The sequence below is a fragment of the Saimiri boliviensis genome, chromosome 20, assembly GCF_048565385.1.
Source record: "Saimiri boliviensis isolate mSaiBol1 chromosome 20, mSaiBol1.pri, whole genome shotgun sequence".
NCBI lineage: Eukaryota > Metazoa > Chordata > Mammalia > Primates > Cebidae > Saimiri > Saimiri boliviensis.
This window is the reverse complement of record NC_133468.1, coordinates 41,598,255-41,738,706: the sequence shown is the minus strand read 5'-3', so window position 1 is coordinate 41,738,706 and position 140,452 is coordinate 41,598,255. Positions and strand designations below refer to the sequence as shown.

General features: G+C 42.8%; 2 protein-coding genes across 3 annotated transcripts; both read right to left on the bottom strand.

The window, feature by feature from the left end:
- Positions 1 to 40,972: 40,972 nt before the first annotated feature.
- ZNF736 (zinc finger protein 736) lies at positions 40,973 to 80,780 on the bottom strand. Of its 2 annotated transcripts, none has more exons than XM_010332928.3 (4): positions 80,595 to 80,780; positions 66,970 to 67,096; positions 66,346 to 66,441; positions 40,973 to 55,197 (listed from the first exon to the last, which is right to left on the bottom strand). In XM_010332928.3, the coding sequence occupies exons 1-4, from the start codon at positions 80,595 to 80,597 to the stop codon at positions 54,224 to 54,226; spliced, it is 1,200 nt and encodes a 399-aa protein (XP_010331230.1). In that variant the 5' UTR covers positions 80,598 to 80,780; the 3' UTR covers positions 40,973 to 54,223. The 2 variants fall into 2 exon arrangements, with proteins under 2 accessions (XP_010331230.1, XP_074246494.1); XM_074390393.1 differs by lacking the exon at positions 40,973 to 55,197 and adding an exon at positions 64,780 to 65,188.
- A 29,164-nt stretch (positions 80,781 to 109,944) lies between these two features.
- SEPTIN14 (septin 14) lies at positions 109,945 to 134,273 on the bottom strand. The gene is made up of 6 exons (XM_039460425.2): positions 134,197 to 134,273; positions 125,620 to 125,781; positions 122,619 to 122,715; positions 116,248 to 116,416; positions 114,087 to 114,219; positions 109,945 to 110,124 (listed from the first exon to the last, which is right to left on the bottom strand). The coding sequence occupies exons 1-6, from the start codon at positions 134,215 to 134,217 to the stop codon at positions 109,945 to 109,947; spliced, it is 762 nt and encodes a 253-aa protein (XP_039316359.2). The 5' UTR covers positions 134,218 to 134,273.
- Positions 134,274 to 140,452: the final 6,179 nt, after the last annotated feature.

Genomic DNA, 140,452 nt, shown 5'->3' with positions numbered 1-140,452 from the left:
TGGTCCTGGTCCCGCCGGTTCCTGTCTGACTTTGGCTTCGAACGTCAGTCTGTGAAGTGGAGACCACTCTTCCTTCACAGGGTGGTACCTGGTAGGTTCTTGGGAACTGACTTAGGTTTCCCCTCCTGAGAGTGGGTGTCTGTGGACAGGCACATACGCTGTTCTGAAATCGTCTGTTGCTACCTCTGTCTCTGTTGGAGGTGCTTCCAGTGATGTGTGATTGTGTCTTACTTATCTCGGTATCCCTGCCCAGCATGGGGTCTTATGTAACATACATGGGCAGTCAGTCAATGTTAGGACTGGCTGGTTTTAGGCTGGAAGACAGTGGAAATATACAAGCAAAGGCAGTGTCTTGAATTTACACGTGGCCTGCAGCAGTTTTCAAATGAAAGGAGCCCCCTGCTTAGGTGGCCTTTTGAATTGGGCCCCCTGTATAATTTATAGTGAACCTGAGGGTGATGGCTAGACTGCTGGGGAGTGCCCTTTAAGTACAGAGGGAAGACTTGGTGAAGACATAAAAGCATGGAGGAAAAGGAGCTGGACAGCTGAGTCCAAAAAATGACTCATTGTGGTTTGGTCAGAATCTGAAATGAGAGGCCTTCGAGATTGACTAAATGTCTCTTGATAAAGAATGCAAATTCAGCTGGGCTCAGTGGCTCAAGCCTGTAACCCCAGCACTGTGGGAGGCCGAGGCGGCAGATCGCCTGGGGTCAGGAGTTCAAGACCAGCTTGGCCAACATGACGAAACCTGTCTGTACTAAAAATGCAAAAATTAGCCAGATGTGGGGTGGGGGCACCTGTAATCAATCCCAGTTACTTGGGAGGCTGACACAGAAGAATTGCTTGAACCCAGGAGATGGAGGTTGCAATGGGCTGAGGCTGCACCACTGCTCTCCAGCCTGTGCCACAGAGCAAGGCTGTGTTTCAAACAAAACAAAACAAAAAGAATGGAAGTTCAACTAAGAATTACGTGCCAGGGACTGTGCTAGAAGCCGTCTCGTGAGCTGCTTCATTTTACTGTCCCAGTACCCCTGGGAGGTCCATTTCCCCTGTCCCCTTTCACAGCTGTGAAAACTGCAGCCATGAAGTCCTTTGTCCAGGAGCTCTGTCCAGCCACAGAGCCAGGTTAAGAACCAGTAGGTGCCCCTCATCATTACGGGCAAATGTTGTTGTGGGTGGCCAGGACCAGGCCCTTCCCTACGGCAGCTCTTCCTCAGGGCAGCTCTGGGAGCTGAAGGTCTCTGCACGGGCACTGGCACCCTCTGCTGGTCTGTGCTCGGGAAATGGGATGACAACCAGTCACCAGAAAACAAAGGCACAGAATGAAGCAAAGGAACGACATGAGAAGCTTCACTCCTGTTTACCCGGGAGTTCTGCCCATTGTAGCCAGGCCGAGGCGGGGGTCGGGGGCTGCTGGATTTGGCAACCAGATGGATTCTGAAGGGCTTGCAGTGGGTCCAGCCCCACTGTTCATTCACTGGATGACCTTGGGTGGGTTATTTCACTGCCCTGACTTCTGATATCCATAGAAACAGGATGACAGGGAGTCAGAGAGGTTAAATAATTCACCCACATGGCTGCTAGTAGAATCCAGTGCTTAAAGGTTCACTTTAGTGGCTCATGCCTTTAATCCCAGCACTTTGGGAGGCTGAGGATGGTGGATCGGCTGAGGTCAGGAGTTCAAGACCAGCCTGGCTAGCATGGTGAAACCCCGTTTCTACTAAAAATACAAAAAATTATCCGGGTGTGGTGGTGTATGCTACTCGAGAGGCTGAGACAGGAGAATCGCTTGAACCCAGGAGACAGAGGTTGCAGTGAGCCAAGACTGCACCATTACATTCCAGCCTGGGCAACAAGAGTAAAACTCTATCTCAAAAACAAAAATAAACCACAAAAGTTCACTTTATTGGTCTTTCTGTGTCCAAACACCTGCTGGGTTCCAGGCTCTGGGGATAGGATACACAAAGTGAACGAGACTCATGGTCGCTCCCTGTGCGGCGTTGTGACTTCTTGGACCTCTCATTCCTCCTTATCATTCCTGTTTAAGCCTGAGAAAGTCCTGTGCTTTTAAGAACGTGTGTGGTTAGATTGGACTCACCTGGGTATCCAGACCAATCTCCCCATCTCAAACCGTTTGCTAATCCCACCTGCAAAGTCCCTTTTGCTACATAAGGTGACGTATTCAGAGGTTCTCGGGATTAGGGCATGGACATCATTGTGTGAGGAGAGACAGTCTGCCTACCTAGTCAGCCCTCTAGACCCCGAGGGTGTGTGTTCATCCCAAATACAAAATACATCCACCCTGCCCCAAGGCCTCATCCCATTATAACATCAACTCAGGAGTCCCAAATTTGCTCTAAATCTCGTCACATAAATCACCTCAATCTGGCAAGGGGGAGGCTCCGAGGATGACCCATCTGGAGCAGTTCCTCTCCCTCTGTGAACCTGGAAATCACGAAACCAGTTACCTGGCCCTGAAGTGTAGTGAGCAACCATCCAGAGGGGTACAATCTAGTTCTGTCCCTGATCCAAGGGACCTGATATGTGATATGGGCAAGAAAGGTAAGGAAGAAACAAGGAGGCTGCACACCCAGAAATACCAGACCACTAAGCCTCCTTTCCTCCTGGTCACAGAGGACAGGGAAAGGAGTTTCTCTGAAGGGTCTGTCGGTGCCGAATTCCATGTCCTGTGAGCTTGGGAGAATGCTGAGCTGGACACTTTCCTTCCGTGGGTACTGCTCATTTTAGAAAGTGAGTCAGGCCGGGCGCGGTGGCTCACACCTGTTATCCCAACACTTTGGGTGGCCAACGCAGGCAGATCTCCTGAAGCCAGGAGTTCATGACCAGCCTGCCCAATATGGCAAAACCCTGACTCTACTAAAAATACAAAAATTAGCCAGGCTTGGTGGTACACGCCTGTGGTCCCAGCTACTCAGGAGGCTGAAGCAGGAGAATCGCTTGAATCCAGGAGGTGGAGGTTGCAGTGAACCGAGATCGTGACCCTGCACTTCAGCTTAGGCCACAGAGTGAGACTCTGTCTCAAGAAAAAAAGAGAGTCAGAGTCAGTGCCTGCCCTGGGGTTTTCAATTGAACAGCTGTGCATTACTTGCAGTTGAAAATTTTCCGAGCACAGCTAAGCCTGGTTGTCCTGCATGTAGGACTCCAGCATGCAGCTAATTATCAGCTTCACATGGGCTGTTTTTACCTGGTCCCTACCCATAGCTTTAATTAGGATCCACGTGCTGGGGACTGAAGAAGCCCAAGCTTTCAGAAAGCTCTCAGGTGAATCTCATTGTCAACCAGGTTTGGCAGCCACAGATCTACAGCTTTCTGGACCAGAGATACCTGGGGCACAGGAGGGGTCAGAGCTGCTCGTGACGCTGGTTTGAACTGGTGAAGGCTCCCTCAAGTGGGGACCCTGGAGCCCAGAGGACCAGGACCAAGGGGTTCCCACCTGCCCGGGCTTCTGAGGAGAAGAAAGGAAGGCTGGAAAAGCCCATGTGGAGGAATAGAGCTGCTCTAACTCCTGGACGTCCAGGGCCATCCTTGATACTGGGCCATTGCAAGGTAGGGATACCAAGTTCCCTTTTTAAAAAGCCCTATGACTGGGCACAGTGGCTCACACCTGTAATCTCAGCACTTTGGGAAGCCAAAGCGGGTGGATCACCTGAGGTCAGGTGATCGAGATCAGCCTGGCCAACCTGGTGAAACCCTGTCTGTACTAAAAATACAAAAATTAGTCGGGCGTGGAGGTGAGTGTGCCTATAATCTCAGCTACAGGGGAGGCTGAGTCAGGGGAGTCACTTGAACCCAGGAGGCATAAGTTGCAGTGAGCTGAGATCACTCCATTGCTCTCCAGCCTGGGTGTCAGAGCAAGATTCCATCTCAAAAAAATAAATAAATAAATAAAGAGCCCTTTTACAAAAAACTGTTAAGTAAACAATAGTACAGTGGTACCTGAGTGACTGACGTGTGGGTACTTGCTTTCCCTCATGTTCTAGAGTACAGTTGCACTGTCTAATGTGATTGTCAGCAGCCTCATGGATCTATGGCGTACTTGGAATGTGCTGGTGTGACAGGCAGACAGGCCAAGCTCAGTAATGCCTCCTCCATCACTGTGCACAGTGGCACAGTGACTTCCTTCTGGAATGGAAAGGGGGAGAAAGGAGTAACTTGACAGTGGCAAACCTGACAAACTGCCCCAGCCAGCGAGCCAATGTTAACATCAAGTGATACCTCACATTAACAGCACACCTGGGCAAGACACCTGAGGCCCTGGGGGGCCAGGACTTAGAAGCCTCAGATCCCACAGCGACTCCTCACGGCCCTCATGGGCCTTCGTGAGCCTGATGGGACCACAGGAGGCCTCCTGGAGGCCTGGAGAGGCACGTGAGGGCTTGGCACTTTCCACAGGTATGACAGCCGGGGTTGGTGCTTGAGACCTCTGGTCAGAGCTGGTAATGCTGCATAATGAATTGCCACAAACTTAGGAGCTTAAAAAAACAAATGTATTGGCCAGGTGCAGTGGCTCACACCTGTAATCCCAGCACTTTGGGGGGCCAAAGCAGGCAGATCACCTGAGGTCAGGAGTTCAAGACCAGCCTGACCAACACGAAGAAATCCCGTCTCTACTAAAAATACAAAAAACTAGCCAGGTGTGGTGACCCATGCCTGTAATCCCTGCTACTTGGGAGGCTGAGGAAGGAGAATCACTTGAACCCAGGAGGCGGAGGTTGCAGTGAGCCGAGATCACACCACTGCCCTTCAGCCTGGGTGACAAAGCAAGACTCCATCATAAAACAAACAAACAAACAAACAAAAAAACAAAAAAAACCAGCCTTGTTAAATTCCTCCCATGTGTGGATGCACTTGCTGTAATATTTATTCCTGCTATCACGAATCACCTGCTCCCAGGGATGCCCTACCCATTTCGAGACCTCTTCTGTCTTCTTAAGTGTGAGATGGTGTTTTTCCTGCCTTTACCACATTCTCCACCTCTCTGGCTTGTGTCACAACCCTTTAAGGAGAGTGAGCACATTGGCTCTGGGATCTTGGTCTCCCCTGTTTGCTGGCAAGCACTGACTTGGCATGAGAAATAAATGTCAGTAGGAAATTTTTTATTTTTTTGAGATGGAATCTCTCTGTCGCCCAGGCTGGAGTGCAGTGGCATGATCCCAGCTCACTACAACCTCTGCCTCTTGGGTTCAAGTGACTCTCCTGCCTCAGCTTCCTGAGTAACTGGGACTACAGGCACCTGCCACCATGCCCAACTAATTTTTGTATTTTTTTAGTAGAGATGGAGTTTCACCATGTTGGCCAGGATGGTATTAATCTCTTGACCTTGTGATCTGCCCGCTTCAGCCTCCCAAAGTGCTGGGATTACAGGAATGAGCCACCTCCCCTAGCTGGGAAAAATCTTTTTAAAGATGCACGTACATAGTAAAATGCATATCCCAACACAAACATTGTTGAACCGGTTGATGTGCGTCTTAAGAAGCCTGAGGTAGGGAAGTTTGGTAGGTGGAATTTGCTTTCCATCTTCTTTCTCATAGCATGGCCCATGGAAGAGAAGACTGGCTTTAGCATTTCGCTGTGAGCATCCTGCTTATTCCATGGTCATGGGCCTTTAGTACCAAATTTACTTGAAAACCTTGTGAAATTATGCAGAATGAAAGAATGAGGAATCTTGGGTAATGGGAAGGCAACCAGCCAGTTTTACAGAAACTCCAACATGGGTGGTTTATAACTAATTGGAAAAACATGTCTCATCTCAGTTGACTTAATCCTTTTTGCAGTGCAGGGGACCTTCAGTGTTCCCAGAAGGTTTAAAGAACAGAATCAGCTCCCAAGATGGTCAGCACAGTGACAAAGGACAAAGGCTATGCCTGCGTCTGAGGGTCCTTCAGTCATGGCCAGCTCTGTCTAGGGGAGCAAAGACCCTGTCTGTCCTCAGCCTTCCTGGCTATGGCAGGGGCATGGGGTTGGGAGAGCAGAGCATGGGCACTTGTTCTGGCTGGAAACTTAGCCTTGGAAACAAGGTTCCAGAGGCAGAGTTGAGATCCAAACAGGAGAAGGAGATGGCCAGTGTTGATGCTCTCAGAGCGGAGGCTCCTGAACTGTCTGATTATAAGCGTGATGTGATCACACAGGCTACACTAGGCCAGGATCTGCAGACACCTCAGTCCCTGGCTTTGTCTCTTTGGGAGCTGATGCAGTGTTGTTTGTGAGATGGAGCAAATGGCATCACTCCTACCCCCACCAGGGTGGCGTCAGGATGAAATTCAACATGGGAAGTGCCCTCCCCCAACCCCCATGGACCAAGTGGTGGTGCTATTAGTTATACGGGTTCACGGTTTCCTCTCAGTGTTTCCACTTCCTTCCTGAAACCCTGCAAGAGGCTCTGTGGGAAAGGAAGGGTCTTTCAGATGCCTGAGTGCAGCTGGGAATGGCTGTTCCCAGTTAGCCGGGCTGGTTGGAGCTCAGAGTGAGTTGGCTGGGTTGTGGCTTTGAACTGCCAGGGCCACTGAGGTGCAGCTGGCCCACTGCGAAGTGCTGCCCACCATGCTACCAATGCCACCATTGCTCATGCCTGGGAGACATTCCAGCACTGACCGAAAGGGTTGCTGGGTCTTGTCCTGCTCAGGACAGGGCACTGAAGAGTGATCTATTGTCATACTCTAAGGACAGATCTGGGTCCTGTGTCTCCCAGGGACCCCAAAAACAGAATGTTCATGACAGGACCCCAGCCCATGAGCACACCCCTTCTTGTTAGCATTAATTATGCACTTATGTGAAATGCACCCGCCCTTGAAGAGGGGGACAGCCAGTGATTAAAACAGTTGAGGGCAGGTCACTAGGCTATTTCAGGCTCCATTAGGAAATGGCTCTGAGAGGGTTACTTTAAAGCAAGGGAAAGGTCTCCCTGTTGAAGGGGCTCTGTGCCTGGCCAGCCCCTTACTTTAAATCCTGGCCTACTCCAGCCACCCAAGAACCTTCATTAAGTGGCTCTGAAGTAGGAACTACTACTTAATTTGCAGGGATCAGCACAAAATGAAAATGGATAATTCTCAGAAATTAAGATGAAAGTGGGCTGGGCGCCGTGGCTCACATCTGTAATCCCAGCACTTTGGGGGGCCAAGGCAGGTAGATCATGAGGTCAGGAGATCGAGACTGGCCTGTCCAACATGGTGAAACCCCATCTCTACTGAAAATACAAAACTTAGCTGGGCATGGTTGTGGGCGCCTGTAATCCCAGCTACTCAGGAGGCTGAGGCAGGATAATCACTTGAACCTGGGATGTGGAGGTTGCAGTAAGGCAAGATCATGCCATTGCACTCCAGCCTGGGTGACAGTACAAGACTGTCTCAAAAAAAAAAAAAAAAAAAGAAAAGAAAAGAAAAAAAAAGGTTCAAGCAGGGGTTAGGGACCCTTCTAAGCACAGGGCCCTGGCTCTTTAGTTTGTACAGTGGCCCAGGTCTGGAGACAGTGCAAGGCAGGCAGCTGGCTTGCACCATGTGGGTGAACTGAGTTACTCTGCCCTTTGCGGGGGTTGATGGGGATCTTTTCTAGGCCACTGGCTTAGGCAAGGCTGATGACATGAGCAGGGTTTGTCCTGGTCTGGGCTGAATATGATACACTGGGACAAGTTGAAAGGAGGGGGATTGGAGCGGGGTGCTCCAGGGAGCATCATCTCTGTACAACAGGAAGTCCCTGAGCTTGGACACATGACTTAATCATCTGTCAGAAGGTTCAGAGCAAAACCCAGAAGGTCAGGCAATGATGCATTGAAACTGTCACTACCCAAGTTAGTATTTTCCAGTATCATTAAAAAATGTTTTATAGATATGAGATCTCACTGTGTTGGCCAGGATGGCCTCGAACTCTTGGTCTCTAGTGATCCTCCTGCCTTGGCTTCCCAATGTGTTGAGATTACACTCATGAGTCACTGCCTCTGGCCTCCAACACTGTTTTAAAATTTTTGATGTATGTGTGATTTTGTATTATACCTGTTTTGTTACTTCCATTAGGAAAAATTGACCTGGCCAGGCAAGGTGGCCCATGCCTGTAATCCCAGCACGTTGGGAGGTCGAGGTGGGCGGATCACACGGCCAGTTTGGACAACACGGGGAAACCCCACCTGTACTAAAAACACAAAAATTAGCCAGGTATGGTGTTGCATGTCTGTAATCCCAGCTACTCAGGAGGCTGAAGCAGGAGAATCTCTTGAACCCATGAGACGGAGATTGCAAAGAGCTGAGATGGTGCCACTGCACTCCTGCCTGGGTCACAGAATAAGACTCTGTCCCCCCCAAGAGAATAAAAATTAAAACCTTCAAAAGCAGATTTTTGTCACTGCCAGGTGACCTTACTAATCACTAACCATGGGTGTACGAGGACAAATGAAATCAGGATGAAAGAATTTGTGCCTTGTTTTCCTTGCCTTTGACCTTCAGCCCCATGCATTCTTGCAAATGCTTTGCCCATGGCAAACTTTTGAAGACCTTAACTTTTCTGTTTTAAGTGAGATTTCCAAGTGAAGGTATGTTGTCTGGAAAGACAATCCTTTTACTGGAGAGCAATTGGTATTTGAAGAGAATGAGATCAGGTTGCTGAGGACACCCTTGTCATAATTTTTGGTTTATATAAATTATTGGTGAGTAAGAAAAATAAGTTTATTCTTTCTTCCAGATGGTAAACCAGAGGGGAAGCATGTTATGGGGTAAAGTGAGTCATGGGCGTGGGATGCTTAGATGGAATAGGGCTCTGGGACGCCTCTTTCTTTACTTGGAACCTCTAATTTACTCAAATTAAAAGACAAACAAAGGCCTTTAATCTGTTTGCATGGGAACAGATAAAAGCTCCTCTGGGTGGATGGATAGGGGAGGGAAGGAGGAAGTTCGTAGAAACTCCAAGAGGACTTTTTTGGGGGAGAGAGGAAGAAATCTCTTGTTTAATTACAGAACCAAAATATCATTTATAGTGCCTTCCTTCTCCTACCAGTCTTTTAAGAAATTGACATGTAATTCACATACCAAAAAATGCAGCAATTTGAAGTGTACCATTCTCTGTGATTTTTGTTGTTGTTGTTGTTGTTGTTGTTTTGTTTGTTTGGTTGGTTGGTTTGTTTTTGAGATGGCATCTCACTCTGTCACCCAGGCTGGAGTATATGGTATGATCTCGGCTCACTGCAACCTGCATCTCCCAGATTCAAGCCATTCTCCCACCTCGGGCTCCCAAGTAGTTGGGGTTAAAGGCGCCCACCACCATGCCTGGTGAATTTTTGTATTTTTATTACAGACAGGGTTTCATCATGTTGGCCAGGCTGGTCTTGAACTCCTGACCTCAGGTAATATGCCTACCTTGGCCTTGCAAAGTGCTGGGATAACAGGCCTGAGCCACTGCACCAATTTCATATTCTCAGTTTTTTTTTTGTTTTGTTTTTTTTGAGACGGAGTTTCGCTCTTGTTACCCAGGCTGGAGTGCAATGGCGCGATCTCGGCTCACCGCAACCTCCGCCTCCTGGGTTCAGGCAATTCTCCTGCCTCAGCCTCCTGAGTAGCTGGGATTACAGGCACACGCCACCATGCCCAGCTAATTTTTTGTATTTTTAGTAGAGACGGGGTTTCACCATGTTGACCAGGATGGTCTCGATCTCTTGACCTTGTGATCCACCCGCCTCAGCCTCCCAAAGTGCTGGGATTACAGGCTTGAGCCACTGCGCCCGGCCTCATATTCTCAGTTTTTAATTGTTCCATCAAAAAAGTAGGAAGCCCACATATTACTTACCTATTTATCTACTTTTAATAGAGCTTTCTTATTTTTATTTTTATTTTTATTGTTTTTTTGAGACAGAGTTTCGCTCTTGTTACCCAGGCTGGAGTGCAATGGCGCGATCTCGGCTCACCGCAACCTCCGCCTCCTGGGTTCAGGCAATTCTCCTGCCTCAGCCTCCTGAGTAGCTGGGATTACAGGCACGTGCCACCATGCCCAGCTAATTTTTTTTTGTATTTTCAGTAGAGATGGGGTTTCACCATGTTGACCAGGATGGTCTCGATCTCTTGACCTCGTGAACCACCCGCCTCGGCCTTCCAGAGTGCTGAGATTACAGGCTTGAGCCACCGCGCCCGGCTAGGTATCTTTTTTCATCCTGTTGTTTTCATCTTAGCTGTGTTTTTGTATGTGAAGGGTGCCTCTTCTACACATTAGATAGGTGGGTCATGTTTTTGTTTGTGTTTCTTAAAATTCAATCTCACTATCTCACTTTGATTTGGAGTGTTTAGTTCATTTATGGTTCAGTGGAATTTCTAACGCTAATTTTTGTGTGTGTATATTTTTAGTAGTGAGCCAGCATGCCTGGCCTATTTCTCTTTTGTTTTTTGTTTCTCCTTTCCTGCCTTCTTTTGGATAAATGGAGTAATTCTTCACATATCCTTTCATCTCTGGTGGCTTTTTGGCTGTATCTTTTTGCTCTATGTTTTTAGCTATATGTGCTTTCTTTAGCAATTGTTCTAGGGATTACAACACACACCCTAACTTTTCACAGTTCACCTGCAGTGTTTATGACACCACTTGGGCAATAACGCAGTGAAAAGGAATGAAGCACAGACATGGGCCACACGTGGGTGAGCCTGACACTGCCAAGTCCAAGCAGCCAGTCACCAAGGGCCACATATTGTATGATCCTATTTATATGAAATGCCGAGGTGGGAAAATCCAGAGAGATAGGGAGCAGATTATTGGTTACCTAGTGCTGGAGGTGGAAGGAAGAATTGGGAGGGCTGATGACCAAGGATAACAGGGTTCCTTGTTGGGCAAATGAAAATGTTCTAAAATTGATTGCGGTGATGGATGCACCATTCTGTGAGTATACAAATAGCCACTTACGCTGACACTTTATTTTCATTTATTTATTTGTTTGGAGACAGTCTCACTCAGTTGCCCAAGCTGGAGTACAGTGGCATGATCTTGACTCACTACAACCTACACCTCCTGGGTTCAAGTGATTCTTCTGTCTCAGCCACCCTAGTAGCTAGGATTACAGGCATGCGCCACCACAGCTAACTAATTTTTTTGTTTTTTGAGACAGAGTCTTGCTCTGTCACCCAGGCTGGAGTGCAGTGGCATGATCTCAGCTCACTGCAACCTCTGCCTTCCAGTTTCAGGTGATTCTCCTGCCTCAGCCTCCTGTGTAGCTGGGATTATAGGCACCTGCCACCACATTGGGGTTTTTTGTTTGTTTGTTTGTTTGTTTGTTTGTTTTTTGTATTTTTAGTAGACATGGGGTTTCACCATCTTGGCCAAGCTTGGTCTTGAACGGCTGACTTCAGGTGATCTACCCACCTTGGCTTCCCAAAATACTGAGATTACAGTCCTCAGCCACTGCATCTGGCTCCATAGGTAAATTTATATCTACCCAAACTCTCTTTTGGAGTGGCCATGTTGTCTCATGTTCCCCCAGCATGTGTGAAGGCTCCATTTCCATACACTGCCACCTGATATTGATAGTGACATTTTTTGTTTGTTTGTTTTTTGAGATGGAGTCTCACTCTGTCACCCAGGCTGGAGTGCAGTGGTACAATCTCGGCGCACTGCAACCTCTGCCTGCCAGGTTCAAGCAATTGTCCTGCCTCAGCCTCTTGAGTAGCTGGGACTACAAATGCAGGCCACCATGCCCGGCTAATTTTTTTTGTTTTTTTAGTAGAGACAGGTTTTCACTGTGCTGCTCAGGCTGGTCTTGAACTCCTGACCTTGTGATCTGCCCACCTTGGCCTTCTAAAGTGCTGGGATTACAGGTGTGAGCCACCACATCTGGCTGTGACATCTTTTTAATGTTGAACCTTTCTCAATAACATGTGCAGCGTGGCTTTCTTTGCATTCAAAGTGTTAATATTTCTTCATATGGATTGTGTGTACATATTTTTCCATGTTTATTTCTGAGTTTTGTTTTTTGGGGGTGTGCTGTTGCAAATGGGTTGTTTTCTTCTCTTTTCTAACTGCTTGTTTGTACATAGGAAGACTGTCTGAGGCCAGGCATGGTGGCTCAGGCCTGTAATCCTAACACTTTGGGAGACTGAAACAGAAGGATTGCTTCAGCCCAGAAGTTTGAGACCAGCCTGGGCAGCACAGTAAGACCCCATCTCTATTTTTTTTTTTTTTTTGAGGCAGGGTTTTGCTCTGTCACCCAGGCTGGAGTGCAGTAGTACAGTTCCAGCTCACTGCAACCTCCACCTCCCAAGTTCAAGCAATTCTCATGCCTCAGCCTCCTGAGTACCTGGTATGACAGGTGTGTTTCACCACACCCAGCTAATTTTTGTATTATTAGTAGAGTCAGGGTTTTGTCATGTTGACCAGGCTGTTATCAAACTCCTGGCCTCAAGCAATCTACCTGCCTTGGTCTCCCAAAATGCTGGGATTACAGGCATGAGCTGTACCCAGCCCCATCTGTATAGTTTAAAAATTAAGAAAAAGAAGGCTGTTCAGTATGTCACTTTTGTACCTAACTCCTTAGCAAAATCTGTCTGCCTCATTTTTCAGAGTAAATTTCACCTTCTGCTTTTTTCTTTAATGTCTTACTTTCCTCCTTGCCTAGTTTCATCAGCTCGGGCCTCCAAAATCATAGTGGTGACAGAGGGCATTCTTTTTTCAAAGGTTGATGGAAGCTTCTATTGCTTCCATCCCTTACATATGATGTTGGGTTTGGGGTTGACGGGTGTATGTCTGGATATAATTTCATTTATTGTGTGTAATTTAAGGAAGTATCCCTCTTTATAATTGATAAGTTCATTTTATAAATTTTGTAGTAAATTTTGTCAAATGCCTTTTCAATGTTGATGATGATGATTTTTAACATATCATATAAATGAAATGAAACAATGTTCTAATTTTTTTTTTTTTTTTTTTTGAGATGGAGTTTCGCTCTTGTTACCCAGGTTGGAGTGCAATGGCACGATCTCGGCTTACTGCAACCTCCGCCTCCTGGGTTCAGGCAATTCTCCTGCCTCAGCCTCCCGAGTAGCTGGGATTACAGGCACTCACCACTGTGCCCAGCTAATTTTTTGTATTTTTAGTAGAGACGGGGTTTCACCATGTTGACCAGGATGGTCTCGATCTCTTGACCTCGTGATCCACCCGCCTCAGCCTTCCAGAGTGCTGGGATTACAGGCTTAAGCCACCGCGCCCGGCCCTAAGATGTTCTAATTTCAAGCCATCCTTTTCACACTGTACAAGTCTCACATGGTTTAGGTAAGTTTTTTTTAAGCCTAGTGGGGTTTATTTGCTAATATTTTATTTTGGATTTTCATACATTGATTTTTATGTAAATGTCTTGTCTTGTTTTGTTTTCAAGATAGGGCCTTGCTCTGATGCCCAGGCTGGAGTGCAGTGATGTGATCACAGTTTATTGTAATTTTAAATTCCTGTGCTCAAGTGATCTTCCCGCCTCAGCCTCCTGGGTAGCTGACACTACAGACATGTGCCACCATGCCTGGCTAATTTTTAAATTTTTTTGTAGAGACAGAGCCTTGCTATGTTGTCTAGGCTGTATATGGTTCAGTGTACATTGTCGATGTGAATATTTATTGGTTTTTCTGCTGAAATCATTCCCTCTCCCATCTGTTTGTCTTCATTCTGGGCATGCACACACACTCCACCCACACCCCCAACTGCAAAATATTGATGTTGTCCAACCTGCTTTGAGAAGGGAGAACTGTTTTTCCTTCTTTGTATCTCTGCTGGTGTCCAATCCACTGCTGTGTTTTTGGTAAATACTTCACCCACAGAGTGTGGGAGGCAGGAAGGGAAGGCTTCTGCATTTCCTTAGTGGACCCAACATCATGGATCCATTAAGCATATTGGGAAATCAGCAGGTCAGGTGGCTACACACTCTAGTTGCCTCTGACTCTGAATTGCTCAGGGTCCCCTGCATGCCAGTGATTTGCTTTTCTTTATGAGTTGTCTCTTCACTCGTACTGCTAGTCTGAGTTCCCCAAAACAGTGGCTAGCACAGCAGCTGTAACAGCTGTGGGTGCATTTCTGATCTTGCATGACCTGATTTACGGGGTGTTTTGAACAGGAGCTACCTATAATGGCTTGAAATATGGCTAAAGTTTCCTTGACTTCCGTTCATAAAGTAACTGGTAGAGAGTATGTGGCATAAGGCTATTATTGCAAAAGCAGAAGTGGTGGGGGTGATTGAGCTTGGGCAGCATCGGGCACTGGCACCATCCTGGGCATTTTTTTTTTTTTTTTTGAGACGGAGTTTCGCTCTTGTTACCCAGGCTGGAGTGCAATGGCGCGATCTCGGCTCACCACAACCTCCGCCTCCTGGGTTCAGGCAATTCTCCTGCTTCAGCCTCCTGAGTAGCTGGGACTACAGGCACGCGCCACCATGCCCAGCTAATTTTTTGTATTGTTTTTTAGTAGAGATGGGGTTTCACCATGTTGACCAGGATGGTCTCGATCTCTCGACCTCGTGATCCACCCGCCTCGGCCTCCCAAAGTGCTGGGATTACAGGCTTGAGCCACCGTGCCCGGCCCATCCTGGGCATTTTTAGGTTATGTGACCTTGAGGGAATCCCCTCAACTCTCTGAGCCTTTGTTTCTTCCCTTATTAAGGAGATCATCCATTCCTCATTGGACTATTGTAAGGCTTAAGGCCAAATATCTTTCAAGGCACTTGGAGCAGTGCCTAGGCTCCAGGGTCTTTGGACTGTAACCATAGCAAACACTCAGATCCCAGCCACCCTCCCTTCTCTTCCCTTCAGCATGGGAATGTGGAGGACCAACCTTCTCGTTCCCATTTACCTTGGAGTTCTTTCTTCTTCTTCTTTTTTTTTTTTTTTTCTTTTGAGACGGAGTTTTGCTCTTGTTACCCAGGCTGGAGTGCAATGGCGCGATCTCGGCTCACCACAACCTCCGCCTCCTGGGTTCAGGCAATTCTTCTGCCTCAGCCTCCTGAGTAGCTCGGATTACAGGCATGTGCCACCATGCCCAGCTAATTTTTTGTATTTTTAGTAGAGACGGGGTTTCACCATATTGACCAGGATGGTCTCGATCTCTTGACCTCGTGATCCACCCGCCTCGGCCTCCCAAAGTGCTGAGATTACAGGCTTGAGCCACCGCGCCCAGCTGAGTTCTTTCTTCTAAACTTCATCTAGCACCTGCTGTGCACCAGGGATTCCTGGGTAGGGAGGCCAGGGACAGCCAAGTCTGACGTCTGGCCTTCAGCTTGCCTCAGTCCCTGTGGCTGAGACCTGGCCCTTTGCTCTGGAATCTGGACCCTAGTCTTCTTCCAAAGACTCAGCCCAAAGACGGCCCGAGGGCACCCTCTGTTGGTGAGAAGATTCCATAGCTGCCCACGTCTCCCCATCTCCTGAGTGGATGATCAGCCCCAGCAATCCGGAGACACGTTCTTGGATTCTGCTAGCTTTATTTTTCAGTCAAAAACTCAAAGGAAAAGGTTATATTCAAAAAGAAAGTAAAAAACTTTGAATGCTGTGGCCTGGGGGCCCGTGTTCACTGGTGACTCCACTAAAACAGAGGCCCTCCAAAGCATTCAGTTCCAGTGTGTCTACCCCAAAGAGAGTAGCTCTCTAGGAGACCCCTGGATCAGGCAGGGAAAGCCAGGACCAGGCAGCTGAGAACCTGGCTTCGTGTCCCCCTCCACACAGTCAGCTTTCTGAAGCGGTGGCTTCCCACATGGCTGTTGAATGAGTGGATAAATACCTTGAGCATGAACAGGAGCCTGGTAGAGCTCTCTCTGCAGGGCTGGGACTCGCTGGCTGTGCTGTCTCTTGGTTTACAGTGGAGATGTGGAGGAAGGGGGAGAGTTACCCGACCCAGTGGGAGAGTTTCATGTCCTCAGAAGTATTTTGAGTGCAATGGCAAACAGTTCTTCTTCCCTGCATTTGAAGCACATGTGGTTTTGAGTTTCCCACATTCCATGCTGGTTATTCTGTCCCAGTCAAGAATCTTGCCCTCATCAAGGAGCTGGAATTAGAGTAGAAGGTGGAGTTTGATATCTTTGCAGCCTAGTGCTGGCTTATATGAAATCTCAAACTGTAAGGAAGAGAGAAGGAAGTAAGGCGAGGCTATGGGCCCCAGAGGAGAGGGGCCCCTGCTGTTTCCTGAGATAAATTATGCTGAAGCCTGTTACAGCCCCTGGCCCTCCTTATTAAAAGGACAACTCGCCGGGTGCAGTGGCTCAAGCCTGTAATCCCAGCACTTTGGGAGGCCGAGGCGGGTGGATCACGAGGTCAAGAGATCGAGACCATCCTGGTCAACATGGTGAAACCCCGTCTCTACTAAAAATACAAAAAATTAGCTGGGCATGGTGGCACGTGCCTGTAATCCCAGCTACTCAGGAGGCTGAGGCAGGAGAATTGCCTGAACCCAGGAGGCGGAGGTTGCGGTGAGCCGAGATCGCGCCATTGCACTCCAGCCTGGGTAACAAGAGCGAAATCCGTCTCAAAAAAAAAAAAAAAAAAGGACAACCCTCCATCCACTTCCGCCCATCTTCCTCTCCCCTTTGTAAGAGCAGCAGGCATGGGTTGGTGAGTCTCTACACCTGCCAGGCCTTTGCAGGTAGTGGTGTTAGGCCCAGCCTGCTGAGTTCCTAGGAAATTGAACAAGCGTCTATGGAGCGCTCACTCCATGTCAGGCTCTGCCACCAGCACCCTAGAGACAGAAGACCAAGACATACTTCCCAGCTCAGGGGAGGATGGAACCTTAGCACATGATGCATTGAGAGCTCAGGATGCCTCCAACCCAAAGTGCAGGCTAAAGGGAACTCTCACCGTGTGGGTGGGGTCTTCAGTACAGCCTGCAGTGGTGGCTGCTCTACTGTTTCCCCTCAAGTGTGGTGGGCAAGGGCACAGACTGGACACTCAGAGTTACCAGGGTAAGGAAGCGCTCTTCTCTCCCTCATCTGCTAGGAGAACTGTTTAAAAGATAGGCTTTATTTAATTTTTATTAATTTTTTTGAGATGGAGTCTCACTCTGTCACCCGTTCTGGAGTGCACTGGCTCACCACAACCTCTGCCTCCCGGGATCAGGTAATTCTGCCTCAGCCTCCTGAGCAGCTGAGATTACAGATGTCTGCCACCACGCCCAGCTAATTTTTGTATTTTAAGTAGAGATGGGGTATGGCCAGGCTAGTCTCCAACTCTTGACCTCAAGTGATCCACCCACCTCGGCCTCCCAAAGTGCTGGAATTATAGGTGTGAGCCACTGTGCCCTGCTATTTACTCTTATGAGATGGAGTCTCACTGTGTTGCCCAGGATGGAGTGCCGTGGCATGATACCGGCTCACTGCAACCTCTGCTTGCTGAGTTCAAGTGATTCCTCTGCCTCAGCCCCCTGAGTCACTGGGACTACACGCCTGGCCAGGAAGTGCCCTTATATCCTTCATCTGTTAAGAGAACTGTCTAAAGATGGGCGTTAAGTGGCATTTTCTGCCATATCTTTCTACTACATTCTGGTTCTTTTTCCGATATGTAATTTTCAGTAATTAGTAAATTAGCTGATTGGCTAAATGAATTACTAAACAACACATTCAGTAACTAGTAATTTTAATAATTTCTAGTTCCTTGCAGAAATCTATAATCTGTGTCTAATAAACCTACTATCTGAGTCCTGTGGGTCTGTGTCTATTATTGTCTGTCTATGCTAGTTTTTTTTTATTGCATTTTAGGTTTTGGGGTACATGTGAAGAACACCCAAGATTGTTGCATAGGTACACACATGGCAATGTGGTTTGCTGCCTTCCTCCTCACCTATATCTGGCATTTCTCCCCATGCTATCTCTCCCCAACTGCCCACCCCCCACTGTCCCTCCCCTATTTCCCCCCAACAGACCCCAGTGTGTGATGCTCCCCTCCCTGTGTCCATGTGTTCTCATTGTTCAACACCTGCCTATGAGTGAGAACATGCAGTGTTTGGTTTTCTGTTCTTGTGTCAGTTTGCTGAGAATGATGGTTTCCAGGTTCATCCATGTCTCTACAAAGGACACGAACTCATCCTATTTTACGGCTGCATAATATTCCATGGTGTATATGTGCCACATTTTCCCTGTCCAGTTTATCATTGATGGGCATTTTGGGTGGTTCCAGGTCTTTGCTATTGTAAACAGTGCCACAATGAACATTAGTGTGTATGTGTCCTTATAGTAGAACGATGTATAATCCTTTGGATATACACTCCGTAATGGGATTACTGGGTCAAATGGAATTACTATTTCTAGGTCCTTGAGGAATTACCACACTGTCTTCCACGATGGTTGAACTAATTTACACTCCCACCAACAGTGTAAAAATGTTCCTATTTCTCCACATCCTCTCCAGCATCTGTTGTCTCCAGATTTTTTAATGATCGCCATTCTACCTGGCGTGAGATGGTATCTCAATGTAGTTTTGGCTTGCATTTCTCTAATGACCAGTGATGTTGAGCATTTTTTCATATGTTCGTTGGCCTCATATATGTCTTCTTTTGAAAAATGTCTGTTCATATCCTTTGCCCAGTTTTCAGTGGGTTTGTTTTTTTTTCCTTGTAAATCTGTTTTCATTCTTTGTAGATTCTGGATATTACCCACTTGTCAAATGGGTAGATTGCAAAAATTTTTTTCCATTCTGTTGGTTACTGGTTCACTCTAATGATTGTTTCCTTTCCTGTGCAGAAACTCTGGAGTTTAATTAGATCCCATTTGTCTATTTTGGCTTTTGTTGCCAATGCTTTTGGTGTTATAGTCATGAAACCCTTGCCTACGCCTATGTCCTGAATGGTTTTGCCTAGATTTTCTTCTAGGGTTTTTATGGTGTTAGGTCTTACGTTGAAGTCTTTAATCCATCTGGAGTTAATTTTAGTGTAAGGTGTCAGGAAGGGGTCCAGTTTCTGCTTCCTGCACATGGCTAGCCAGTTTTCCCAACACCATTTATTAAACAGGGAATCGTTTCCCCATTGCTTGCCTCTGTCAGGTTTGTCAAAGATCAGATGGTTGTAGATGTGTGGCATTGCCTCTGAGGCCTCTGTTCTGTTCCATTGGTCTATATCTCTGTTTTGGTGCCAGTACCATGCTCTTTTGATTACTGTAGACTTGTCATAGTTTGAAGTCAGGTAGCGTGATGCCTCCAGCTTTTTTTGTTTGTTTGTTTTTCTTTTTCTTTCTTTCTTTTTTTTTTTTTTTTTTTTTGCTTAAAATTGACTTAGCTATGTGGGCTCTCTTTTGGTTCTATATGAAGTTTAAGGTTTTTTTTTTTTTTCAGTTCTGTGAAGAAGGTCATTGGTAGCTTGATGGAGATAGCATTGAATCTGTAAATTACTTTGGGCAGTATGGCCATTTTCATGCTATTGAGTCTTCCTAACCATGAGCATGGAATGTTTCTCCATCTGTTTGTGTCCTCTCTGATTTTATTGAGCAGTGGCTTGTAGTTCTCCTTGAAGAGGTCCTTTACATCCTTCGTTAGTTTTATTACTAGGTATTTATATTCTTTGTAGCAATTGTGAATGGCAGTTTGTTCTTGATTTGGCTCTCTTAAGTCTGTTATTGGTGTATAGGAATGCTTGTGATTTCTGCACATTGATTTTGTATCCTGAGACTTTGCTGAAGTTGCTTATCAGTTTCAGGAGATTTTGGGCTGAGACAATGGGGTCTCCTAAATATACAATTATGTCATCTGCAAATAGAGACAAATTGACTTCCTCCTTTCCTAATTGAATACCCTTTATTTTTTTCTTTTTTCTTTTTCTTTTTTTTTTTCTTTTTTTTTTTTTTTTTTTGCCTGATTGTTCTGGCTAGAACTTCCAGTACTATATTGAATAGGAGTGGTGAGAGAGGGCATCCTTGTCTAGTGCCTGATTTCAAAGGGAATGCTTCCGATTTTTGCCCATTCAGTATGATATTGGCTGTTGGTTTGTCATAAATAGCTTTTATTATTTTGAGATATGTTCCTTCAATATCTAGTTTATTGAGAGCCTTTAACATAAAGGGCTGCTGAATTTTGTCAAACGCCTTCTCTGCATCTATTGAGATAATCATGTGGTTTTTGCCTTTGGTTCTGTTTATGTGGTGGATTACATTTATAGACTTGCGTATGTTGAACCAGCCTTGCATCCCCGAGATGAAGCCTAGTTGATCATGATGGATAAGCTTTTGATGTGCTGTTGCTATTGGTTTGCCAGTATTTAATTGAAGATTTTTGCATCTGTGTTCATCATGGATATTGGCCTTAAGTTTTCTTTTCTTGTTGAGTCTTTGCCGGGTTTTGGTATCAGAATGATGTTGGTCTCATGATTTGGGAAGGATTCCCTCTTATTGTATTGCTTGGAATAGTCTCAAAAGGAGTGGGACCAGTTCTTCTTTGTATGTCTGGTAGAATTCGGCTGTGAACCCATCTGGACCTGGGCTTTTTTTGGTTGGTAGGCTATCAATTGCTGCCTCAACTTCAGACCTTGTTATTGGTCTATTCAGGGTTTCAGCTTCTTCCTGGTTTAGACTTGAGGGGGTGCACGTGTCCAGGAATTTATCTATTTCTTTCAGGTTTACTGGTTTACATGAATAGAGTTTTTTGTAGTAAACTCTGATGGTGGTTTGTATTTCTGAGGAATTTGTGGTGATATCCCCTTTATCATTTTTTATTGCATCTGTTTGACTATTCTCTCTTTTCATTTTTATTAATCTGACTAGTGGTCTATTTTGTTGATCTTTTCAAAAAATCAGCTCCTGGATATCTTGGTTTTTTTGAAGGGATTTTTTTTTTTTTTTTTGAGATGGAGTTTTGCTCTTGTTACCCAGGCTGGAGTGCAATGGCGCGATCTCGGCTCACCGCAACCTCCGCCTCCTGGGTTCAGGCAATTCTCCTGCCTCAGCCTCCTGAGTAGCTGGGATTACAGGCACGTGCCACCATGCCCAGCTAATTTTTTTGTATTTTTAGTAGAGACAGGGTTTCACCATGTTGACCAGGATGGTCTCGATCTCTTGACCTCGTGATCCGCCCGCCTCAGCCTCCCAAAGTGCTGGGATTACAGGCTTGAGCCACCGCGCCCGGCTTTTTGAAGGGATTTTTGTGTCTCTATCTCCTTCAGTGCTGTTCTGATCTTAGTTATTTCTTGTCTTCTGCTAGGTTTTAAGTTGTTTTGATCTTGCTCCTCTAGCTCTTTTAATTTTGACAATAGGGTACCAATTTTAGATCTTTCCTTGCTGCTCATGTAGGCATTTATTGCTATGTATTTACCTCTAGACACTGCTTTAAATGTGTCCCATAGATTCTGGTATGTTGGGTCTTAATTCTCATTGGTTTCTAAGAACATCTTTATTTATGCCTTCATTTCATTGTTTATCCAGTCAACATTCAAGAGCCAGTTGTTCAGTTTCCATGAAGTTGTGCAGTTCTGAGTTAGTTTCTGAATTTTGAATTCTAACTTGATTGCACTGTGGTCTGAGATACTGTTATGACTTCTGTCCTTTTGCATTTGCTGAGGAGTGATTTACTTGTGATTATGTGGTCAATTTTAGAGTAGGTGTGATGTGCTGAGAAAAATGTATATTCTGTGGATTTGGGGTGGAGAGTTCTGTAAATGTCTATCAGGTTTGCTTGGTCCAGGTCTGAGTTCAAGTCCTGGATATCCTTATTAATTTTCTGTCTTGTTGATCTGTCTAATATTTACAGTGGAGTGTTAAAGTCTCCCACTATTACTGTGTGGGAGTCTAAGTCTCTTTGTAAGTCATTAAGAACTTGCTTTATGTATCTGGGTGCTCCTGTATTGGGTGGTTATATATTTAGGATTGTTAGCTGTTCTGGTTGCATTGATCCTTTTACCATTATGTAATGTCCTCCTTTGTCTCTTTTGATCTTCATTGGTTTAAACTCTATTTTATCAGAGACTAGGATTGCAACTCAGTTTTTTTGTTGTTGTTGTTCTCCATTTGCTTGGTAAATCTCCCTCCACCCCTTTATTTTGAGCCTGTGTGTATCCTTCCATGTGAGATGGGTTTCCCGGATACAGCACACCGATGGGTTTTGACTTTTTATCCCATTTGCCAGTCTGTGTCTTTTGATTGGGGCCTTTAGCTCATTTACATTTAAGGTTAATATTGTTATGTGTGGCCGGGCACCTTGGCTCACGCCTGTAATTCCAGCACTTTGGGAAGCTGAGGCGGGTGGATCACGAGGTCAAGAGATCGAGACCATCCTGGTTAACATGGTGAAACCCCGTCTCTACTAAAAATACAAAAAATTAGCTGGCCATGGTGGCGTGTGCCTGTAATCCCAGCTACTCAGGAGGCTGAGGCAGGAGAATTGCCTCAACCCAGGAGGCGGAGGTTGCGGTGAGCCGAGATCTCACCATTGCACTCCAGCCTGGGTAACAAGAGCGAAACTCCGAATCAAAAAAAAAAAAAGAAAGAAAGAAAAGAAAAAGAAAAAAAAATATTATGTGTGAATTTGATCCTGCCGCTTGGATGCTAGCTAGTTGTTTTGCCTGTTGGTTGATGCAGTTTCTTCATTGTGTCAGTGCTCTTTACCATTGGTGTGTTTTCGGAGTGGCCAGTACTGGTTGTTCCTTTTTATGTTTAGTGCTTCTTTCAGAGTTCTTGTAAAGCAGGCCTCATAGTGATGACATTTCTGAGTAATTGCTTGTTCATAAAGGATTTCATTTCTCCTTCACTTATGAAGCTTAGCTTGGCTCGATATGAAATTCTAGGTTGAAAGTTCTTTTCTTTAAGGATGTTGAATATTGACCCTGTCTCTCTTATGGCTTGTAGTGTTTCTGCTCAGAAATCTGCTGTGAGTTTGATGGGCTTCCCTTTGTGGGTAACCCGAACTTTATCTCTGGCTGCCCTTAGAATTTTCTCATCTCAACTCTGGTGAATCTGATGATTATGTGCCTTGGGGTTGTTCTTCTTGAGGAATATCTTTGGGGTGTTCTCTGTATTTCCCAGACTTGAATATTGGCCTACCTTGCTAGGTTGGGGAGATTTTCCTAGATAATATCCTGAAGAGTATTTTCCAGCTTGGATTCATTCTCTCCATTACATTCAGGTACACCTGTCAAACGTAGATTAGGTCTTTTCACATAGTCCCATATTTCTTGTAGACTTTGTTCATTCCTTTTTGCCCTTTTTTCTCTAATCTTGCCTTCTCATTTTATTTCATTGAGTTGATCTTCGACCTCTGATATCCTTTCTTCTGCTTGGTCAGTTTGGCTGTTGAAACTTATGTATGCTTCATGAAGTTATTGTGTTGTGTTTTCAGCTCCATCATTTCACTTATATTCCTCTCTAAGCTGTTTATTCTTGTTAGCATTTTGTCAAACCTTTTTTCAAGGTACTTAGTTTCTTTGCATTTAGTTAGAACATGTTCTTGTATCTCAGAAGTTTCTTATTACCCACCTTCTGAAGCTTGTTTCTATCAATTCATCAGACTCAATCTTCATCCAATCTTGTTCCCTTGCTGGTGAGGAATTGTGATCCCTTGGGGGAGGAGAGGTGTTCTGGTTTTGGGTGTTTTCATTTTTTTTGCATTGGTTTCTTCCCATCTTTGTGGATTTATCTACCTGTCATCTATGTAGTTGTTGACTTTCAGATGGGGTCTCTGAGTGGATGTCCAGTTTGTTGATTATGAAGTTATTTCTTTCTGTTTTTTAGTTTTCCTTCTAACAGTCAGGCCCCTCTGCTACAGGACTGCTGAGGTCCACTCCAGACCCTGCTTGCCTGGGGATCACCTGCAGCAGCTGCAGAACAGTAAGGGTTGCTGCCAGTTTCTTCTTCTGCTGTCTTTGTCCCAGAAGTAATCCTGCCAGATGTCAGTCTGAGCTCTCCTTTATGAGGTGACTCTTTGGATATACAGGGTCAGGGAGCTGACAGTCTGTCCTTTATAGGAACTCAGGTGCTGAGCTGTGAGTTTCATTGTTCCATTCAGAGCTGCTGGGCAGGTATGTTTAAGTCTGCTGCAGCAGAACTCATAAACATCTTTTTTTTTTAATCCCCCCCAGGTGCTCTGTCCTGGAGAGTTAGGGCTTTATTTATAAGCTTCTGTCATGCTACTGCCTTTTTTCAGGGCTGCCCTGCCCAGCGAGGAGGCAGCCTAGTCAGTCTGCCTGCAGAGGCTTTGCTGAGCTGCTGTGGGCTCTGCCCAGCTGCCATATGAACTTCCCTGCAGTCCTGTTTATAGAGGTATACTTAGAACAGACTCAGAAATGGCAGCCCACCTCTGTAATGGCGGCCCACCACTGTAATGGTGGAATGCCTCAGCAATGGTGGGCTGCCTCAGCAATGGCGGACTACCTCAGTAATGGTGGACTGCCTCGGTAATGGCGGACGTCACCCCCCCCACACACACACACACACAGAGCTGGACCGTCCCAAGTTCAGCTGTGCTTGCTGTGACACTCTCAATCCAGAGAATTTCAGATTGCTGTTTTTTTGTGGGGGTGGGACAGGCTGTGCCTGATCAGCTGGCCCCCTGACTCAGACCTCCCCCCCATCTTTTTTTTCTTTTTCTTTTTTTTTTTTTTTTTTCAGTTGAATGGGCAACTCTGTCTCCCAGGCATCCCAGTCACCAGTTGAAATGATGCCAGATTTGTGTGATTTCTTGCGTGTAGACCAGCTACACCAGCTGAAACAGCCGCTGGAGACTTGTAGCACTTTTTCACTGGGGAATCTCCTGGCCTAGCTGCCTGTTTCATTCCCCATTTTTTCAGTTGAATGGGTGACTCTGTCTCCCAGACATTCCACTCACCAGTTGAAAAGGCACCTGGATTTGTGTGAGATTTTCTGTAGAGACCCGCTGAGCTGGCTGAAACAGCCACACTGGGGATCATGGTGCTTTTTTGCCCAGTAATCTCCTGGCCTGGCTCCCTGTTTCAGTCCCCCTTTTTTCAGTTGAATGGATGACCCTATGTCCCAGGTGTTCCAGTCGCCTATTGAAAAGGTGCAGGGATCTGTGTAATTTCCCATGTGGTGACCCACTGTACTGGCTGAAACAGCCACACAGAGATTTGTGGTGCTTTTTTGGCTGGGAATCTCCTGTCCTGAATCCCTGTTTCAGTCCCTTTTTACCAGTTGAATGGGTCACTCTGTCTCCAAGGAGCTCCAATCATCAGCTAAAACAGTGCCCAGACCCATGTGTTTTGTGCAGAGACCCACTGTGCCAGCCAAAACAACTGCGTTGGCAACCCATGGGGCTCCTCCACCTGGGAATCTCCTGGTCTATGGGCAATAAAATTCTATCTGGAAATGCAGCATCCACTCATCCTTTGCACTTTTGCTGGGAGCTGCAATTCTAAGCTGCTCCTAATCAGCCATCTTGGACCTCACCCCCCAAATTTATTTATTTAACTTTAGGTGCCTACTGTATCTGGCATTTCTCCCCATGTTATCCCTCCCCACCCTACTCTCCCTCTCCACACCCTGCTGTCTCTCCCCTACCTCCCCAACTGCCCCTAGTGTGTGAAGCTCCTCTCCATGAGTCCATGTGTTCTCATTGTACAACACCCACCTATGAGTGAGAACATGTGTTTGGCTTTCTGTTCTTGTGTCAGTTTGCTGAGAATGATGGTTTCCAGATTCATCCAAGTCCCTACAAAGGACATGAACTCATCATTATTTACGGCTGCATAGAATTCCATGGTGTATATGTGTCACATTTTCTTTGTCCAGTCTATCATTGATGGGTATTTGGATTGGTTCCAGGTCTTTGCTATTGTACAAAGGGCTACAATGAACATATGTTTGCATGTGTCTTTATAGTAGAACGATTTATAGTTCTTTGGGTATATGCCCAGTAATGGGATTGCTGGGTCAAATGGAATTTCTATTTCTAGATCCTTGGTAAATTGTCACACTATCTTCCACAATGGTTGAACTAATTTACACTCCCACCAACTGTGCAAGAGTATTCCTGTTTCCACATCCTCTCCAGCATCTGCTGCCTCCAGATTTTTTAATGATTGCCATTCTAACTGGTGCGAAATGATATCTCAATGTGGTTTTGATTTGCATTTCTCTAATGACCAGTGATACGAGCATTTTTTCATAGGTTTGTTGGCCTCATATGTCTTCTTTTGAAAAGTGTCTGTTGATATCCTTTGCCCACTTTTGAATGGGCTTGCTTGTATTTTTCTTGTAAATCTGTTTTAGTTCTTTGTAGATTCTAGATATTAGCCTTTTGTCAAATGGGTAGATTGCAAATATTTTTTCCCATTCTGTTGGTTGCTGATTCACTCTAATGATGGTTTCTTTTGCTGTACAGAAGCTCTGAATCTTAATAAGATGCCATTTGTCTATTTTGGCTTTTATTGCCATTGCTTTTGGTGTTTTAGTCATGAAGTCCTTGCCTATGCCTATATTCTGGATGGTTTTGCCTAGATTTTCTTCTAGTGTTTTTATGGTGTTAGGTTTTATGTTTAAATCTTTAATCCATCTGGAGTTAACTTTAGTGTAAGGTGACAGGTAGGTGTCCAGTTTCTGCTTTCAGCATATGCTAGCCAGTTTTCTCAACACCATTTACTAAACATGGAGTCCTTTCCCCATTGCTTGTTTTTGTCAGGTTTGTCAAAGATCTGATGGGTGTAGATTGTGGTGTTTCTTCTGGGGTGTCTGTTCTGTTCCATTGGTCTATGTCTCTTTCATACCAGTACCATGCTGTCTCGATTACTGTAGCCTTGTAGTATAGTTTGAAGTCCAGCAGTGTGATGCCTCCGGCTTTGTTCTTTTTGCTTAGGATTGTCTTGGCTATGCGGGGCCTTTTGTGATTCCATATGAAGTTTAAAGTGGCTTTTTCCAGTTCTCTGAAGAAGGTCAGTGGTAGCTTGATGGGGATAGCATTGAATCTGATTGAATCTGTACATTACTTTGGGCAGTATGGCCATTTTCACGATATTGATTCTTCCTAACCATGAGCACGGAATGTTTTTCCATCTGTTTGTGTCCTCTCTTATTTTGTTGAGCAGTGGTTTGTAGTTCTTCTTGAAGAGGTCTTTTACATCCTTTGTTAGTTGTATTCCTAATTATTTTATTTTCTTTGTAGCAATTGTGAATGGTAGTTCACTTTTGATTTGGCTCTCTTTAAGTCTTTTGTTGGTGTATTGGAATGCTTGTGATTTCTGCACATTGATTTTGTATCCTGAGATGTTACTGAAGTTGCTTATCAGTTTTAGAATATTTGGGGCTGAGACAATGGGGTCTTCTAGATATACAATCATGTCATCTGCAAATAAAGACAGTTTGACTTCAGGCCGGGCGCTGTGGCTCACGCCTGTAATCCCAGCTCTTAGGGAGGCAGAGGCGGGAGGATAGCTTGAGCCCAGGAGTTCGAGACCTGCCTGGGCAATATAGCGAGACCCCGTTCTCCACAAAAAGGAAAAAAACAAAAAGACAAAAAAAAAAAAAAAAAGCGTAACTTCCCTCAAAGACAGTTTGACTTCTTCTTTTCCTAATTGAATACACTTTATTTCTTTTTCCTGATTGCTTTGGCTAGAACTTCCAATACTATATTGAATAGGAGTGGTGAGAGAAGGTATCCTTGTCTAGTGCCTGATTTCAAAAGGAATTCTTCCAGATTTTGGCTGTTCAGTATGATATTGGCTGTAGGTTTGTCATATATAGCTTTTATCATTTTATGATACATTCCATCAATATCTAGTTTATTGAGAGTTTTTAGCATGAAGGTCTGTTGACTTTTGTCAAAGGCCTTCTCTGCATCTATTGAGATAATCATGTGGTTTTTGTCTTTGGTTCTGTTTATGTGATGGATTACATTTATGGATTTGCATATGTGAACCTGCCTTGCATCTCCCAGATGAAGACTACTTGACCATCATGGATAAGCTTCTTGATGTGCTGTTGCAATCTGTATGTCAATATTTTATTGAAGATTTTTGTGTCAATGTTCATCATGGATATTGGCCTGAAGTTTTCGTTTTTTAGTTGAGTCTCTGCCTGGTTTTGGTATTAGGATGATTTTGGACTCATAAAATGAGTTAGGGAGGATTTCCTTCTTTTGTATTGTTTGATACAGTTTCAGAAGGAATGGAACAGTTCGTCTATGTACATCTGGTAGAATTCGGCTGTGAACCTGTCTGGACTTGGACTTTTTTTGGTTGATAGTCTATTGATTGTTGCCTCTACTTCAGCCCTTGTTATTGGCCTATTCAGGGTTTCAACTTCCTCCTGGTTTAGCCTTGGTGGAGTACAAGTGTCTAGGAATTTATCCATTTCTTCCTGGTTTACTGTTTTATATACATAGAGCTGATTGTAGTAATGTCTGATGGTAGTTGGTATTTCTGTAGGGTCATTGGTGATATCCCCTTTATCGTTTTTTATTGCATCTATTTGATTATTCCCCTTTTTCTTTTTTATTAACCTGGCTAGTGGTCTATGTTGTTGATCTTTTCAAAAAAAAACCAGCTCCTGGATTAATTGAATTTTTTGAAGGGTTTTTGTGTCTCTAGCTCCTTCGGTTTTTCTCTAATCTCAGTTATTTCCTGTTTTCTGCTAGCTTTTGAGTTTTTTTGATCTGCCTCCTCTAACTTTCAATTTTGATGATAGGGTGTCGACTTTAGATCTTTCCTTGTTTCTCATGTGGGCATTTATTGTGATAAAAATCCCTCTCAACGCTGCTTTAAAGGTGTCCCAGAGATTCTGGTAAGTTGTATCTTCATTCTAATTGGTTTTGAAGAGGATCTTTCCTCCTTCATTTCATTGTTTATTCAGTTGACACAGAGAAGCAAGTTGTTCCGTTTTTCAGTGGTTATGTGGGTTTGAGTGTGTTTCTTAATCCTTAGTTCTAGTCTGATTGTGCTGTGATCTGATAGAGTGTTTGTTATGATTTCCATTCTTTTGCATTTGTTGAGGAGTCATTTGCTTCCAATGATGCAGTCAATTTTAGATTAAGTGCAATGTGGTGCTGAGAAAAAGGTATATTCTGTGGACTTGGGGTGGAGAGTTCTATATATGTCTATTAGATCTGCTTGGTCCAGCTCTGCATTCAAGTCCTGGATATTCTTGTTAATTTTCCATCTCGTTGATCTAATATTGACAGAGGGATGTTGAAGTCTCCCACTATTATTATGTGGGAGTCTAAATCTCGTTTTAGGTCGTGAAGAACTTACCTTATGTATCTGAGTGCTCCTATGTTGGGTGCGTAAATATTTAGGATAGTTAGCTCTTTTTGATGGCCTGATTATTTTACCATCATGTAGTGTCCTTCTTTGTCTCTTTTGATCTTTGTTGGTTTGAAGTCCATTTTATCAGAGACTAGGATTGCAACTCCTGCTTTTTTGTTGTTCTCCATTTTATTGGTAAATCTTTTATCCCTTTATTTTGAGTCTGTGGGTGTCTTTGTATATGAGATAGGTTTCCTGAATATAGCACACCAATGGGTTTTGACTTTTTAATCGAGTTTGCCAGTCTGTGTCTTTTGATTGGGGCACTTAGGCCATTTACATTCAATGTTACTATTGTTATGTGTGAATTTAATCCTGCCATTTTGTTACTGGCTGGTTTTCTTTCCCATTAGTTGACTCATTTTCTTCATTTCATTTTTGGTCTTTGCCAATTGGTTTGCTTTTGCAGTGACTGGTACTTGTTCCTTTTCGTGCTTAGTGTTTCTTTCAGGAGCTCTTGTAGGGCAGGTCTGCTGGTGACAAAATCTCTTAGTAAATGCTTGTTCATAAAGGATTTTATTTCTCCTTCACTTACAAAGCTTAGTTTGGCTGGATATGAGATTCTGGGTTGAAAGTTTCATTCTTTAAGGATGTTGAATATTGGCCCCCCACTCTCTTCTGGCTTGTATTGTTTCTGCCAAGAGATCCACTGTGAGTCTGATTGGCTTCCCTCTGTGGGTGACCTGACCTTTCTCTCTGGCTGCTCTTAGCATTTTTTCCTTCATTTCAGTCCTGGTGAATCTGATGATTACGTGCCTTGGGGTTACTCTTCTTGAGGAGTATCTTTGTGGAGTTCTCTGTATTGCTTAAATTTGAAATTGGGACTGCCTTGCTAGGCTTGGGAAGTTCTTCCGGATAATATCCTGGAGTGTGTTTTCCAGCTTGGATTCATTCTCCCCGTCATATTCAGGTACACCGATCAAGCGTAGATCAGGTCTTTTCACATAATCCCGTATTTCTTGGAGGCTTTGTTCATTTCTTTTCACTCTTTTTTCCCTTGTATGGCCTTCTCTTTTTATTTCATTAAGTTGATCTTCAATGTCTGATGTCCTTTCTTCTGCTTGATTGGTTTGGCTATTAAAACTTGTGTTTGCTTTTCAACTCCATCAAGTCATTTATGTTCTTCTCTAAGCTGGTTATTCTAGTTAGCATTTTGTCTAACCTTTTTTTCAAGGTTTTTGGTTTCTTTGCATTGAGTTAGAACATGTTCCTTTAGCTCAGAAAAGTTTGTTATTATCCATCTTCTGAAGCCTGTTTCTGTCAATTTGTTGCACTCCTTCTCAGTCACGATGTGATCCTGTGTTGTTGAGCAGTTGTGATCCCTTGAACGAGAAGAGATGTTCTGGTCTTTGATGGTTTTATCTTGTTTGTGGTGGTTTTTTCCCATCTTTGTGGGTTTGCCTGGCTGTGTTGTCAGGGAGCTGCTTGATCGATACAGTTTTTACAAAGCGGGAGAGAATAATATGACTCCCAATATTACAAGGGGCATACAAACCTACCATGATATTATTTCTAATACCCGGTGAAGGAGAGGATGATATTACTCCAAGTATCACAAGGGTGTACACCCTTCAGGTGATATTGTTTCTAATATTTAGGGGGGGTGATATTTTATCCCCATATATTGTTTCTAATAAGCAGAGTGGGAGAGTATAATATTTTATCCCCATATATTGTTTCTAATAAGCTGGGTAGGAGAGTATATTTTATCCCCATATGTTGTTTCTAATAAGCAGGGGTGGGAGAGTATGATATTACTCCAAATATCGCAGAGGGGTTATATCCCCCTGTGATATTGTTCGTAACATCCAGGAGGAAACAGAATGATATTACTCCCAATATCACATATCACAGGGAGTAAACACTATCACTGTGACATTGTTCCTAACATTTAGAGGGGGAGATATTATTACTCCCAATATTGCATGATGCACAACCCCCCTGTGATACTATTTCTACTAGCTGGTGGGGGGAGAAGATAATATTTTCAATATCACAGGGGGTGCGCAACCCCACCCCCTGTACTGTGTCTTATATCCAGGGAGAAAAAATATTATATTATTCTGAATATCATAGTACACCACCCCTGTGATATTGTTTTTAATATCTGGAGGCAGAGAAGATGATATTACTGCCAATATCACAGCAAGTGTACAGTTTCTAATATCCTGGGGGGAAGAGAATATTACTGCCAGTATCACAGGGGATGTACACCCCATCTGTGATATTATTCCTAATATCTAAGGCAGAATAGGATTCTGTTACTCCAAATATTGCAAGGGGTGTATACCCCGATATTCTTTGTAATAACCAGGAGGGAGAGGATGATATTACTGCCAACATTGCAGAAAGTGTGCACCCTCCCTGTAATACTGTTCCTAATATCCAGGTAGGGAGAGGATGATACTACTCCTAGTATTGTAGAACCTGGACCGGGCGCGGTGGCTCATACCTGTAATCCCAGCACTTTGGGAGACCAAGACAGGCAGATCACTTGAGGTCAGGTGTTCCAGACCAGCCTGACCAATATGGAGAAACCCTGTCTTTACTAAACATACAAAAAATTAGTTGGGCGTGGTGGTGCATACCTGTAATCCCAGCTACTTGGGAGGCGGAAGCAGGAGAATCGCTTGAACCCAGGAGGTGGAGGTTGCAGTGAGCCAAGGTTACCCCATTGCACTCCAGCCTGGGCAACGAGAGTGAAACTCTATCTCAGGGGGAAAAAAAATGATTCCGACCCAATGATATGTCACAATACACACATGAGAAATAATTTAAGCAAAAGTTTTAACACCTGGGTACTAGGCCAAGTGCTATCACACAATCTCCTCATCTTTGAGGGTGACACCTTTATCTGCTAGCTTGGTGTGCATATGAGAGTCACAGTGTCACATTTGGGCTGGGCTATCATACGACACCCTCTACAACATCTGAGGGCTTTATACAGCACGCATGACAGTTGCAGACTATTCTGAGGCCTATATGCTCATATGGACTCGCAATCCTATATATTGCCTTAAACCCTAGTATAATAGTCAACATCTCTCATTTGTTAGCCTCAGTACCTCAACAGTGGACTTTGTAAATGTGGGATGGTGACAACTTTTAATTTCATCTGGGTGTGTAATTGAGAGTCATAATCTTAACTTTTTGATGGGCCTTTTTATGAAACTCTGTACCAACCAAAGAATTTATACAATATGAGTTTGTGTTGTAAACTTCTGTGAGCTTTGTACAAATATGCAACCCAGGATTTTACCTATTGCCCGAAGCCTAGGGATGAGAGGCAAAATATCTTCTATTGGCTGAATCCCAATATAAGTTTGATCATCATGCCTGTGAACTAAAGTAAGGTATATGCCATAATCCCATTTGTGGGTAAAAAATTAGAGCAAAGATTAACATCACTTAGGTGATGTGGCAAGCAAAATGTCACAATGCCGTCTCTAGGCAGATCCTAGAAAGGAGGGTCACATTAACTGGATGCTGGACCCCGCAATATGACAAAATTCCACAGAAGAAAAAACTTAGACAAGCGATGAGAGTCAAAACACTCACAGAATGGGCCAAAAATATGTCAAAATATTCTCTGTGGTTATGGCACAGGCAGGACAGTAGCATCATCAGGGTGCTGGGCCCACGAGTATGCAATAATTTCCTCTTTATTCAGGACTCAGGCAGATTAGCATTATCTGGCTCCAAGAGATCAAAAGAAGTTTTATAGGCGTGGTTCAGAAAAAAAGTAGAGTTCAGGCGGACGCAGTGGCTCAAGCCTGTAATCCCAGCACTTTGGAAGGCCGAGGCGGGTGGATCACGAGGTCCAGAGATCGAGACCATCCTGGTCAACATGGTGAAACCCCGTCTCTACTAAAAATACAAAAAATTAGCTGGGCATGGTGGTGCTTGCCTGTAATTCCAGCTACTCAGGAGGCTGAGGCAGGAGAATTGCCTGAACCCAGGAGGCGGAGGTTGCGGTGAGCCGAGATTGCGCCACTGCACTCCAGCCTGGGTAACAAGAGCGAAACTCCGTCTCAAAAAAAAAAAAAAAAGAAAGAAAGAAAAAAAGTAGAGTCACATGACCTAAACGCTGAGCTCAGTAGTATGTCAAAATCCCACCATTTTAAAGGCCCAGGCAGGGGAAGAGAGTCATATCACTTAGGTCATGGTCTCAGAGATATGTCCCAATGTCCCCACTCAGCTGGACTGAGGTAGAAAAGGAGGGTTTTATCATCTAGATGTTTCTTTAGGTATATGTTTTATGTCACAATATAACACATGGGCAGAAACCAGGCAGAAGAGCCACATCACCTCGATGCTAGGTCCTGAGATATGTTGCAAGGCTCCCTTATGACAGAACCAAGGTGAAAGAATTACATCAGCTTGGTGCAGGTTTAACTTTATGTCACAGTGCTCTGTGTGGGTGAAGCCCAAGCATTGAGTCACATCACCTAGGTTGTAGGCCTAGAGACATGTCACAATTCCCTCCTTGAAACACAGTCCTGGCAAAAGATTACCATCACCTTTGTGCCTGGCTTAGCCATATGTCACCACCAGCCCCTGTGTTCAGGGCCCATTCCAGAGAGGAGAGTTACATCACCTAAGTGGTGGACATAGTGATATGTCACAATGATGTCTGTGGGCATGGCCCAGGCAAGAATGCAATATCACCTGCGTGTTTGATCCAGAAATGTCACAATTCTTCCTGAAAAAAAGGCCAAGGCAAGAGGGTCACATGATGTAGAGGTTGGCCCAGGTCAAGATTACAGTTCCATATGTGAGCTAGAACTAATCTGGAGCGGCAAATCACACACACGCTCAGCAAAGATTTGTATCACCATCACACTGACAGAATATTCCAGAAATGAGATTTACAATACCACACCTGTCCTGTTTTTATGTGTGACAGTTGTTTTTATATATGTGAGATGGTGAGTCTTTACTGTCAGCTGCGTATGCATACGAGACTCACAATTTCACCTTTCTGTTAAGTTCTGTTATGAAACTCTCTGTACAAGACAAGGCCTTTATAAAATATCTGAGGCTCTTATAATCTTCTTTAACCTTTTAACCAGAAAGAGATCTAACACATCACTTGCGTTTCCAAAGCAAGTTACAAGAGGCAAAGTTAGTGTTAGTTGTGGGGTCCACATATGAGAGTCATTATCATGGCTGCAAGCTGTGCCTAGATATATCTCAAATTTTACTGTGGTAATAAAACAGGCATGACAGCTATATAACCCAAATGCTGAGGCAGAAATATTCTAATATTCTCCTTGTAGGCAAGTTTCTGGCAGAGAAGTTGCATAACTTGAAGGCTTTGCCCACATGTATGGCACAATGTGCCCTGTGGGCAGTGTCCAGGCAGAAGAGGAGAGTCGTATCACCTAAATGATATGCCCAGAGATATGTCAAAATCCCTCCTGTTGAAACGGCTAGAAAGGGAGTCATATCATTTCTGATTAGAGTCATTTTAACTGGAGTGGTTTGGTGTTTTATTGTTGATTTGCATTTTTCTAATAATGTTGAGCATCTTTGCATGTACTTGGCCACTTGTATGTCTTTTTTGGATAAATGTCACTTAAAGTCTCTTGCCTATTACTAAATTCTTATTAAGTTTGTTATACATTCTGTTTATCCCTTGTCATATGTATATTTTGCAAATGTATTTTCCCACACTGTAAGTTGTCTCTTCACTCTGTTAATTATTTTTGCCATGTAATTTTTTTCTTAGATTCTGGTAGATTCACTTGTCTGCTTTTGCTTTTGTTGCCTGTGCTTTTAAGGTCTTATTTAGTATTTATTTTCCTGTCCTATTTGATAAAGAATTTCTCTGTTTCATTGAAATCGTTTTATAAGTTTGAGTTTTACATTTAAATCTATTTATTATTAAGTTGTTTTAATATGGTAACCAGTAGGCACCTAGCTGTATTCCTCTGCATTCAAATAATCAATTTTCCTAGCACCATTGTTTTAAAAGATTGTCTTTAAAAAAAAAAAAATGTGTGTTCTAAACAACTTAAAAGTTACTTGGCTATAAGTTTACGAATTTATTACTGGGATCATTGGATACTTCGGTCTATGTGTCTGTTTTCTATGTCAGTATCATGCAGTTTTGCTTGTTATAGCTTTGTGGTATATTTTGAAGTCAGGTAGTTTGATGCTTTCAGCTTTGTTCTTTTTTTACAGGTTTATTTTGGCTATTTGGGGTGATTTTTTGGTTCCCTGTAAATTTTAGGACTGTTTTTTCTATTTCTGTGAAAAAAGTGTTTTTGTAGACTTTACATTGACTCTGTAGATTGCCTTGAGTAGCACAGCCATTTTACCAATTTTTTTTATAACTCAAGAACAAAAAATATCTCAAATATTTTCTATTTTTTAGTATTTTAATCAATGTTTTATAATTTACAGTGTAGAGAGTATTTATCTTTTTAATTAAGTTTACTGCTAGATACATTTATTTTTTATTTTAGATGCAGAAAAAGTATTTGCAAAATTTTAACATGCCTTTGTGCTTAAAACAACTGATATGCCATAATGAAACATAAACATAAATCCTTGAAACATAAACCTGGGAAGAGTACCATCAGGTATAGATGATATGTACCCCAACACAGTTAAGGCAAAATATGACAAATCAATAGCTGATATCACACTGAACAACAAAAAAAGAAAGCTTTTTATTTAAGATCTGAAACAAGACAATGATGTCTCTCCTTTAACCACTTTTTTTTTTTTTTTTTTTTTTTTGAGACGGAGTTTCACTCTTGTTACCCAGGCTGAAGTGCAATGGCGCGATCTCGGCTCACCGCAACCTCCGCCTCCTGGGTTCAGGCAATTCTCCTACCTCAGCCTCCTGAGTAGCTGGGATTACAGGAACGAGCCACCATGCCCAGCTGATTTTTTGTATTTTTAATAGAGACAGGGTTTCACCATGTTGACCAGGATGGTCTCGATCTCTCGACCTCGTGATCCGCCCGCCTCGGCCTCCCAAAGTGCTGGGATTACAGGCTTGAGCCACCGCGCCCGGCCTCCTTTAACCATTTTTATTCAACAGAGTACTGGAAGTCCCAGCCAGATCATTTATGCAAGAGAAAGAAATAAAAGACATCCAAATAAAAAAGGAGAAAGTCAAATTATCTGCTTGCAGATCACATAAATGTCTCGATAGCAAAGCTTAAATACTACACTAAAAATCTTGAGAATAAAGAAATTCAATAAAGTGGCAGAATACCAAATTAACATACAAAAATTAGGAGCATTTTTACATGCCAAGAATAAGCCATCTGAAAAAGAAATTCAAGAAAAAATTACAACAGCTATAAAAAGTATGTCTCACTTCATTTTAAGTTCACGCTTGTGGTAAGATTTAACTTTATTTTTTATCATTTGAACATTCGGTATTCTCCAGCCCATTTGTTAAAGAAACTGCTCTTTTCTCATTTTGAGTGACGGAGAGAGTCCAGGGTCCTGGGCAAAACTCCGCCCTCCAGTCCGAAACAGCCTGAAGGCCGGACACGGACTGCTGGTTTCAGAAGCAGCTCCGTCTTTTCTGTTTCTTTCTGAATAATGCCCACCTGTGCACTTGGAAAAGGAGGTGGAGCCATGGAAATTTACACGTTTTGAGCCTGGACTCTTCCGTGGCTATGTGGTGACCTGGTGTTCATTAATCTGTGAGGTAGGGGCCTGTTAACAAGAGTCACTGTCACTTTTACTTTTTTTTTTTTTTTTTCCTTTTTGCCCAATAAGCTTTGCTCTTCACTATGCAGCATATCTATTAGCCTATTCATTCCTGGTCATGTGACAAGATCCTGGTTTTAGCTGAATGGGGAAAGTTCTATAACATTTCAGTGTCTAGATGTGGAGCTTGAGGAAGGGTAAAATGTAAACCAAAAATTATTTTCTCTTTTGTTTGTAAGCCTTTTCATTCTTGGACCTCTCCCGAGGGTAGAGGAAACTCTGTACCCCACCCCAAAAGCCTCAGGGACATAGGATGGAGGTGAATGGTGGCTCCTCATCCCCATCTCCTCTGGGCTGGAAAATGTCAGGCATTCATGGTGCCTTCACCTTCACCAGCCAAGGGATCAAGTCTCATCCAACAACAATTAAGTTTTTCTCTCTGTTGAAGAAACCCATTTGCATAAGAATATTTTCTTCCCTGCCCTACACATAAGCGTTTTAAAAAATTTTTTCTCATTCTGTCAGCAGTTTACTTTTAAGCAAAATAATTTTTTTTCTTAGAAAATGTTTTGCTGGGCTAGGACCCCGACAATCACTGCATATATATATATATATATACATATATATATGTATGTATATATATATATATATATATATATATATATATATATATATATATATATTTTAGAGTTTTACTTGTGAAAGTGTATTTGTGAGGTTGGTCTTGAGCTGCGGCCAGTCTGGCATCCTTTGTATGTCATTCTCTATGATTGGAAGGAAATTTCGCTGCAGACCTCCATCTTGTTTAGTTTTTAGGAGCATGACCTGTAACCACATGGCAACGTTTTGTTTTGGCCTCTGCCATCTTACAATGGTGGTGTAGGTCTAATCCTGGCTTAGGGAATGAGTCCCTTCTGGTTTCATGTCAGCATGTAATGGTTGCCATTTGCTGATTCTCTTCCCCTTCACAAACTGACTTTTAAGTTTTTTTCCTCTGAGAACCTGTAAGTTATCTTTGGTAAAGTTTGAAAGCCAAAAATACTGGCTGCTTGGTACTGCTAGAGTCAGGTAATATAGAATTTAAAAGGATTTTCTTAAAGAATGCTCAACTTAATCAGAAGTGGATATCCAATATATAGGAATATTTAAAAGACCTTTATATTATGTTTTTCTCTTCTGGGATCTTCTTTTGCTGGGAAAAGTTTTTTCTCAGCCAACTGAGTTTTTTGTTTCATGTTGTCTTGTCTAATGTATGCATGAGGCCAGTAATTCAATCAGGAAATGGCAAATAAAAAAATCTTATGGCTATTGGGTTTTCTTCTGCCTGTGTAATTATATGCGTTTTGTGTGTGATGTCTACAAAAAATGAGCTCTAAAAAATTTAAAGAATGATAAGCACTTGGATAAAATATTTTCCGAAGGGAAGATAAAAGCTGTTTTAGTTCACGACTTTAATCTTTGAGAAATAAAAACAGTTTTAAAGATAACTGGTAAAACACAAATGTCTTCAATATATGAGTACATGTCAGCCCATGGATTAAATTATGCAGGTCAGATACTAGGTTTGCTAAATGTTTTAAGGTTACAAACTGCTTTTTGTTTGTTTTTGAGAACATTCTACTTTGCTTCACAATTGGTAAGGCCTGAGAACACATGGAATGAACCACATCCTCAATTATGCTGAAAGGAGTCAAACCCGTGGCTGCACCTAGCGCATAATTAAAACGACTTACCTGGTTTGACTTTAAAGTTAAAATTGCTAGAAGTTACCATTATAACATGTAATTGAAGCCACTGGAAGTAGATTTACATAGGTGGTGTGTAAGGAGTAAAATGTGTTTTTAATAAAACATTATAAGAAGGTATGGAAATATACATTCTTGCCTAGGGTCAAACAATTTTTTTGAATTAGATAAGATAAAGCTGAAAGTTTAAGTTATGGAAGCACTGTAAAAATAAATCTTGCCAAAGAAATTCTGTGTGTGAACATTAATTACATTCAAAAAGGTATTATATGGATCTTTTTTTTTTAATTGAGCACTGAAATAAAAGCACAGGTATTCGTAAGGCACAAATCTGTTCTTTAGCAAAATTAGTAAATTATAAAAGGTTTTTGCTTTCTACGTTTCTGAACAATCATTTTGGTTAAATATTATGGTAATCTGAAACTTTATAATATCAAGTGTTTTAAACCCCTAATTCGCAACATTCTTCTCAAAAATCAAACTTTAGTTACAAACTTGTCTTTCCTAATTTCTGGCTTTTGGATGCTAAAGAGGACTCTTGAAGTATCCAGAAAAAAGGTAAACAGAATTTTATCACGTTTAGTTACATGGAGTTGCCAAAATGGTGTTCACTATTCCTTAGATATTTTGGTGAATAATAGTAATACATGTTCCAAAATTATAAGGAATTTCTAAAATTCTAATGTCTGAAGTATATACTTTCAACCACAATTAGGGTTGTTAAGTTATTGTAAACCACAGAAATAACCAAAAATTTTTGTCCATCATGTTTCTGACTGTAACTACCCTGAACATACTATACACAGACAGTTGCTGTCTTGTTTTGATTTTTTTCAAATAATGGCTTTTATTCAGTAATAGAACTTTAACAAGTACTCTCAAATTCAGGCTTCTAATGGCTTTTGGAGCTTGTGACATTGGAATAGAGGAAGAACATACAGGACTCATGAAGATCTAAAATGTTCATGAATATCAAACAAAACAAGAGTTAACCGAATCGACTGGACTAATAGAAAACTGAAGTACTTTCTGACTTTTGCTCGTAACATTACTGATTCTTGTAATCAGAAATTACCCGAGTCAAGGAAACTTATTTTGAGCTATTTACCTTTGAGTAAGGTGTACTCTTGTGAACAAAATTTGGAGCATGTTTGTCTCTCTCTGCCTGGCTTCTCCAGAATTTGAAAACAGTTATGCGTATTCCTATCTTACGGCAATACAGTTGTTTGCATCTGTGTAATAGTCTTTTTTTTTTTTTTTTTTTTTTTTTTTTTTTTTTTTGCAACAGAACACAGTTGGAGAAACTGGTTGTTTTACCAAGGCACTGACTGAAATGTTATGCTTCCCTTTAAGGAGCCAATCAATGCCCCTTGGAAAAACTGGCTTCATACCTCATCTACACAGTTGTGCAGGGCTTCTGATCTGTGGCAAGTAAAGAATAACACTTTCTGACAGCCGCAGGAACTCCAAGTTTATCTTGGGATCATAAGAGGAGAGAATGGCCCAACTTACAAGTATTTGATGGTACAAATGCATGGCTGGACTTGACTTGAGAAAGTCCCACCTGAAATTTCTTGTGGAACAGAGTTCATTCAAAGCCAATGAAAAAGACCTATGTAGAAATTATTATTCTTGCTGTACTTTATGCAAGTAATCAGGCCATGTAAGACTAAAGTTTCTTTCACAAACAAATCAGTCCTATCATTTGTTTTTTAACACAAAAGACTGGATAGGAAAGATTATGTCTCAAAACTTACTATACATTTGTCATTAATTTCCAAACTCATTAGAGTTTTTGCCTACATTTTAGACCAACCCTGCTTATTCCTGTGAACCAACTAGCAATCTTCAACTGCAGCTCAGAAGAAATAAAAAGAGATGGGTAATGTAAAAATCTAGATTAATGTTCTAGTTCTGGACAATTATCCTGCAAATTCTGCAAAGCGATGACAATAAGGTGGCCACCCAGATCTTAGCAAGCGTGACTGTAGCCCTAGTTATCTAGGTGGGTCACAGACATTCTGTCTCCCTTGTGGAAAGAGGACTCACTTCCACAGCTTCTTTAACATTTCAGCTCATGATAGTTAAGTCCATGTAATCCCCTGAGGCACATTTTTGTCCCAACCCCAATTCCAAGCTGTAGGTCGAAGTCCCAGAAAAGAATACTGAATCTGAGAAACCCAGAGGCTGAGGCGGGCAGAGCACGAGGTCTAGAAATTGAGACCATCCTGGCCAACATAGTGAAACCCCATCTCCACAAAAAAAGAAAACATGCCATATGTAATTACAAATACCATCAGATTATCCTTTTATTTCTCTGTATATTTGCCATGTTATTTACACTAATTAATTTCATTTTTTATTAAATTCTCATGTCAAATGTTCTCCAATTTGTAGTTTGTAACATTTTTTTCCATTCATATCCCTTCGTATTTTTTCTCCACTTTTTTCTCCTTATTCTTTTTTTTTTTTTTTTTTTTTTTAAGACGGAGTTTCGCTCTTGTTACCCAGGCTGGAGTGCAATGGCGCCATCTCGGCTCACCGCAACCTCCGCCTCCTGGGTTCAGGCAATTCTCCTGCCTCAGCCTCCTGAGTAGCTGGGATTACAGGCACGCACCACCATGCCCAGCTAATTTTTTGTATTTTTAGTAGAGACGGGGTTTCACCATGTTGACCAGGATGGTCTCGATCTCTTGACCTTGTGATCCACCCGCCTCGGCCTCCCACAGTGCTGGGATGACAGGCTTGAGCCACCGTGCCCAGCCTCTCCTTATTCTTAAATTTTTAACTTTATTGTAAATTATTTTCTCTTAACTTTACTGTATTACCTTCATTTATTTTTTACCAATATTACATTTTTCCTTAGTTTTCTATTTTCAGTTTATCCTTATTTTTCAATTACTTTAAATTTATTTTTAAATTTTATTTTTTTATTTTTCTATATTTTGTTTTGTAAAACAGAAGAGATGAGCTTAGTGATCAAGACTCTTGCTCGTTGAGGCTCTCTGGCAGCCCCTCTAACCCACGGAGTCTCCGATCCAGGGTATTGTCAGGGCCTCCCAGTAGGGCTGCTAAGATCCCTGGGCAGATACCTCGTTGTTACAGACCCACCTGGCATTCAGTGTCACGGGCCATGTCTGCTGCTTTCAGAAGGCCCCTGCAAGCCTCAGTGTTGACAGGCAAAGGTCCTGACTGCCTCTTTGGGTCCCGATGGATTCCCCACATATAATCCAGGACACCAACTCCTCCTTCCCAGGGCAAACTCCACAACCACTTCGCTCCATCAGGGTGTGTCTGGACCATATGTGTCTTTTTGTTGTTAAAAATACTCGTTTTTTACAGTGTCTTGCTGTGTCACCTAGGCTGCAGTGCGATGGCACAATATCAGCTCACCACCACCTCTGGCTCCTAGGTTCAAGTGATTCTCCTGCCTCAGCCTCCCAAGTAGCTGAAATTACAGGTACCCACCACCACGTGCAGCTTTTTTTCCCCCATTTTTAGTACAAACAGGGTTTCACCATGTTCAGCCTGGTTTTGAACTCCTGACTTCAAGCGATCTGCCCGTCTCAGCCTTCCAAAGTGCTGGGACTACAGGTGTGAGCCACCATGTGAGGCCAAAAAGTATGTATATTTTTAAACTTGACACATAAGTCAATTGTGAAAATGTCGGTTTTATGGGTAGATATACATGCAAAAATGCTAATGATGAGATGAACATTTCTCCACTTTAATTATTTGATGGAGTTGCTATTTTCCTTTTCCAGTCTTTATCAATGTTCAGTGAGAAAATCCTCAGTGAAGACACCTCAGTATGACAGGCAAAATGTTGTGCCATCAATCATTAATAGATGTACAGTGAAATAACTTCTGATTTTAATTTGGAGTTCTCACAGCTTGGATTAAAATCTCTTGGTGGTAGACTTACATGAGGAGGAGCTATAGCATGCTGTCCTCTTCTGCACATTTGTCTACCACCACAGTTGTTTGAACTTGCCAAGGGGAAAAATTGGGAAATTGTTTTCCTCAGACCTATTAATCTCCCTTTCATAGGTTTTCTGGTTGTGCGTTGTCCAGTTTGCTTAGAAACTCACGATCACAGAGGTCATATTTGTCAAGAGAAAGCTTTGTTGCACCAGGATTAAGTGAAGATGTTTACCTCCCAGGGCCCGTGGTTTCTCCAGAGGCAGGATGGGGCTCAAAACCTATTACTGAAGCCAGACAGTGATGACAGAAGTTGAGGGCTGCACACAGGAGAAGAATGCTACCTTTTGCTTTCCAAGTGGTCACCACCTATTCTGGCATTCATTTTGCTTCAGAAAACAATGTATTTCTTGTAATCTTTCTTAGTATTTCACTGACTGTACATTTAAGGAAGAGGCCTGGATGGAGTGGTAAAGGGAACAACTGCATCTTTGTATAACTAATGCCTTGGTGAGTTTTGAAGCATACTGAGCAGAACCTGAAATCCTTCCTCACTATGGGGTAAGTTGTGTCAAATTCAATTTCCAAGAAAATGGTACCAGGTTAAAGATGTCAAAAACAGACTAAGAACCAGTGAATGAGATAGGGAGTTGTACGGGGGACTTATGGAGGGGAGAAAGTCCAGTGTCAGTGGGGTTAGCAGGATAACCACGTCCACTTGCAAAAAGCATGCAGTTTGTACAGCATTTAATTTAGCACGTTTTCTGAACCTTTCACCTGTCAGCCTTCCTTTAACAAAAAATCCCATGCGGCCTGTCTCCCATACCATAGGATGGGACAGACCAGGATCTCAGATATTGCCCACAGATAATCTCCAGGTTGGCCACTACTAGATTTTTTTTAGCTTGGAAGTGGAGGTTCTTCCTGGGACAGATTTTAAAAGGTTTTGCTTTTTTCTTGAATTGTTGGGTTGACAGTTTATCTAAAGGGCCTGGTATGTGTGCACATTGCTGGAACAGTTGCCTTAGGTAATGAGACGGCTTAACTGGTAGGGTCTGTTCCCGTTCCGGGTGTGACTGGGTGTGTACAGACTGCTGGGATGCCCGTTCTCCAGATTTTCACTGGACCATGATATCCTGGAACCCCAGTTTCACTATTTTCCAAGGTGGGACATGCCAAAAGAGACCCTAAAATTGTGGTTCAAGGTGACCAGGCTGAGGCTGCTCTTTAAAAGGCAGAACTGCCAGGTCTCTTGTCTTATTTTCCTTATCACTTTAACATATCTTTTGGCATGGAGACCATAGAAAAGTCTGAGTATAACTTTTTTTTTTTGAGACGGAGTTTCGCTCCTGTTACCCAGGCTGGAGTGCAATGGCGCCATCTCGGCTCACCGCAACCTCCACCTCCTGGGTTCAGGCAATTCTCCTGCCTCAGCCTCCTGAGTAGCTGGGATTACAGGCACGCACAACCACGCCCAGCTACTTTTTTGTTTTTTTAGTAGAGACGGGGTTTCACCATGTTGACCGGGATGGTCTCGATCTCTTGACCTCGTGATCCACCCGCCTCCGCCTTCCAAAGTGCTGGGATTACAGGCTTGAGCCACCGTGCCCAGCCTAGACATAACTCTTAAGTAACAAGGTAGGGTGAGAGAGCTCTCTTCCTGGCACCACCTGAGCAGACTAGAGCACTGTGACCTTTAATGCTTGGCTCATGCAGTCTTCAGAGGAATCTCAAAAACCATAGGATGTGTGGGTTAGAGAAAGAGCTGGCACAAATGACAAGTTGCAGGTGAAATAATTTGAGGCAGGAAGAGAACGGGCCCTGCTTGGAACATTGCACACACTGCCTGGCTGCAGCTGAACAGTTGTGTCAGTTCTGCAATTTGGACCTTGTGCCACGGAATTAACTGGCCCACTTCAGCTCTGCTTGGGTGCTCTACTCTGGTTCTAGAACCAAATGTGCATTCTGGATTCTGGAATTCCAGTTGGGTTTCACAGGCCAGTGGAGCGAGGAGACTCAGGTGGGCCCACAGAAGTCATTGTGGGTTGGGTTACCACACAAAACTGGTTGCTTCTGTGCCTACACTCACAAGAGAGTGATCTTATTCTACAAGGCAAGCCCAGGGAGGTCTGAGGCTTATGGGAGCCAGTGAAGAAAAAAAGGTGATGCTTAAGGCCAGTGCTTTGCCCTTCCTGGCTTGTGGCTCTAGGGGCTCAATTTGCTTATCCAAAAAAAAAAAAAAAAGGGCCATGAAAGCCCTTCAGTGACTGCTCACCCCACTTTTACCAGGCTACTGCACAGCTCCCACCCTGTAGCTCCAGGTACAAGCCTGTGCTTCAAAAGGCTGGGGATCTCTGGACTGAGTTCCGGGTCCTGAGAGGGTTCATGCCTCAGGGACTCTTCATTCCTACCCCGCTGTGTCCATCCGACAGCTCAGCATGTCTGCTGTAAGCCACTCTCCTCGCCTCTTCTTCCCAAGCCCGTGTCTCTCCAGGTTGGCCAGGGGCACACGCTGTCCCGTCCATCCTTCCTCCAGTGCAAAGCCTCAGGCAGGGGCCACTCAGGTTTCCTCCTAGAATGTGATCTCAGGAGATTACAGCAGTACATTCTGCTCTAACTTACGGACTAGTTCATCCGTAAGTCACTTAATGTGCCAAGATGGGCTTGGGCCTTGACTCTCTTGATCTCCTTCCTTTGGTGTGGCTGCACTGGGGGAGGGGGTTGTCATCTGCTTTCTTTGTGAAAAAAGATAGCAGGTGAGGCAGGACTCAAGGGCCAGGGACAGGACAGAGCACCTAGGCTGGCCTCCCCCAAGACTCCGTGAGACCTCTACAGACAGGAAAGCTCACCGAAGCTCCAGGACCACTTCTTAGGTGGTGCCCATAGCCCCGTCCTGGACTTCCAAGAAGGGCCTACTCTTTCTGCACCCTGCACCACGGTCTTCTGCTTCATTTCCATGAGATGTTCTCCCAGGGAACCCTGGGCCTGTGCTGGAGTCTAAGTGGCAAAATCAGTAAGAGAGTCTCAAGAACACAGTTAATTGTTTTTACACTTTTTTGGGCAAAAGGAACTCTGAAATAGTAATGTGCAGAAAATACCATTATTAAGATTTTTATGCTTTACATCATTTTAATTAGGGCATCATACAAACCATTTAGTTTCATGCCAATCATTGAATTTTGTTTTGTTCTTTTTTCAAATTGTTACCTGTTTTAGAGGCAAAAATCTTAAAAATATATATATGTGACACAAATATTAACAAATGAAAGCAATCTATTTAAAATGTAATTAAATTTCTTAGTAAGCTTAGTTTATATTACTTGTATGAATTATTTTATATCTTATTCTCAATCTTAAAAAAAATTTAGCTAGGTATGCAATTCAAATTTGACAGAATTTTTAAATAGGCAACTTAAAAACATTGTATTGGACATGTTGGGTAATGTGATTCTCAAATATCTTAGAGATCAACACAACTGATGTTCATAGTATCTATGAAAGAGACATTATGAACATGCTTTTATAGTTGCCAAAAATTTAGGAGGAAAATAAATATACTGGCTGAATTACCTATAAAAACTAAAACATTCATTTACTTGTTATTATCTTTCAGTATTTGATAATGAACAGATTTTAAGGCATTCAGAATCTGCTTCAGTATAGGAATAAGGCCAAAGAGTTCTTGGGAATCATTAAGAATATATAGAACAAGCCTATCATTTATATTTTTTAAATCTCCTGATGTATAGTCCAAAAAAATACAAATCTTACTGGGTTTTACTACTGGCAGAAGCTGGGTACTCTTAGGGCCTGATGCAATATACCACTCTTTACATATCACCCAATTGTCCAAAATCTACCCAGAATTGAAGGCTGATCCTGCCAGCTCCTAAGAAGCCAGTCTTGCATACACCAAATTTTTATTTAGGCTTGTTTCCCACCTCTACCTTCCAGTAATGTCTGCCAGAACTACACTTCTGAGAGCCCAGGACAACAGGCAGAAATAAAATCTCGTTGGGTTATAACAAATGATTAGTTTTGTTCTTCCTTATCACCCAGCTTTTCTATCGTCAGAGACAGTATAGAAGTTGAAGATGTGCTGTGTCAAGATCTAGAATCAAGGCTGGGTGCAGTGGCTTATGTCTGTATTCCTAGCAATTTGGGAGGCCAAGGTGGGTGGTGGGATCACGAGGTCCAGAGAACAAGACCATCCCAGCCAACACACTGCAACCCTGTCTCTACTAAAAATACAAAAATTAGCCAGGTGTGGTGGCAGGCACCTGAAGTCTGCTGAGGCAGGAGAATTGCTTGAACCTAGGAGGCAGAGGTTGTGTCACTGCACTCTAGCCTGGGTGACAGAGATTCAATCTAAAAAACAAATCTAGAAAATGGCTTGATAATTCTGTCTAAGCCAGCATATAAAGCAGAAAGACTAAAACCATATTTTGTTACTCTAAATCAGGCGTACCCAAACTGCGGCCCCCTGAGGCCATTTATCCGGCCCCCCGCCACACTTCAGGAAGGGGCACCTCTTTCACTGGTGGTCACTGAGAGGAGCACAGTATGTGGCGGCCCTCCAACGGTCTGAGGGACAGTGAACTGGCCCCCTGTGTAAAAAGTTTGGGGACGCCTGCTCTAAATGAAAAGAGTTCAAGGCATTTTACATCAAATATCTGTGATGCACTCTCTCAACATGTGTCAGCAATTCCAGGTTTGACTGCACAGCCTTGCTCTCTACCCTCTCTCACTATATGTTTAATTGTAGAAAAACGATCTGCAAATTTTACAAGGTTTTCACTTACTCTTGCTAGAACGTTCATCTCTTCATCTGGTTTCAATTGTGAGAGTTAACTACGCAACACAGGTACAATTATGCTCTCTTCATATGCAGAATTAATTTTACACCTGAGACCACAGATTAATTTCAAAAACAGTATTTCTAATCATTAGCTTCTATTACATAGCTAATACTTCTTTGTTTACTTCATATATATGCCAAAAAGAACTAATGACTTTTTAAACGTTCAACTGTTTACTTGAATAAATTGATCTAATAAATTTAATAGGCTCAATTATGTCTATTTTATAAAGTAAACAATAACTGAATGAAAATTGGATTAAACAGCATTCTCTAATTGAAACAAAATATAAAACATGCGAAATAACATGCACTGAAATTATTCAAGTGTGAAAATTATTTTTTGAATATCATTAAACTTTATCACTTTCATAATCTGAGGGATTATACAAAATGTTTTATAAAATTAGACAAAAATAAAATTATATATTATGTCTATGGTGAGAAACAGGCAAACAGACAACAACAAAAAAGAATTTGCACAAGATGACTCTAAGTCAGGAGCAATAACATTTCAGTTAAATGAACTTAATAGATTTGCTTTCAAAATATCTGAAGTTTCTGGTTTGCTGGTAAGTTATCAACATGTGTAAAATTATGTTTTATTCTAATATTTTTCTTTTCTTCTCAAAGTAGGCACACAACTATAAACCAATATGATTACTTTCTCTATAAATCTGTTACACCTAGAGTTTACTTTACAGTGATATATCTATTTAAATCCATGTAAATCAAAACTAAAAATCTGTGTGTTTAGCAGACAAGTTATATGCTCAACAAAAAAGGATAAAATTTTGTAAACAGCTGTTCAGAATTCAGAAACACACAGCTCCATTATACTCAAATAATCTTCATTACAACCATCATAATCACCTGTAGTTACAAGAAAAACAAAAATGTAAGTTGTAGAAACCATATCTTCCAAATCATTTTAAGTTAAAGACCACTGACAAAGGAATCGGGAGAGAGGTTACTCCACTGTCACCCAATAGTATATTGTTACCATCTGTTATCTACAATCTTGGGTAAGTTGGGATAAGTTAACATCAGTGGCAAGATACACATTCAATGTAAAATAGCCTTAACACAATAATTTTAGTTTATGAAAAATTAAGTTCACACATTGCATTAAAAAGGCATTTGGAACTTCACTGTATTTTAGTTACCTTAATTTGCAAATGGTAAAGCAAATTTCCTTCTAAAATTCAAACTGTTTCTCTTACTATGCAGAATGTTATCCTGATCACTTACCACACGCCTATCATCCTGTCACTTACGTGTTGTAAACCAACCACTAAGTGGCCTTTCCACTTACAATTTCTTCATGTATCTTAGATTTCAGTTTTCTTACTCTTCCATGGAAAGGTATACAACTTTGTCCATTTAATCTAGAAGAACCTCTCATTAACTCTGATGCGGCAACCACTTACCATATTCTTTCACATAAATTCTAGAAATGAAGACACAGCATTAAATGTAAGAGTTAAATTACATCAATATTTGCTTTTGAAAATGTATTAAATTATTTTAATATAAAAAAGTAGGTTCCTTTTACAAGAAAGTGATCGAAATTGCTGACTAGAAGCAGCTAGACTATGTAGTTCTCATAGAGAGGAATGCAAGGTATGCATAAATACAGCACCTTCAACTAAAACATACAGGTACTTGCATTTGGACTAATCAAAGAAACAACTTAACTTACGGAGAATGGAGTAAAGCAAGGCAGAAAAATGGGCCACCCAGGAACATGGAGCCAGTGGAACCTCCCCACCCAGTGAAGCAGTGAGTGCATGTGTGACCCTGGGAACCCATAACTCTCCCACAGATCTTTGCAACCCTCATGAACCCACTTCACCAAGGCCTTCAGTTTAACACACACAGCTTCATGGAGTCTCAGTAAAGATGCTGCTCAGGCCTGTGCAGAGATTCAAGAGCCTTAGATACTCTGGCTTCCCAGAAAAAGTAGCTGCAACTCCAGCAAAGCAGGTTACACCCCTGTACATATCCATAGGAAAGAGGTGGGATCCAGGGGTCTGAGCAGTGACGGTCTGCAGGACTCACTTCCACAGTGAACTACTGGCTTACAATTCCGGTCAACCATTGGTAGCAGCACTGCACCTCCCTGAAATGGAGCTACCAAAAAAAGAAGTGGGCCACCCATCTTTGCTGCTTGGGCAACTTAGCCATTCCAGCCTTCAGGCTTTAAAGAGCCCAAGCTGGGGGCAGAAAGGGATCTCCCAGCACAGTACAGGTGCTCTAAAAAGACATGACCACGCTGTCTGTTAAAGCAAGTCCCCAGTCCTGTTCCTCCTCACTGGAAAGTACTTCCCAACCAGGGTCTCTAGCTCCCACCACCAGTGCTCTTTCGTTTATAAAAGTTTTGAAACCCCTTTGGGATATAGTTCCTAGAGGGAAGAGCACGCTGCCATTTCTGCTGTTTGTTTGACTTAGCTGTTCCAACCTTCTGGCTTTAGAGCGTCCAAATAAACTGAAGGTGGAAGTGGTACCTCTTTACAGCAGCGTTGCCCTTTCAAGATGTGGCTAGACTGCTTTCTTAAGTGGGTCCCCAGTTATGTTCTCCTCACTGGGTAAGACCTTTCAACAGGGGTTTCCAGCTACCTCCTACAGGTGTGTTGGGACTGGAAACAGGTCTATGCCTCTCCAGGATAGAGCTCCCAGAGAAAAGGGAAGGCTGCCATTGTTGCTGTTTTGCAGCATTCACTGGTGATGACCTCAGGCACTGGAAAATCTGAGGTGACTAGAAACTGCAGTGGAGAACAGCATACTGCAGCAGCCCTTCAGAAAAGTGGCCAGACTTACATGTGTGTCTGTTCTCATATTCTCACTGAGCAGGTTCTCCAGGCCTAGGCCAGTAGCCAATCATTGCCAGAGCTACTGAGCCAGAAGCAACTTAGTGGCTCCGTGGACAGAGCCTCCAGGGAAAACTGAAAATACTTCTGCCACTGCCTCTACAGAACTGTCCTTGGTACCATCAGACTAATAAAAAATCCAAAACACTAAGTGCCTTATTCATACCTCAAGCAACTTTACCCAAGGAGAGGAGGCTCGTCCATCCTCCATGGATCCCACAAATTACCCACTACTCATTACCAGACAGTGAACCCCTAACTTGGCCCAAAGCACAGTTCCTCAATCCTGGGCTGACTGCACTGATTGCTGACCTACTTCTCTCTAAGATGCGGCCCCCAGACGACAAGCAAAGAGGTGGGGCAGCAACCAGCTCATATGCTGCCCACAGGGTTTGGTGCAAGAGCATTTGTAATAAACTGTGACCAGTGATGGCCATTTCTCTAGGTTCAACTTTGTCCCATAAGAGACTTTAGCCCTAGGGGAACTGTTGGACCTAATTTCTGTAGGATGGTTTTGCAAATCAGAAGAAGCTGGTCCAACTGAGCACTCCTTGGTCTGCTGGCCTCTTCCAGGGACCCAGTGTGGCCACAGATGCTTACAGGGCAGTCTCAGGTACCTTGGGAGCCCATACCACAGCATCTTCACTGATGGGCCACGCCTGACCTATGAAGAGCTCCAGCAAGGCAGCCCCTATGAATGCACCAGCCCACGTGTTTCTTCCCCATACTGCAGCTTTCTCCAAGACCATGGCACCTCCTCATATTACTTTGCTGGCACATGTTTGCAAAGGAGGGTTTGGCTTTGCTTGCTCCACCAGCAAATGGGAACACAGTATGCCCCTGCCATCCAAAGCAACTGCCATTATAGTTGGAAGCTTTGGTGAGCAGAGAGAAAGTCCCAGCCCTGCCTTTGTGCTAACACTGTGGGGAGAACAGGGTATCTTCCCACACACTGAACAATCACTCCTTCTTGGGGGGCACAGAGAAGGTATCATAACCTTCACTGGCCAGGCGCAGTGGCTCACGACTGTAATCCCAGCACTTTGGGAGGCCGAGGTGGGTGGATCACGAGGTCAAGAGATCGAAACCATCCTGGTCAACATGGTGAAACCCCATCTCTACTAAAAATACAAAAAATTAGCTGGGCATGGTGGCACATGCCTGTAATCCCAGCTACTCAGGAGGCTGAGGCAGGAGAATTGCCTGAACCCAGAAGGCGGAGATTGCGGTGAGCCGAGATCGCGCCATTGCACTCCAGCCTGAGTAACAACAGCGAAACTCTGTCTCAAAAAAAAAACCTTCGCTGGCCAGCAACCTGCCCCCAGCACCTTTAGTTCAACAGCACACAATCTCCAGCAGGTACCCCACCACACCGCTCCCAGCTGCTTTGCGTCTGCCACTGAGGTGAATGCCCAAAGACAGGCAGAAACCCCATATCCACTAGCACTCTGCTGCAGCTGTGGTACCTTAGTCCCACAGAGTGGCAGACTCCAAATCTCAAGGAGCCAGAGAACACAGTTGGGGCTCAATATATGTCCCCCAAAAATAAAGTATACCACCTCTGAGTTGTGAGCTGAGCACTGGTCCCCCCAAAACACCACCACCACCACCACCACACACACAAAAAAAACTAAGAACAAAGCCTGTCAGCTGAATTCACCTTATACCACAAATACCCAAGACAATAAAATAGGATTTTAAAAACCCCAAACCCCAAAGGTCAGCAACCTCAAAGATATTTCTGCAAAGACAAAATCAGTCCAAAAATGTTGAAAACACAAAAAGCCAGAATTATTTCTTTCATCCAAATGACCAAATTACGTTTCCAGCAGGGCCTAAGATGACAGAATTAGAATTCAGAATATGAATAGAAACAAACTTCAATGAGCCACAAAAGTTGCAACCCAATGCAAGGAAGGGAGAAAAAAATGATAGAAACGAACAGAAAAAAAAAAAAACAGCCAGTCTGGAGTAAAATGTGACCAACCTGACAGAGCTGAAAAACACAATACAAAAACTTTATAATGTAATCACAAGTATTAACAGCAGAATAGGCCAGGCAGAGGACAGAGTCTCAGAGCTTGAAAACTTACTTTCTAAGACAGACAACAATAGTGAAAAAAAAAAGAGGAATGAATAAAACCTCTAAAAAATATGGGATGATATAAAGAAACCAAATCTGTGATTAAAGAGAGTGCCAGGCCGGGCGCTGTGGCTCAAGCCTGTCATCCCAGCACTTTGGGAGGCTGAGGCGGGTGGATCACGAGGTTGAGAGATCGAGACCGTCCTGGTCAACATGGTGAAACCCCGTTTCTACTAAAAATACAAAAGAAAAATTAGCTGGGCATGGTGGCACGTGCCTGTAATCCCAGCTACTCAGGAGGCTGAGGCAGGAGAGTTGCCTGAACCCAGGAGGCGGAGGTTGCGGTGAGCCGAGATCGCGCCATTGCACTCCAGCCTGGGTAACAAGAGCGAAACTCCGTCTCAAAAAAAAAAAAAAAAAAAAGATAGTGCCTGAAAACAATGGGGAGAATAAAAACAACTTGAAATACGTATTTCAGGATATCATCAATGAGAACTTTCCCAACCTAGATAAGGAAGCCAACATTCAAAAGCAGGAAATGTGGAGAACCCCTAACCCTAACCCACGAGAAGGTCATCCTCAAGACACATAATCATGAGACTCTCCAAGATCAAAATGAAAGAAAAAAAAATGTTAAAGGCAGCTAGAGAGACCAGGTCACGTCTTAAAAAAAAAAAAAAAAAAAAAAAAAAGCCCATCCAACAACAAACCATTCAGCTGAAATCACTTCCAACCCAGAATTTCACATCCAGCCAAAGTAAGCGTCACGAGTAAAAAATAAATATGATTCTATTCAGATAAGCAAATGCTGAGGAAATCTGTTACCACAAGACCTGCTTTACAAGAGCTTCTGAAGAAAGCACTAAATGAGAAAAAGACTATTACCAGTCACCACAAAAACACACTAAAGTACACAAACCGCTGACAGTATAAGGCAACCACATACACAAATGTGTAAAATAGCCAGGTAAAATCATGATGACAGAATCAAATCCACACGCATGAATACTAACCTTAAATGTAAATGGACTAAATGCCCCAATTAAATAACAAAGTAGCAAGCTGAATAAAGAAGCAAGATCCGGTGGCTCAAGCTTGTAATCCCAGCACTTTGGGAGGCCGAGGCGGGTGGATCACGAGGTCAAGAGATCGAGACCATCCTGGTCAACATGGTGAAACCCCGTCTCTACTAAAAGTACAAAAATTAGCTGGGCGTGGTGGCGCGTGCCTGTAATCCGAGCTACTCAGGAGGCTGAGGCAGGAGAATTGCCTGAGCCCAGGAGGCGGAGGTTGCGGTGAGCCGAGATCGCGCCATTGCACTCCAGCCTGGGTAGCAAGAGCAAAACTCCGTCTCAAAAAAGAAGAAGAAAAAAAAAAAAAGAATCAAGATCGGCCGGGCGTGGTGGCTCACACCTGTAATCCAAGCACTTTGGAGGCCAAGGCGGGCGGATCACCTGAGGTTGGGAGTTCAAGACCAGCCTGACCAACATGGTGAAACCCCGTCTTTATATAAAAAAAATTTTTTTAAAAATAAAAAAAATAAAAGAATCAAGATCTACTGGTATGCTGTAATTGAGACACTCATCTTAAATAAGCTCAAAATAAAAGGAAAAAGAAAAATCTGCCAAGCAAATAGAAAACAGAAAAAAAGGAGGGGTCACAATTCTAGTTTCTGAAAACACAGACTTTAAATCAACATAAATTAGAAAAAGAAAAAAAAAAAGACAAGGGCATTGCATAATAGTAAAGGGCTACATACGCACCCAACACAAAAGCACTCACATTATGAAGTTCTTAAAGAGATCCTCCAAGATGTTAACCGTTCTTCAACAGACTTTACATTTATACTGCATTCATTATTAAATCTCTGATGTTGAACACAATATAATGACTTGTTAAAGGCTTTTCCACGTTTTTAACACTTGTGGAGCTTCTCTCTAGTATGAATTCTTTTATGTCTAATGAGGTGTGAGAACCAGCTCGATGCCTTGCCACATTCTTCACATTTGTAGGGTTTCTCTCCAGTGTGAATTCTCTTATGATTAGTAAGGTCTGAGAAGCACTTAAAAGTTTTGCCACATTCTTCACATTTGTAAGGTCTCTCTTCCATATGAATTCTCTTGTGGTTAATAAGCGTTGAGGAGCGGGTAAAGGCTTTGCCACATTCTTCACAGATGTAGGGTTTCTCTCCGGTATGAATTCTCTTATGTTTACTCAGGGCCGCAAACCACTTAAAAGATTTTCCACATTCATTACATTTGTAGGGTTTCTCTCCAGTATGAATAATCTTATGTTTAGCAAGGTCTGAGAACCACCTATAGGATTTGTTACATTCTTCACATTTGTAGGGTTTCTCTCCAGTATGAATTCTCTTATGATTAGTAAGGTCTGAGAAGCACTTAAAGCCTTTGCCACAATCTTCACATTTGTAGGGTCTGTCTCCAGTATGATTTCTCTTGTGTTTAATAAGGGTTGAGGAGCAGGTAAACGTTTTGCCACATTCCTCGCATTTGTAGGGTTTCTCTCCAGTATGAACTCTCTTATGTTCAGTAAGATTTGAACATTTTTTAAAGGCTTTGCCACATTCTTCACATTTGTAGTATTTCTCTCTGCTAAAAATTTTCTTACGTTCAGTGAAGATTGAGCACAACTCAAAAGCTTTGCCACATTTATTATATTGACAGGTTTTCCTATGGGTAGTTGGCAAACATTGATGAAGGCCAATATAACTACTTTTCTGTCCCTTGCAATTACCCACACTTTGGTAGTCTTCCTTTAAATGTAAATTATTAAGGTCACAGCTTCTATATTTTCTCAGAATCACTTTTTGAAATGAATCTTTTATGTTGTGCTCCGGCAATATCTCTGCAGTAAAATGAAAAGAGCCAGCTGGGGGGAAAAAAAAAAAGCAACAAATTCTCCCTCATTAGACTCAGGCACATACCCTTTACAAATATAAAATTACACAAAACACATTCATAGGTGACACAATACAATACCACAGGTTCTAATTCCTTTATAAACATATAAACTTAACAGAAATATATTGACCAAAATACCTTTGTGAGAAGTCTAAGAACCAGTTAAGCATTTACAGCACCCCAAATGAGCAAAATGCCAAGAACCATGTAAAAGTGTAATAAAAATATTTCATATTTACCCACCACAGCCATTCTTCATCCCATGATGACTTTAAATAGACTCCCAACTCCTGTAATCCCCCTCCAAAAATAAAATAGTGCCACATGTATCCATGTTTCTGACTTTTTGAGATCTTACCAAAGACTAATTACTATATTCCATTACAGTGTTGAAAGGAAAAGTGGTATACTTTGACAGTTTTGGACAGTTGAGACCAAAGGTAAATGACCATTACAAGAGAAGAAACACTTTAGTATCATACACAGATAATGGGTACAACAAGTGACTACAGTATCTCAATAAGAAACATGGGGAATGGTCAGGAGTGGTGGTTCATGCCTGTAATCCCAGTACTTTGGGAGGCTGAGGCAGGCAGGTCACCTGAGATCAGAATTTAAGACCAGCCAGATCAACATGGTAAAATCTCATTTCTAATAAAAATACAAAAATTAGCCAGGTATGGTGCCAGGCACCTGTAATCCCAGCTACTCTGGAGGCTGAGGCAGAAGAATTGCTTGAACCTGGGAGGTGGAGGTTGTGCTGAGCCAAGAACGTGCCATTGCACTCCAGTCTGGGCAACAAGAGCGAAACTCCGAATCAGAGGAAAAAAATGAAAAGAAAAAAGAATTTTTAAAAATGGGGAATCTTTTTTAACTAAAAAACACATAAGCCCAGAAAAAACATCCATAGAACAAGCTTGAAAAACTCCAAGAATCTCTAGCCTAAAAAATCGATATCATATTCCCCCATAGAAGAGCCACTTAAAAATTTTGACATGTGGTTTTTTATTCTACAAATTGCAACTTAAGATTACAACATATACAAAACATCAAGATAATATGGTTCAAAGATAAAAAGGAATATATAGAAATTATTTTTTAAAAAGAGATGTAAAAATTACTTAAGACAATCTGAATTAAAGTCTAGATCTACTCTTTTAAATCCTAAAAAATCAAAATTACCATCTCAATCATGCTCAATAAGTAAAATGGAAATAAAACAAAATGAAATAACAAAAATGAAACCATCAATAAAAAGATAAAACGCACACACACACACACACACACACACACACACACACACACACAAATTGTGGAGAAGTACCAAACAAGACTAACATGCACTTCAACATTAGTAAAACCTATAAGAAAATCAAGAAGCTCGGCAAATTTCAACTAAGATTAACACAAAGAGATTTCTAACAACACACAACATAAACGATGTTTTGAAAGTCACAGACAAGAAGAGAATCTGAAATGCAGGAAGAAAAAGGAGATGATGTTATTTATATGCATGTTTCTACAAGATTACCAGTAAATTTATAAACATAAATCTTTCAGGCAAGAAGGGAGGAGGATGGCAGTTAAAACACTAAAAAAATGTCTAAGCAAGAATACTATATCCAGTAAAAGTATCCTTCAAAATGAAAATAAAACCATATATCATGATCTATATCAAGATCTAACTATGTTATATCTTCAAGAGACTCACTTCAGATCTAAAAAAAACTGACTGAAAATGGCAGGATGAAAAATATACATGCAAGTGTTAACCAAGTGAGAAGAGGCTTATTAAGTCAAAAGCTGTCATATTTCATATAATTTACTTTAAGTCAAACTTCACAAGACACAAGTAAGACATTCAATTATAGTAAGAGGGTTCATTCACTGAGAACCTATAAATATGTCCAACATTAGTTTTCCCAAACACATAAAGCAAACATTGACAGAATTGAAGCAGAAATAGACAGCAATATAATAATGGAAGGATACATCAATATCCCACTTTCAGTAATAATAAAGCGAGACAGAAAATCAATATGGAAACAAAAAACTTGAATGCCCTATAATTATACCTAACAAATGTATACAGACAGTGGAATACACTTTCTTTCCAACAGGTCATCAAACATTTTCCTAGACGGACTACCTGTGACACCACAAAACAAGTCTTAGCAATTTGTTTTAATTAAAATTTTACAAACAATTATGGCCTAAATAGAATAAAACTAGAAATCAGTAACAGAAGACAAGCAGAAAAATTCAAAAAATATAAAAATTAAACAACATACTTTTCAGCATGCTCTTTTTCAAGGGTTGGAAGACCATATTATTGTGAAGGCATCCATGCTGCTTAAAGTGACCCGCACATTCAACACAACCCTTTTCAATTTTAAATTTTCCATTTCCAAAAATAGAAAAAAATCCAACAAAATTGCTTAAGATCTCAAAGGACCATGAAAAGCCTGATAATCTTGACAATCTTTAAGAAGAAAAATATTGAAAGGATTACACTTAATAAAACACAAAACAAACCTACACCAATCAAAGCACTTTGGTACTGGTAAAAAGGTAGAACATCAAATTAATAAAACAGAATGCAGTACAGATATAAACTCTTTAATATATGGTCAAGTGAGTTATTTGCACACCATATTGCAGCATTATCCACAAAAGCCAAAAGCAATTTAAACTTTCCTTACCAAATGAATGGATAAATATAATTTAAAATACCAAAAAAATGGAATATTAATCACCTTTTAAAAAGCAGGAAATCTAATAAAGAAAAATTTTGAACATATCATGCTAAATTTAATATGCCAGTCACACACAAAAAAATACTGTATGAATCTACTTACACAGAATAGCTAATGTAGTTACATCCTTAAAAATAGAATGATGTGTGTAACGGATCAGACAATGGGAAAAATGAGTAGTGGATTCATTTGTATAGCATATTTCTTTTACAAAAATAAGAATGTTCTAAAGATAAGTTGCTAACAATGTCAATATATTTAACAAGGCTGAACTATATAATTGAAAATACTAAAGATTACAAATTTTGCTATGCTTTTTTTTTTTCCAGATGGAGTTTTGCTCTTGTTGCCCAGGCTGGAGTGCAGTGGTGCAATCTTGGTTCACTGCAACTTCCACCTTTCGAGTTCAAACAATTCTCCTGCCTCAGCCTCTGGGAGTAGCTGGGATTAGAGGTGTGCACTACCACACCCAGCTAATTGTGTATTTTTACTAGAGACAGGCTTTTGCCATGCTGATCAGGCTGGTCTGAAACTTCTGACCCTAGGTGATCCACCTGTCTCACCCTCCAAAGTGCAGGGATTACAGGTGTGAGCCACCGTGTCTGGCCCTTGTAATTTTTAAAATTGAGAATAAAACATTCATTGACTACTAAAACAAGCCAAAAAATAGCAAATATACATGTCATAAAATAGGGGTAATATTTACATGAGCAAGGCCGGGCGCGGTGGCTCAAGCCTGTAATCCCAGCACTTTGGGAGGCCGAGGCGGGTGGATCACGAGGTCGAGATCGAGACCAACCTGGTCAACATGGTGAAACCCCGTCTCTACTAAAAATACAAAAAATTAGCTGGGCATGGTGGTGCGTGCCTGTAATCCCAGCTGCTCAGGAGGCTGAGGCAGGAGAATTGCCTGAACCCAGGAGGCAGAGGTTGCGGTAAGCCGAGATCGCGCCACTGCACTCCAGCCTGGGTAACAAGAGCGAAACTCCGTCTCAAAAAAAAAAAAAAAAAATTTACATGAGCAAACAGGAATAATTATATTGGCAATATGTATAAGGCTGATTCATATCTGACTTCTGTCCAAATATTGTTTTAATGCACAGAGTTGAATATTGGTATACAAAATTACAATACATAAAAACTAAAAACACGATGTGAAATAGCCTACTCTAAAACACGAGCCAGTGAAATTTAAAATGGTGGAACAAAATTTAACAAAAAAAAAATTAACCAAAAATATTGAATCAACATAATATACACTAAAAAGTAATTATTCTAGATAGCCATGCATTTTAACAGACTGCACATTTATAAAGAGAACATATTTTGGCATCTTTGTTTAATTTCACCTTTTCCTATAGATTTAGTGGCTACATGTCTCGGGTTGTTACGTGGGTGTGTTACGTACTGCTAAGGTTTGGGCCCTACTACTCAGGTAGATAGCGTGGTACCCAAGAGGTGGCTTTTCTGGCCTGTCTCTTCCCTCCCTTCCTCCTCTAGTAGTCCCCAACATCTGTTGTTTTCATCTTTATATGCATGTATACCCAATATTTAGCTCTCCCTTTTAAGTAAGAACATGCAGTATTTGACTGTTTTTGCATTAATTTACTTAAAAAAATGGTTTCAGTTGCATCAATGTTGCTACAAATAACAAAATTTGAGGGGGCTATGTAGTATTTCGTAGTGTATAGATACCACATATTCTTTATCCAGTCCACCACTGATGGGCAACTAGGTTGATTTCATGTCATTGCTACTGAAGACAATAAAGTTTGAATCACTAGTATACAGTGAAAGCAGTAACATTTTATAGAAAATGCATTATAATCATTTATTAAAAGCTTTGATGAAAAAGTAAGAAATGAACATTTAAATAATACTAGACATATTATGTCATTAACATACAACTGCTATTTTTGCACAAAATGTAAAGGCAATAAGCCAACCTTTGGAAGCAAAGGAAAGCATTACATCACTAAATAATATAAACATAAATACAGTGTAATATGGTATAAAATAAAATGAACAATTAGAAATAAATTTATATGATCATGTAGACAAGGTTTGAGAAAAGTTGAGAAAAATACTAATAACTTTTTGTATGCAGTAAACTTAAACATATAAACCAAAAATTTTAATATATGTGATGTGCCTATTTATTCACATTTTATATAACATATACATCTGAGCACATTACCTCAGAACTTGTGAAATTACAGGCATAGTTGATATACAGTAAATCAGAAAGAAAAAATATATAGGACATAGCCCTAGTAATCTTCGTAGTAAAGAAGATAAAATTATTATAAAAAGTTATTAATAAATAGGTAACAATTTGGAATTTATATGCTAGACAGTGTTCTAAGTAATCTATGGTATTCGTGTTTATAGGAATTGTGAGGTGAGTAGATAAAATCAACTATTCAACAAGTAGAGGCATTTGTCATACATCATTTAAATTTCTAAGCTTAGTTCCTGCTAAGAAAAAGATACCTTTGAAGTAAAATAATGTTTATATTTTCTTGTACTTAAGCAGATGGTTTGTGCTCTGATAAAATTTCTTTCATTTTTTGTATGATCAATTGACTGGAAATTATAAAACAGAAAACATATGACATCTGTCCCTGGCCTCTGTCAAATCTCTTAACCAAATCTCAATGTCTCCCCTACTCCTCTCACAGATGTCTAACATAAGGCACAGATTTTTAAAAACAGTTTAACATAGTGGTCTCCAAAAATTTGCACAAATTTTCCAGATCCCTCCAAGCAATAGAAGAGGAGTTAGATTATTTAGATCCTCACAGCATGAAAAGAGGAATCTGTTTCTCACTGTGAATACACCAGTAGATTATTAAATGGATGAAAGACTTAGAAAACTCAAAAGCCTGATAAACATACATCAAAAAATTTTCCTCCATGACAGTAAGAGGCTTTTCGAGAATCAATTTCGTTGGAGAACAGTCTCCCAAATGCACATTTTAAACTCTTGTTTTCTCCTTCACCTTTGGACCTTTCACATGTGTTATCTGCTAAACCATTCATACCTATCTGAGTGTATGGCTATTCTGTCCACTCCTTTCACGTTCCAGTAATATTTTCTATGCTGCAGAAGGTAACCAAGTCTAGCTTAAAGACTTACCAACCTTTCTTTCCTCAACAGCAACTGGGCTAAGTAAAACACAACTCCTAGTATTACTCTCAGAAGAGATCTACAACGGTGAGTGGGTCTGTTTAAAGTTCTGAAATTATAGGAGACTGTCCAATTAAGAGAGTCTGTCTCCCTTAATATGTAAATGATAGAGTAATGAGAATTACAGTTTGTATCTGCTAGAAAACACAACTGAGAACACATTTGTGAAGCACTGAACAATCTAGAGCCTGGCTCATTGCTACAGTCACTATTTAAGCAAGTCTTTAAATATTCAATTAGATGGCTGTTTTTAGCTTTCCAAATTTTATAAAAGGATCACATAGCCGGGCGCGGTGGCTCAAGCCTGTAATCCCAGCACTTTGGGAGGCCGAGGCGAGTGGATCACGAGGTCAAGAGATCGAGACCATCCCGGTCAACATGGTGAAACCCCGTCTCTACTAAAGGTGCAAAAACTTAGCTGGGCATGGTGGCGCGTGCCTGTAATCCCAGCTACTCCGGAGGCTGAGGCAGGAGAATTGCCTGAACCCAGGAGGCGGAGGTTGTGGTGAGCCGAGATCGCGCCATTGCACTCCAGCCTGGGTAACAAGAGTGAAACTCCGTCTCAAAAAAAAAAAAAAAAAGGATCACATAACATTAAAAAAAAAAAAGACAGTAAACATATCCCACTTGAAGAAATAAATTTCCAAAACTCAATTCTTAAGAAAAAATCTTTGCATTATTTGACAAAGATGTCAAAATAATATCAAGTATGCTCAATAAAAAAATAGAAGACAAAAAAACTACTAGAAATTGTGGAACCAAAAAAACTTGAAAAATTTTGTAGAATCACAACAGAATTAATGACCAGAAACAATAACCAGAAAACTAGACAGATTATTTATAAATACTGAGTCATAAGAAAAAAAAAAGAAAAACATCAACATGGTATACGTAACTTTATTAGATACCATTAACGAGGCCAATATATTCATGAAAGTAGTCTTTGAAGAAGACTGCAGAGGAAAAGTCGTAGAGAGGTTATTTGAAGAAAAAAAAGACTCACTAAGAACTTACCAAAGTTCAAGGTAATGAAAAAAAAAAATAACTGCATAATTTCTACTGTGTTCTTTTTTTGTTTTTATTCTATTTTTATTATTGAGCATACTTATTATCATTATTTTGACATCTTTGTCAGGTAATGCAATCTGGGAGAAATTTACTTTAAAAATAAAAAAATAAAGACTTTCAAATATGAAAACTAAGGGTGTTCATAATTACCGCTAGAACAGTCCTATAAGAAATACTACATTAAGTCCATTATGTTGACAGACATGGTCACTCCCACCTGCAAACCTAGCAACTTGGTAGGCTGAAGCGGAAGAAGAATCATTTTAGGCCAAGAGTTTGAGACCAGCCTGGGCGATATGGTGAGACCCCTTCTTAAAGAAGAGACCTTTATAATAATAATTCTGTTTTTCAGGGAGAGGGTTTTAAAACCTGCTAGAGCTAAAGACTGACTGGAGTCATTTTTAAAAGGCAGGCTCTCATTCAGGTGGCAAACTTGAAAACCCTTGGTTTCGGCTACAGACCAAGAAATGGTTCACCTATTTTGACTCCACTCAAAATTCTGCAGTGACTTCATAACCATCTCAAGCTCCTTCTGGCCATAGTCTAGGAGTGGTTCTGCACATCCAGAGACCCAGAGAAAGATGCCTATTTGTGGTTACAGTGGTAGGTCTGCAGACCTGTGCTCTCTGAAACAGTTCAGGTGACTCAGTTTCAGCACTGATAGTCACAGTTTGTGGCCAGTTCTGCCAAACGAGGCTCCCACAGAGCAACCTGGGGAAATCCTGCCTCAGTAAGAAATACACTCATCCATAGACCTCATATCAGGCCCACCATATACCAACCCTACCGCAGAATACTGCCCTAGAGCTGGCCCTACAGATCAAAGTCCTAAAGGCAATTCAGTCTGCCCAGAAATAAGGGAAGATTAACAACTACCCAGGCTACTGGTAATAAGCCAACTGTAGGCAAACTCCACAACAGGCCAAGAAGCAACCATGTGACCCACATATAACCCCTCTCCACTGCAAAAGGGTTCTATCAGCTAACTGACCCAAGAGAATATTTAAACCTGCTGAAATCAGTCTACAAAATTAGAAAATTTAGATTCAATAAATGTCCATTAAAATTTTCAAAGTAATAGAAAATGCAATCTTAAGAAAGTATATGAAATTACAAGAAACTGAATCGCCAAAGCAGTTTTGAGGATTAAAAACAAAGCTAGGGGCATTATACTTCCTGATTTTAAACTACATTTGAAGACTATTGTAACAAAATAAAATTATCTGCGCATAAAAACGCACACCAGTATCAGTGGGGCAGAACAGAGAGCCCAGAAACAAATCCATCCATGTAAGACAAACTAACCTTTGGCACCAAGAACACACAATGCAGAAAGTGCAGCCTCTTCCATGCTTGGGACTGGGAAAACTGTATACCCAGTAAAAGAATAAAATTGACCATTTTTCTTATACTATATTTTAAAATTATATATAAAATGAGGACTCTAATGTATGACATAAATTCTTAATAATCTTAAAAGAAAATATAGAAACCTTAATATTGGTCTTAAAAATGAATTTTTGAGCCGGGCGCGGTGGCTCAAGCCTGTAATCCCAGCACTTTGGGAGGCTGAGGCGGGTGGATCATGAGGTCAAGAGATCGAGACCATCCTGGTCAACATGGTGAAACCCCGTCTCTACTAAAAATACAAAAAAAAATTAGCTGGGCATGGTGGCTTGTGCCTGTAATTCCAGCTACTCAGGAGGCTGAGGCAGGAGAATTGCCTGAACCCAGGAGGCAGAGGTTGCGATGAGCCGAGATCGCGCCATTGCACTCCAGCCTGGGTAACAAGAGGGAAACTCCGTCTCAAAAAAAAAAAAAAAAAAGCGAGGAAAAAAAATGAATTTTTGGATATGACAGCAAAAGTACAGCAATAAAAGCAAATATAAACAAATTGAAGTGTATCAAACTAAAATGCTTCTGCACAACCAAGAAAAAAACAGAACAAGAAAACCATATCTAGTAAATGGTATCAAAAATATATAAGAAACTCATACAAATAAAACACAACAACTATAATAATAATAGTAAATAAGATTTAAAAATAAGCCAAGGACTAAAGAAACATTTACTAATGAAAACATACAACTGGGCAACAGGTATATAGAAAGGTGTTCAATGTCACCAATCTGGCAGATGCAAATTAAATTCATAATGAGACTTTATACCTATGAGGATTGCTAGTATCAAAAAGAAGACTTTTAAGAAGTATTGGCAAGAATATATTTAAGAAATGCTGTACACCTTTGGAGATGGGTTATTTTTTAGTGACATTATGAAAACCAGTATACAGGTTCCCTTGAAAATTTTTTTTTTTTTTTTTTTTTTTTGAGAGAGTTTCGCTCTTGTTACCCAGGCTGGAGTGCAATGGCGCGATCTCGGCTCACCGCAACCTCCGCCTCCTGGGTTCAGGCAATTCTCCTGCCTCAGCCTCCTGAGTAGCTGGGATTACAGGCACGCGCCACCACGCCCAGCTAGTTTTTTGTATTTTTAGTAGAGACGGGGTTTCACCATGTTGACCAGGATGGTCTCAATCTCTCGACCTCGTGATCCACCCGCCTCAGCCTCCCGAAGTGCTGAGATTACAGGCCTGAGCCACCGCGCCCGGCTTGAAAAATTTTTAATAGTACTACTATACAATTCAGCTATCTAATTTCTGTATATACAATAAACTATCTCAAAGAAATACCTACACCTCCATGTTCACTGAGGTATTTTTCACAATTGATTAGATATAAAAAACAATCTAAAGTGTTTGTAAAAACTGACTGCCCAAAGAAAACATAGCATATATACAAAATATTATTCAGCCATAATAAATAATAAAACCCTGACATTTCTACAACATGGACCAGATGACATTATGCTAAGTGGAACATGACAGAAACAGAAAGGCAAATACTGCATGATCTTACTTCTACGGCGAATACAGGAAGGTTGGACTCCTAGAAGAAGAAATTACAGAGGTGAGTGCCAGGCCCTGGGGGTGGGGAAAGTGGGATATATTGTCCAAATAGTACAAATTTTCAGTTATAAGACAAGTTATTGTAACCTAAGGTATAGCTTTATGACTACAGAAAGTAATACTGTTATGTATGCTGAAAATCTGCTGAGATCTTAATTGTTATCACTACAAAAAAGGTAAGTATGTATTTGTTCATTATGTATACACATATAAAATTAATACATTGTATACAATATATAGGTATTCAATATTTTGTGAAAAAATTCACATTACTGGGATTGTATATATGTTTATATATATACATTTATATATACACTTATGAATGACAGTCATAGTAAGTTTTATACTAAATAAAATTACAACATGATGTCATTTAAAATAAAGTTAAAATTGAGAGTTTAATATGTACTCAGCAACATTTTCAGCTCCCCAGTGACACAGTATAGTTCATAAATACATGAAGTAGATAAACTGAACTATATTACAGTTGAGGAATTTGGCCATATTTACCAACATTTGTTTATATGAAAAGAATAACACTTTGAAGTAACACAGTTTTGCAGTTTGTTTCATTTACAGAGACGCTTAGTGTTTTGATATATAAATTTCTGTAAAATCACATCTGAAGACTCCATGGAATAGAAAATTATAAACCAGGAAGCATACATCTTTTTTGTGGTGTTCCTGAGATTTCTGATCCAAACTGTAATATCACCAAAACTTACAAAGACAGTATCCAAAAAGAGAACTCAAAAAATGGTTTAAAATATAGAGTTTCTCAAAAATACAGATATTGCTATTTCCCCCAGAGCAATGGAAAAGCAGTCAAATCACACATTTTCTTTTAAGCCATGAAAAATACTTTCATGATCACTGTAAACTCAAAAAAAAAACAAAAACAAAAAACAAAAAGACAAAACAAAACAAAAAAACCCCACACACTACTAAAGGGGAAGTACGGTGCTTAGAAAATTCACAAGAATATGACCCAAAAAATGCCCCTATGAAAAAAATGAAGGCTTCTCAGAAACGATTTCCACAGGAGGAAAGCTTCTGGAAGCATGTTAAAATGTCTGGCTTCCTCCTTGACATCAGGAACCATCATTTGTGTCATTTGCTTCATTCACTCCCACCTACCTGGGTATTTGGCTACTGTCTCCTGTTTCTTCAAATTCCAGGGCTCTTTTCTTTGCTCCAGACAGGTAATCAAGTTTGGCTTAAAGATAGCAAGACCTGTTTTATTAGAAAAAAATAACATGACTCTTGCTAGGATAATCCGATTACCAGTCTATGACTGTGCTCAGTAGAGAAGAGAGAACATCATAGAGGCTGTAGAAAATTAATTCCCATCTATTTCCTAACAGAAACTTTGGAATATTTAGAAAGTATTTTAAATTTGTGGGTTCTTAACTCTATTACTCAGTAATACTGAACCAAAAATCAGTTGTGAAAATTGCATTTTTAGGTGTAACAGTACTAAATTTGTACTGCTGTAACAGTAGGTGTAACGCTACTAAATTTCTGATATTACCATTAATTTAGACTGAGGTATGCAGATGAGCTCAAAAAAGGGAAAGATTAATGTTAAGATGAAACATCTTCAAGGTTATACTTTCTACCTCAACAGATACCCAATTTTTTTTCTTTTGGAAGCAGGATTCTGAAACTCATTTATGCAAAGCAGAACCTCCAAAACAGAAAACAAAAAAACAATAAAATATTTAATGTAGAATATGAGTTGTATATTGAAGTTATTCTCACCCAAGGAGACCAGGTTTCTGTAGTTCTCTAACATCACATCCCTATACAAATGCTGCTGAGCAGAGTCCAGGCATTCCCATTCTTCTGGGGAGAATTCTATGGCCACATCCCTGAATGTTAACACTCCCTGAAAAACAAAGCATATTTACCAAGTGGCCATAGAAAGAATTCTTGACTTGACATCAGGTAAAACGAGAGTGAAGAGAGGTAGTTCTGACTTTTATGAGTTACTGCTGTTATCCAGTAGGATACTTCCAGTAGGACACAAATATGCTGTAATGTATCTTTAACTCTGAGAAAAGATGGCGTAAGATCACAAAATCAGTGTATATGCAACACTTTTCTTGATAATACAGTATAAAATAAAGAGCATTAATACACGTATGTGCATTTCTTAATGCTGTATTTACATAATACAAGATAAGTTGTCTAGAGTTCCCATATGGAAACTTCATGGTGAGTTAGGATACTTCTGGAACCTTATTGTGTACAGCAACAAACAGGACATCTTGTTAAAACATAGCTTTTGACTCTGAAAATCTAGGGTAAAGCCTGAGTCTCCAGATTTCTAAGAAGTTTGCTAGTGGTATCATTGCTTCTGGCCCAAGAAGAGTATTTTGTCAAAAATTCAGTAAGTGGCACAGCATAGGTTTTTAGCTTATTTGACCAGTAAAGAAAGATGAGAGGCTTCATTTTCCAGAGCAAGCTACATGCAAAGAGAAAATAAGAAGAAAGAAGAGCTATCAGATTAAATGTGACTTAATCCTGTTTTTGCATAACACTTGATCAAACTCCTCAAAGTACCTATTAATAACAAAGAGAAAAACAACTCTAGAGTGAAAAAATGTCAGAGAGCATATTTACCAAGTAAATAAGATCAACTCTATTAAAAGATATTTGTAACATGTGCTGATTAACAAAGGATACAGCACTACTGTGCTATTATAAATATTAACACAAAAAAGGGTCAACTTAATCTGAGTCTTGTCATAAAGAAACATCAGTTTTAAGCAAAATTTAAGCTATAAATACTTCCCATGTTCTGGAATTTCTAATGATGTATATTAACTCTTTTTTGGTTAAACTTTATTTCAAAAAATTTTAAATTCTGGGATACATGTGCAGAACATGCAGGTTTGATAAGTGGGTATACATGTGTCATGGTGGCTTGCTGCACCTATCGACCCGTCATTTAGGTTTTAAGCCCCGAATGCATTAGGTATTTGTCATAATGCTCTCCACCCTCTTTCCCCCGCATCTCCTGACGGGCTCTGGTATGTGATGTTCCCCTCCCTGTGTCCATGTGTTCTCATTGTTCAAATCCCACGTATGAGTAAGAACATGCTGTTTGGTTTTCTGTTCCTGTGTTAGTTTGCTGAAAATGATAGCTTCATCCATGTCCCTGCAAAGGACATGAACTCATTCTTTTTTATAGCTGCATAGTATTCCATGGTGTATATGTGCCATATTTTCTTTATCCAGTCTATCATTGATGAGCATTAGGGTTGGTTCCAAGTCTGCTATTGTAAATAGTGCTACAATGAACATACATGTGCATGTGTCCTTATAGAACAACTTATAATCCTTTGGGTATATACCCGCTAATGGGATTGCTGGGTTAAATGGTATTTCTGGTTCCAGATCCTTGAGGAATTGCCACACTGTCTTCCACAATGGTTGAACTAATATACACTCCCAAGAACAGTGTAAAAGTGTTCCTGTTTCTCCACATCCTCTCCAGCATGTTTCCTTTTTTTAAATTGTACTATAGGTTCTGGGGTACATGTGCAGATTATGCAGGATTGTTGCATAGGTACACATGTCAATGTGGTTTGCTGCCTCCATCCCCCTGTCACCTACATCTGGCATTTCTCCCCATGTTATCCCTCCCCGACCTCCCCACCCCCTGTCCCTCCCTTGGTACCCCCAACAGACCCCAGTGTGTGATGCTCCCCTCCCTGAGTCCATGTGTTCTCATTGTTTAACACCCGCTTAAGAGAGAGAACATGCAGTGTTTGATTTTCTGTTCTTGTGTCAGTTTGCTGAGAATGATGGTTTCCAGGTCCATCCATGTCTCTACAAAGGACACGAACTCATCCTATTTTATGGCTGCACAGTATTCCATGGTGTATATGTGCCACATTTTCCCTGTCCAGTCTGTTGTCGATGGACATTTGGGTTGGTTCCAGGTCTTTGCTATTGTCAACAGTGCCGCTATGAACATACACGTGCATGTGTCCTTTAACAGAACGATTTATAATCCTTTGGGATATATACCCAGTAATGGGATTGCTGGGTCAAATGGAATTACTATTTCTAGGTCCTTGAGGAATCACCACACTGTCCTCCATTTGCCAATTTTGGCTTTTGTTGCCATAGCTTTTGGTGTTTTGGTCATAAAGTCTTTCTCCGTGTCTATGCCCTGCATAGTACTGCCTAGGTTTTCATGGTTTTACGTTTAAGTCTCTAATCCATCTTGAGTTAATTTTTGTACAAGGTATAAGGAAGGGGTCCAGTTTCTGTTTTCTGCATATGGCTAGTCAGTTTTCCCAGCACCATTTACTAAATAGAGAATCCGTTCCCCATTTCTTGTTTTTGTCAGGTTTGTCAAAGATCAGATGATTGTAGATGTGTGGTGTTATTTCTTAGGCCTCTTTTCTGGTCCATAGGTCTATATATCTATTTTGGTAGCAGTACCATTCTGTTTTTGTTACTGTAGCCTTGTAGTATAATTTGAAGCCAGGTAGCATGATGCCTCAAGCTTTGTTCTTTTTGCTTAGGATTGCTTTGGCTATATGAGCTCTTTTTTTACTTCCATGTGAAATTTGAAGTAGTCGTTTTCTAATTCTGCAAAGAAAGTCAATGGTAGGTTGATGAAAAATAGCATTGAATTTATAAGTTACTTGGGGCAGTGTGGCCATTTTCACAATATTCATTCTTTCTATCCATGAGCATGGAATTTTTTTCTGTTTGTTTGTGTCCTCTCTTATTTCCTTGCTTTAGCATCCTAGACAGGGAGTCTCTTCTAATTATTTTTTATTCAGAACTTTCTGATTTATCCTGGGCGATAAATACCATTCTCATTAAACGTGCATTTTTATAAGCAGTTTTGCATAGATTTAATGAAAACTAAACAGTACATGATCTCTTTCTTCACTGATAACCAAGAACCTATCCCATCTCAAACAGGAATCTTGGGCATTCACAGTTTTCTATGTTTGTCAGCCACAAAAGAAACATTTGGAATGTTGCAGGTTATAAATTCACGGTGACAATTTTTTCATGGCTTATTAAAAGCTGGAATATAGAGAATAGAGAGAAGGCTCTGATATATAAGAAAAAAAGTGCCGGGCGCGGTGGCTCAAGCCTGTAATCCCAGCACTTTGGGAGGCCGAGGCGGGTGGATCACAAGGTCAAGAGATCGAGACCATCCTGGCCAACATGGTGAAACCCCGTCTCTACTAAAAATACAAAAAATTAGCTGGGCATGGTGGCGCGTGCCTGTAATCCCAGCTACTCAGGAGGCTGAGGCAGGAGAATTGCCTGAAGCCAGGAGGCGGAGGTTGCGGTGAGCCGAGATCGTGCCATTGCACTCCAGCCTGGGTAACAAGAGCGAAACTCCGTCTCAAAAAAAAAATAAAATAAAATAAAATAAGAAAAAAAGTATTTCTCAGAGCCCCTTGACTATCATGAGAATAAAAGGTGAAAAAGGAGTTGAACTGATTAGACAAGATCATCATAAGTTGAGAAGTAAACTGTTGCAAGTTCTACACACATATTTCAGAAAAAAAGTGGACACAATCTCCGACCTGAGACACATTCACTTCAGAATAAGCCATTTTTTTCTTTTTCTCCTAATTCCCTGTGATCCTTTTCTGGGTGTGATTATCTGCATAAATTACACCTGTTTCTTGAGAATATGTCTTTGAAGCATCAGCAAAACTCCTTCCCTTGAAACCACCACACCCACAGGCAGAAAGACCTAGAATTGCAGATAAAGACTGCCTTTGCGTGTCCTTTATCACAGGAGAGGTTCACAACCAGTAAACTCCTACATAAAAAGCAAAATTTGAGTTTCCCCTTTCCAACATTCAGTTACCCTTCTCTGCCACAGATGCCAGCAATTTCTACTGCAGCAATGGGAATATGGGCTGCACTGATCTGCCCCTGCCAAACCCCAGTAGAGCAGTCTCTATGATCTTCATCATTTGGAACTAAAGGTACACTCATCTCTTGTAAATGTATCTGAAAGCACTGGTGGTTAACCATGGGCTCACCTTAGCCTCACATGTGGCACTTAATTCAAACAACATAGCTGAAGAGGGGGAAGTGGAGACTAAATAGCACCCTCCAGCAACCAACCCCCAGATAAAACCAAGCAGAATGACCATCCAAATAAGAAACATCTTCATAACAACCAAAACTCTGGGCAGTGATTACAGTACCAAGTTTTAGCATCACATCAAGAGGCACTAAAGAGGGTAAAAAAGAAAAAAAGAATAGAGGACCCCTCCTCTATTCCCTGCAAGTGCAGCTTGGCAGAGAGAGAGAATTTGTGTGCTTACAAAAGGGAGAGTGCAGTGATTATGAGACTATGCAGTAAAACTCAGTGCTGCCTGTCATAGCAGAAAGCAACATGGGGCAGAGTCCAGCCAGTGGCCACAGGGGGAGCACTCGGACTAGCCTAGTTGAGAGAAAGTGTCCATTTTAGTGGTCAAAACCTGAGTTTCAGGTAGCCCCACCACCATGGGCTAAAGCACTCTGGGGATCTAAATAAACTTGAAAGGCAGTCTAAGCCACTGGGACTGCAATTCCTGGGCAAATCCCGGGGCTCTGCTAGGCTCAGAGTCAGAAAGCTTGAAGTGCATGTGACCTTGTGAGATGCCAACTGGGATGGCCAAGAGAGTGCATGCATCCCCCTGACCCCAGGCACAGGCAGTGCGGTTCACAGCTCCAGAAGAAAATATTTCTTTCTACTTGAGGAGAGGGGAGAGAAGAGTAAAGACTCTGTCCTGCAACTTGGATATCATCTCAGCCACAGTAGAACAGAGCACCAGAGTAAGTGCTGAGGCCCCCATTCTAGGGCTTAGTTTTTGGGTGACAGTTCTTAGACATAGCCTGGAACAAAAGCGAACACACTGCCTTGAAGGGAAGGTTATCAGCTCTGGCAGGATTCAACACCTGCTGACTAAAGGGCCCTTGGGCCTGGACTAAACATCAGCAGTAACCAGGCAGTACTTGCTGCAGCCCTTGTGGGCTGAGACCCAGTGCAGTGCAATCCAAGCTGTGGCAGCCATGTGGGGAGACTCCCGCTTGAGGAAGAGAGGGAAGAGTACAGGGGACTTTGTCGGGAAGCCTGATTACCAGCTCAGCCACAGTGGAGTAGCAGTAACAAGATGGTATCTGAGGTCTCTGATTTCAGGCCCTGGCTCCTGGATGACATTTCTGAAACCACTCTGGGCCAAAGAAGAACCTACTGCCCTGAAGCAAAAGCAGCAGACCTGGCAGAGTTCACCACAAGCTGACTGAAGCTCTTTGGGTCTTCAGGGGATACCAGCAGTAGCCTGGCAATACTTGCTGTGGGCTCTGGGTGGTGATGGCAATGGGGAGTGGCTTCTTATGCTTGAGAAAAGAGTAGAAAGGATGCCTCACAGCCTTAGTGCCAGCTAAGCCACAGCAGAATAGGGCACCAAGTAGATTCCTAAGCTGCCCTATTCTGTTCTTGCTACCAAGTGACATGTTCTTGCTACCAAATTGCACTTTGCTACCCCCAGCCCAGAGTGGGTAACAGAGCTCACTGCCCTGAAGGAAAGGACACGAAGCTGGCTGTATTCATCGCCTCCTGACTGAAGAGACTTGGGTCTTGAATGAACATCAGCAGTAGCTAGGTGCTGTCACTGTGGACCTTATGTGAGACCCAGTCCTGTGCTGGCTTTGGGTCTGACTTACTGTAGTCCTAGTGATGGTGGCCACAGGGTTACACCGGCCCTGGTTCCAGGCAGCTCAGCATAGAGACAGAGATTCCATTTATTTGGCAGAAAGAAAGAAAAAAAAAAAGAAGAAGAAAGAAAGGAAAGAAAGAGAAAGAAAGAGAGAAAGAAGGAAGGAAGGAAGGAAGGAAGGAGGGAGGGAGGGAGGGAGGGAGGGAGGGAAGGAAGGAGAAAAAGAGTCTGCCTGGTAACCTAACCCAGAGACTCTCCTGGATCTTACCAAGACCACCAAAGTGGCACCTGTACAAGCCTGCAAGCATCACAGTGTTATTCAGGTTGGGGTGTCCCCTAATGCAGCTATGACTGCAATGTCCAAAGACTTAGATTACAACACTCAATTCCCTTTGAATACTTGGAAAGCCTTTCTAAGAAAAACAGGTATTAAACAGCCCAGAATGCAAAGACTAAAACAATACCTAACTCATTAATGCCCAGACATCAATCAACGTCCACAAAAATCGAGACTATTCAGGAAAACACCACCTCATTAAATGAACTAAAGAAGGCACTAGTGTGCAAACCCTGAGTGACAGACATACGTAACCTTTCAGACAGGAAATTCAAAACAGCTATTTTCAAAAAAGCTCAGCAAAATTCAAAATAACAACAACAACAAAAAAGAAATTCACAATCTAATCCAATAAACAAATTTATTAAAATCATTTTGAGCCGGGCGCGGTGGCTCAAGCCTGTAATCCCAGCACTTTGGGAGGCCGAGGCGGGTGGATCACAAGGTCGAGAGATCGAGACCAACCTGGTCAACATGGTGAAACCCCGTCTCTATTAAAAATACAAAAAATTAGCTGGGCATGGTGGCGCGTGCCTGTAATCCCAGCTACTCAGGAGGCTGAGGCAGGAGAATTGCCTGAGCCCAGGAGGCGGAGGTTGCGGTGAGCCGAGATCGCGCCATTGCACTCCAGCCTGGGTAACAAGAGCGAAACTCCGTCTCAAAATAAATAAATAAATAAATAAAATAAAAAAATCATTTTGAAGAATCAAGCAAAAATTCTTATGCTGAAAATTCAGACGACACTAAAGAATGCATCAGAGTCTCTAAACAGCAGAACTGATCAAGAAGAAGAATTATGAGTTCGAACACAGGCCATTCGAAAAAAATACAATCAGACGAGACCAAAAAAAAAAAAAAAAAGCCTCAAGAGGGCAACTTTAAGAGTTATGGCCTTAAAGAGGAGGTACAGAAAAAGTTCTGGGTAAAAAGTTTATTCAAAGAGATAATGAGAACTTCCCATACCTAAAAAAAAAAATAATAATAATAATAATAATATTCAAATAAAAGAAGTTTATAGAATACCAAAAAAACCATATTAATATTCAAATACAAAAAGGTTATACCAACCACAATTCACTTAAAAATGACTACCGGAATGTTTTTAATTATAAAACTCTCGAAGGTCAAAGATAAAGGATTCTAAAAGCAGCAAGGGAAAAGAAACAAGTCAAGGTCAAAGATAAAGGATTCTTAATGCAGCAAGAGAAAAGAAACAAGTCAAGGTCAAAGATAAAGGATTCTTAATGCAGCAAGAGAAAAGAAACAGGTAACATTCAAAGAAGCACCAATATATCTGAAGCTGGACCCTTCAGTGGAAATCTTACAGGCCAGGAGATGGTGACACGACATACTTAATGTAAAGGAAAAAACTTTTACCCTAAAATAACACATTAGGCAAAAATCTCCTTCAAAAGAAGACATATATGAGGCCAACAAACATATGAAAAAATGCCCATAATCAATGATCATTAGAGAAATGTAAATCAAAACCACACTGAGATATCATCTCACACCAGTTAAAACGGTGATCATTAAAAAATCTGGAGGCAGCAGATGCTGGAGAGGATGTGGAAATAGGAACACTCTTACACAGTTGGTGGGAGTGTAAATTAGTTCAACCATTGTGGAAGACAGTGTGGTGATTTCTCAAGGATCCAGAAATAGAAATTCCATTTGACCCAGCAATCCCATTACTGGGTATATACCCAAAGCACTATAAATTGTTCTACAAAGACATACGCACACGTATGTTCACTGCAGCCCTGTGTACAATAGCAAAGACCTGGAACCAACCCAAATGCCCATCAATAATAGACTGGACGAAGAAAATGTGGCACATATACACCATGGAATACTATGCAGCCATAAAAAACAATGAGTTCGTGTCCTTTGTAGAGACACGGATGAACCTGGAAACCATCATTCTCAGCAAACTGACACAAGAACAGAAAGCCAAGCACCGCATGTTCTCACTCATAAGCGGGTGTTGAACAATGAGAACACACAGACACAGGGAGAGGAGCATCACACACTGGAGGCAGCTGGGAGGGCAGGGGAGAGACAGCCAGGGGTGGGGGGGCAGGGGAGAGACAGCCAGGGGTGGGCGGGGCAGGGGAGAGACAGCCGGGGGTTAGGAGGGGGTGGGGAGGGATAACGTGCAGAAATGCCAGATATAGTATGCACCTAAAGTAAAATAAATAAATTTTTAAAAAGAAGGAACAGGCCGGGCGCGGTGGCTCAAGCCTGTAATCCCAGCACTTTGGGAGGCCGAGGCGGGTGGATCACAAGGTCAAGAGATCGAGACCATCCTGGTCAACATGGTGAAACCCCGTCTCTACTAAAAATACAAAAAAAATAGCTGGGCAGGGTGGTGCGTGCCTGTAATCCCAGCTACTCAGGAGGCTGAGGCAGGAGAATTGCCTGAACCCAGGAGGCGGAGGTTGCAGTGAGCCGAGATCGCGCCATTGCACTCCAGCCTGGGGTAACAAGAGCGAAACTCCGTCTCAAAAAAAAAAAAAAAAAAAAAAGGAACAAAATAATAAAACAAAATTTTAAAAAATAAAGAAAAAAGGCCAGGCGCGGTGGCTCAAGCCTGTAATCCCAGCACTTTGGGAGGCCGAGGCGGGTGGATCACGAGGTCAAGTGATCGAGACCATCCTGGTCAACATGGTGAAACCCCATCTCTACTAAAAATACAACAATTAGCTGGGCATGGTAGCGCACACCTGTAATCCCAGCTACTCGGGAGGCTGAGGCAGGAGAATTGCTTCAACCCAGGAGGCGGAGGTTGCGGTGAGCCGAGATCGCGCCATTGCACTCCAGCCTGGGTAACAAGAGCGAAACTCCATCTCAAAAAAAAACAAAAAAAGCCGGGCGCGGTGGCTCAAGCCTGTAATCCCAGCACTTTGGGAGGCCGAGGCGGGTGGATCACGAGGTCGAGAGATCGAGACCATCCTGGTCAACATGGTGAAACCCCGTCTCTACTAAAAAGTGCAAAAAATTAGCTGGGCATGGTGGCACGTGCCTGTAATCCCAGCTACTCAGGAGGCTGAGGCAGGAGAATTGCCTGAGCCCAGGAGGTGGAGGTTGCAGTGAGCCGAGATCGTGCCATTGCACTCCAGCCTGGGTAACAAGGGCGAAACTCCGTCTCAAAAAAAAAAAAAAAAAAATAGATAACATGTTTTAAAAAACACAGCTGTTTTCTACTACTTCTAATTTGAACTTGAATTTTTATTTGTGACCAATTCCTGTTAGCTTCAAACTAAAACATGCATAAGAGTGAATTCTATCATTCCAAAGAGAAAAGGCAATTGTTTTATCTCACTCATTTGGGTGCTCTAGGCAACTAGAGACTTTGTAGAGGTGTTAGGAGTATTTTCAATGATATGTACCAGTCTCATAGGGTCTTCCTAAAAGAAAACACCTGCAGAGACTTTTAGCTAAGCTGGGTAAGCATTGCTCACCCAGCACCATAATCACTAACTCTTGGGCAACACCTTAAAGAGTAATGCTCATATGCAGCACACTTAGACCTGGTATACTGTTCTGGCCTTGATCACCTTTGAAAAGTTTCTTAATTATGGAAAACTCATCATCAAAACCATACTTTTCCTTCTAGGTTAACATTCCTTAGAAACATAAGCTGAACTTATAACATCTACAAAGCTTCATCTTGCAAATGCCTGGGTAAATGGAACGACATGACTTCAGATGACCTCCAATATGCAATGGCAAAAATGAAGGTCTTTTGATATTTCTAAATTAAATTTCCATGCACAATTGGAAAAGTCAGGTTTTAGAATGAAATTAAATGAAAGGCCTTCTTTGTTTTGCCTGGCTAAATTCTAATAAGAGAATTCAAAGGTTTTTTTTTTTTTTTTTTTTTCCTTTTTTTTTTTTTTTTTCTGAGACGGAGTTTCGCTCTTGTTACCCAGGCTGGAGTGCAATGGCGCGATCTCGGCTCACCGCAACCTCCGCCTCCTGGGCTCAGGCAATTCTCCTGCCTCAGCCTCCTGAGTAGCTCGGATTACAGGCATGTGCCACCATGCCCAGCTAATTTTTTGTATTTTTAGTAGAGACGGGGTTTCACCATATTGACCAGGATGGTCTCGATCTCTTGACCCTGTGATCCACCTGCCTCGGCCTCCCAAAGTGCTGGGATTACAGGCTTGGGCCACCACGCCTGGCCTCAAAGTATTTTTTAAGAGAGCTCTTTTACTTCCTCAAAAAAAAACCTTTTAGATGTGTAAACTGCCTGTTTGATTTGCTGCAGGATTTACAACACATTAACTTTTTCCAGTCTTTTTCAGTCTCTCAGAGACGTACATCTTACCATGTATTTGAAATGTTAGCATCCACAGAATTAGCAAAACAGCATTCCAGCTGAGATCAAACTGGAAAAAAACCTGAAGATTTTTTAGACCAAACTTCAAAATTTTATTTCTCAGTGAATATCTCTAGCTTAGACAAAAACCATTATATACATAATAATTAACTAATTTTATTGTTTTTACTCTTAACTTTTTGGAGTACACATTTGTAAACTTGTCTACTCCCACAGACAGCTTTCGTTCTCCTGTTTTACCAAACATTGTATAAAATCTTGTGTCTGGCCTTTGTGGGTACATGGTAAGCTAAGAAGCCAAAACACGGCCGGGCGCGGTGGCTCAAGCCTGTAATCCCAGCACTTTGGGAGGCCGAGGCGGGTGTATCACAAGGTCGAGTGATCGAGACCATCCTGGTCAACATGGTGAAACCCCATCTCTACTAAAAATACAAAAAATTAGCTGGGCATGGTGGCACATGCCTGTAATCCCAGCCACTCAGGAGGCTGAGGCAGGAGAATTGCCTGAACCCAGGAGGCGGAGGTTGCGGTGAGCCGAGATCGCACCATTGCACTCCAGCCTGGGTAACAAGAGCGAAACTCTGTCTCAAAAAAAAAAAAAAAAAAAAAAATGTTCCTGTTAAAGTAGTTAGCTTTTTAGAGGAAGGGTATTACTAGGAAACTGCTCTCAGAATGAAGGCATCCAGCTGCTCCTCTGAGAGGCTCCACCCAATACCTCAGGCTCTTCTCTGAAAGATGACCCAGGGGCTAATGTCTGCTAGACACTCCAAGAGACATGGTCCTTTTGAGTATCTTGTATGATCCCCCAGAAAGTTCTAATACCTTGGAACCAGGAAAATACAGAAGAATGGCGGAGGACACATTATCCTGCAAAGGTTTCAAAGACATTCTGTTAAGGCATGTGTGCCTAGAGAAGATGAAAGGAGAGGCAGAAAGACTTTACATCGGAGTGTCAGGTGATTACTCTTTGCTTTCCTGTCAATGTTCACAGACAAATATATTAAAAAGAGGTACCCATCACCCTGTTAAACAAAAATAAACAAAATGTCACATCTGTTTTAAAATTAAATAAAGGGGCCGGGCGCGGTGGCTCAAGCCTGTAATCCCAGCACTTTGGGAGGCCGAGGCGGGTGGATCACGAGGTCGAGAGATCGAGACCAACCTGGTCAACATGGTGAAACCCCATCTCTACTAAAAATACCAAAAATTAGCTGGGCATGGTGGTGCGTGCCTATAATCCCAGCTACTCAGGAGGCTGAGGCAGGAGAATTGCCTGAACCCAGGAGGCGGAGGTTGCGGTGAGCCGAGATCGCGCCATTGCACTCCAGCCTGGGTAACAAGAGCGAAACTCCACCTCAAAAAAAATAAATAAATAAATAAATAAATAAATAAATAAATAAATAAAATTAAATAAAGGACTAACAGTTGATAATGTGATTTTGAAAGAGATAGCTGGCATTTGGGAATGTGGAAAAAAATTAGAAATTTAGAATTTTCTACAGTCCCTATAACAGTTAGGCTGGGAGGACAGTCATGTCATGATTTGAGACCCTGCTTGCCAAACATTTGAAAAATGCAGAGAAAACCAACAACCCTGTGGAGCATTAAAATAATTAAAGAACTGGCAATTAGGCTGAAGTGGCCGTGGTGCATTGAGATTCTGCCTAAGGAAACCTAACTACCACGAAGTAGTTTCTGGAAAATTACTAACTCTGAGGAAAAAAAAAAACTTGGGCTTAACCAACCACAACCTGCCAATAAAGCTCTAATTACATAACCAGGACATTTCCACTGGATGGGTGGAAATGCAGTAAGTAACTGTAACCAATCAAACTGAATCTGATTTGCTTCCTCATACCTCTTACACAAGCCTTTTGTTCCAAGTCCCCCCTTTAAGTCCCCAAACAACAAACCACTGCTGGGTGTTCTCTGATGCATAAATTGCTGTTTGTGCAAATAAATTGTTTGCATTAATCGGTTCCGGCATTACTATAAATACGTCAAACTGGGTAATTTATAAGAAAGGATTAATTGGCTCATGGTTTGACAGGCTGTGCAAAAAGCGTAACACCAGCATCTGCTTCTGAGGCCTCACCCAGGATGGTGGATGGTGAAGTTAAACAAAAGCTTGAAAAAAAAAAAGCCAAGGGTGTGCTATACACTTTTAAATGATAAGGACTTGAGGGAACTCACTCACTATTGACAGGACAATACCAAGAATGATTATAAACTATTCATGAGAAATCTGCACCCGTAATCCAATCACCTTCCGTTAGGCCCCACCTCCAACATGGGGATTACATTGAAACAGGAGATTTGGGCTGGAAAACACATCCAAACTATATCCTAAAGATGCCTCAATTTACGCTACGGCGGTGGCTCATGCCTGTAAACCGTATTTTAGGAGGTCCCAGGCGGGCGGATCACCTGAGCTCAGGAGTTCGAAACCAACCTGGGCAACATGGCAAAAACGCATCTTTACAAAAAAACAAACAAAACCAAACAGGCGTGGTGGTGCATGCTCCCTGGGGGGCTCGGCTGGGAGGATCATCTGAGCCCGGGAGGTGGAGGCTGCAGTGAGCCGAAACAGAAACGCTGTCAAAAAAAAAGCCATAATTTGTCAAAGGAGAAAGGAGGGACTAGGGACCCCACGGCCCACTGCTTCTTCTACGGAGGAACTCCAGACCCTCAACGAGGATCCTCCTCTCGGGGCCCTCCCACCGCCCCGCACCAGCTGGAGGCGACTCGGGGTTGCGGCCCAGAAACGGCTCGGGGCTGGGGAGAAAGTCGCGCTCCGGACACAGCAAGACGCTCGGGTTCCGGCTGCCGGCTCGGCCCCTAAGCCGCAGCGGAAGACAGTGAGGGCTGAGCTGCGCTCGCGGGGACCCGAGTGCAGGCTGCGGCGCCGGCCGCCGGCAGGCCCAGACCCCACCGCAGCCGGTTCCTGCCGGACGGCAGCGGCCTCGTCCCCCTTCTCGGGACGCCCTCCCCGCACACTCACCATTTCCCGGCCTCCGATGTTCCGTCGTCCTCCCTAGGGCTCTCCCAGTCCCTGCGGGTCACAGGATCACAGAGGCTTAGCAGACTCACCGAAGGGCTCCCGGAGCCGAGGACACGGAACAGCGGAGCCGCGAAGCGGGCTCCGAGCCCGGGAGCCAGGACACAAAGGCCCCGCCATGTTGAAGAAGCCGCCCCTTCCGCCCCCGCTGCGCGCCTGATTGGACACTTTTTACGCTAGCGCCACTGATTGGCTGGGGCTCCAGGCCCCACCCATCTCGGCCCTGAGTGACAGGCGATGTAATCAGACAACGGGCTGAATGAGGTCCGAGTGACAGGTTTGGGGCTGCAGCATTTTCAGGCGGAGATTTCTCCCTGTGCTGGAGGCCTGTCCCTGCCTGAGGGACATTTGTATTTAACCTTGCGTGCAAGAGCATATCACTTTCTGATTACAGTGTGTGTGTGTGTGTGTGTGTGTGTGTGTAACTCCCTGAATCATAGTTATATGCATGCTGCAGGCCCCGTCGACACCCTGTCTCTCCCTTTAGCTGCGAGAGAAGGTCCTTCAGGAGAGGCAGCAGCTCCAGCTGGCTGCAGACAGTCATCACCTTCACTCTGCGAAACAATTTTGGGTCTGCTTCCAATTAAATGGAGTGGCTCAGTGAGACGGATAGGTGAGGGCCTAGCAAATTGGTTAGAGGCACCACTCACCCAGCCCTCCCGAAACACTCAATAAAGCTGAGCCTGCCTGAGGACCTGAGCAAGCACACGGAATTAAGATAGGACCCTAGTCAGGGGTGGTGCGGGGCTGTGGGGTAAAGTCCGCCAGGACAGGGCCTCCCGGTGCGGGGAGGAGCCGGCCTCTTTAGGGCCCTGGGCAAGTCTACTGCCCTCTTGGGGCCTCTGTTTTCCTATATAAAATAATGTAGGGATGATGGACCTCATAGGGCAATGATGTGCCTCAGAAAAAAGAAACTTGAGAGTGCTTGCACCTGGCTTTTTTCGAGAAATGATGGCGAGAACAATGGTAACAGCCACATATAACTGAGTCCTCACGAGGCCCAGTGAGGCAGGTGTGGCTCCCATCACACTTCAAGCTGAGAACACAGTCTCAGGGAGGCCTGGCTGCAGGCCCAAGGCTGCACACGCAGCATGTGTTGGAGCAGGGAATGAATCTAGAATCAGTGCTTACTGGAGGTGGTGGGATCCTTGGACCAGCTTACTCACACCAGTTAACTGGGGAGCAACTGGGATGTAACTGTGTAAAGGGAGCATAGTCCCACTGACCTTCTCCTTGACCCTGGCAGGTGAAGACATTCAAGTTGGCGACCCTGGAGAAAAAACCACAGAGAACACAGATGACGCTAAAGCAGCAAAAATGCAGTGTCCCTGTGATGGGCAGGAACTCCTCCCTCCCAGCTGGAGGCCTACACATCTAAAGAGCAAGGGGCCTTTTCGCCCCAGCCCTTCACTCCTTTGGCAACAGTCCCTGAAATGCCTCTATAAGAGAAAGAATCAGAGTAAAGGCCTAGAACAGCTGGGCTGAGTGGATTTGGGAAATGGTGGGGCCAGGGACCACGTAACATTGTGACTTGTTAAAATCTCACTGCCGAATTAACCAGGGGTGCTTCATGTTTTTGGAGGCCAGCTAGAAGAGGAGAGAGTTGGGGAGAGGCAGCTGAGTGTCTTTGGCTTTTTCAAGTGGAAGATCTGGGTAGGAGGGTCCAGGAGACAGGCTTTGAATGGACACCCAAAAATGGGTACTCATCCTCATCACCACCCAATGGCACTGGGTGTTGCCTCCATCCTGGGCATATTTTCTAGTTACCTGGTGATGGTAGACACTACCAAAAAGGATTATATGGATGTGAGTGAGCCTGGGATGGGCAGGGCTGGAACCAGGATCCTGAGATTTGAGAGAAGAGGCTCTAGGACTACACCGTTAGAGCGCAGCACTTGGCAAACCTCCTCCCATGAGAGCCTCAAGGCTTCCTCTGTGAGCTGCGGCATCAGGTTTCTCTTCCCTGTGAATGTTGAAGAGTCCACACCAGCCACCAGTCCCTGTTCCCTGAGTGGTGAAGCTGCAGAGCTGTCTGCTTGCAAAGCTCAGTGAGGTTTGTCCTGAGCTGGACTCAGACTCTCCCTCAGGAAGGAAAGTAAACTCAGGCCTCTCCAAGGGCAGGCAGCTCGTGTATGGCTGAGCACTTTTTTAATGCAAGCTCTCAGTTTTTCTGTCTGTCATCAGAGGGTTGGGGCGGGAGGTCCCTCAGTTCTCACTGTCCCTTTCCTTAAAACCCAGAACCTGATGCAGGCCCAAGTCCTGCTTATGCACATCCCGGACCCTGGTGGCCCTGGAGTAATGCATGCAGTATTATGGGAGTGGGAGGAGACTGAGTCACAGTCTAAGGGACCTTTCTGATGAACATTGCCGATCTGACTTCCAGGGAAATGCAAATAACACCCAGAAAGAAAAGGAAGGTGAGGCAACATCAGGGGAGAGTGGGGAGGTAAAAGTCAGAGATGCCCCTGGGGAGGATACTCTGTGTAGCCACCTTTTTTTACATTAGAATCTCACTCTGTCACCCAGGCTGGAGTGCAATGGCGCTATCTCCGCTCACTGCAACCTCCACCTCCCAGGTTTAAGGGATTCTCCTGCCTCAGCCTCCTGAGTAGCTGGTATTAACAGGCGTGTGCTACCGCACCCGACTAATTTTTTATATTTTGGTAGAGACGGGTTTCACCGTGTTAGCCAGGCTGGTCTCAAACTCCTGACCTCAACTGATTGACCCACCTCGGCCTTCTAATGTGCTGGGATTATCGGCATGAGCCACTGTGCCCACTTAACCTTTTCAATAAAAGGCTCCATTCTCTGCAATCTCAGATTTAGATTCCATCCTCTGCATCTTCAATTTATTGAAAAACTCTGGTCCACACAGAAGGAGACCCATCACAATAGAGGGTGTGAGCAGGGGACTGAAATAAAAAACCAGTTCCTGGAGGAGGGGCTGTCTGGATCCAACTCTGAAAACTGGTTGGGGCTGCGTGGCACTAGAGAGAGGAAGAAGCCCTTAAGAGGAAAGCCCCAGAAACCAGCCGGTTCCCTCTCTTTCCCACTAGGTCCCTTCAACATCTTTCACCCAGGCCCAAAAATTTACTCTCCTTCCATTGGCACCACCTGAGGGAGAGTCTGAGTCCAGCTCAGGACAAACCTCACTGAGCTTTGCAAGCAGACAGCTCTGCAGCTTCACCACTCAGGGAACAGGGACTGGTGGCCGGTGTGGAGTCTTCAACATTCATAGGAAAGAGAAACCTGATGCCTCAACTCACAGAGGCAGCCGTGAGGCTCTCATGGGAGGAGGTTTGCCAAGTGCTGAGCTCTAACGGTGTAGTCCTAGATTTAAAATCTCAAGTCTCAGGATCCTGGTTCCAGGCTCACTCACATCCATATAATCCTTTCTGGCAGGGTCTACCATCACCAGATAACTGGAAAGTATGTCCAAGATACAGGCAACATCCAGTGCCATTGGGTGGTGATGAGGATGAGTACCCATTTTTGGGTGTCCATTCAAAGCCTGTCCCCTGGACCCTCCTACCCACATCATCCACTTGTCCTTCCTTTTAGCTGCAGGAGATCAAAGTGCTCCAGGAGATGCAGCTGCTCTGGCTGGCTGTCAACAATGACCACCTTTGGCCTGTGGAGCAATTTTGGGTCTGCTTCCACTTAATGGAGTGGCTCAGTGAGACTGAGAGGTGAGGGTCTAGCACAGGCATCCCCAAACTACGGCCCTCAGGCTGCATGCGGTCCCGAGGCCATTTATCCGGCCCCCCGCCGCACTTCAGGAAGGGGCACCTCTTCCATTGGTGGTCAGTGAGAGGAGCACAGTATGTGGCGGCCCTCCAACGGTCTGCGGGACAGTGAACTGGCCCCCTGTGTAAAAAGTCTGGGGACGCCTGGTCTAGCAGATTGGCAGAGGGCATGGAGAATATTTTATTCTGGGCCAGCTGCCAAAAGCCTGTGGCCATGGCTCCCTGATCAGTGTTAGACCCTGCTGCATGGTGACCCCTGGGGCCCAGCACTCCGGCTGGGGAGGCCCTGGGAAGGAGACCTGGGGTGTGGCTTCTACTAGCCTCACGTGTGCCTCTCTGTCCTGGAGCTACAACCTGTCCTGCCAGCTGGATCTCTTATCCAAGCAGGTCAGCAACACCACCCTCAAGGCCATGGAGAACATGCCATGATGAACCTTAGGGGACACTCAGTGCCCGGACAAACACGAGCAAAGTGCCTTAGGGCTCAGTGACATTTGGGCTAGGCATGGGCTCCCAGCTCCACCACTGGCCAGCCCTGTGACTGGGGCAGAAAATTCACTGCTATGGTACTTGAGGCCCCATCGTCATAAATATAATGCACACTGCCTATTCCTTTTCCTCATGTATCTGTTTATTTATAATCACCGTGTATTACTGATCTGTGTTTTTATTCAAAATTAATAAGCATGTTATACAGTTTTTATCATTCTTATGATTACTATGTGATTCCTCTCATGTGTGGTACTTAAGAGTAGTTAAATCCATAGAAACATATAGGGGAATGTTCCCCAGGGGCCAGAGGGAGCATAACAAGGAGGTGTTGTTTAACGGGTACAGTTTCAGTTTCAAAACATGGAAAATGCTTTTTATATATGGAAATGATGGTAGCAAAATAATGAGTGTACTTAATTCATCTCAAATAAAACCTTTAATATGATTAAAATAAATTTTATGTGTATTTTAACATAATATATAAAATTCTTTTACATTTTTTCATTATTTTTTAAGAGACAGAATCTCACTCTGTTACCCCGACTGGAGTGCATGAGTACAACTGTCACCCCCTGCAACTTTGAACTCATGCCTCAGCCTTCTGAGCAGCTGGAAAGAAAGGCACATGCCACCATGCCTGGCTAATTTTTAATTTTTTTGTAGAGAGAGGGTCTCACTATATTGCCCAGACAAGTCTAAAATTCCCAGCCACAAGTGTTCCTCCCACCTTAGCCTCCTAAAATATTTTAGGCTGAGCACGTTGGCTCATGGCTGTAATCTCAGTGCTTACATATCTGCAGCAGCACTGATAATATTACAAATATGATGTACAAAAGAAAGTAGATGTAAAACATACTACATAACGTAATACATACTATGTAATGTCATTTATGTAAAATCCAAAAAGAATAGAAAAATTGAGGTTTGGGTTTTCAGTAATGGTGGAGTAGCTTGTTGAACAATAGTCTTTTTTGAGACAGAGTTTCTCTCTTGTTGCCCAGGCTAGAGTGCAATGGCATGATCTCAGCTCACTGAAATCTCCACCTCTGAGGTTCAAGAGATTCTCCCACTTCAGCCTCCTGAGTAGCTGGGATTACAGGCATGTGCCACCACACGTAGCTAATTTTTTTTTGTATTTTTAGTAGAGACAGGGTTTCGCCGTGTTTGGCAGGCTGGTCTCCAACTCCTGACCTCAGGTGATCCACCTGCCTTGGCCTCCCAAAGTGCTGGGATTACAGGCATGAGCACCACACCCAGCTTGAACAATACTCTTACAAATAACAATGGTAAATTCTGGATACAATGTCATATATTGTTATATAGAAACACACATCTATATATCATACATATGATATACCTGGGAATAAGAACTGAATGAGAATTTTAGCTGTGCCCATGAAAAGGAGAACAGTATTTAAATTTGAATCCAGCCAAATTAACTCCCTCTTCGAAAAATAACAACATTCTTCAGAGGAATACAATGGAATCCAGAGTCTCTGTAAGTATTATTTATAGTTTTTAAAATAAAAGTTTCAAATTTTAGAAACATGAGAAGAAACACAAACATGTCATCCATACACAAGATAAAACATAGGCATTAGAAGCTATCCCCAAAATGTCCAAGATGTTGTTATCAGCAGTCAAGCATTTGAGAGCAGGTATTAAATGGGGTGAAGAAAAAACATTCTCATAATGAATGAATACATGTGGAATCTCAGCAGAAAAATGCACATTATTAAAGAGAACCAAATAGAAAGATAATGATATTTTTAAATAGTACTTTTAGGTTAAACTCATAGATTAGAAAAATACAAAACAATAGAAATTATTCAATCTAAAAAAAAAGTTTGAAGAAAATAAACAGAGTCTTAATCTGTGGGAAGATTGTGTTACAGAGAGTCAAGAGACAGAAAAACTAAATGAGTACAAAACTAATAGCTGAAAACTTGCAAAAATTGGTTAAAACCCCAATTTTTATATCCAAGCGGCCTTAAAAAGAGAGACGGAGGCCGGGCGCGGTGGCTCAAGCCTGTCATCCCAGCACTTTGGGAGGCCGAGGCGGGTGGATCACGAGGTCAAGAGATCGAGACCATCCCGGTCAACATGGTGAAACCCCGTCTCTACTAAAAATACAAAAAATTAGCTGGGCATGGTGGCGCGTGCCTGTAATCCCAGCTACTCAGGAGGCTGAGGCAGGAGAATTGCCTGAACCCAGGAGGCGGAGGTCGCGGTGAGCCGAGATCGCGCCATTGCGCTCCAGCCTGGGTAACAAGAGCGAAACTCCGTCCCCCCCGCCCAAAAAAAAGGAGAGAGAGACGGGGCGCTGCGCACCTCGCCGGGGTTGCGGGCGTTGTCTCTCTTCGGCGGCCTGGCTCCGGGCTCGGTGGCAGAGGCAGGGTGACGTGGACCCGGCAAAGCGGGGCTGCCAGCGCCTCCCCTGCTGCCCCTGTCTGCGGAGCGAGTTTGGAGAGGGGTGTGAGGGGTAAATCGGGGCTGGGCAGTGAGAAGGGTGTGGCTCTTCGAAGTAGGCCTCGCTTTGCCCACCTTAGGGGTCCCACCTCCGGCTGAGCAGCTCGGGCTCCTGCCTGTCCCCTCTGCCGCCTGCCTTCCCAAGTGCTGCGGAGCCCGGCCCGAGGCCTGCCTGCGACCTTGTGCTTCCTGCCACCGGCCTCCGCGCGCCCCAGGCAGAGCAGCAGTTCGGCCGCGTTTGGGAGAGACTCGCCGCCCGGACCACCGCGTACGACCTCAGCGCTGCAGCGGGCGACGGCTGTGGCCTGGTGGACGTGTCAGCCTCGCCCCTTTTTCATGGAAGTGGAAGTTGAGACACGAGGGAGAGTAGTTACTGGCTGACCAGGGACCTGCTGAAAGCCGAGAAGAAAGCCCCAGGCATTTTCACCAACCCATTTAAGAGGCTAGGCCTCCAAAAACCAACTCAGCTTCATCACAATTTGGAAGTCAGGTCTGGCCTTGGAGTTGTTGATATTCTGGTAGCAATCCCCTGAAATGCTCTCAGGGAGCTGCTCTCACCGGGTGATACAGGAGAGGTGATGCGTCTGGTAAAGCAGGTTCCAGAGGCGGGGAGGTGGGAAGAGCAGGGGCAGCCAGGCCTGGATTACCCCCACCCCCGACCTCTGCCGACCTGACTACGGAATTTTCAGCCAAGCCTTCAGTGTCTCCAACGTCCTTTGATGTTTAGGTGATCATAACCGAAACCCTTTAAAGGCATGTTAAGACTTTCACGTTGAATGAGGGATTTAAACTCACTTCACACACACAGAATAGCAGTGGAAATGCTGGATCCTGTTATCATCTGTTATTTTGGAGGAGAGGTGAATTGCAACACATTGTCCCTTTGATCACCCATGGAATTGCCCTTTCCACACTGTCAGTGATAGGCAGAGGGACAGAGGGGCCGGGCTGCCCATCTCCACGACCCTGAGAGGCTCTGCACACCTGTGACTCCTCCCCAGTCCCGGATGCCACTCCCGAGCCAGCTGCAGGCGCCTCCTCTCCCATTGCTCTCCTGTCTCACAGGGCACACTCGAGACTTCCCTTGTGCCCAAGGCAGGGGACACAGAGGCAAGCACACTGCCAAACGCTCCCCCTTTTAAAGACAGTTGGCTCGGTCAGGGGCCACCTATTTCCTCCTTGCCCGGGGCTTACAGCAAGAGACATCCAAGCCAGCTACCCCTCCCCGGCCAAACTATTGGAGCAGAAAGGAGGAAAAGCAAGACAAGGAAGGAAGTGAGGAGCCCTTTCACCACAGGGCACCTGAAAAATGAACACTGCCCCATGCAAAAAGGAGGATGCACCCTGGTGCTGCCCTCCAGAAGGCCCTGGGGGCTTCACACAGAAGAACAGGGACAGCCAAAAGAAGACCGAAAGGGAAAGTCCAGGATCCCTCAAAACTCGGCACTGTCCCTCACCTACCTCCCTGCCCCAGCACCAGAACACGTGGGCCCTAAAGGAAGCTGCAGCAGGGAGATAAGCAAGGGGAGCCAGAGGCAGGGCCAGGGGCTGGGAGGAAGAAGGACCAGAAGATGTCACCCTCATCCCCACTCCAAGCACCTCGAGCTGAGGCACAGGCAGGGCTGGGATTGGAGAGGAGGGGAGTGTTACTAGGGTGGGAGACAACAGTCAAATAAGATTCAGGTTGTTTTTCTTATAGACAAGTATCTTTATTGTAACATTTATTACTTTTTCATTGATAAAATTGTGTATATTTATGGTGTACATGACGTTTTGATTTATGTATGCGTTGTGGGATGGCTAAATCAATCCACTTAAGATTAACATATGCATTACCTCACATACTTTTTTCGTGTGGTGAGAACTCTTGAAATCTACCCTCTTGACTGGGTACAGTAGTAGCGCACGCCTGTAAGCTCAGCACTTTGAGAGACCGAGGTGGGAGGGTCGCTTGAGCCCAGGAGTTCAAGACCAGCGTGGGCAACATAGCGAGGCCCCCATCTCCACAAAAACAGTTTAAAAATAACTTGGGCATGATGACGCACACCTACGTCGGAGGCTGAGGCAAGAGGACCATTTGCACCCTGGAGTCAAGGCTGCAGTGATCTGTGATCACGCCACTGCACACTAGCCTGGCTGACAGAGCAAGATCCCGTGACAAACAATCCAACAAAACCTCTCTTGGCAACTTTCAACAGACAATATACCATTAATTATAGTTACCACGCTGTGCAATGATCTGTTGAACTTATTCCTCCCGTCTAAATGAAACTGTGTCTTTCACCAACATCCGCAGTGACTTCCTCTCCCGGCCGCTGGTAACCACCATTCCTCTTGCTGCTTCTGTACATTCAATGCTTTTAGATTCCACATATAAATGAGCTCGTGAGGTATTTGTCTTTCTATGCCTGACTTATTTCCCTTAGCATAACGTCCTCTAGGTTCATCCATGTCACAAATGACAGAATCTCATCCTTCTTAAAGGCCAAATAGTATTCCATTGTGTGCATATTTTACATTTCCCTATCCATTCAACTGTTTTTTATTGTTATTGTTGTTGTTGTTTTGTAGAAAGTGATTTATTTAGAGAGAAAGAGAGAGAGAAACAGAAGGAGAGAGAAAGAAACAGCTAACTCTCCGGCCGAGGCGCGGTGGCTCTCGCCTGTAATCCCAGCACTCTGGGAGGCTGAGGTGGGTGGATCACGAGGTCAGGAGTTCGAGACCAGCCTGGCCAAGATGTTGAAACCCTGTCTCTACTGCAAATACAAAAATTAGCTGGGCAAGGTGACACACCCCTGTAATCCCAGCTACTCGGGAGGCTGAGGCAAGAGAATCGCTTGAACCTGGGAGGCGGAGGTTGCAGTGAGCCGAGATCATGCCGTTGCACTCCAGTCTGGGTGACAGAGTGAGACTCTGTCTCAAAAAAAAGAAAAAAGAAAAAAGAAACAGCTAACTCTCACACTAAGTGAGAGAATCCAGAAAGATGGAATCCAGGAGAGGAAAGCAGCTTCCACACTGGGTGGAAGGGAATAGAGAGAGATGGAGTCTAGGAAGGGAAGACAGGCTTCCACGAGAGAGTGTTTGTGCAAGGGGATCCAAACATGGAGTCAGAAGGGGTGTGGAAGAAGGGGAATTTTAACCTGGGAGGAACCCCCACCTTCTCTAAGACCCCAAACCAATGAAAGGAGTTCCTTAGAACTTCCACTGGAGTGATTGACTCTTAGTTTCTTCCCGTGCCCATGAAATTCAAACATAAACTTTAAATCTCCCAGATGGAGAAAGATGGGAGGAGGGCATGGTGCTGGGAAGTTCTTGTCCTTAAAGCTACGCCCTGCTGTGGGCTGGAAAGAGAACATGTTCCCTCATTCCTCCCTCTGAACAGGAAGGCCCAACTTCTGTTGGAACACAGGCATCGATCGTCTTTACTTCCTGCTGAAATGGGGCATAGAAGGGGCCCTGCAGTTGAGGTTTCCTCCAGAGGGCAGCCTTTCAGGGGTGCAGGTTTGATCCTGAGGTCCATGATAGAGCCCACAAGCCAAGGACATTCGGGGTTCCAGCAGCAGGATTATTTGTGACCTTATGGTTCTATAAGAAACAAATGTGACAAGGTGAAAAGCCCAGAGGCCAACAAAGATAGAATGGTTATAAACAAGCGTAGGAGAGAACAGAGCCAGGTCCTTGAAGGTCTTTAGCCCTTTGTTTGATTCCTGAGTTCTATGTTTAAACCAACACTTAACTGGTTTACAACACAGCAGCATTTTTCCTAGGAAGAGACAGCTTCCTTTCCCACTATGAAAAGGATAATTGGAGTTTGAGAGATAGCAAAATTGAGGGTTATAGTCCTATTAATGCCGGGATATAAATTAGACTTATGTGTGGTTACTTCCCTGGGGATCTTGTTGGAAGCAGATGTAGATCTTCCAAGGGCTTGCAGGGACACAAAGGGTTGTCTCCTAGAATTTCAGGCTGCAGAGTGGAGGGTCTAGACTTTCCTCAGGAGGTATCCAAGGCTTCAGCCGAGTGTGATGAATCCATGAGTTAATTTTCACTACCTTAACTGCCATTGAAGTGGACAGAATGACCAAAAATGGTCCTTCCCAGGATGGGCCTAGAGAGGGAGAGTCCGAGGGGAGGGTAATTAACAAGCACCAAGTCTCCGGGGCAGGAGAGGAATACTGAGAAGGCCATGTGGTGTCCAGGAGATTAACTTCCTGGACTTCTACGGCCAGCTTTACCCGGGCTCTGTGAGGGTGACGGCGCGTGCTGGCCCTTGCTCCAGGCGCTCTCAGTCCTGCCACTGGATCATCTGGTCAGACCCCTCAGGCCCTGATAACCTTCATCCTCTGGGGCTGTGTGCTTTCCAGTGATTCCCTTGGCACAGTGGGCATGGACGAGATGGTGGTCCCTTCCTCTGGGGACAATTTCTTATAAAACGTCCTTTCAGACCACACTGGTAGCAAGTTCTGCCAGGCTGGCGGCTAACCCAAGCCTTTCCCTCATTTGAGCCCCTGGGTCTGCTTTCCTGAAAGCCATGACTCAGGCTGAGCGCCCCTGTTCCTTTCAGCCTGTTCCTCCTGGCCTGTATTATAAAACACCAAGGTTGCCTGGTTCCGTAATGATTCTAGGCTCTGCTCTGGTCCCAAAGCCAGCTTCTGGAGCTTCCTCCTGATATCTGCTGCTAAGTAAGTAATAAACTTGTCCTTTAGTATTAACTGACCCTCTATGGAGTCTGGTGACAGTGAGCTGTACTTCCTCAAGCCTCCTGCAATCACTTGAGCTGAAATTGAACACAAGGGACGTCTGCATCCCTCGTTAAAGAAATTACAGCCACTTTGACCTGAGGCATCCCCCAGGTAAAATGGGTACTAAAATGAAATGTCTTTCAGTCAGTACCCTGAAATTTCGTGTGCCCAAGATGCATGATCCAGCTTATCAGAGGGCCTCCTATGAACTGGATTTGAGTCACGACCTACCAGCATCATAGGACCACTCTCACCACCTGCATGACCTCCAGTGACTACCATAGAGGAATGGAATGAGAGGAGCCGTTGGGTCTGGTAGTCACATACCAACGAGCCCTGACCAGGCCACTGAGGCCCAGGAGATGGGTACCAATATTTCCCAGCAAAAGTCCAATTTACACAGGCCAATTTATAAAATGTCCCCAAAAGGCTTCGCCAAGTCAAGACTGGCTCCACAAAGTATTTGAACCAGCAGCTTTGCAGTTGTAGACCCTACATCTCAACCACCTGTGCAAACAGGCCACTTGTGTTGAAAGAAGGCAGAAAACTTTCTTTTTTTGAGACGGAGTTTCACTCTTGTTACCCAGGCTGGAGTGCAATGGCGCGATCTCGGCTCACCACAACCTCCGCCTCCTGGGTTCAGGCAATTCTCCTGCCTCAGCCTCCTGAGTAGCTGAGATTACAGGCACGCGCCACCATGCCCAGCTAATTTTTTGTATTTTTAGTAGAGACGGGGTTCCACCATGTTGACCAGGATGGTCTTGATCTCTTGACCTCGTGATCCACCCGCCTCGGCCTCCCAAAGTGCTGGGATTACAGGCTTGAGCCACCGCACCCGGCCAAGGAGGCAGAAAATTTTCTTAAGCCGCATTTCAATTGAGAATGCTGCACCCTGAGGCGGTATGGCCTGCCTAAAAGTAGGTGGGGCTGACGGCCAGCAGCCACTTCCGCCACTTCCTTTCCCTCCGAGCCGTGCCGCAGAGGAAAAAAGCCACCTGCCGCGTCAATTTCAAAGCCGTGTTAGCCGCCCTCGGTTTCCCCGCCCCCGCGGCTTCCGGTCCCCATGTTGACCCCGCCAGAACCACTCGCACGCCTGGGCCACGTCCCGAGCTACTGCCCACGCAGGGGCCCGTGGCCAGCAGGCAGACGCCCTGGGGCGCCTTTTCACCCTGCTGCCTGGGACTGCGGAATGCCGGAGAGGCCCGCCAGAGCCAGAGCCAGGCCGCCGCGCTCCCCGTGCCCTCCGTGCCCTGCAGGCCCCGGTCGTCCCTCGCCCTCCCCGCGGTTTCATCCGGCATCAGTTCCGCCCGGGGCTGGGCTGTTCCTGGGCGAGGAGTGAAAGGCCGGGCGGACTCCCCTGCTCTGCCCCACAGGCTCCCTCAGGTTTTGGTCCCAGAGATAATATCCGAAGGATAGAGAAGGAGACGGCAAGCAGAGAGACAGCTTGCAGGTAAAAAACTGCGCTTTTAACTCTGGCCGGGCGGCCGCTGAAGCGGGGCTGGGTGGTGCCGGGAGGCTCTGTGCGGCCCTGGCCCGATGCGCCCATTCCCGTGTTCTTAAAGAGACAGGCCAGAATGGGGCCGGTTTCACTCATGGTTTTGAAGTCTTTGGCTGTACCCCTTTCCTGGCTGTACCCGTCTTTTGCTGTACCCCTATTCTGGCTGGCTCGCCAAAATGTAATATTGGGGTTCAGGGGTTCAGGGTGCCCTTGGTTCCCCGAAAGGATGTTTCTCCAGGTTCTTGGCCTCCTGCCCTCCCAAGATGAGAAAGGGGACCATGGTGCAGTAGGCAGTAAATGCTGGACTAAAAAGTGTTTGTAGAAAGTGATTTATTTTTTAGAGAGAAACAGGAGAAGGAGAGAGAAACAGCTAACTCTCCCGCTGCGTGAGAGAATCCAGAAAGATGGAATCCAGGAGAGGAAAGCGCCTTCCACACTGAGTGGAAGGGAGTAGAGAGAGATGGAGTCTGGGGGGGAAGACAGGCTTCCATGAAGGGAGTGTTTGTGGAAGGGATCCAAACGTGGAGTCCCGCAACTGTGTTGTTGTTGTTGTTTTCACTTTGCCAAATTATTTTTTTTTTCTGTTTCCATCTTCAATATTCACAGCTGACTTTTAAAAATATATAAATATTTTGTTGCATTTTAGGTTCTGGGGTACATGTACAGAACATGCAGGATTGCTGCATGGGTACACACATGGCACTGTGGTTGCTGCCCCCATCCCCCATCACCTACATCTGGCATTTCTCCCCATGTTATCCCTCCCCAACTCCCCACCCCCGCTGTCCCTCCCCTGTTCCCCCCAACAGACCCCAGTGTGTGATGCTCCCCTCCCTGTGTCCATGTGTTCTCATTGTTCAACACCCGCCTATGAGTGAGAACATGTGCTGTCTGATTTTCCGTTCTTGTGGCAGTTTGCTGAGAATGATGGTTTCCAGATTTATTCATGTCCCTACAAAGGACACAAACTCATCATTTTTTAAGGCTGCATAGTATTCCATGGTGTATATGTGCCACATTTTCCTTGTCCAGTTTATCATTGATGAGCATTTGGGTTGGTTCCAGGTCTTTGCTATTGTAAACAGTGCTGCAGTAAACATATGTGTGCATATGTCTTTATAATAGAGTGATTTATAATTCTTTGAGTATATGCCCAGTAATGGGATCGCTGGGTCAAATGGAATTTCTATTTCTAGGTCTTTGAGGAATCTCCACACTGACTTCCACAATGGTTGAACTGATTTACACTCCCACCAACAGTGTAAAAGTGTTCCTATTTCTCCACATCCTTTCCAGCATCTGCTGTCCAGATTTTGTAATGATCGCCATTCTAACTGGTATGAGTTGGTGTCTCAATGTGGTTTTGATTTGCATTTCTCTAGTGACCAGTGATGATGAGCATTTTTTCATATGTTTGTTAGCCTCATGTATGTCTTCTTTTGAAAAGTATCTGTTCATATCCTTTGCCCACTTTTGGATGGGTTTGTTTTTTTCTTGTAAATCTGTTTTAGTTCTTTGTAGATTCTGGATATCAGCCCTTTGTCAGATGGACAGATTGCAAAAAAATTTTTCCATTCTATTGGTTGCTGGTTCACCCTAATGGTTGTTTCCTTTCCTGTACAGAAGCTCTCAAGTTTATTGAGGTCCAATTTGTCTATTTTGGCTTTTGTTGCCTGTGCTTTTGCTGTTTTAGTCATGAAACCCTTGCCTATGCCTATGTCCTGAATGGTTTTGCCTAGATTTTCTTCTAGGGTTTTTCTGGTGTTAGGTCTTACGTTGAAGTCTTTAATCCACCTGGAGTTAATTTTAGTGTAAGGTGTCAGGAAGGGGTCCAGTTTCTGCTTTCTGCACACTGCTAGCCAGTTTTCCCAACATCATTCATTAAACATGGAGTCGTTTCTCCGTTGCTTGTTTTTGTCAGGTTTGTCAAAGATCAGATGGTTGTAGATGTGTGGTGTTGCCTCCAAGGCCTCTGTTCTATTTCATTGGTCTATATGTCTGTTTTGGTACCAATACCGTGCTGTTTTGATTACTTAGCTTTGTAGTATAGTTTGAAGTTTGGTAGTGTGATGCCTCCCGCTTTGTTCTTTTTGCTTAGGATTGTCTTGGCTAAGCAGGCTCTCTTTTGGTTCCATATGAAGTGTAAGGTGGTTTTTTCCAGTTCTGTGAAGAAGGTCATTGGTAGCATGGTGGGGATAGCATTGAATCTATAAATTACTTTGGGCAGGATGGACATTTTCACAATATTGATTCTTCCTAACCATGAATGTGGAATGTTTCTCCATCTGTTTGTGTCCTCTCTGATTTCTTTGAGCAGTGGTTTGTAGTTCTCCTTGAAGAGGTGCTTTACATCCTTTGTTGGTTGTATTCCTAGGTATTTTATTCTCTTTGTAGTAATTGTGATTGGGAGTTCACTCATGACATGATCCTCTGTTAGTCTGTTATTGGTGTATAGGAATGCTTGTGATTTCTGCACATTCATTTTATATCCTGAGACTTTGCTGAAGTTGCTTATCAGTTTCAGGAGATTTTAGACTGAGATGAGATGATAGAGTCTTCTAAATATACAATCATGTTGTCTGCAAATCGAGACAATTTGACTTCCTCCTTTCCTATTTGAATACCCTTTATTTCTTTTTCTTGCCTGATTGCTCTGGCTAGAACTTCCAGTACTATCTTGAATAGGAGTGGTGAGAGAGGGCATCCTTGTCTAGTGCCAGATTTCAAAGGGAATGCTTCCAGTTTTTGCCCATTCCATATGATATTAGCTGTAGGTTTGTCATAAATAGCTTTTATTATTTTGAGATATGTTCCTTCGATACCTAGTTTATTGAGAGCTTTTAGCATTAAGGACTGTTGAATTTTGTTGAAGGCCTTCTGTGCATCTATTGAGATAATCATGTGGTTTTTGTCTTTGGTTTTGTTTATGTGGTGAATTACATTTATAGACTTGCATATGTTGAACTGGCCTTTCGTCCCTGGAATAAACCCTACTTGATCTTGATGGCTAAGTTTTTAATGTGCTGTTGCAATCGGTTTGCCAGTATTTTATTGAAGATTTTTGCATCTGTGTTCATCATGGATATTGGCCTGAAGTTTTCCTTTTTTGTTGAGTCTCTGCTGGGTTTTGGTATCAGGATGATGTTGGTCTCATAAAATGATTTGGGAAGGATTCCCTCTTTTTGGATTGTTTGGAATACTTTCAGAAGGAAACTATTTGTATGTCTGGTAGAATTTGGCTGTGAACCCATGTGGACCTGGGCTTTTTTTGGTTGTTAGGGTATTAACTGCTGTCTCAACTTCAATTCTTGTTATTGGTCTGTTCAAGGTTTCAACTTCTTCCTGGTTTAGGATTGGGAGGGTGCACGTGCCCAGGAATTTATCCATTTCTTCCGGGTTTACTGGTTTATGTGCATAGAATTGTTTGTAATAATCTCTGATGGTAGTTTGTATTTTGGTGGAATCGCTGGTGATGTCCCCTTTATCGTTTTTTATTGCATCTATTTGATTCTTCTCTCTTTTCTTTTTTATTAATCTGGCTAGCAACTGTCTATTTTGTTGATCTTTTCAAAAAAACCAGCTCCTGGATTTATTGATTTTTTTGAAGGGTTTTTTTATGTCTCTGTGTCCTTCAGTTCTGCTCTGATCTTAGTTATTTGTTGTCTTCTGCCAGCTTTTGAGTTTTTTTTTTTTTTAATCTTGCTCCTCTAGCTCTTTCAATTTTGATGATACGGTGTCAATTTTAGATGTTTCCTTGCTTCTTATGTGGGCATTTGTTGCTATAAATTTCCCTATATACACTGCTTTAAATATGTCCCAGAGATTCTGGTACCTTGTGTCTTTGTTCTCATTGGTTTCAAAGAACTCTTTATTTCTGCCTTCATTTCATTGTTTATCCAGATTCAGGAGCCAGTTGTTCAGTTTCCATGAAGTTGTGCAGTTCTGAGTTAGTTTCTTTTTTTTTTTTTTTTTTTTTTTTTGAGACGGAGTTTCGCTCTTGTTACCCAGGCTGGAGTGCAATGGCATGATCTCGGCTCACCGCAACCTCCGCCTCCTGGGTTCAGGCAATTCTCCTGCCTCAGCCTCCTGAGTAGCTGGGATTACAGGCATGTGCCGCCATGCCCAGCTAATTTTTTGTATTTCTAGTAGAGACGGGGTTTCACCATGTTGACCAGGATGGTCTCGATCTCTCGACCTCGTGATCCACCCGCCTCGGCCTCCCAGAGTGCTGGGATTACAGGCTTGAGCCACCGCGCCTGGCCTGAGTTAGTTTCTTAATCCCGAGTTCTACATTTAAATTTTTGATTCACCTTGAGTTCATTTTTTTTATATGGTGAGCAGTAGAGGTGGTCCATTTTTATTTTCCACATGGCTAACTAGTTATCCCAGCACTATTTATTGAATAGGGAGACCTTTTTTCATTACTTATTAATGTCAACTTCATCAAAGATTAGATGGTTGTAGGTGTGTAGCTTTATTTCCGAGTTCTCTATTGTGTTCTTTTGGTCTACATGTCTGTTGTTTTTGTTGTTGTTTTGGTTTGGTTTTTTTTTTTTTTTTTTTTTTTTTTGAGACGGAGTTTCACTCTTGTTACCCAGGCTGGAGTGCAATGGCGCGATCTCGGCTCACCGCAACCTCCGCCTCCTGGGTTCAAGCAATTCTCCTGCCTCAGCCTCCTGAGTAGCTGGGATTACAGGCACGCGCCACCATGCCCAGCTAATTTTTGTATTTTTAGTCTCTAGAGACGGGGTTTCACCATATTGACCAGGATGGTCTCGATCTCTTGACCTTGTGATCCACCCGCCTCGGCCTCCCAAAGTGCTGGAATTACAGGCTTGAGCCACCGCGCCCGGCCTTGGTTTGGTTTTTGAGGTGAAGTTTTGCTCTTGTTGCTCAGGGTGGAATGCAATGGCACAGTCTTGGCTCACTGCAACCTCCACCTCTGAGGTTCAAGCAATTCTCTTGCCTCAGCCTCCCAAGTAGCTGGGATTACAGGTGCCCACCACCACACCTGGCTAATTTTTGTATTTTCAGTAAAGACAGGGTTTCACCATGTTGGCCAGGCTGGTCTTGAACTCCTGACCTCAGGTGAACCACCCACCTCAGGCTCTCAAAGAGCTGGGATTACAGGCATGAGTCACCACGCCCAGCCATGTGTCTGTTTTTGTATTAGTACTATGATATTTTGGATATTGTAGCCCTTGAAGTATAGTATAGCTTGAAGGTAGGTAATGTGATGCCTCTGGCTTTGTTCTTTTTGCTTAGGATTTCTTTGGTTATTCTGTTTTTTGTTTGTTTGTTTGTTTTCCATAAAATTTAGAATAGCATTTTTTAAAAAAATTTTTTAAAGTAGAGATGGGGTTTCATCGTGTTGCTCAGGCTGGTCTTGAACTCCTGACCTCATGATCTGCCCACCTTGGCCTCCCAGGGTGCTGGATTACAGGTGGGAGCCACCACATCTGGCTACTTTTTTCTAATTCTGTAAAGAAAATGACAAATAGCATTGAATCTTAAAAATGCTTTTGGGCGGCCGGGCGCGGTGGCTCAAGACTGTAATCCCAGCACTTTGGGAGGCCGAGGCGGGTGGATCACGAGGTCGAGAGATCGAGACCATCCTGGTCAACATGGTGAAACCCCGTCTCTACTAGAAATACAAAAAATTAGCTGGGCATGGTGGCACATGCCTGTAATCCCAGCTACTCAGGAGGCTGAGGCAGGAGAATTGCCTGAACCCAGGAGGCGGAGGTTGCGGTGAGCCGAGATCGCGCCATTGCGCTCCAGCCTGGGTAACAAGAGCGAAACTCCGTCTCAAAAAAAAAAAAAAAAAAAAAAAAAAAAGCTTTTGGGCAATATGGCCATTTAACAATATTAATCATTTAAATCCATGAGCTTGGAGTGTTTTTCCATTTGTTTGTGTCATCTCTGATTTCTTTTAGCAGTGCTTTGTAGTTTTTGTGGAGATTTTTCATTGACTTAGTTAGATGTATTCCTAGTTACTTTTTTCCTGTGGCTCTCATAAATGGGATTGTGTTCTCCTTTTTTTTTTTTGAGATGAAATCTTTTTTTTTTTTTTTTTTTTTGAGATGGAGTTTCGCTCTTGTTACCCAGGCTGGAGTGCAATGGCGCGATCTCGGCTCACCGCAGCCTCCGCCTCCTGGGCTCAGGCAATTCTCCTGCCTCAGCCTCCTGAGTAGCTGGGATTACAGGCACGTGCCACCATGTCCAGCTAATGTTTTGTATTTTTAGTAGAGACGGGGTTTCACCATGTTGACCAGGATGGTCTTGATCTCTTGACCTCGTGATTCACCCGCCTCGGCCTCCCAAAGTGCTGGGATTACAGGCTTGAGACACCACGCCTGGCCCCTTGAGATGAAATCTTGCCCTGTCACTCAGGCTGGAGTGCAGTGGTGCAAACATGGCTTACTGCAGCCTCAACCTCCCAGGCTCCAGTGATCCTCCCACCTTAGCCTCCCAAGTAGCTGAGACCACAGGCACATGCTATCATGCTTGGCTAATTTTTTTATATTTTTGTAGAGACAGAGTCTCGCCATGTTGCCCAGGCCAATCTCAAACTCCTGGCCTCTGGCAATTCTCCTGCCTTGGCCTTTCAAACTGTGAAGCACCGTACCAAGCCTTGGGATTATGTTCTTGATTTAGCTCTCAGCTTGAATGTTATTATTGTATAGAAATGCTACTGATTTTTGCACAGTAATTTTGTACCCTGACTCTTTTCCAAAGCTGTTTATCAGATCTAGAAGTCTTTTGGGAGAGTCTTTAGTTTTCTAGTTATAAAATCATATCATGAGCAAACAGATAGTTTGACTTTTCCTTTCCTGTTTCGATGACTTTTCTTTCTTTCTCTTGCCTGACTGCTTTAAGACTTCCAGTGTTGTGATGAATAGGAGTGGTGAGAGTGAGCCTCCTTGTCTCGTTCCTGTTCCTAAGGGGAATGTTTTCAGCTTTTGTCCACCCAGTATGATCTTGGCTGTGGGTTTGTCATAGATAGCTCTTATTATTTTGAGGTATTTTCCCTTGATGCCTAGTTTACTAAGGGTTTTTTTGTTTTGTTTTTGTTTTAAATCATAAAGAGCCGTCGGATTTTATCAAAAGCATTGTTTACATTTATTGAGATGATCATATGGTTTCTGTTTTTAATTCTGTTTATATGCTGAATCATACTTATTGATTTGCATATGTTGGATCAAACTTGCACCCCAGGAATAAAGCCTACTTGATAGTGATGAGAAAAATGTTGATGTGCTACTCGATTCAGTTTGCTTGTTTTGCTGTTTAAATGTGATTGTTTATCAAGCAGTGCATCAAGAGGGTAGCCACTGAGACAAAGAAATCCAAAGCAAACTCTTTTCAGAGCCTGAGAGCTCCCTGCTTGGGGTAGAGGGGTGGCTCCTCATCCAGCAGTGACACAAACTGTGTTCTTTGGGCTTTAAGGAAGGAGTAGAGTCCCCTTCCCACCAGCTGAGTAGCCTCTGTGCTGAAGCCCTGGTGTACAGAGGAAGGCATTTCCCTCCATACACCACTGCAGGCCCAGTCACAATTGCTGCCATGGGAAACTGGCATGGATGGGCCAGAGGGCTGCTTCTCTTGGGCTGTGAGTGGCAGCTGCAACGTCACTGATGACGTGGACCTTGGGCCCCAGTTTATGTGAAGTGTGGGCACTTACCCTTCTCTGCGTTGAGTTGGATCATTGATGCTGCAGAGAACAGGTGAACCACAGTTACGGTTTGGGAAATGTGGAGGGAGATTCCACACCACAGATGTCACCTAACAGTATAGAGGTCTGGTGTTGAGCCACTGGGCTAGTGACTCTTACGGCCTTGGGCTATGCTGCAGGCTAGAAGCAAACAGCGTTGTCTGACCTAACTGAATATCCCAAATGCCTGGACAGGAGCATGACAGGAAATCAAATTCCATCCCTGCCTGTTGAGGCTGTGACACTGCAAAAGCCTCTTCTCGCCTGTGCACAGACTGATTCTACATACATGTAAACACACACACACACACACATAAACATATATATATATAGAGAGAGAGAGAGAGACAGACAGACAGAGAGACAGAGAGAGAGACAGAGACAGACAGAGACAGACAGAGAGACAGAGTCTGGCTGTGTTGCCCAGGCTGGAGTACAGTGGCATGATCTCAGTTCATTCCTCTGCATGTGGATTTCCAGTTTTCAAACCACCATTTATTGAAGAGACTGTATTCCCCCCAGTGTATGCTCTGGAAAGCTTTGTCTAAAATAAATTGACTTTAAATGTGTGGATTTATTTCTAGAATCTCTGTTCTGTTCCATTTATCTACACTGTCTGTTTTTATGCCTATACCATGCTGTTTTGGTTCATATACCTTTGTAGCATAAGCTGAAGTGAAATAATTTAGTTCATTTTTTTTAAATTTCTGTAAGTTATTTGTCCATTTTTCTTTGGCTCTTTGTGCCTTTTTTTTTTTTTTTTGAGACGGAGTTTCGCTCTTGTTACCCAGGCTGGAGTGCAATGGCGCGATCTCGGCTCACCGCAACCTCCGCCTCCTGGGTTCAGGCAATTCTCCTGCCTCAGCCTCCTGAGTAGCTGGGATTACAGGCTCGTGCCTGTAATTTTTTGTATTGCCCAGCTAATTTTTTGTATTTTTAGTAGAGACAGGGTTTCACCATGTTGACCAGGATGGTCTCGATCTCTCGACCTCGTGATCCACCTGCCTCGGCCTCCCAAAGTGCTGGGATTACAGGCTTGAGCCACCGCGCCTGGCCCCCTTTTTTTTTTAATGGAACAGAGGTCATCTTACATTGACATTGTTTTATTTTTCTATTTTTTATAATTTCAATTTTTATTTTAGGTTCAGGGAGTCCCCGTGTAGGTTTGTTACATGGGTATACTATGCGGTGCTGAGGTTTGGAATACAGATAGTCTTGTCACGTAGTGAGGATCGTATGCAATATGTAGTTTCTCAGCCCTTTCCCTTCGCACTCTGTCTGCACTCTAGAAGTCCCCAGTGCCTGTTGTTCTCATCTTTATGCCCGTGTATATGCAATGCTTAGCTTCCACTTATAAGTGAGAACATGCAGTATTTGGCTTTCTGGTTCTGCGTTAATTCACTTAGGATAATGGCCTTCAGCTGAATCCATGTTGCTGCAAAGGACGTGACTTTTCTTTTTTTCTGGCTGCATAGTATTCCATGGTGTATATGTACCACCGTTTCCTTATCCAGTCCACTGTTGATGGGTACCTAGGTTGCTTCTGTGTTTTTCTTTTTGTGAATAGCTCTTTGAGCATGTTGTAAAGAATTTAGTTTTTTTCTTGAGAAGGAGTCTCACTGCAACATCCAAGCGGGAGTGCAATGATGCAATCTTGGCTCACTGTAACCTCTGCTTCCTGAGTTCAACAGATTCTCCTGCCTCAGTCTCTCAAGTAGATGGGATTACAGATACATACCACCACACCAGGATAATTTTTGTTTTTTTAGTAGAGACTGGGTTTCACCATGTTGACCAGACTGGTGTCAATCTCCTGACCGCAAATTATCTGCTTGCCTTGGCCTCCCAAAATGCTGGGATTACAGGCATGAGCCAGTGTGCCCAGCCTTAAAAAATTTATTAAAAGTCTTTGTCTAGTGTGCTGATGAAGGACCCTGAGACATGCATTAGCATTGAGCAGGCCATACCCCCTTATTGATGGGCACCAGAGTGATACTAGTCTGGTGAATTTTACCCAGCCCCATGACTGTGGAGTCCATGAAACAACTGATGTCAGAGGTATCTAGGTCAGCTACTTCCATGCATTGTTAAGTTATCCAGGTTTGTGCAGAGATCCAGTCCTACTCAGTAGCAGTTCAGTCTACCTGGGAACTTCTCCCTGGCTACTCAGGGGCATAAGGCTGCACACCCAGGTGTCAGATTGACCTTGTATATGGCAGTGTGATGGTCCCAGGCCAGGAAAATATTCTCCAAAGATATCCAAGCACTAGTGGATATAATATAACAAGAAGACAGCCCAAGCTAACAGAAAAAAAACGAAAATGTATTAGGAGCACATAGAGGGGCCTCCTACCCTCCTCTATAATAAAACTTGTATTAGACTCCCAGTCTGCAATAATCTTTGTTTTGCTCTGAGATAGAGTCTCCCTCTGTCACTCATGCTGGAGTGCAGTGGCACAATCTCTGCCTCCCATGTTCAAGCAATTCTGTTGCCTCAGCCCCCTGAGTAGCTGGGATTACAGATGCCACCATACCAGCTAATGCTTGTATTTTTAGTAGAGACTGAGTTTCACCATGTTGGCCAGGCTGGTCTCAAACTTCTAACCTCAAGTGATCCGCCCACCTCAGCCTCTCAAAGTGCAGGGATTATAGGTAAGAGCCACTGCATCCAGCTCAATAATAGCAATAGCTTTTGAAATATTTCTTGAAGAGCTACACTGAAGCTTCACTGCCGTGTGGAAGGGGTCATAGACTCCAGTCAGAGGGCTGGGTGAAATCCACCAGACCATGATCACTCTGGTACCCATCAGTAGGGGAGCATGGTCTGCTCACTGCCAATGCATCTCCCAGGGTCCTTCATCAGAAAGCAAAGTGGGGATTGTGTCCACTAAGGTGGTGGCCTCCTCAGGGAAAGAAGGAAAGCAAGCTAGCCCTGTGGCATTTTTCACCCTGGATCTCCTCTCAGGGTTCCCTGCCGAGACATTGTGGGACAAGACAAGCAAGAGATTCGGGGAGGGCAGCTGAAGTGGTGCCTGCCTCTAATCCCAGCACTTTGGGAGGCTTAGGTGGGAGGACTGCTTGAGCCCAGGAGTTGGAAGGCAGCCTGGGCAACGGGGAAGACGCCATCTCTACAGGCCTTGCATCTAATGTGTGGTGCCCCAAGCACAGTTACCAGTGATCCAGAAACACACTTCACAGGCTCCCTAATCCAAGACGGGCCCTAAAAGGGGGCAGTAATAGCAATTTTATGTTCTGCAGCCCATAGGGAGCAGGACCAATAGAGCGAAAAAACGACCTCTTAAAGGAACAAATTAAGCTCTTGACAGAACTCCCCTTATTGAGAAATTGGGCAGTGGTTTTAATGGAAGCTGTTTGTGTCTTGAGTGAGGCCCTTGTTATGGGAGGAAAGTTAGCTTGCCTGGGGCAAGCCATGCCAGTATGGAAAAGATCAGACACTGCCTTATGCCCAGCTCCACATGGTATACCCTGATTTTTTTTTTTTTGAGAGAGAGTCTTGCTCTATTGTCCAGGCTGGAGTGCAGTGGAATGATCTCAGCCTACTGCAACACCCACCTCCTGGGTTCAAGTGATTCTCCTGCCTCAGCCTCCTGAGTAGCTGGGATTACAGGCAGGGGCCACCGTGCCTGGCTAATTTTTATTTATTTATTTATTGAGACAGGGTCTTAGGCTGTTGTGCAGAAGTGTAATTATGGCTCACTGCAGCCTCAACTCTCTGGGCTCAAGTGATCTTCCCACCTCAGCTTCCCAAGTAGCTGGGACCATAGAAGCACGCCCCCCCTACAATAGCCTTCCATTTGTGGACTATTGATACTTTACCCCTGAGTTATTCACAGTGTCAGGAGTTTCATGCCAGCCCAGGAACAAGTGAGCAGAGTTTATGAGTGTGGCTCTTTCAGATCACTAAACAGACAGCTTACAACTCTGCCCATGGGCTGCAACAGCAGATTCTCCCCCTGTGGTATCAGCGGAAGGCTGAATGGCTATGGCAGTCTACCTGGGGGCCAACACGTGCTGGAACCATCGGTGTATCAAGCTTCCTCGGGCAAGTTCCCATCTTTTTCTTATTTCTTGGGTTTTTTTCCGAGAGTGGTGTTGAGATTGATTTTAAATCTAAAGTGTATAGTGGAGAGGCCAGGTATGGTGTCTCAAGCCCGTAATACTAGCACTTTGGGAGGCTGAGGCGGCTGGATCACTTGAAGTCAGGAGTTCAAGACTAGCCTGGTCAACATGGCGAAACCCTGTCTCTACTAAAAATACAGAGATTAGCCAGGTGTGGTGGCGCAAGCCTGTACTCCCAGCTACGCAGGAGGCTGAGCCACAATAATCGCTTGAACCTGGGAGGCAGAGGTGGCAGTGAGCTGAGACTGCACCAGTGCACTCTAGCCTGAGCAACAGAGAGACTCTGTCTCAAAATAATTAATTAATTAAAAGTGCAGTATATTGTAGCGGTTGCAGCAGGTCCTATAGTTCTACAGACAGAGAGCTAGATATAAGGTGCCCTCTCCGCTGGAGATGTGCGTGTCACCTAACCAGAGTGCCGTGTAGTGCTATGGCTGATGATGCAGGCCCAGCACATAGGCCATCCACCCACCCCTTCATAGGGTAAGCTGTTCCTGCCTCCACTGGCGTATCTGCAGTGCGAGCCTGTGTTTGCAAGAGGGTCTGGTAAGCTGCAAGGAACTGTCTTCCCAGCAGCGTAGAGTGTGGGTCAACCCCCTGAACACTGGTGACCAGAAGCCAATGAGCGTTCATTGGTGACACTTCCTCTGCCAGAGGGTCCAAAGCAGTCCCTGCTGAGTCACAGAAACTTCTAATCCACAGTCTCCCTGGGGTTGACTGTTCGGAGGACTTGTACTTGTGTCGCTAGACTTTTGCCTGAGGTCAGGATTCTTTTTCTTTTTCTTTTTTTTTCTTTTTTTTTTTTTTTGAGACGGAGTTTCGCTCTTGTTACCCAGGCTGGAGTGCAATGGCGCGATCTCGGCTCACCGCAGCCTCCGCCTCCTGGGCTCAGGCAATTCTCCTGCCTCAGCCTCCTGAGTAGCTGGGATTACAGGCACACGTCACCATGCCCAGCTAGTTTTTTTTTGTATTTTTAGTAGAGACGGGGTTTCACCTTGTTGACCAGGATGGTCTTGATCTCTCGACCTCGTGATCCACCTGCCTCGGCCTCCCAAAGTGCTGGGATTACAGGCTTGAGCCACCGCGCCCGGCCAGGATTCTTTTTCTTCAGTGCCGCAGTCCCGCTGTGCCCATTTTATCAGGCAGTGCAGACACATTGGGCCGTGAGTGCCACCATCACCCTCCCACTCCACGGCACCTGGCTGACCTGCCATCCACACCGTGGCAGTGCTGCTACTCACCCCAGCCCTACCTGGCATGGCCTGACTGAGCTGCCGCTGCTGCCCCCGGCCACCCAGAGCCACCAGCAAGTTTGAAGCAGGCTCAGGGTACACAGCACTGCCTCTTCTTCCTCTTCTTCCCATTTCTTCACCACTTGGAGATGCTGCTGTCGCCACCCAAAGCAGCCCTGGTGCCAGGGCTGAAGCCGTGGGCTTCCTGAGCACCTCTTGGCAGGTCCCCACTTCCATTTTTCCCACCGTGTGGGTAACAGAGTGCAGAGGAGTGCATGTCACTTTCTGGTTGTAATTCTTTCTCTACTTGGTGCACTTACTTCCAGAAGGCAGCTGAGCCTCTGTGGCCAGGTGGACAGCTCACAGCAGAGGCCAGTCTCTCCCCACGACCAGCCGCTGGGCTTCCATCGTCAATTCCCTGCCCGGCCAGTCAAGCCTGTTGGGCCTTTTGGAGCATCTGTGGTCCCGGGGGAGCCTGCAGGCACCTCGCCAGCGGCCCACAGGGAAGCCCACACGGACCCCCACCGGCATCCCGGCGTCCTGGCGGCCTCCTCTTTCCCTAGTCCATTTCTTTGGAATCTTACTGGGTGTGCCAACTGTTTCCTCCCATCAAACCCTCAGCCGGAGTTGTCCCAGAAGTGGCTGCAGGGAGGTTCCCGCAAGGGAGTGCCCCAAACTGTCCTAAGATGGGACCAAGAAACATTCCAAATAAATAAACACGGAATCCCAGGGTTGTCAGTCCAAAGCGCCAGGGGAATTCGCTTACAAAGTGCTCCAGCAACCCTCACTGTGCACAGTGAGAGGAAAGAGATGTCCTACCTAGATACATCTGCAGCTAAGGGATCAAGATTATTTGTGAATCCAGAAAACTCAACAAAGTCTTAGTAGGATAAACACAAGGAGGCCCACATTGAGATACATTACAGCCAAACTGTCAAAAGACAAGGCAGGGCGGGGCCTGTCGCTCATGCCTGTAATTCCATCATTTCAGGGGGCCAAAGCAGGCAGATTGCTTGAGGCCAGGAGTTTGACACCAGCCTGGGCAACATGGCAAAACCCCTTGATATTTGTGCTAAAAATACAAAGAAATAAGCTGGGTGTGGTGGCACATGCCTGTAGCCCCAGCTACTTCGGAGGCTGCAATAAGAGAATCAACTGAACCCAAGAGACAGAGGTTGCAGTGAGCTGGGATCACATCACTGCACTCCAGCCTGGGTGACAGAGCAGGACTTTGTCTCAACAAAAAAAAAGTGAGAATCTTGAAAGCTGAGAGAAGAGCAACTCTCGCAGACAAGGGATTCGGATGACACTAGCAGCTGATTTCTCAGTAGAAACCTCGAAGTCCAGTAGGCAGTGGATTACACATTTAAAATAATGAAGAAACCTCTCAGTTGGGAAATCTATAGCTGGAAAACGTGTCCATCAAAAATGAGGGAGAAATTAAGACATTTACAGATTTTTTTAAGCTGAAAAAGGAAAGTCTTTCTAAATGTGCTATACAGGAAGTGTTAAAGGAAGTCCTTCAGGTTAAAATAAATGAACTCTAGGCATTAACTGTATAAATAAATAAGCCAGCTATATGTATATAAAAAGCCCTCTGGTAAAGGTAAATACATAAAGAAACATAAAAACAGTATTATTGTAATTATGGTTTGTAACTCCGCTTTTTATTTTCTTCAGGATTTGAAAGACAAAGGCATAAAATGTAATTATAAATCTGTTAGGTGGTGTACAATGAATAAAGATATAATTTGTTAATAACATAAAAAGAGTAGAGCGTTCTGAAGGGTGACAAAAAGACCAGAAAAAATAAAAAAAATTAAAAACAAAGAGTAGAGCTATATAGCTGCAGAATTTTTGTATGTGATTAAAGTTAAGTTGAAATAAATTCAGATTAGAATATTATAACTCTAGGATGTTAGACATAATTCTCATAGTAACCAAAACCTAAATATACATCGAGTATACACAAAAGGAAATGAGAATAGAAACAAAACATGTCACTACAAAAAAAAATCAACAAGAGATAAAAGAAGTAAATTATTGAGAAAATGACTGCCAAAAATCAGGAACTCTAACTTATTAAAACTTTCCATGCTACATAAATCTGGAAACTCTTATTTCACATAAAACTGAAGCTGAAAGAGACAAACAACTATTTATTTATAAATTTAAAAGTTATATGGGAAACAAACGTTAATTTTTTAAGAAAAAAATTATGAAAACAGTTAAAATGTGCCTCATAGTATCATATAATATGTTTTATAGCTTTGGGAAGATAGAAAACAAAGTTTTGTTAGCATGAACCCTTCTGTGCCCTAAAAATCCCTATGGATTATACCATTATTACCTAAAAGATCTATTCTAAATGCAGCAAAGTGACAATGTTTACAAAGTAGATATTATTTTTAGATATGGAATAATATTGGTGATTTCAATTTTAATAACATTTGATTGAGATGAAAAAATGAGAAGGTAAAAGTTCCTCAGCAATATAACTCAACATGTTCAAAAGCAGTAAGAAGTTACATTAATTATCTTTTGAAAGTCAATAATCTACATTTTTAATTTATGCATATGGTATAGCTAACATACTATCACTGGGTTCATTGATTCAACAAATAATTGCTGCTATGTGACAGACATTGTTCTAGGCCTAGAAACTGATACATACATGAACAGAGCAAAGATTCTGGTTCTTGTAAAGTTTCTATTAAAAGATCATTTAGTAACCTGTTTCTTCTTCCCAATTATAAAATCTGTAAGATGATTTAGCAATATGTATAAAAGTCATCGTCAGCTGGGCACGGTGGGTCATACCAGGTGTGGTGGCTCACGGCGCTCTGTCACCCAGGCTGGAGTGCAGTGGTGCCATCTCTGCTCACTGAAACTTCTGCCTCCCGGGTACAAGCCATCTTCCTGCCTCAGCTTCCCAAGTAGCTGGGACCACAGGTGTGCACCACCATACCCAGCTAATTTTTATATTTTTAGTAGAGATGGGGTTTCCCCAAGTTGGCCGGGCTATTCTCGAACTCCTGACCTCAGGTGATCTGCCCACCTTGGCCTCCCAAAGTGCTGGGATTATAGGTGTCAGCCACTATACTCAGCTAGGAGTTCACACTTTAGTTGGGAAAAATATACAATAAGCAAACCAATTTTTAAAATGAGAACTGCAATCAGAGTTAAATGCTACAGAGGCAAATCTCACAGGAAGATGGGATGTAGAAGGCCAGGGCTCTCAAACGACAGAGTCGTAAGAGAAATTATTTCTTGCGATCTTTGTCTTTCTTTGTATTGGTGCTTAGCTGAGTCTGCAGTGCTTCGGAGGCAGCCTTCGTTTTATAAAATTCTATTATTTCTCCCTCCAGCTGTTTTTTCTCTTCTTCGAGCTTCTTTATCTCCTCCTGTTGAATCACTTTAAGATGCTCAAACTTGTCCTGCAGCTGTGAAACGAATGTGCAGTTGTGACACCAGAGCACAGTGTGGCTGAACACCCCAAAACTGTGCTTTTTTGCATTATCAAACAAACCCCCATCATCGGAGTACAGCATGATCTTAAAAACGATCTCAAACACTCATGAGCAAACACTCAGATATGGAATTTTTCTTTTCTTTTTTTCTTTTTTTTTTTTTTTTTTTTTGAGATGGAGTTTCGCTCTTGTTACCCAGGCTGGAGTGCAATGGCGCGATCTCGGCTCACCGCAACCTCCGCCTCCTGGGTTCAGGCAATTCTCCTGCCTCAGCTTCCTGAGTAGCTGGGATTACAGGCACGCGCCACCATGCCCAGCTAATTTTTTGTATTTTTAGTAGAGACGGGGTTTCACCATGTTGATCAGACAGAGTTCTGCACTTTTTCTTTTCTTTTGACATGGAGTTTCAGTCTTGTTGCCCAGGCTGGAGAGCAATGGCATGATCTCGGCTCTGCAATTTCTGCCTCCTGGGTTCAAGCGATTCTTCTGCCTCAGCCTCCTGAGTATCTGGGATTGCAGGCGCGTGCCACCACATCCAGCTAATTTTGTACTTTTAGTAGAGATGGAGTTTCTCCATGTTGGTCAGGCTTGTTTCGAACTCCCAGTATCAGGTGATCCGCCCACCTCAGCCTCCCAAAGTGCTAGGATGACAAGCATGAACCACTGTACCAGCCGCTAATTTATAAAATGTTTTTTTCTGTAGAGATGGGGATCTCTCTATATTGACAAGGCTGGTTTCAAACTGTTGGCCTCAAGTGATCCTCCCAACCCTGCCTCCCAAAGTGCTGGGATTACGGTACTGAGCCACCCCACTCAGTCCATAGTTTTAGCCCATAATTTTCTTTTTTCTTTTTTTTTTTGAGACGGAGTTTCGCTCTTGTTACCCAGGCTGGAGTGCAATGGCGCGATCTCGGCTCACCACAACCTCCGCCTCCTGGGTTCAGGCAATTCTCCTGCCTCAGCCTCCTGAGTAGCTGGGATTACAGGCATGCGCCACCATGCCCAGCTAATTTTTTGTATTTTTAGTAGAGACGGGGTTTCACCATGTTGACCAGGATGGTCTCGATCGCTTGACCTGGTGATCCACCCGCCTCGGCCTCCGAAAGTGCTGGGATTACAGGCTTGAGCCACTGCGCCCGGCCTAAGAGTGGATATTTTTAAATGAGACACTAAGACCTGGGTTTTGGGCCGGGCGCGGTGGCTCACACCTGTAATCCCAGCACTTTGGGAGGCAGAGGCAGGTGGGTTACGAGGTCGGGAGTTCGAGACCAGCCTGGCCAACGTGGTGAAACCTGTCTCTACTAAAAATACAAAAATTAGCTGGGCGTGGTGGCAGGCACTTGTGATCTCAACTACTCGGGAGGCTGAGACAGGAGAATCGTTTGAACCTGGGAGGTCGTGGTTGTAGTGAGTCAAGATGGAGTCATTGCACTTCAACCTGGGTGACAGGGTAAGACTTTGTCTCAAAAAAAAAAAAAAAAAAGGTAGGGATAAGTTTCTTTACTTGGGTCTGAGGAGTGATTTTTTGAATACAAACTCCAAAGTGCAGACAACATGGGCAAACGTGGACAAACAAAATTTTATCAAACTAAAAGCTCCTGCACATCCAAAGGAAAAAAATAAAGAAACAAATTATGAAATCTGAGAAAATATTTGTGAGCCATACATCTGATAAGGGGTGAATGCCCACAATATATAAGAACTCAAACATTTCAATAGTATGAACACAATCTCATTCTGAAAACTGGCAAAGAACTTAAACTTTCTTTTTTAAAATGGAGTCCACCTCCCAGGTACAAGCGGCTCTCCTGCCTCAGCCTCCAGATTAGCTGGGACTACAGGTGTGAGCCACCACATCCAGCTACGTTTTTGTATTTTTAATAGAGACAGGGTTTCACCATGTTGGTCAGGCTGGTCTCGAACTCCTGACCTCAAATGATCCACCCACCTCAGCCTCCCAAAGTGCTGGGACTACAGGAGTGAGTCACTGTGCCTGGCCGAACCTGAACATTTTTAAAAATAAGATATAAAAGGCAAATAGGGGTATAAAAAAATATTCAGCATCATTACTCATGAGAGAAATGCCAATTACAGCCACAATTAGATAGTACCTCATATCTGTTACAATGGCTACTACCAAAAAAAAAGAAAGATAAGTGTTTATAAGAATGATTTTATAAAATGTTGATAAAAATGTAAATTAGGACAGATACTGTTTTTAAAAATCTGGGAATTCATTAAACAATTGAAAATAGAATAACCATATGGTTCAGCAACCCCACTAATAGTTACATAGTCAAAGGAAATAAAATCAAATTGTGAAAGAGATACCTACACTCTCATATTCATTGCAGCATTAGTTGACAATAATGAAGATATGTAATCAACACTAAGAGAACACATAGTTGAGATACGGAAAAGAAACTAATATCCAGAAAGAAAAAAAAGAAGCAGACATACAAGAATAAGGTTCAGAGCCGGGCGCGGTGGCTCAAGCCTGTAATCCCAGCACTTTGGGAGGCCGAGGCGGGTGGATCACGAGGTCAAGAGATCGAGACCATCCCGGTCAACATAGTGAAACCCCGTCTCTACTAAAAATACAAAACATTAGCTGGGCATGGTGGCGCGTGCCTGTAATCCCAGCTACTCAGGAGGCTGAGGCAGGAGAATTGCCTGAGCCCAGGAGGCGGAGGTTGTGGTGAGCCGAGATCGCGCCATTGCACTCCAGCCTGGGTAACAAGAGCGAAACTCCATCCAAAAAAAAAAAAAAAAAAGAAAAAAAGAATAAGGTTCATAACTAAGGGAAGCGGGGTGCAGGAGAAAGAGAAAATTTAAATGGCTGCTCTGGTTTCTGGCCACTTCCGAGTCTCGGTTTAAGTCTTCATGAGACCCAGCTATGCCATGACATACCCTTGTATACATCCAGACTTTCCCTTTATACCTAAGCTAATGATTTTTTTTTTTTTTTTTTTTTTTTTGAGATGGATCTCACTGTCACCCAGGCTGGAGTGCAGCTTCACGATCTCAGCTCACTGCAACTCCTGCCTCCTGAGTAGCTGGGATTACAGGTGTGCACCACCATGGCCTGCTTATTTTTCTATTTTCTGTTGAGACAGGTTTCACCGTGGTGGCCAGGCTAATCTTGAACTCCTGACCTTAGGTGATCCACCCTCCTCAGCCTCTCAAAGTGCTGGGATTATAGCCTTGAGTCACTGAGCTTGGCCAAAATTTTTATTACTTATAATTCATCTGTCTCTGAGTGAGACATCTGGCCTATAGCACCTAATTACCATTTTGTTTTTATGAAAAAGCAAGTTTATGTTCCAGTGTATCTAATAAAACTAAATATTCTTCAACTAAAGCCACCTACACTTGAGAGAAAGAAACTATGGTTTCAAAAGTATGTTTTCACCAAAAATATATCTGTGGCAAATAATTAAAATTATACTAATAGCCTTCTTTTCTATTTTATTAGAAATGGCATGGAATAAAATATATACGTAATTTACCAACTTAAAATTTTCTCATTAATTAAGGCAAGCATTAGTGAACATTTGCTTATTTATAAAAGTGAAGACAATTTTCTAGTGCATTAATAGCATTAGATAGTACGAGACTCTTCTCAGATGTAATAGCTTGGGTTTGTCACAAATTAAACTTTATGCATAAAAGTTTATTTTATAAATTAAATACATTTTTATGAAACTAACAAGAGTTATTTAAAGGGAAAATTTTCCAACTGGTCTAGAAAAAAAAAACAAAACTGCAGACTGTAATTTTGTAAAGGCTATATTCAAATCTACATGTAAAAAGCTACTTTTTGAAAACCAGCAAGTATCCTCCAAAAACATCAACTAAACTCTCAAGATTAAAACCCCCAAATTAATAGGGCACCTAAAAATTAACACACATTATATCAAACTGTCAGTACTGACCTCTTTTTCAGCTTCTTTAAATGTTGCTTCTTTCTCCTTGACTCGCTGCATAAATTTCTGTTTCAACTCCTCTTCTTCCCTCTGACATTGATCATAGAACTCTTGTCTTTTGGCTTCAAAGATTTCTTGAAAACTAAAGAGAAATGTTTTCTTAGTCTTATATTAAAATGAAGTAGGAGAATCACTTGAACCCGGGAGATGGAGATTTCAGTGAGCCAAAATTGCGCCACTGGACTCCAGCCTGGGAGACAGAGCAAGACACCATCTCGAAAAATAAAAATAAAATAAAATAAATGCTAGTATAAACATGTAAAAATATATATTGTATGTTACATCTTTTTTTTTTTTTTTGAGACGGAGTTTCGCTCTTGTTGCCCAGGCTGGAGTGCAATGGCGCGATCTCGGCTCACTGCAACCTCCGCCTCCTGGGCTCAGGCAATTCTCCTGCCTCACCCTCCTGAGTAGCTGGGATTACAGGCACGTGCCACCATGCCCAGCTAATTTTTTGTATTTTTAGTAGAGACGGGGTTTCACCATGTTGACCAAGATGGTCTCGATCTCTTGACCTCGTGATCCACCCGCCTCGGCCTCCCAAAGTGCTGGGATTACAGGCTTGAGCCACCGCGCCCGGCTTTTACATCTTATATAAGGAAATTTGCCAACGGGATCTCATGTTTAGCAACACAAAATGGAAATTTCTATATCATAAGATGTAAAAACTGGCACAGTATTTAAGATCAGAGTATATAGAGAGTACATGCAAAGAATTTTCCAACGCTTATATGAGTGAATTCTCATCCCCACATTTTCCAGCATGTCATATATTTCTTCACATCTTTTGACAATAAAATTCAGGGAAACATTGTCAAAATTTAAATGAGAGACGATTTTCAAAATCACCTAAAATAAAGCAAACAGTCTTTCAAAATATCGTTATCATTCATTTACGATAGTTAAATTTTGGGTCTGCAAAGAACAATTAATGATATAACTGGATTATAATCACTGTAGTGACATAGTGTATATAATAGTGACACAAGTCCCTTTTCTTTCTTTCGTTTTGTTCTTTTGAGACAGGGTCTAGCTCTGTTGCCAGGCTGGAGTGCAGTGGCACAACCTCAGCTCATTGCAACCTCCACCTCCCAGGTTCAAGCGATTCTCCTGCCTCAGCTTCCTGAGTAGCTGGGATTACAGGTCCCCACCACCATGCCCGGCTAGTTATTTTTGTATTTTTAGTAGGGACGGGGTTTCGCCATGTTGGCCAGGCTGGTCTTAAAACTGTTGACCTCAGGTGATCTGCCTACCTCCCAAAGTGCTGGGATTGCAGATGGGAGCCACTGTGCCAGGCTCTATTCTTCAAGATAGAGAAATACACATGCTCTCAGGCTTTTCTCACTTAACTTCCAGGACACTGCAGTACTGTTTTTCAGCTGGTTTCCCCATGAAACCCTTCTTAATATCTTTTGCCAAACTTTGCTAACATTTTTTCATCTTTTTCTTTTTCTTTTTTTTTTTTTTTTGAGACGGAGTTTCGCTCTTGTTACCCAGGCTGGAGTGCAATGGCGCGATCTCGGCTCACCGCAACCTCCGCCTCCTGGGTTCAGGCAATTCTCCTGCCTCAGCCTCCTGAGTAGCTGGGATTACAGGCACGCGACACCATGCCCAGCTAATTTTTTGTATTTTTAGTAGAGACGGGGTTTCACCTTGTTGACCAAGGTTGGTCTTGATCTCTTGACCTTGTGATCCACCCGCCTCGGCCTCCCAAAGTGCTGGGATTACAGGCTTGAGCCACCGCGCCCGGCTCATCTTTTTCTTTATCCGTTCTTTCATATAAATACAAAAAATAAACGCCATGATGGTTTCTTCTTGGATGTACATTTCAGCATATACACATACTGAACACACGTATTTCAGGATGAAAATGAGACCCTGCAGTATATTGTTGCTACTCTCTCTCTTTGTCAAAAGATGACAAAAACACCTAACATTCAAGATGGTTCAGGATGGAAGAAGAGCAATTATTCTCTTACTCAAATCACTGTACCTGTGTTTAGGGAACTCCTAGATTATCCATTTGGTTGGGCTAGCAATATATTTTTTTTCTTTTTTGGGGGAGTGAGGGGCTCCAGTACTTGCCAGAGCTAGCAGTACGTTTACTCACCTAACTGGCTGGTTGTCGGGGCCCACGTCCGTGAAGCCCATTTTCTGCAGTTTTTGGTACCGGTAACATTCGTAGTGCTGAGTGTGGGTTTTTTCTTTTAGGTTTTCCATATTGGTACAAAGAAGCATATCTCGGAGCTTAATGAAGTCACAGTGATTTTCATTTTCCACTAGTAATAAAAAAAAATGAATCAACACCACTCATTATCAATCCCTGACAATCAGTAAGTGTTCATGAATGAATACGTGAATAAAAAACACATTTAAAATAACACAATTGATCAATTTGATTAATAGCTATGACTCTTTTAACTATGTAAATATGGTTGTATTATACATACCAACTATAGGCAGAGATTATAGGTTAGGAAATATGCTTTAAACTTACTACCTGAAGAATAAGCAAAAAATAGTGAAATAATATGTTACATGCATATATGCTATAGGTTTTTATGAACAATTGTGTTAATATGTTACAAACTACCCTCTGGGTATTTTGGAGTCCTAACAGAATATATAATATAACATCACTAATGTAAATAATTTTATCAAAGTAAATTCTGCTAGCAAAAATGCCTTACAATGGCAAATGCTTTAGTTATGAAATTCCATTTATATATTATATTTAGACACAGCATTAGTCAATATTCAAAATCAATCCATAAATTCACATAGCTGTTTTAATGATACATATAGACTGAAAGTGAAGACATGGAAAGATATTCCATGCAATTAGAAACTAAAAGAGCACAGATAGCTGTACTCCTATCACAGAAGATAGATTTTTAGTCAAAAACCGTAAAATGATATAGAAGGTTATCATATCATGATGAGGGATCCGTTCATTTTAAAACAATTGTAAATATTATGTATGGACCCAATATCAGAGCTTCTGAATATATAAGGCAAATAAGAGCAGACCTGAGGGGGACACAGACTGTAGTACAATAATAGCAAGGGAATTACATACCCTACTTTCAGAAATGGATAGATTATCCAGACAGATAATCAGTAAGAAAATGTCAGATTTAAACTACACTTTAGAGCAAATAGACCTAATGGACATATGTGGGATATTTCATCCAACAGCAATATAATATACATCTTTCTCAAATAAACACAAGACATTCTTCAGGAGAGATTATATGTTAGGCCACAAACTAAGTCTTAATATATTTTAAAAGACTGAAATAAAAATGTGAGTGCAGCCGGGCGCAGTGGCTCACGCCTGTAATCCCAGCACTTTGGGAGGCCGAGGCGGGTGGATCACGAGGTCGAGAGATCAAGACCATCCTGGTCAATATGGTGAAACCCCGTCTCTACTAAAAATACAAAAAATTAGCTGGGCATGGTGGCGTGTGCCTGTAATCCCAGCTACTCAGGAGGCTGAGGCAGGAGAATTGCCTGAACCCAGGAGGCGGAGGTTGCGGTGAGCCGAGATCGCGCCATTGCGCTCCAGCCTGGGCAACAAGAGCGAAACTCCGTCTCAAAAAAAAAAAAAAATGTGAGTGCAGATGTCTTTTGACAGATCAATGTCATTCCACCAGGGTACATCCCCAGAAGTGGCATTGCTGGATCACACGGTAATATTGTTTTTAGTTTTTGACGAACCTTCATATTATTTCCCAAAATGGCTGTACCAACTTAAATTCCCACCAGTGATGTTTAAGAATTCTCTTTTCTCTTGGGAACGTATATATACTGCTGGTGGGAATATGTTACTTCAGCCACTGTGAAAAGTAGTTTGACAGTTTCTTTTGGGGAAAGGATAAGCTCTTCAATAAATGGTGTTGGGAAAACTGGATATCCACATGCAGAAGAAAGAAACCAGACTTTTGTCTCTCACCACAAACTCAGATCAAAATAGATTAAAGATTTAAATGTACAGCCTCAACCTATGAAACTACACAAAATACACTGCGGAAACTCTTTACGACATTTATTAATACCCCACAAGCACAGGCCACGAAAGCAAAAATAGACAAATGGGATCATATCCAGTTAAAAAGCTGCTGCACCACAAAGGAAACAATCAACACAGTGAAGAGACAACCCACACAATGAGAAAACATGTGCAAACTGACAAGAGATTAATAACCAGAATGTGTATAAGAAGTTCACTCAATAAGAAAAAATCTAAGAATCCAATTTAAAATCGGCAAAAGATCTGAATAGACATTTCTCCAAAGAAGACATACAAACGTCTTCTTTTGTCTTATTGATAATAGTCGTTTTAACATGTGTGAAGTAACTGCTTATTGTGGGTTTTTTAAAATGGCAAACAGGCAAATGAAAAAGGTGCTGGGCAGGCTTAGTGGCTCACGCCTGTAATCCCAGCATTTTGGGAGGCCGAGGCAGGTGGATCACAAGTCAAGAGATCAAGACCATCCTGGTGAACGTGGTGAAACCCCGTCTCTACTAAAATTATAAAAATTAGCTGGGCATGGTGGCACGTGCCTGTAATCCCAGCTACTCGGGAGGCTGAGGCAGGAGAATTGCTTCAACCCAGGAGGCGGAGGCTGCAGTGAGCCAAGATGGCGCCATTGCACTCCAGCCTGGCACCTGGCAACAGAGTGAGACTCTGTCTCCAAAAAAAAAAAAAAAAAGAAAGAAAAGAAAAAGGTGCTTAACATTACTGATTACCAGAGAAAGGCAAATAAAAACTACAATAAGATATCATCTCACCCCAGTTGGAAAAGCTTTTATCGAAAAGACAGGCAATAACAAATGCTGGTGAGGATGTGGAGAAGCAGGGGTCCTTGTACACTGTTAGCAGGAATGTCAATCAGCCCAGTCACTATGGAAAACAGTACGGAGTCTCCTCGAAAAACTAAAAATACAACTACCATATGATCCAGCAATCCCACTAATAGGGGAATCAAAGAGATAGCTCCACACGCATGTGTGTTAGAGCATTATTCACAGTACCCAAGATTTGGAAGCAACCTAAGCATCCATCATCAGATGAATGGACAAAGGAAATGTGGTACATATGCACAAGGGAGTACTATTCAGCCATGAAAAATGACATCTGTCATTTGCAACAACATGGATGGAACCAAGGACCTTATGTTAAGTGAAATAAGCAAGACACAGAAAGACAAACTTCACATGTTCTTACTCATTTGTGGAGCTTAAAATTAAAGCAATTGAACCCATGGGGATAGAGAGTGGAATGCAGATTACCAGAAGCTAGGAAATGACTGGGGCAGGAGAGAAGGGGGGATTGTTGATGGGTACAAATATATAGTCACATAGAATGAATAAGATCTAGTATTTGACAGCACACAGAGTGACTACAGTCAACAGTAACTTATTATACATTTTAGAATAACTAACACAGTGTAAGTGGATTGTTTGTGACACAAAGGATAGATTCTCTATTTACCCTGATGTGATTACTACACACTGAGTACCAGTATGAAAATATCTCATGCGGGGCGTGGTGGCTCACGCCTGTAATCCCAGCACTTTGGGAGGCCGAGGCAGGTGGATCATGAGGTCAAGAGATCAAGACCATCCTGGTCAACATAGTGAAACACTGTCTCTACTAAAAATACAAAAAATTAGCTGGGCATGGTGGCTCGTGCCTGTAATCCCAGCTACTCAGGAGGCTGAGGCAGGAGAATTGCCTGAACCCAGGAGGCGAAGGTTGCGGTGAGCTGAGATCACGCCATTGCACTCCAGCCTGGGTAACAAGAGCGAAACTCTGTCTAAAAAAAAAAAAAAGAAAAGAAAGAAAATATCTCATGTTCCCTACAAATGTATACACCTACTATGTATCCATGAAAATTAAAAATTAAAAGACACAGGCCAAGCGTGGCGGGTCACGCCTGTAATCCTAGCATTTTGGGAGGCCAAGGCAGGCAGATCACCTGAGGCCAGGAGTTCAAGACTAGCCTGACCAACATGGCAAAACTCTGTCTCTAATAAAAATACAAGAAAGTTAGCCAGGCATGGTGGTGCACACCTACAATCCCAGCTACTCAGGAGGCTGAGGCAGGAGAATTGCTTGAACCCGGGAAGTGGAGGTTGCAGTGAGCCAAGATCATGCCATTGCACTCCAGCCTGAGCAACAAAAGCCAAACTCCATCTAAAAAAAAAAATTAAAAACACAATAAGCTGTTACTTCGCCCATGCTAAAATGCCTATTATCAAGACAAGCAAATGCTGGTAAGGACATGAAAAAAAGGAACCCTTGCATACTGTTGGTGGGAATGTAAATTAGAAAAGCCATTATGAAAACAATATGGAGTTTCTTCAAAAAATTAAAAATAAAACTACCATATGATCCAGCAATCTCACTGCTGGGTATCTGCCTCCCAGAAATGAAGTCAGTATGTCGGAGAGATGCCTACAGTACCATTATTCACAAGAGCCAAGATATGGAATTAATCTACGTGTCCATGAATGGATGCATGAAGAAAAAAGGAGTGGCATATATATGCAATGGAATACTATTTTTCATCCTTAAAAACAAGGAAATCCTATCATTTGCAGCAACCTGAATGGAACTGGAGGAGTTTAAGTAAATAAGCCAAACACAGAAAGACAAATAGTAAATGATCTCACTAACACATCAAATCTTTAAAAGTTAAAACTTGGCCGGGTATGGTGGCTCACAACTGTAATCCCAGCACTTTGGGAAGCTGAGGCAGGTGGATTACGAGGTCAGGAAATTGAAACTATCCTGGCCAACATGATGAAACCCCATCTCTACTAAAAATACAAAAAATTAGCCAGGTATGGGTGCGTGTGCCTGTAGTCCCAGCTACTCGGGAGGCCGAGGCAGGAGAATCACTTAAACCCAAGAGGCGGAGTTTGCAGTGAACTGAGATTGCGCCACTGCGCTCCAGCCTGGTGGCAGAGCAAGACTCCATCTCAGGAAAAAAAAAAAAAAAAGTTGTAGAAACAGAAGAGAGTGGTGGTTACATGAGTTAGGTAGAGGGTATGGTAGGAGATGTTGGTCAAAGGATACAAAATTTTAGTTAGGTAAGAACAAGTTAAACAGATCTATTGTACACCACGGTGACTATGTTAATAACAATATATTCTCGAAAATTGCTAAGATGTTAAGTTTTCATCACAAAAATAATTGAGATAACACATATGTTAATGATATCAATTTAGTCACTCCACAATGTGTATGTATTTCAAAGCATCATGCTGTACATGATAAGTACATACAACTTTATTTGTCAATTAAGATTAACTAATTAATGAAAAATATTTTGTATGGCTCTCTCCTGTCTTTATCATGTCCAGAGGATTGATCATATGTGATTTATTGTGATTAATAGTGTGACCAAATTTTATGTATCAACATATATTATAGATATATGGCATATACTAATATGTTACACAACATATATAATAAATACTAAAACATTAAGTTTTAAGCAGTTTAACAAATTTTAAATTTTCTAATATGTCCATTTTTAAAAACATCATTTGGAGCTGGGGGCGGTGGCTCATGCCTGTAATCCCAACACTTTGGGAGACCGAGGCAGGTGGATCACCTGAGGTCAGGAGTTTGAGACTAGCCTGACTAATGAGGTAAGACCCAGTCTCTACTAAAAAATACGAAAATTAGCCATGGTGGCAGGCGCATGTAATCCCAGCTACTCAGGAGGCTGAGGCAGGAGAATCACTTGAACCTGGGAGGTGGAGGTTGCAGTGAGCCAAGATCACGCCACCGCATTCCAGCCTGGGCGACAAAAGCAAAACTCTGTCTCAAAAAACAAACAAACAACATCATTTGGAAACCAGTACAAGTAAATCTTCCATCCCCCAATAATTAGTACCACAAGTATATGAACAAGATAATAAATTATTGCTTACTACAATATCGTAACTCATTATGATGGTAAATAATAATATAAATGTCAAGGTATAATCTTTAGCCAAAGGGAAATTGTACTTTCTTGTTTTAAGAAATTTATCATTCTTTTTTCCAGTGACCAGTTTAAAATGGTTTATATATTAGGTAGTAATGAGTTTATGTAACATGTCTAAACACTAGTATATTTGCTTCAATATTGTTTAAAGTGCTTTCCAGCATTCTGAATGTTATGGTTTGTACAGAGACAGAAAGTATGCACATGGTGCCCTGGGGTCAACACAGAGGCCCTTCCCAGCCTCTGTAGATTTTGGCTTAAAGCAGCATTCAGCAAACTTCTATGACAATGAATCACAGTCATTAGTAAGTGATTAGTTTAAATAAACAGAGTTTTTGTTTCTCATTAGTAACTATTAACTTACAGATTAGCAAGAGTTACCAATATTAGCTCGTGAAAATATTATTTTGAGACTATGAATGACACATATACATTTCACTTAATCATTGCAAAGCCTGCCCTCTTTCATATTTACCTTGCAAAACTCCCCACGGATAGTGACGGCCTCTGACCATCCTTTTTCCAACTTTCACTTCCTCTGTACTGCCAACCACGGCGAAGGGTAACAGTCCCTAGAAAACAAGAATTATATAAATTAATAACAGAAGTGAGAGTAACAGCATAGCTTACTCCATTACTCTCACTACTGTTATAAAAATGACAGAGAGGGCCAGGCATGGTGGTTCGTGCCTGTAATTCCAGCACTTTCGGAGGCCAAGGTAGGCAGATCATGAGGTCAGGGGTTTGAGACCAGCCTGACCAACATGGTGGAACCCCATCTCTATTAAAAATACAAAGTTAGCCAGGTATGGTGACAGGCACCTGTAATCCCAGCAACTCCACAGATTGAGGCAGGAGAATCGCTGGAACCCAGAAGGCGGAGGTTGCAGTGAGCCGAGATGGTGCCATTGCACTCCAGCCTGGGTGTCAGAGTAAGACTCCATCTCAGAAAAAAAGACAGAGATGATGATACTGTAATAAATTTAATGAGACAGGGATCCACCCTGTGCCTCATTTTAAGGTGTGACAGTAACACATGCGATTGGTTTCTGTAAGCGTTAATCTCAGGCTGTGCACACAGTTGGAAAGTGTCTACTGCGCAGAGCCTAAACCAAGGTATCTGCTGCAGGAAACAAACACACAACATTTTTTTTTATTTTTTTGAGATAAAGTTTCCACTCTTATCATCCAGGCTGGAGTGCAATGGTGCGTTCTCTGCTCACGGCAAACTCCTCCTCCAGGGTTCAAGCGATTCTCCTGCCTCAGCCTCCCAAGTAGCTGGGATTGCAGGTGCGCACCACCACATCCGGCTAATTTTCATATTTTTAGTACATATGGGTTTCACCATGTTGGCCAGGGTGGTCTCGATCTCTTGACTTCGCAATCCACCTGCCTCAGCTTCCCAAAGTGCTGGAATTACGGGTATTAGCCACTGCGCCCAGCCAAGAAAAAAGATTTTTAATAGACATCATTTTTCTCACATCATCTATACCCTGAACCATCTTTACTCTGAATGTTGAAGAAATAACATGCAAATAACTTTTAACTCTGGTATAAAAGTTAAAAGATAAAAATATTGAAAATGACTACAACTATTATAATAATTAATGGATACACAATATAAAATATATTAATAAGCAATACTGTACACTAGAAGCTAAATCTCACCATTATGCAATATATATATTTGACAAATATGCACATATACCCTCTGAATCTAAAATAAAAAACTAAGGAAGTTTATACTAGTAAACACCTACATCTTTTTTAAAGAAGATCTCTGCCAGGCATAGTGGCTCATGCCTGTAATCCCAGCACTTTGGGAGGCCGAGGTGGGCAGATTGTCTGAAGTCAGGAGTTCAAGACCAGCCTGGCTAAAATTGAGAAACCCCATCTCTACTAAAAATATTTTTAAATTTAGCTGGGTGTGGTGGTGCACGCCTGTAGTCCCAGCTACTCGGGAGGCTGAGGCAGGAGGATTGCTTGAACTTGGGACGCGGAGGTTGCAGTGAGCAGAGATCACATCACTGCACTCCAGCGGCCTGGGCAGCAGAGGGAGACTCCATCTAAAAAAAAAAATCTCAAATCAACAACCTAACTTTACACCTAAAAAAAAAAAAAAACAGAAGGAAAGAGGAAAAAAAACCTAAACCAATAATTACCAGGAGGAAAAATAACAAAGATTAGAGCATAAAGAAATAAAATAGAGAATAAAAAGCATTTTAATTAGCCAGGCCCTGTGGCTCACGCCTGTAATCCCAGCACTTTTGGAGGTTGAGGCGGATGGATCTCTTGAGGTCAGGAGTTCCAGACCAGCCTGGCCAACATGATGAAACCCCGTCTCTACTAAAAATACAAAAATTATCCTGGTGTGGTGGCACACTCCTATAATCCCAGCTCCTTCAGAGACTGAGGCAGCAGAATCTCTTGAACCCAGCAGATGGCGGTTGCAGGGAGCAGAGATTGTCCCTCTGCGCTCCAGCCTGGGCAACAGAGTCAGACTATGTCTCAAAAAAAAAAAAAAAAATTAATAAATGAAGCCAAGAGTTGATTTGGAAAAAAAAAAATCAAAATCAAAGCCCTTACCTAGACTAACAATGAAAAGAGAGAATATGTTAATAATATAAGAAATGAAAGAGATGACATTACAACTGGTCTTACAGAAATAAACAGAATTATAAGGGACTATTATGAGCATTTATGCAGCGAGCAGTCTGACAACTTAGAAGAAATGGGGAAATTATTAGAAACATATAACCTACCAATACTGAAGAATAGAGAGCTTAAAGAGACCAATAACAAATAGAGAAACTAAATAAGTAATTTTTTAAACTGCAAAATATAGCCTAGACCAGATTACTTCATGGGTAAATTCTATCAAACTTTCAAATAAAATTTAATATAAAATATCCTCAAATTCTTAGAAAAAATAGAAAAAAGAAGTAACACCTTCAGAGTCATTTTATGAGACCTGCAAGTAAAATACACTTCTAAGAAGAAAATTGTAGGCCAAAATCCTTGAGGAACATGGTGTAGGAATTAAATCTAAATAAATCTGTTTGCAAGGAATCAATTTTCAGCAAAAGTTTTTCAAAATCAAAAAAATAAAAATTAGGCCGGGCGCGGTGGCTCACGCCTGTAATCCCAGCACTTTGGGAGGCCGAGGCGGGTGGATCACGAGGTCGAGAGATCGAGACCATCCCGGTCAACATGGTGAAACCCCGTCTCTACTAAAAATACAAAAAATTAGCTGGGCATGGTGGCGCGTGCCTGTAATCCCAGCTACTCAGGAGGCTGAGGCAGGAGAATTGCCTGAGCCCAGGAGGTGGAGGTTGCGGTGAGCCGAGATCGCGCCATTGCACTCCAGCCTGGGTAACAAGAGCGAAACTCCGTCTCAAAAAAAAAAAAAAAAAAAAAATTTCTCACACTGGATTCTGGATAAAAACTCATTTCTAGCCTATTTGTCTGAAGCTTACATTAGTTGAGGAGTTCGCTTGAGCAGTAGTTTCATCATCTGTTGGGAACTGATATATGTGGATGCCATTGCTAATCAGTTCATTCATTATCTTCCTCTTAAACGTCTGTAAATCATTTTTAGAAACGGTGTCTGCTTTGGCAATCAGTGGTATAATGTTCACCTATTAACAGAGAAGACAGATAAAACGTCAGCATCGAGGACTCATGGTTCATTCCGTAGTTTTTCTAGTCAAGCCCTCACAATCTCTGACAACAAATTGTGTAACTAGATCATCACTGGCTGTCATGACTTCATTAAAAATTATTTTCCAGAATTATCAGTACTTTCGAAGATTCACCTTTTATCCAAATTCAGGCTTAGAAGTCTCAACCTTGTTTCTCTTTAAAAATCTCTTACACCTCTACAAATATGGACAGAGTAAAATGTAAATAGTAGGACAATGTAAGTTATTTAATTTATCTTCAATTTTATTTCTTATTAAACTGAGTAATAAAAGACACTGAAAGACCTTTCATCAACATTGTGGAAGGGATTTTGTCTTCTACTTTTTACATCACTTTTTCATCAATCAATCTTAATTAATGTCCCATTTTCACATACTTTTGCCCCACCTAGGTGTGTTTGCAGATAGATTCGCTTTTGTTTTCCAAAGACCATCTAAAAAGAACACCGATATTTTGGGTTACCATATTCTTTTTTTTTTTCTTTCTTTTTTTTTTTTTTTTTTTTTTTTGAGACAGAGTTCCCCGGTTCTGTCACCCAGGCTGGAGTGCAATGGCACAAGCTAGGCTCAGGCTCACTGCAACCTCCACCTCCAAGGTTCAAGCAAGTCTCCTGCCTCAGCCTTTTGAGTAACTGGGATTATAGGCACCTGCCACCACGCCCGGCTAATTTCTGTGATTTTAGTAGAGACAGGGTTTCACCATGTTGGCCAGGCTGCTCTCAAACTCCTGGCCTCAGGTAATCAGCCCACTTCAGCCTCCCAAAGTGATTGGATTACATTAGTGAGCCACCGCACCCGGCCTGGTTATCTTATTCTAAAGCCTGTGTGTGTGTGTGTGTGTGTGTGTGTGTGTGTGTGTGTAAGAGCAACTTGCAAATAAATATGTTTATTTTTCTTTTGTAAAAAGACTTTATTTCCACGTTGGAAGTTGAGTTTTTGCGTATTTGAGGTTGAATTTTTACCCACAAAGATTTTTCCTAGTGCTTCAATATGATCCCTCCTGTTACTGAAGCTTACGTTAATTGAGGAGTTTTGCATTTGCACTTAAATAACAAAACTTTTTAGAAAATAACAATATACAAGATTATAAAATGTTTTATTACTGTTAAAATATCTTATTAAATTACAGCGCCACAAAATCAATATCTGTAACATAGTAGAAATACATAAATATAAATTTTAGGCAGACTTTTTTTTGTTTTAGATTGCTCAAAGCACATCTTTTAAAAAATCCATGGACAGGCCAGGCACAGTGTCTCATTCCTGTAATCCCAGTACTTTGGGAGGCCAAGGTGGGTGGATCACCTGAGGTCAGGAGTTCAAGACCAGCCTGGCCAACATGGTGAAATCCCATCTCTACTAAAAATACGAAAACTAGCTGGGGGTGATGGCAGGCACCTGTAATCCCAGCTCCTCGGGAGGCTGAGGCTGGAGAATTGCTTGAACCCAGGAGGTTAAGGTGTCAGTGAGTGAGGTCGTGCCTCGGCAACATAGCTGCATTCCAGCTTGGGTGACAGAGACTGTCTCAAAAAAGGAAAAAAAGTAATGGAAACTTCCTATGTCAATAATTCCTCAGATGTTCAGATTTAAGGGGAAAGGCATTCATTGCAAGAAGAACTGACCAACTTGATAAAGAAGACAGCCGCGTGCAGTGGCTCACTCCTGTAATCCCAGCACTTTGGAAGGCCATGGCGGGCGGGTCACCTGAGGTCGGGAGTTCGAGACCAGCCTGACTAACAAGGTGAAACCCCATCTCTACTAAAAATACAAAATTAGTCAGGTGCGGTAGCACCACACCTATAATCCCAGCTACTCAAGAGGCTGAGGCAGGAGAATCACTTGAACCCGAAAAGCAGAAGTTGCAGTGAGCCACGATAGCACCACTGCATTGCAGCCTGGGAAAAAAGAGTGAAACTCTGTCTCTAAAAAAAAAGAAGAAAAGAAAAAGAAAAAGACAAGCAGGACATGGTGACTCTTGCCTGTAATCTCAGCACTTTGAAAAGCTGAGTCTAGCAGATCACTTGAGCCCATGAGTTTCAGACCCACCCTGACACTATCGCAAGACCCCCGTCTTTACAAAAAATTAAAAATCAACCAGGCATACAGGCACATGCCTGTGGTCCCAGCTACTTGAGGCTAACGTGGGAGTATCCCTTGAGCCAGGAAGGTTGAGGCTGCCATGAGCCTTGTTCATGCCACTGCACTCTAGCCTGGGCAACAGAGTGAGACCTTGTCTCAAAAAAAGGAAAAAGAAAAACACAGTAGCCACATACTCTTGCCTACCTCTTTATGTAATGTTCTTTGTGAAAATTAGAGATTTTTATATCTGGAAAACGGCTAGATGATAACAGGTAACCATGAAATTAAGGGTGTGTATTCCTGACTATTGAATGTCTTACTAATTAAGAACTTGAAGCAGCTCTTAATTTAACTAGAAATCTAATTTATTTCAACTACTTCATGACATCTGAGATAAAGTACAAAGTATCTTTTCAGTTTGAACAATACATAGAAGTTGATACTCCTCAGATAAAGGAAACCCAACTTAAAACCTTTTCTCTCTAAAACTAAATAAAGTTGAAGGCTAAAGTTGTCTTCAACTAAGTAAAGTTGAAGACAGCATGTTTTATTAGAGCTAAATGCAGAAAAGAAACCGATAATATGACAATTTCCTTTATATGTATATTGGCCCTCGAGTTTTACAAAAGAAGACATACTTTTAACCCTTTTTTTGAGAGAGGGAGGGTCTTGCTCTGAGGCCCTGTCTGCAGTGTGGTGGCACAATCACGGCTCACCGCAGCCTCAACCCCCAACGCTGAAGCGATCCTCCCACGTCAGCCTCCTGAGTAGCCGGGACTGCGTGCTGTCATGTCTGGCTATCTTTTTTTTTTCTTTGTAGAGACCAGGGCCTCACTATGTTGTTCAAGCTGGTCTCCAACTTCCAGGCTCAGGCAATCCTCCCTCCTCAGCTTCCCAAAGTGCTGGGATTACAGGCATGAGCCACCATGTTTGGCCCTTCTAAATTTTTTATGAAAAATAATTTTAGACTTATGGAAGACTTGCATGAAGATTACAGAGAAAAAATTGAGGCATCATCATTTTCCCAAGGCCTCAGCTAGCAAGTAATAAAACCGGGTTTGTGAAAGCAGGCAGCCTGAACCCACTGCCCATGCTTTTTTTTTTTTTCTTTTTTTTTTTTTGAGATGGAGTTTGGAGTTTTGCTCTTGTTGCCCAGGCTTAAGTGCAATGGCGTGATCTCGGCTCACTGGAAACTCCACTTTCCCCGCATCCCCGGGTTCAAGCAGTTCTCCTGCCTCAGCCTCCAGGGTAGCTGGGATTACAGGTACCTGCCACCATGCCTGGCTAATCTTGCATTTTTCACTAGAGATGGGGTTTCACCATGTTGGCCAGGCTGTTCTCGAACTCCTAACCTCAGGAGATCCACCCACCTCGGCCTCCCAAATTGCAGGGATTACAGGCATGAGCCACCATGCCCGGCCCTGCCCATGCTTTTAATCACAGAAAGTTCTTTTTTTTTTTTGAGACGGAGTTTCGCTCTTGTTACCCAGGCTGGAGTGCGATGGCGCGATCTCGGCTCACCGCAACCTCCGCCTCCTGGGTTCAGGCAATTCTCCTGCCTCAGCCTCCTGAGTAGCTGGGATTACAGGCACGTGCCACCATGCCCAGCTAATTTTTTTGTATTTTTAGTACAGACGGGGTTTCACCATGTTGACCAGGATGGTCTCGATCTCTCGACCTCGTGATCCACCCGCCTCGGCCTCCCAAAGTGCTGGGATGACAGGCTTGAGCCACCGCGCCCGGCCTTAATCACAGAAAGTTCTGAACATTTTTCCCAAGGTCACAGACACCTAGCAAGTGATAAAGCAAATACTCAAAAGCCGCTTCCACTAACAAGTCCTGAGACCTTTATATATACAAAAATTAAAATTCCTTCTGTATGGATAAAACTACAACGTTGCATGTTTTGGGTTTCATAGACATTCAACAGACTGATTTTCTGTGCAATCAAACTGAACTACAAAAAAACTACTGAATAATTAGAAAACTGAAGCGAATGAGCAGAGTCTCGTATCAGTTTTGAGATTTTGCTGAAACCACGGGGCTTAAGTGGCCTGTTGAAAGGAAATCCGCATGTATCCCAAGTTTCGCCTGGAAAGAATTAAGCTTTTCTCAGCTGTTACTGTATAACAAGCCTTGCTGCCTGCAGGTTCTTGTATTCCGAATCCTCTCAGATGGGATCTGCAGCCAGGATCACAAACGCCCCCCGTTTCACACCATCCCCTGTTATCCACAGTTTCTCCTTCTTTTTTACTTTTTTCCTTCCTTTCCTCCCTCCCTTCCTTCCTTCCCTTTGCTTCCCTTGTCTCTCTTCCTCTCTCTCCTTCCCCCTCCCCTTCCCCTCCCCTCCCCCTCCTCCTCCCCCGCCCCTCCCCTGCCCCTCGCCCTCCACACCCCTCCCCCACCCCATCCCTCCCCTTCCCTCTCCCTCCCCTTCCCTCTCCCTCCTTTTTCTTTCAACATGCACTTGATCTATTGCCCAGGTTGACATTATCTTGGCTCACAATAGCCTTGAACTCCTGGGCTCAGGTGATCCTCCAACCTCAGCCTCCCAAGTAGCTGGGACTACAGGTACACACCACCGTGCCTGGTGGCTAATTTTTGTATTTGTTTTTTGTAGAGATGGGGTCTCACTACATTGCCCAGTCTAGTCTTGAACTCCTGAGCTCAGGTGATCTTCCTGTTTCAGCCTCCCAAGGTGCTAAATTACAGGCAGGAGCCACAGAGCCCAGCCGTTTCACTTTCCGTAATTTCCCATAATCAACAGCAATCCAAAAAGAATAAATGAGAAATTCTAGGACTACGTAATGTACAAATTTTAAATTGCATGTCATTCTAAGTATTATGATGAAATGTCAAGTTGACCGACTCCATCTCAGCCTGGATATGAATTATCCCACTATTTGCCTCATTTTATCTCTATGTAGGCATCGTATTATCTCAGATCATCATAAGAAGAGTGAGACAGTACAATAAGATATTTTGAGGCTGGGTATGGTAGCTCAGGCCTGTAATCCCAGCACATTGGGAGACCGAGGCAGGTGAAACACTTGAGGTTAGGAGTTCGAAACCAGCTTGGCCAACATGGCAAAAACTTGTCTCTACTAACAGTACATAAATTAGCCAGGCGTGGTAGTGAGCACCTGTAATCCCAGCTACTTGGGAGGCTAAGGCAGGAGAATTGCTTGAACGAAGAAGGCAGAGTTTTCAGTGAGCTGAGATCGTACCACTGCATGCAGCCTGTTCAACAAGAGTAAAACTCAAAAAAAAAAAAAAAAAAAAAAAGATACTTCGAGAGACACAGACAATATTCACATAACTTTTAATACAGTGTATTTTTATAATTGTTCTATTTTATTATTAGTTACTATTGTTAGCTTCAGTCTTCATCTAAGAAACCAACAATAGTGACTAATAATAAAAGAAAACTGCATCTCATTTATAAATAAAACTTTATCATAGGTAAGTATGCACAGAAGAAAGCATAGCAGGCCGGGCGTGGTGGCTCACGCCTGTAATCCCAGCACTTAGGGAGGCCGAGGCAGGCGGATCACAGCGTCAGGAGATCAAAACCATCCTGGTTAACATAGTGAAATTCCACCTCTATGAAAAATACAAACAAGAAAAGTTAGCCAGGTGTGGTGGCATACACCTGTAATCCCAGGTACTTGAGAGGGTGAGGCAGGAGAATTGCCTGAACCCAGGAGACAGAGGTTGCAGTGAGCTGAGATTGTGCCACTGCACTCCAGCCTGGGTGACAGAGTGAGACTCTATCCCAAAAAAATAAAAGGGAAAAGAAAAAAGAAAAGAAAAAAGCATCGTATGTATCAGGCTCTGTATCATGCATGGTTCCAGGCATTCACTGGGGGTCTTGGAACTTAGCCCCAAGGGGGCTACTCTAGGCAAATGGTCATGATCTCAAAGGTTAGTCAAGGTTGAAATCTATCAGATATGAATTGTCTCCCCCTGCAACCAAAAAATTTATATGTTGAAGCCCAAACGTGCTACCTCAGAATGTGACTTTAACTGAGATAAAGCCTTCATAAAGATGACTAAAAAGTGAGACCGAGCAAGGTGCGGTGGCTCCCATCTGTAATCCCAGCACTTTGGGAGGCCGAGGTGGGCAGATCACCTAGGATCAGGAGTTCAAGACCAGCCTGGCCAACATGGTGAAACCCCATCTCTACTAAAAATACATAAATTAGCCAGGCGTGGTGGTGCGCGCCTGTAATCCCAGCTACTCAGGAGACGGAGGCAGGAGAATCACTTGAACCTGGGAGGCAGAGGTTGCAGTGAGCCGAGATCGCGCCACAGCACTCCAGCCTGGGCATCAACAAAAAAAAAAAAAAAGAAAAAATGAGACTGTTACGGTGGATCCCAAGCCAAACTGACTGGCGCCCCTAAAAGACAAAATGTGGACACCCAGGAGACACCAGGAGAAATGCCATGTGAGAGCACAGAGATAAGGCGGTCGTCTGCCCGAAAGAAAAGAGATTTCAGAAGAAAGCACATCTTCTGACATGTTGATCTTCTAGCTTCTGAGACTGTGAGGAAATAAATTTCCTTTGTTTAAACCACCCAGTCTATGGTATTTTGCTATGCTAGCCCTAACACACTAATGCAAATGCCTTAAATATTAACAGAAAAAAAATTAGGACATATACATATATTACAAAATAACAGTACAGTGATACAGCACATAACGGCATTTCAGTAAATGATGGGGCACATATATGATGGTGGTCCCATAATATTATAATACTGTACCTTTGCTTTTTGTTGTTGTTATTATTTATATGTGTATTTTTAAATTTACTTTTAGACTGAGTCTTGCTCTGTCGCCCAGGCTGGAGTGCAGTGCTACAATCTCAGCTCACGGCAACCTCTGCCTCCCGGTTTCAAGCAGTGTTCCTACCTTAGCCTCCTGAGTAGTTTAGATTACAGGCACCCACTACCACACCCAGCTAATATTTTGTATTTTTAGTAGAGATGAGGTTTCACCATGTTGGCCATGCTGGTCTTGAACTCCTGGCCTCAGGTGGTCTGCCTACCTCAGCCTCCTAAAGTGCTGGGATTACAAGCATGAGCCTTCATGCCTAGCTATTTATACATCTATTTATTTAATTTCTGGATTCAGGGGATCTGTGTGCAGGTTTTTAAATTAGATACATTGCATATTAGTCAGGTTTTGGCTTCTAGTGTGTCCATCACCCAAATAGTGAGCATCGTACCGAAGAGATAATTTTTCAAATCTCAACCTCCTCCCACCCTTCCTCCTTATAAAGGGCCCGGTGACTATTATTTCCGTCTAATACTGTACCTTTTTTCATGTTAAGATACACAAATACAGCCAGGCACAGTGGCTCACGCCTGTAATCCCAGCACTTTAGGAGACCAAGGCGGGCAGATCACTTGAGGTCAGGAGTTCAAGACCAGCCTGGCCAACATGGTGAAACACATCTCTATTAAAAATACAAAAATTAGGCAGCCATGGTGGCACAGACCTGTAATCCCAGCTACTTGGGAGGCTGAGGCAGGAGAATCATTTGAACCCAGGAGGCAGAGGTTGCAGTGAGCCAAGGTCACGACACTGCACTCTAGCCTGGGAGACAGTAAGACTCTATCTCAAAAAATTAAAATGAAAACAAAAAAGATGCACAGATAAGTACCATTATGTTATAATTCTACAGTATTTCATGCAGCACCATGCTGTCCAGGTTTGTAGCCTAGAAGCAATAGGTCATACCATAAAAGGCTATAGCATAGGTGTGTGGCAGGCTGTACCATCTAGGTCTATGTAGGTAAACTCTACGACGTCTGCATAATGATGAAATCACCTAAAGAAATGTAACGGCACTTGGATCCAAGTGCCTTCAAGTTGTGTTATTATCTCAAAATTAATATTACATCATGAAAGGTTGGGACCAGGTACAATGGCTCACGCCTGTAATCCCAACACTCTGGGAGAGCGAGGTGGGTGGATCACTTGAGCCCAGAAGTTTGAGTTCATTCTGGGCAACATAGTGAAACCCCATCCCTACAAAAAGTACAGAAATCAGCCAAGCTTGGTAGCATGCTCCTGTGGGCCCAGTTACTCAGATGACTCAGATGGGAAGATCGCTTGAGCCCAGGAGGTTGAGGCTGCAATGAGCTGTGATTGCACCACTGCTGTCCAGCCTGGGTGACAGAGGAAGACCTTGTCTCAAATATAGGAAAAAAAAAAAAAGAAAGAAAGAAAAAGAAAAGAAAGCTTGGTGAATTTACCGAACATACCTTACTGTCAAGGTTCTTCATTGTTAACAGATCAAGAGACTTCAGGGAATGTCCTGTGGGTGAAATGAAGTACAGACACACGTGGACGCGGGAATCGTGGTAGTCAAACAAGGAACGTTTAATCTTCAGCTCCTCTTGAAGATAAGCCTCAAATTGGGCATCTATGTAGTCAACTATTGGTTGGTAGCTAAAAAAGCAATTTATCTATTTAGCATAACGGATTAATAAAATCTAAAGCCTGCTTTTTGACCGCTTAATGAACAGCTAACACGTATGCATGTATACAAACCAGTTTGCTATCGTGATAAAGGAAACGTTCATAACGTGTCCATTCAAAGATATTAATTTGAAACCAATAATCAGGCTCATGCTTTACTGTACTCTATGGTTACATAAAATGTAACCATAGAGGAAAGCTGGGTGCATCCAACAGGGCACTAGTATCCAGACTATAGACATAACACAAGCAAATAAACAACAACAAATAATCTCATTAAAAAGTGGGCGAAGGACGTGAATAGGCATTTCTCAGAAGACCAACATACAAAGTAAAACCACAATGAGTTATCATCTTACCCCAGTCAGAATGGCTATTGTTAAAAAGATTAAAAATAAAACAGGCCAGGTGCAGTGCTTCATGCCCATAATCCCAGCACTTTGGAAGGCCAAGGTGGGAGGCTCCCTTGAGGCCAGCAGTTTGACACCAGCCTGGGCAACATAGCAAGACCCCATCTATAAAAACAATTTTTAAAATTAGCCAGGCATGGTGGCATGCTCCTGTAGTCCCAGTTACTCAAGAGGCTGAGGTGGGAGGATCTCTTGAGCTTGGGAGGTAGAAGCTGCAGTGAGCTGAGATTGTGCAACTGTGCTCCAGCCTAGGTGATGGAGTGAAACACTGTCTCAAAAAATAATAAAAGTAAATGAATAACACAATTTGGCAAGGATACAGAGAAATGGGAACCCTTAGACACTGTCGGTGAGAATGTAAATTAGTAAAACCTGTATGCAAAATTTATATAAATAAAGAAATAAGGAAATAAGCTAAAACTAGATTTTTTGCTATAACTAGTTAAATAAAAATCTTGTAAGAAAATCAATTGTATACAAAAGTATTAATCTTGTAAGAAAAGAACATTACTTAGGAAAATGTTAAAATATGAAAGAAAAGGTATTACTTACACAAATTAGTGTATGGCAAAGGAAGGCAAAAGCTCTGAAAGAAGAAATCTTTTTTAATTTAAATAAGAAAACACTAACCTGGCTTCTTTGTTCATTTGATCACCATAACCCACTGTTTCCACGACAGTCAATTTCAACTGAACATTGCTTTCCTGAAGTTCATATGTGTGTATTTGAAGACTGACATTTGAGTAAAAATGTGAGGATTTGTTATCTTTCAAGTTTGTATTAAATAACGTGTCAATCAGTGTTGATTTTCCAATTCCAGTTTCCCCTGTAATAGACAGAGATTCATTGTCACAGGGGCATCAAGGGGCTTAGAAGAAGCCACGCTCTGAATTCCTACAGTGGTTTTTAAACTCTTAGAAAGCTGAACTCATAAAAGTAGTGAGTAGAATACTGGCTACCAGAGACTGGGGGAGCAGGGAGAGAGGAAACTTTGGTCAGAAGGTACAGTATTTTTTTTTTTACTTATTTTAGTTTTGGGGGTACATGTGCAGGTTTGTTATATAGGTAAGCTTACCTCATTAGGATTTGTTGTACAGATTGTGTTGTCATCGAGGTGCTAAGCATAGTACCCAATAGTTATTTTGTCTGATCCTCTCCTTCCTCCGAACCTGCTCCCTCAAGTAGCACCAGTGTCTATTATTCCTTTTTTTGTGTCCATGTGTTCTCATCATTTAGCTCCCACTTTGTTCTCAGCACATATTCTCAGCCATAAGAAAGAAAAAGATCCTGTCCTCTGTAGGAACATGGATGGAGCTGGAGGCCATCCATCATCCTTAGCAAACTAACATACCTCATTCCACACTCTTCACAATAGCAAAGACATGGAATCAACCTAAAGGCTCATCAATAATAGACCGGATCAACAAAATTTGGTACATACATACCATGGAATACTACATAGCCATGAAAAAGAATGAGACCATGTCCTCTGCACGAACCTGGATGGAGCTACAGGCCATTATCCTTAGCAAACTAACAGTTTCAAACAGAGAGGAGAAGTAAGATTTGAGATCTACTGCACAGCATTGTGACTGTACTCAATGTATATTTCAAAATAAGAGAGTAAATTTCAAATGTCTTATCATAGAAAAATGATAGGTAAGCCAGGTAATAGATGAGTTAATTCACTTGATTGAATCATTCCACATTGTAAACATATATCAAAAATCACCTTGTATCCATACATGTATATAATTATAATTTTTCAATTAGGAATACTATTAATTTTAAAAATAAAAAAGGGCCTCAAATACTTCAAAGACTGAGATAGTGTTGAAAGTGTACATGCTAGCCCTGATTCTCTCAGTCACTAACATAATGGAGAAAGAAAGTATACACTAAGCGGCCGGGCGCGGTGGTTCACACCTGTAATCCCAGCACTTTGGGAGGACAAGGCAGGCGGATCACAAGGTCAAGAAATCGAGATCATTTGGCCAACATGGTGAAACACTGTCTCTACTAAAAATACAAAAGTTTGCTGGGCATGGTGACATATGCCTGTAGTTCCAGCTACTTGGGAGGCTAAAGCAGGAGAATCACTTGAACCCAGGAGGCAGAAGTTGTAGTGAGCAGAGATTATGCCACTGCATTGCAGCCTGGAGACAGAGCAAGACTTGGTCTCAAAAAAAAAAAGAAAAGAAAAAAAGAAAAAGGAAAACACAGTATATGCTAAGTTACATCAGACTTTTAAGAGCACAGAAATGTTTAAATTTTCAAAAATTATTACAGGTCAAGTGTGGTGGCTTATGCCTGTAATCTCAGCACTTGCGGAAGCTGAGGTAGGTGGACTGCTTGAGCCCAGGAGGTTGAGGCTACAGTGAGCCATGATGACACCATTGCACTCCAGCCTGGGCAACAGAGTGGGACCCTGTCTCAAAAAAAATTACATACTATGGCTAAGATGAAAATCATTGTAAACATGAAGATATACTTGAGTTAATACCATCAGTGTCACACTGCTTAAGATAAACTGAAAAGAACATTGGAAAAAGTGAAGGAACACTTCAAATGAAGTGTCTGACACTTACCCACACAGAGAATATTAAAAGTGAATCCTTGTCGGATAGATCTGTTCACCAGCTGATTGGGCAAACATTCAAAACCAAAATGTCCAAACGTAGTTAAACAACGAATATTGTTTTCTTTTTGCTTAAATAAAAAATGTAGAGTTTTTGTTAGAATAGAAAATGAAGTCATTTGAAAGGAAAATGATTATAGTATATCAAGAAAATTAGAATTGATTATCATTTGATTATCATACCTCAGACAAGATGAAAATATATTAAGTACATTTGGGAAAATAGAAGTCTGTGTTCTAACACATAGATTTGGCTGTTATTTTTATAAATAAAGTAAATCTATCTCTCAGCACACCTAAAGAGGCACTGTCTCAAAATTTTAAAATAAATAGCAGCCAGGCACAGTGGCTCATGCTTGCAATCCCAGCACTTTGGGAGGCTGAGATGGGCAGATCGCTTGGGGTCAGGAGTTCGAGATCAACCCACCAACATAGCAAAATCCCATCTCTACTAAAAATAACAAGCCAGGCATGGTGGCGTGCCCCTGTAGTCCCAGCTACTCGGGAGGCTGAGGCATGAAAATCACTCGAACACAGGAAACAGAGGTTGCAATGAGCTGAGATCTCACCACTGCTCTCCAGCCTGGGCAACAGAGTGAAACTCTATCTCAAAAATTTAAAAAATTAAAGAAATAGGGCCGGGCATGGTGGCTCAAGCCTGTAATTCCAGCACTTTGGGAGGCCGAGGCGGGTAGATCACGAGGTCAAGAGATCGAGACCATCCTGGTCAACATGGTGAAACCCCGTCTCTACTAAAAATACAAAAAATTAGCTGGGCGTGGTGGTGCGTGCCTGTAATCCCAGCTACTCAGGAGGCTGAGGCAGGAGAATTGCCCGAACCCAGGAGGCGGAGGTTGCGGTGAGCCGAGATCGCGCCATTGCACTCCAGCCTGGGCAACAAGAGCGAAACTCCGTCTCAAAAAAAAAAAAAAAAAAAAAATTAAGGAAATATTTCAAGAAACTCTAATGTATTACTCTGACATAATAAATTATTTTTTCCATAAGAAAAAAGTAAAAGACATTAACATCCTTTCATTCTGCTCTAGCATATCAATATATTGAGAAAATTCCACACGTTAATCCAGATGCTTCTCAACTTATGATGAGGCTGTGTCCCAAGAAACGTATCATAAATTAAACATAATGTAAGTCAAAAATGCATTAAATACACGTAACATAACATTATAGCTCAGTCTTGCCTGCCTTAAACATGCTCAGAACACTTAAATTAGCCTACAATTGGGTAAAATCAACTAAGACAAAGCTTATGTTATAATAAAGTATTGAATTCTCATGCAGTTTATAAAATAAAGTGAAAAAGAGTCCTATCATAGGCTCAAAAGTTTAAGTTGAATGACGGTCAGCTACAGATCTTCCATATATGTGAGGAAACCATAATCAATTTGAAATTTTTAAAACATCAAATGATTTTGACTTCAAATTTGTTATATGCCCTCTGAGGACTTGTGTAATATTGAAGAAATCTACTGACAACACCATTCTAGAAAATTAGAAACTCATCAGTATTATACATAAATTTACCACCTAATCGTTTTTAAAAGGTTAAAACGTCATTCATTTTTTATTTCTAAGCATTTTTATTTAAAAAATGGGAATTACACAACGCCTTCCACACCTATAGGCACATTAAATACCACTTTGCCATGACAGTTCAGCCTACCTCACAGCTCTTAACACTATTCTATGAGGAATACAAAATGCCTTTTCACTGACGATAACATGATTTAAAAATGTTCTAGTATATGTGAGAATAAAGGAATCATAAATCAGCAGGAAAGTTGTTGAGGTAGAAGCATCAACAATCAGCTCAGTAGATGTTGTCTATGTTTATGTTGTACCTTTATAAAACAAGGACGTACCACCTGGCCAAGCTCAGTGGCTCACACCTGTAATCCCAGCACTCTGGGAGGCCGAGACAGGTGGACCACCTGAGGTTAGGAGTTCCAGACCAAGCTAGTCAACTTGGTGACGCTCCTTCTCTACTAAAAATAGAAGAATTAGCTGGGTGTGATGGCAGGTGCCCCCAGCTGATCAGGAGGCTAAGGCAGAAGAATCACTTGGACCTGGGAGGCAGAGATTACAGTGAGCTGAGATCTCAGCCCACTACAGACTCCATCACCTGGGCTCAAGCAATTCTCTGCCCCAGCCTCCTGAGTAGCTGGGACTACAGGCATGTGCCACCATGCCCAGCCGATTTTCGTATTTTTAGTAGAGACAGGGTTTTGCCATGTTAGCCAGACTGGTCTCCAGCTCCTGACCTCAGGTGTTCCACCTGCTTCAGCCTCCCATAATCCTGGGATTACAGGAGTGATCCACCACGCCTGGCTAATTTTTGGTAGAGACAGAGTTGCACCATGTTGCTCAAGCTGGTCTTGAACTCCTGAATTCAAACAATTCTCCTACCTTAACCTCCAAAGAGCTGGGATTACAGGTGTGAGCCACTGAGCCCAATCTACTAACAGAGATTTTTTTTTTTTTTTTTTTTTTTTAGATGGAGTTTCGCCCTTGTTACCCAGGCTGGAGTGCAATGGCGCGATCTTGGCTCACCGCAACCTCCGCCTCCTGGGTTCAGGCAATTCTCCTGCCTCAGCCTCCTGAGTAGCTGGGATTACAGGCACGCGCCACCACACCCAGCTAATTTTTTGTATTTTTAGTAGAGACGGGGTTTCACCATGTTGACCAGGATGGTCTCGATCTCTTGACCTCATGATCCACCCACCTCGGCCTCCCAAAGTGCTGGGATTACAGGCTTGAGCCACCGCGCCCGGCCTGATTTTAAAACAGCTATTATAAATGTGCAGAGCCATAAAAGAAAGTGTGCATACACAAAGAGTAAAAAGACAAAAATCCCAGGAGAAGAACAAAAATTATAAAATTAAAATAAAAGCAGAAAGTATGGCCGGGCATATTGGCTCACACACTTTGGGAGGCCAAGGCAGGTTGATCACCCTGTGGTCAGGAGTTCGAGAC

Coding starts and splice junctions, on each gene's coding strand:
- ZNF736 (XM_010332928.3), bottom strand. Junction 66,442..66,969: donor CAGAAACCTGGTCTCCTTGG/GTGAGAATAACT, acceptor CTAATAAAACAG/GTCTTGCTATCTTTAAGCCA. Junction 55,198..66,345: donor GACAGTAGCCAAATACCCAG/GTAGGTGGGAGT, acceptor TTTTCCCCCCAG/CTGGCTCTTTTCATTTTACT.
- SEPTIN14 (XM_039460425.2), bottom strand. CDS start 134,217: ATGAAGAACCTTGACAGTAAG. Junction 116,417..122,618: donor TCCGTGGGGAGTTTTGCAAG/GTAAATATGAAA, acceptor TTTTATTACTAG/TGGAAAATGAAAATCACTGT. Junction 110,125..114,086: donor TTAAAGAAGCTGAAAAAGAG/GTCAGTACTGAC, acceptor TTCGTTTCACAG/CTGCAGGACAAGTTTGAGCA.